General features: G+C 39.1%; 2 protein-coding genes across 2 annotated transcripts; both read left to right on the forward strand.

Moving 5' to 3' along the window:
* Nucleotides 1–48,951: 48,951 nt before the first annotated feature.
* On the forward strand, nt 48,952–74,198 carry LOC137501042 (gustatory receptor for sugar taste 64f-like). The gene is made up of 3 exons (XM_068227909.1): nt 48,952–49,059; nt 67,348–67,516; nt 73,920–74,198. The coding sequence occupies exons 1-3, from the start codon at nt 48,963–48,965 to the stop codon at nt 74,056–74,058; spliced, it is 405 nt and encodes a 134-aa protein (XP_068084010.1). The 5' UTR covers nt 48,952–48,962; the 3' UTR covers nt 74,059–74,198.
* Nucleotides 74,199–75,306: 1,108 nt separating this feature from the next.
* LOC136874788 (gustatory receptor for sugar taste 64f) lies at nt 75,307–121,013 on the forward strand. Its single transcript, XM_068227810.1, has 7 exons — nt 75,307–75,325; nt 75,852–76,034; nt 77,010–77,287; nt 98,243–98,397; nt 110,176–110,338; nt 118,908–118,997; nt 120,533–121,013. Exons 1-7 carry the CDS (start codon nt 75,307–75,309, stop codon nt 120,665–120,667), a joined length of 1,023 nt encoding a protein of 340 aa, XP_068083911.1. The 3' UTR covers nt 120,668–121,013.
* Nucleotides 121,014–137,241: the final 16,228 nt, after the last annotated feature.

Consider the following 137,241-nt stretch of genomic DNA (forward strand, 5'->3'; position numbering starts at 1 on the left):
GGTCTATAAATATTTCCACCATCCCTAAACTCGGCTCTGAGTGGGATGGAGTGATTAACTTTAACCCCAGTTGTCTTTGCCTCCAGGAAAAAGAATCAAGTGGGATATGGCTTTTGGTGCCAGGAGTGTCCGAGGTTTAGTTCGGCTCGCCAGGTGCAGGTCTTTTGATTTGACGCCCGGAGGCGACCCGCACGTAGTGATGAGGATGAACTGATGTAAAAGACGACACATACACCCAGCCCCCGTGCTAGCGGAATTAACCAATGATGGTTGAAATTTGCGACCCTGTCGGAAATCGAACCCGGGACACCTGTGACCAAAGGCTAGCACGCTCACCATTTAGCCATGGAGCTGGACTATCCCCAGGAATTAACCTGGTACTCATATTTGGTGTTGCCTGAGTGAACCTCAAGGCCATGTACTTCTCCAGAAGTAAAATTTCGTTTCTAAACTTTTCGACTTCGTGACGTGGAAACGAACCCACATCCTTCTGGCTGAACTGATAACGCCTTTACCACCACAGCTAGGCAGCTCAAATAAAGATCATATGCCTAAAAACAAACATCTGGCATCGAAATGGTCTATTCAGCTCCAGAAAGAGGGACGGAATAAAAATGACCAAAAGTGTGGAAGCAGTATAATCTGTCTCGGGCAGAATTATGAACAATAACCAATATCGGCGTTGCCAAGGTGAGATTGAAGCCTTGCCCGGTGTCCTTGGCTTTTGCCCCCCGTTGTGACATCCTCCGTAACGCAAGACACAGCACAATTCATCATTATATAGGATGAAGCTGTCATATTCGAATCATTGACATTGCCGGTAGATTTACTGGCACGTAAAACCAATAACAATTATTATTATTATTATTATTATTATTATTATTATTATTATTATTATTATTATTATTATTATTATTATTATTGCGAATGGTTTTTGTAAGGCAATTTACCTGCATCCTATAAATCTCTCTCAACGCCCTAGGTACACAGGGGTAATAATTATTTCTGTTTTCCTTCAAGGAGGGTTCAAAATCCGTTCTGCTACTTACGTTAATTCGCCATAATGGGATCAAGGAGATGAAATAGTATTTCACTTGACTCCGTTTACACTCAAGGCGGGTGCGTCTTTCTTCTGAGCTAAAGCAATTATATTAGGCTGATGATACACATATATGAATGTCACATCGCTACACGTATAAAATGGAAATGCACATCTCTAGCGTATCACAAATCGTCTGAAAGAGCTAGAGAAACTCTTGATCTCGTCTCTCAAAAGTCACCGGTGAATAATCTTTAGCGTAGTTCGTAATACATTGTATTTGCATTCAATCACCTGATGTCTTCTATACCCCTTAATTTTGTACAGTATTGTGGAATATAGCATTAGTATTGTAGTAGATATTCCATGATTTTTGTAATTTCTTCTTCGTATTCTTCCTGGACTTTTCCCATTTACCTGGGGTCGGCGCTTTGTATGGATGTAGCCAAGTTTTACGACCGGTTGCCTTTCCTGACACCAACCATTTGAGAAATTTTCACTATTACGTGTTTCTCTGGTGGTGCAATGTGGTATGTGTAAATAAAGATGTGCATAAAGAGGAACACAAAACCCAGCCCTCAAGATGGAGGAATGAAACAAACGCGGTTAAAATCCGTTAAAATCCGTTGAAATATGGTTGAAATATAACTTGTTTAAATTGATTCCCTTTTCTTTAATATTGTTAATATTGTTTATTGTAAGCTTCCTCCCCTCTGTTCTCTCTCTCTCTTTTTTTTAATTTTTTTTTTTTTTTTTTTTTTTTTTTTTTTTTTTTTTACTCTGCACTTACCACAGACGTGGCCCTATTGGTCGGCCCGGCGAAGTTCCACTGACTCTGCTGATTGATAAATGTCATTTTAACACATCAGTTTTTGTGTTGCCGTAACCTAACGAGATTTATGGTTTTGGGTATCTGACATATGCCCTTCCGTGGTCTGACAAGTTTCCACCAGTGAAATGATACCTGCCTGCCTTAGATGCTGAGTAGCTCGAAATGTATACTGTTTGATGATCCTTTGTGCCGTGGGTCGATCACTTTTCATTGCTGTGCTGTGATTTACATCGTTTTCGTCATTCCATTGAATACATCATTTATTGATACCACATACTATCACTTTTCGTCACACTGGTGAGTACGAAGCAGCGGAAGTGAGCATGAGGAAGATAAAAGGCTAACTTCACAAAGTCGATGCTGTTGGTATCTAAAGAAAGCAAAACTCGACCAAGAATGATAAGATGTTCCTGAATGGCAAAACTAGAATGAATATCATGGTCACTGGAGGCCTATTGGTTGCAAGCACGTCTATTACGTTGTAATCATCTACATAGCGTTCTTGCATTCTTTCATTCACAGGAAAATTCTCCACATTTTTTGAGTCTAAGAAATGAACAACATCGATGTTTCAAAGACAGTAAAGGTAGACTGTGAGCTCCTACCTTTAATAAGACTATGCAAAGTGGAATATTTTGGCAGTCTTATACGCAGAAGCAAATATATAACTTACGCATGGAAACATCGACAGACGACGCGATGATGGGATCACATTACAGCATGTAGAAAACAAATACTAATGCTGGCCAGTAAATTACTTCGTGAACATGTAAATGCATGGTGAAAATTGTAGTTATATTATTTATATTTTTTAATTGGATTCATAAGGTTTGTTTCTATGTTTTACGATCATTTAAGAGTGGAACTTATGAGTTCCAAGAGACGAAAGTGAAGATCCGCAACTATCGAGGAATATGAACGTCAAGGAAGATAAGATTGAGTGCTGAAGTCAGAGGGAGAACGAAATATTTTCAGTGACTTGGAAGTAGCATCGAGTCGAAAGAAAGTAAGAGCTGACAAGGAGGGACGGAGAGAAAACATGACTGGACGATAATGATAATCAGATGAGGATGACGATCCCAACGTTAAACTACATTACATTATTCGGGGCCCTTCAAGACACTTCTTGTTATGAATAAGATCTAAGACAATCTTAGAGAGAGTATCGGTTTCGCGATGCGGGCCTCTTAGTTGTAAGTTTGCATTCGGAAGTGGTGGGTTTGAACCTCACTATCCGCAGCATTGAACGTGGTCCTTCGTGCTTTTGCATTTTCATGCCGGGCAAATTCTAAAGCTGGATCTTAATTAAGGCAATGGTTGCAACAAAAACCTAGAATTTTGAGAAATTGAAAAAATGAAACGACTTTTATGTTTGCAAGGTTGATAGACGAATTAGAATATTTAGAGTTTATTGGTATACTAGCTTATGCACCCGTGCTTCGCTACGGAATTATAAATTGTATACAGAATTCTAAATAAAATAGTGTACACACTGTGCATAAGATGTTATTAACTGTTCTACTCGGCTAGTTACTTTAACTCTCTTAGCTCACGCTGCACGCAGCAGAAGAGATAAGGCATATCACAACAAACAATAGCCAATGTAATGTTATTGTTGATCAATTATACGGGCTTTCGATATTGCACGCCTTCACATTTAGTTTTCTTCCGACTCTCTGATATCAGGGCATCCAATATAAAATGAGTCCTTTTTCCTGCTTTCCTGAAGACTTCTTATTCTTCAAGTGATCATTTCTTCACGACCTTTTTCTAATTTTGACAGCCATCTTCACATTTGCTCTTGTCGATATGGGCTGATGGCCATGCGGCTTTTAACCTTAAGATAATCGCGACAGAAACCACCACCGTTGCCATTTAACACAATTGAACAACATTTCCATCTTAACTGTGTTCGGTTTTGAGATGGACTAAGCACCAAAAATCTAAGTTCATCTGAGAATTAAATATTAGGCCTTCCCCTAAACTACCATTTCACCTATTTATATCCCGGTCTATAGTTCCTTATTACCGACTTTACATACCGATTTTCATTAAACTCTGTCCACCCATTTTCTCGTAGCTTGGCCTTGATATGGACAACGCAACGAAAGTGTAAATCATTAATATCTAGGTTATCATAGCCGGTACGGTAAAACTTTATAAGACATACATGATCGAAAATTGTATATTCTATAACTTTGGTAATGTAATATTCATCGATATAACCTCTAATAACATAGATATTTGAGAATTACTCGTTAGGTTTCCTCTAAACTACCATTTCACCCAGGGTGATTAAAATTATTTGTATCCTAGATTGCAATGCCTTATTCTCCGACTTTACATAGTGCTTTTCACTAAATTCTGTTTAGCCATTTTCTCGTGGTGCGCGTACATACATACATACATACATACATACATACATACATACATACATATACATGCAGACAGACATGACGGAAAATCAAAAATTGCATTTCCTTTTTACCATGGAGACGGCCGATACAAAAATACCATTCTATCTTCACTCTGAGCAATCCACAGTCAAAACTCTTATTTTATATATACTGTCTATAGATATACAGTAGATTATTAACATTAAGCAGTATTATAGGTGAATTACGAAGGGTAACACATTATTCCCTCGTCTTTCTTTGTCTCACAATCTATATAGTCGATATAAAATAACATAACATTGTACATTGCTCAGAATTTTAAAAGAATGGTATTTCTGTATCGGGCGTGTCCACAGTAACAAGGAAATGCACTTTTTGCTTTTCCATAATGTCTGTCTGTCTGTCTGTCTGTCTGTCTGTCTGTCTGTCTGTCTGTCTGTCTGTCTGTCTGTCTGTCTGTCTGTCTGTCTGTCTGTCTGTCTGTCTGTCTGTCTGTCTGTCTGTCTGTCTGTCCACGCATTACGAGATAACGGCTAAAGAGAATTTAATGAAAATCGGTATGTAAAGTCGGGGAATGAGCCACTATAATCTTGGCTATAAATAATTCCATTCACGCCGAGTGAAATAGAAGTTTAGGGGAAGGCTTAAAATTAAATTCCGAAATATTTATGTTATTAGTGATCCTGTCGATAAATACTGCATAACTAAAGTTGTATGGAATTAAATTTCCGATAATTTATGTCAGATACATTTTTTATTTGTTTGCTATTTGCTTTACGTCGCACCGACACAGATAGGTCTTATGGCCACGATGGGATTAGAAAGGCCTAGGAATGGGAAGGAAGCGGCCTCAATTAAGGTATAACCCCAACATTTGCCTGGTGTGAAAATGGGAAACCACGGAAAACCATCTTCAGGGCTGCCGACAGTGGGGTTCGAACCCACTATCTCCCAATTACTGGATACAGGCCGCACTTAAGCGACTGCAGCTATCGAGCTCGGTGATACATTTTTACCCTACCGGCTATGTTAACAGAGATGTTCATGAATTTGTATTTTTGTTGCTACATCGATATCAACGCCTAGCCACGAGAAAGTGGGACAACAGAATTTGTTGAAAATCGGTATATAGAGTCGGGGAATAAGAAACTACAGTCTAAGCTATAAACAATTTTATTCACCCTGGATGAAATGGTAGTTTAGGGGAAGGTGCTTTAAATGTTTAACTACGGTACCTTTGTTATTGGTCCTATTAAAAAGTAATACATAACAGAATTTATAGAGAACACAATTTCCGATCATTTATGTTTTATTCAGTTTTACCGTACCGACTAAGATAAGAGTGGTATTTCAGAGTCGGAAGAAAACTAAATGTGAAGTCCTACAATTTCGAAAGCTCATGAAATTGATCAACAATAACATTATGTTGACATTGTTTGTTCTGATGTTCTTTGTCTCTTATGCTGCCACTCTTCTTCGATAGATGTAATTACTGCTGAGTACCGAGTATAACAGCCTGCCTGTATATTGGTGAGGAATAGCAGGGGAGTTTGATAAATTTCTTTTTTAGCATGCCATTCTTCTGGTTCATACGTCTTCTTATATTGCTGGTACGTAACACACTGGTTCATCATAGCATTTCAGCTATTCGATCCCTACTCTGACACGCTAAATGGATTGATCAGTGTGCACAATTAACGGAATAATGGTAAAGGCTCACTTATGACCTGGTCTAGAATTACAATTTCGGTCTAATCCAAATTATAGCACAACAATTCAGTAATAACGCAAAATTCAATCCTGAAATGAGCTGTTTCTTAAGAAAAGCTTCTTCCTCTTCACTTTTATTAAATTCTACATTCATTTATTACAAATTAGCGACTAAGAGGGGATTTCTCCTCTTGCTTGGAGGAAAAAATTACCTCCAAGTCAGATAGATTTTCTCCCGCCAGTGCAGTGGGTTGAGATTTTCCAACTTATCGAACCGGGCGAGTTGGCCGTGCTCGTAGAGGCGCGCGGCTGTGAGCTTGAATCCGGGAGATAGTAGGTTCGAATCCCACTATCGGCAGCCCTGAAAATGGTTTTCCGTGGTTTCCCATTTTCACACCAGGGAAATGCTGGGGCTGTACCTTAATTAAGGCCACGGCCACTTCCTTCCAACTCCTAGGCCTTTCCTATCCCATCGTCGCCATAAGACCTATCTGTGTCGGTGCGACGTAAAGCCCCTAGCAAAAAAAAAAAAATTATCGGGTACTCCTAGGATACAGATGTGCAAAAGGACATCATTTTTGCCCTGGCACTTTCCACTCTCCCACTCAACCCCCCCGCTCCCCCGAAAATAAAAGAGTGTTCACGGCTCACGACTGTCTGCGGACTGGTCATTCCAGCTACTTTGGGCTATTAGATCGGTAGCGTATTACTGTTGATTAAAAGTGACAAAATGTGTGGTTTTTCATTTGATCGAATATTTCATATGATAGCATGTGTTTTAACCGCGACATTCCTACTGGCGTCATTGTAATGACCTACGTTGATTTCAGTTGGGGAAACGAGTAAGGTAGTCTTTCCGAGGATGTAAAAAGGCAGGTGGAGAGTGAGTGTATGCCATTTTGATTGTGACTGATGTTAGGTAAGAGGGCCTACCATTACAATGAAAATTCCCTAAACCAGTCTTCACATAAAAAAAGAGATTTGGTGACTTCCCCGTCGCGTTTCTAGGGTAACGTTAAGAGCTATGCAATTTAATACAATACGTGTACACTACCTAACCTAGCAGTCTATACACCGTGTAGAATTCCATAGCGAAGTACGGGTACATCAACTAGCTGTGTGAATAAACTTCGGCTCAATCTGTCAACGTTTCCACGCTCTTATAACTTTTAATCGTGAGATGTAGGATCTTTGCTCTACAGGAGCTTTTGCATTTGCTGTTAAATTTCCTGACTCAAGGTTACCACATTTAGATACTCTTATATATCTTCAAAATGAGCCAGGGGAGAACGGTGCCCTTTGACATTCGAAGTTTACCGAAGTAAACACTTGCCTCTCTCAAGCTGATCAATAACGTGAGAGAAATTGAAACTAAAAACAGTTGATCAGAGAAGTTCTCATACAGAATTCTTTAATAACAACACGTATGAAACACAGTAACAAAAAGAAATAAGGCGTGATTAGTTTTGTTGTTGTTGTTGTTGTTGTTGTTGTTGTTGGTGGTGGTGGTGGTGATGGTGGTGCTAGTGTTATTTTGTTTCCTTTTTCAGCATTACAACATATTCTTCGCCTTTCTTTTTCTCAGCCAGGTCTTCCGGAATTTGCTCTTGAATTTTTACATCAACTCGTCATTTCAATCACTTTCAATCTCTCTAACTTACTGTCCGCCTTCATAGCGGAATGTTCAGCGTTGAGACCTTCGGTTCATAGTACCCTGCGTTAGATTCCTCTAACTCGGAGACTGAGTGTATTTGTTGTAGTACATTCCCCTTCATACACTCACAACGCACGACACTACCAACCATCACAGAAGCATGAAATCATTAATATATCCCTCTACATAGAGTTAGCGTCAGTAAGAGCATCCGGCCGTAAAAGAGGGCCAAGTCTACATGTGTGACAAAATCCGTACCCAGAACTCTTCACATTGCGGGCAAATTGGCAGAAGAAGAAGAAGAAATTCTTCTAACTCTCAATCCAAGGAAAGATCGAATTTTATAATTTATATAATTTATTATGCCTTCCTGTTATGATCTTAAATAGTTAATTTCTGCTCGTCTAGATTCCTGGGTTTGATTCCTGGTTTTGCCATGAATTTAAAGGCGTGGAACGGAGTGCATCGAAGGTTTCCGGTGAGGAAAGGATTGGATTAGGAAGGTAGCTGCCGTGGCGTTAAGTTACAGCCCCAGGATTTTCCTGGTGTGAAAATCGGAAACCACGGGAAACCTTCTTCAGGGCTGCCGACTAAGGGATTCGAACCCACCATCTACCGAATGCTAGCTCACAGCTACGTTACCCTAACCGCACTGCCAACTTGCTCGGTCTAGTGTATTCCTCAGTGATTGTGTTACGCTGTCGGCATGTTCAAACCCATGTAGCGGCAGGAAGCGCTCAAAATTACACCTTCTGGACGATAACAGCAACAGCCGAGTGCGGTGTGTTGCAGGACAATCTGCATTCCAGTGCCAGTTGGCGTGCCACAGGGTTCGTCACTACCGTCATTGCTCTTGGTTATGATCCTGGACACCATTATGTGAGACCTGCAAAACGGTATGCCATAAGCCAGGGCCTCTCAGGGTGCATGCGCGTGGTGCATGCACTGTGCACGGTGCAAAAGACGACTTCGCTTGGTTGACCAGAGTGCAGACCCCCCACTCCTCTCTCCCTACACCTGTCTCCCCGTTCGGCCTGTCTCCGCGTTCCTCACCTTCACTGCTGTTTCTCCCCCACTGCGAAATGTTTACGTGTGGTGAGCGGAGACGCACAGTTGTATGGAACAAGGTTACCAGTGTTATTAAAAAAATTTAAAAAATGAATTAGAAATACACATACATGTTTGAGAGGAATGTAAACATAATTTAAAAAAAATGCAGAACCCGTAACCAAAATGAAAATGCTACAGTACTGGAACAAAACTCATTTGTGGATATAGAATGCTCTTCTTCAAGCTGTTTCAACTTCCTTAATTCTCTCTGACGTCTCCTATGATTTCACAATAATTTTCCGAATGTAGTCTGTTGTAGTGTCTTTCAATAGATGATTTTCTTACGCACGTAATTATCGTCCCACAGATTAAGCATTTGGCGTTATCGTCACGACAAACAAACAAACAAACAAACAAACAAACAAATACGAAAGTTCCCAGTTCGATTGAAATGGACTTTCGGAAGTCTTTGCTTTCTTCGAAACAGGTTGCTCCATTATTATGTTGTTGTCGTGCGCTTGTCTATTTCACTGACAAACACGTCGTCTACCACCAAACGCTTCGTCGCTCTCAGCACACTACACCATCCGAGTCAAGCCGAGTTGAGGCGAAGCGTACCGATGCACAGTGCACAGAGCCTATGCACCTCGCTCTGCACGCGTGAGAGTTTGGGCTTTTGAGAGGCCCTGCCATAAGCTGTACTCTATGCTGATAATAAGATGCCGTTTCTGCAACCAGAAGATGATCTGTAGGGCGTAACCGAGTGGCTTCACACCGCGGTTTGAATCCTGGCCAGTGCATGTGATTTCCGATTCTGATCAAGCTTACTTTATTAAGAAGATCCGCAAAGTATTTCTAAAGCATGGAATGATTGGTCTACATCTTAGCATCAGTAAGACTCATTATTAGAAAAATGTCCCTCCCCTTGACTCTATACAAATTAATAGTACTTCCCTAACTAGTACGAGTAACAAACAATGCAGTATGGGTGCGATGGGGGTTCACGGGTGTATCGCACAGTATTTGGAGCAGTTATACTACACAGCCCCAAGTTTTGGGGTAGTTTCTAAATATGCTATAAGGCGGAAATGAGGCTGCTGCGACGAATGAGCATTACACCTAGAATTTAATGACCTTCGTTGCTTAATTTATCGTAGATTACAAATTATTTCTTCATCAAAATAAATAGTCATCCTCCTGTCGAATCTATCTTGTCTCTACGATAAACATTCCAGCTTTTGGAGAAAATGTCTGTACGCATAATATCACTTCTTCCCCATATGACTCTGTTCCATCTCCCTTCTCCTGTACTGTACTCTACGTTTCCCTTTCCTCTTACCTCTCCCTCCTTTGTAACACTTCACCGTTCGTCATCTTCCCTCAGCTCTTCTACCTGCAGTGACTCATTCCGATTCCTCACCGATATATTTTCTGAACTCTCCTCCTAAGTAGATTCCTTGGCCCTCAGTTCCTTCCCCGTAAAACATTAGCCCACCTCTCGGGCACGAATTTTCCCCTTCCTTCCTCTCCTTCTTGTATATCTACTGTACCTTGTACATTGTTTGAGGGAGACCTACCTTCATTCTTCTCTTCCGTTAGCAGTTGAATTATCTCCCTAAAGCTTTAAAATTCTTCCCTCATATTCCCCAATACCCACTCACATCCACAGTCTTTACACCTGCATTCCTTAGCCATTTTTTTTTAACTTTTATTCACGGAAATATGAAATGAATTGATGGAGCGTCATCGTTTCAAGTATAGCTGAATATCACATGAGAGAGGAATCCCTGGCAAAATAAAATGTATCCCAGAATAAAATATAAAGGTAATTGTGGAAAAGAATATGTGCAATTTAAGAAAAGGAGTCGAAAAAGCTAGCTAGGAAAATCTGCATAGCTAGAACCAAACCAAACCACATGGCGCAACAGCCCCGAAGGGCTATGGCCTACCATGCGACCGCTGCTCATCCCGAAGGCCTGCAGATTATGAGGTGTCATGTGGTCAGCACAGTAGCTCCTCAGTTGATATAGCTAGAGACTTGGTCGTACTTGTCTGTTCAGTTATTGCCGTTTGCGAGTGAGTGCACTGATGTTTGTGTCGTATCCATAGCGCAGCTGCGGGAGTTGCTTGCGGTACAAGCAATTCAGTACTTACACGCACTTCAAAGCACTATTACAGATTTTTAACAGGCAATTAATGCAGAATACAGATCGTATGTTATTATACTGTTCATACTAATGTTATAATCTATTTAAAACACAACTTCATGCAAACACACCCTGTAGTACTCCATTAACCTGGAGTACCTGAAACTGAATATTTCGCGTCAAAACTCCTTCATCTGCCGTATCGACTGACTCGTCAACCATCTCTATCGAACTACCATCAAAGTCACTGGATGCCTCACCCACAGTGTTTTAAAATGCTGTAAAGCCTGCAAAACTGTGAAAAGTACTGCTAAGTCTGTAGGTATAAGTAATAAGACAGTACGTAAATCTGTCAAAACAGGCCACTGCTGTCTAAACCAATATAATTAATATTTTTAGATTTCTTGCTCCATTAATGCGTCATAGAATTTTCCATACACATACTCTTTTCATTACTTTATATTACTTTATAATACTCCAAGTAAGCTTGGCGTGTAATCTTCATCAAAGTCGTTGAATTCTACCGTCTTCACACGTAAGTGACGTTTACCAGGAGTTAGAATTAGAATCGGTTTTATCCGCTTTTTCATATTGCATTACGATATTACACACTAACTCCTACCCTTAGCCTTAGCAGTCCTTTCCATAACTTTCAAGGCCTTCCATCTTTATGGAATGTTTATTTTAAGTGACTTTCTAGTCTGAGAAAGGATCAATTCGTGTGACATGTTTGAAGGCATTCCATTCTATAAAATACTAAATTTCCGCTAACCAATACAGAAGTAACACAGTTCACTAATGCTGCACGAAGACGTGAATAGTTCCCATCGCTGCCACCTGTATTACTCGTGAGGCGCCTCAGGCGCCTGAATATACGTCTGTAAAGGTTGAAGACTAAGATTACTATAACAAAATTAATTATCAGACAGGAAGTAATAAATATTGACACTTCAAGGTACAATCTTTCAAATATTGATAACGTTATCTATCTTCCCTTAAAATATAAAAGAGTTTCTCCCCGGTAGAAAAGTCAAAACATGAAAATATACGGTATATAAATTCTTCACCTACATTTCACCACATTGTAAAAGTAAGTGGATTATCCAAATACCTACGATCAATCACGTAATGGTAATGGGAGGTTTAAAAGCTCTTACCAGTTGTCTGGAATCTATAGCAGATAGAACTGATTCTCATCAATTATTTATTTCCACTAAATCTTTTTGGCGTATTATTGATGCATACGGGGTAGCTAACAGCCAAGCAAGTCACCGCCTTAGAAGGAGTATCTCCATCCTCTGGCATACGGCGTACGAAGACTGCCAGAAATATTCAGCCAAGGTACAAAATATTAACAGAATTTAGGCTGTTTGGAAAGCATCGTAGGTGTTTAAAGAATCCAGCTTTATATTGTAAGTCCGTGACTGTTCGTGGATTTAGACGTGCCTGCTATCATACCAGTGAGGATGAAACTGCAGAAAGTTACACAAATCGCATTTTTTACATTACCTGACGGGCCTACAGAAACTTGTACAGAGCACAGCTATGCTTGAATGTTGGCTGGTATAGTGAGATGATTAAAACTGTATATAGATATAAAAGCGAAAACCCGTTGGCTGATCACTGCACTTCCGAAATATCCCAAGGTAGGAAGTTCAAATTTCACGTGATGGTTGTCCGTACGTGCTCACTAGGAAAGGGTTTCAAAAACTTCCACCCGTGAGGGTATGAAACGGAACCACTCATTCCTCCGAAACCGGCGTAAAAATTTTGACATTTCATATAATGGTTGCCTTTTAGGTCCTACATGTTAAATAAATAACTTGAAAAAATGTCACCCTGCAAGGGGTTAGATGGATACAAGGACGTGCAAGCTAAAATAGTCATTGCTCAAAAACCATCTGGTACACAAATTTGAATTTTCTAAGTCAGTTGCGCTTTTATGTTCTAGATCTTATTTAAAAAAATATGTTGAAATGTTCCATTCCTAAGGGACTTAAATGGGTATTGGCTCAAAAAAAAAAATTTTTATACCACCGAAACTGTTTGACGTAGAGTTTGACATTTCACGTGAGGCTGCTCTTCTACGTCTTATATTTTAAGTAAGAAATAGTCTTAAAACATTCCATCCCTCAGAGTTATAAATTGGGATTAGTTCTGACACCATTTTATTTCCTATTTGTTTTCCGTCGTACCGACATGGAGATATATTATGGCGACGTGCCCCTGTAGGTGTGGGTGGTAGATTAACACCCGCGGTATTCCCTGCCTGTCATAAGAGGCGACTAAAATTGTCCCCATGGTCTCTGAACTTTGGAGCATGGGTTGGCAACCACGAGGTCATTAGCTGAGTCGTGGCATTGCTTCCACTTACTTGTGCCAGACACCTCACTTTCATCTACCCTATCCGACCTTCCTTGGTCAACTCTTGTTCTTTTCCGACGCCAACGCTATTAGGTTTCCGAAGGCTAGAAAGTCTTTCATTTTCACGCCTTTCGTGTCCATTGTCTTTCCGTTCGCCGATAGCTTCATTTTTCGAAGTGTCAGATCCCTTCCACTTTTTCTTTCTGATTAGTATTATATAGAGGATGGTTGCCTAGTTGTACTTCCTCGTAAAACAATAATCACCACCACCACCACCACTATTATGGAGAAGATGGGTTAGGAAAGGACTAAGAGTAGGAAGGAAGCATCCATGGCCTTAATTAAGGTACAGGCCCAGCATTTGCCTGATGTGGAAATGGGGAATCCATGGAAAACCATCTTCAGGTTGCTGACAGTGGGGTTCGAACCCACTATCTCCCGAATGCAAGCTCACAGCTGCTCGACCCTAACCGCACGGCCAACTCGCTCGGTACTAACAACTCCTTCGAGGATGGTTGCACAGTTGTACCTCCTCTTAAAACAATAATCACCACTACCACAAAGAGATTGTTACGATATTTTCAAGCAATGTATTCAGTGGAGTACTGTATCTGTTGTCTTTCAATCCGCGCCAGACAGGCGCATTCTCCCAGATTACGATGGACGAAGCCTAGAATCCTTAGTTTCCTCTACGTGTAAATTCCACTTTCAAGTTGTTGGAAATGTGTATTCTCAGCTTCCGCAGTGAATTGCACACAGGAAGAATATTGCAGCACAGTTTTAGCTATCGTTCCGTCATACAGGATTATTCTTATATCAACGAAATTAGACAACAGGGCGCCTAAGAACATCCACCACAAACGAGAAACATGGATGACTTTTCCACATGGATGACTTCTCCACATGGATGTTAGTCTCCAAAGCGTAATCTAAGACGAACATAGCTTAAACTCGGTTCGAGCGTAATCTAAAATGAACATAGCTTAAACTCGGTTCGAGCGTAATCTAAAACAAACATAGCTTAAACTCGGTTCGAGCGTAGTCTAAAACGAACATAGCTTAAACTCGGTTCGAGCGTAATCTAAAACGAACATAGCTTAAACTCGGTTCGAGCGTAATCTAAGATGAACAAAGCTTAAACTCGGTTCGAGCGATAGGTCTGCTCGGCGGATGTTTAAAGAGCATTAAAGTCACTCAACGCCTAAAAGAAAGGGATAAGTGAGCCCGATTACAGTATTGCAGCCAAGTATAGTACGGGAATCTAGATTTCGTTCCATTTGAGATTAAGGCCATATTCACCTTGATGACCACTCAACCAACAAACTATTCGTATTTTAGGGCTTGAACAGCCTAATTTCGTTATACAGAAACCACTACACAGCGCACGGGTTACGATTTGGTGCACCATATTCGGTCATAGATTATTGAGCCTTTAATTCGTCGAGGATGCTGCCCAGAATCCTTAAAAGCTGTGAACCAGCTACTCTACAGAGACCCCATTTTACCCCATTCCTGAGGGATATGCGCCTATTTTGTCACGTAAGAAACACTCCTCCAAGAGCAAGATGGAACAATAGCCTGCACCGCGGGGGAGTCACTTGCCCTTCCACAACTGCACATTGGAGATCGCCTAGTTTCTCGTGGAACTCCATTTTCGTATCCTTCCTGTTCCCCGGATCTCACGGTCCCAAATACCTATAAATGGAACATGTTGAAACAGTCGGTTTTCAAGACAGATGACCCACCTACAAATATTCTCAAATTACGGGAGAAGATAACGTTGTTGTTTTTGTTTTGTTTTTTTTGCTAGTTGCTTTACGTCGCACCGACACAGATAGGTCTTATGGCGATGATGGGATAAGAAAGGTCAAGGAATGGGAAGGAAGCGGCCATGGCCTTAATTAAGATACAGCCCCAGCATTTGCCTGGTGTGAAAATGGGAAACAACGGAAAACCATCTTCAGGGTTGCCGACAGTGGGGTTCGAACCCACTATCTCCCGGGTGTGAACTAGAAGATAACGTCATTGTTTGTATCCTTACAGCAACCTTTGTTAATCAACATGTTCAATAATCCTCAGAAACGTCATAAACAATGTGTGACACGTGACGATATACATTTTGAAAACATACTGTATCAGCACAATGAAATAACATTTTAGTCTCGTTTGTTTTGCCGCATACGGTATATTGGTATAGTTGTTCATCTGCAAACGCAGTACATAGGTTGTCGTACACGTCCTTGTATACCATAGAATAAACTGTTCAACAGGTACACTGGATTCATCTCCGTACAAGATTTCAAAGGTGTTAAGAGAGGATGTTGTCCAGCTCTACTTGCTCTTAAATCAATAGCCTAATAGCCAGCACCCTCGCACATTACCAACGGAATGCGCCAACACCTGGACAATGTTTGCCCCAGCGAAGGAGTGGACATTCAAGACCCATTGGCTGGTCAGTGAGAAGTCTATGTTGAAACTCCTTATATTTCTTATTTGCGGGCACGAGAAATCCAAGGTGTATCATTGAGGAGAGGAAACCTTACAAAAGCTACGGAAACGCGTGCTTGCAGCTGCATGACATGGGTCGAAACCAGGAGGTTCCGAGCCCTGTCCAACAGAATTTGTCTCTAAAAGTGCCGAGCATGTAACTGTATTTCCCCCCATGTTGGACAATTCGAACACCTGCTAATAATGGCGTGTGGCTTCCGAAGAGGTCTGGTGCAGGTCTTTCGAGTTGACGCTGAATATGCTACCGGTGTACCTGTGAGGATGGAGTCCTCCCTACCTATGATGGATTCTAATTATACATCCCCATCCACCGAGCCACCGGAATTAACCAATGAAGGTTAAAATTCCCAGCCCCAACTGTGAATCGAACCCGGGATCCCTGGACCAAAGGCCAGCACGTTAACCATTTAGCCATGGAGTTGGACCGAACACCTGTTGTAAAGAAGTTCAACATTTCACAGAGAGATCCATTAGAGTTGGTCACTCCCCCAGACGTACGTTAAAATGTATTCTTGCACGTATGTTACATCGTATTATCATTCGAACAGGACAAGTTACATTTAGTTCTCTGCTAAGACCTCAACTAGAGTATGGCTCCAGTGTATGGAACCCTCACCAGGATTACTTGATTCTGGAACTGGAAAGAGTCCAAAGTAAAGCAGCTCGATTTGTAGAGCCCTGCACGGATGCGGATATCTGCAGTTAGTGTCTTGGCGGATACGAACTGTATGTAGCGCGGATAATTTTGCTGATACTTTATAAATAATAACGTTTATAGATTTTCACTCAGGTCTACTCCTATTTTTGCTTGTGCCGGGCTGAGTGGCTCAGACGGTTAAGGCGCTGGCCTTCTGACCCCAACTTGGCAGGTTCGATCCTGGCTCAGTCCGGTGGTATTTGAAGGTGCTCAAATACGTCAGCCTCGTGTCGGTAGATTTACTGGCACGTAAAAGAACTCCTGCGGGACTAAATTCCGGCACCTCGGCGTCTCCGAAAACCGTAAAAGAGTAGTTAGTGGGACGTAAAACAAATAACATTATTATTATTTTTGCTTGTGGTTAGGTGACCCTTGACACTGGTATGGGAGAATAGTGATATATAAAAAGCCTTGAGACCATAAAGCCGAAAATCTGACCTAAGCCTAGCTGACTCCCGACCTCAATTAATGGAAGTAATGAAAAAAGGTCAATACGTCGGTAGTTGTTGCAAGAGAAAATCCCTCATGAACCTGTGACTATAGAGTTATGGTGTCAGGCCTATTGTATTATCTTAACAGATCTACCCGTTTCAATACCTTGGGTGTAATATAGTGTAGTTAAATATTTACAATATCCGCGGATAAACTTTTTCGTATGCGGATAATCTTTTGCGGATGCGGATATTATTTTGTATATCTGCGCAGAGATCTATCGATTTGTTCTGGGTGATTTCCGTCAAAAGAGCAGCGTTTCAAAAATACTGCAAAGTTTTAGCTGGGGAGACTTGGAAGAAAGGAGATGACCTACTCGACTAAGTGGTATGTTCCGAGCTGTCAGTGGAGAGACGGCGTGGAATGACGTTAGTAAACGAATAAGTCTGAGTAGTAGGCCTATTTTTAATAGCAGGAAAGATCACAATATGAAAATAAAGTTGCAATTCAAGAGGACAAATTGCGACAAATATTCGTTTATAGGAAGAGAAGTTAGGGATTGGAATAATTTACCTAGGAAGAACGTTCAATAAATTTCCAAATTCTTTGCGATTATTTAAGAAAAGACTAGGTAAACAACAGAAAGGAAATCTTCCACCTGAGCGACTGCCCTAAATGCAGATCAGTGGTGATTGATTGATTGATTGATTGATTGATTGATTGATTGATTGATTGATTGATTGATTGATTGATTGATTGATTGATTGATTGATTGATTGATTGATTGATTGATTGATTGATTGATTGATTGATTGATTGATTGATTGATTGATTGATTGATTGATTGATTGATTGATTGATTGATTGATTGATTGATTGATTGATTGATTGATTGATTGATATGGAATGTTTAGATGTGCATTTATTTAATTAATACTGTGGGACTGAATGTATTGCAAGGAGTGAGGTGCTAATTTAAGCCCTGAAAGGGACACATACATTTCATTCAATGTATGAACTTTCCTTTCGGACGTCTCATTCCGTTCATTCATTTACGTAAATTCGGTTACACGAAGTCATTGGACTTTGTCATTCCACTGCTAATAGAAGAGCAAAAAGTACGATATGCGAATTGTTGTTGTTTACAACAGACACTTGACCCTGAGCGTATAACAGCAGGACACAGCATGCTTGTAACACGTGCACAGCACTAGAAGAAGGCACGCACAATCACTGTGTTACAATTCGCAATAAAAATCATTGTCTCTTTGAGAACGGAACAGGCTACTGCAGTTTTAACGTAATATAATTATGGGACTAAAAGTAAGTCGAAAAGCAGGACATGAAGCAAACAGTGTAGGATAGCAGCTTCCTCCCCACCGCCATATGGCTCAATGATGTGCTGGTCGTCAAAGAGAAAGGACAAAGAAGAAGCGAAAAGTCGTTTTTAAGATCGTAATGTGTGCGCGTTTCCTTTTGTTCCTGAGCGCCTGACGAGTATGCAATTTGCTGCTCTCCTATCTGTTCTCTTTGATGGTCACAAGCTTCACAGCTTGTAGCCCTACAGCGGCTTCTAATCTTGTCAGAGTTGGCAAGGGTTGTTTACCTGATGATTCTTTGGGGGTATGTTAGTAGGGAACATGTTTCAGCGCTTGATTTGATGTCATTTTCAAGACCTTTCAGACAATACTATTTAGAATTAGAAGAGCGAAAGTCAACCAACACTTCATCCAGTTGTGTTTCAGAAATTCAATTTTTTTCTAGTGATTTAATGTCGCACCAAAAAACAAAAAGGGTTTTCGGCGACGGAATGATGGAAGAGGTTAGGAATGGGCAGGTATCGGGCCTGGCCCCAAATAAGGTACAGATCACGCACTTGCCTGGTGTGAAAAGTAGGAAAGCACGAAATACCGTCTTCAGGGCTGCCGGTGGGAAATCCCTCAAATAACTAAAACACGATTCGTGTGCAAAATTTAATATAATTATTCAAAATATGCTCATTTATGTGTTTCTCAATATCTATAATTATAGTAATTTTCGTTGTCTGTCTTAAATTTTACCACTTAAAAACCAACAAATATTTAATAGACGATTTTCGTGTTCTTACATTACAGATGAACAGAACACTGAAAGAAATAGCCACTATTTATTTCCAAACAAATTTTTAAAATTATAGTTCTAATTTTTACTGACGTAGAATACATTTGGAATCGTGCTTAGACCAGTGAGTGTTGCAAAAACATGAACGCCTTAAGATATAATTAATTTCTAGACAAAATGTGGGACAACAGTGTTCGGTATGACATTATAAAGAGGAAAGATCAATGTACCCAGTCTGACCCAGTATCACGTCATTAGATGTTTCAATAGCACCTCCATATTAAGGTACTCTGGCATATTAGTACGTCGTGTGAGCTGTCACTTTATTCGTCTCAGTGAGCTACCATAGTGTACGGCCAACACAATCAAAAAGAAAACATCTGAAAAATTTTGTTGCGAAAAACTGCGAAAAAGTCTTTGGCAATTATCACGACATTTGAGCAATAAAAGGCCTCAAAATTACCGAAATTCTATTTGACATGATAGAGTCGAAGATCATAATTTAAAACTTCCAAAATTACTAATAATGATAATGAGCATCAGAAAGCTTATAGGAAGGATCTCAAATTCAAGGAAGCGAGTGTTTTGTGGTAAATTCTGAGCGACTGGAACCTTACCCGAGCACATCTATTGTCCCACTGATGAAAAAATCTAACAATCAATCAATAAATCACCACTGATCTGAATTTAGGGCAGTCGCCAAGGTGGCAGATTCATTATCAGTTGTTTTGCTAGACTTTTCTTAAATGATTTCAAAGAAATTGGAAATTTATGAACATCTTCCTGGGTACTAATATTTGCCCCAGTTTGTCCCCTTGAATTCCAACTTTATCTTTATATTGAGATCCTTCCTACTTTTAAAAACACTACTCAAACTTATTCGTTTACTAATGTCCTTCCACGCCAACTCTCCACTGACAGCTTGGAACATACCACTTAGTTGAGCAGTGCGTCTCTTTTCTCCCAAGTCTAACCAAATCAAACTTTGCAACATTTTTGTAAAGCTACTCTTTTGTCGGAAATCACCCAGAACAAATCGAGCTGCATTTCTTTGGATTTTTTCCACTTCAAGTAATCCTAATGAGGGTCCCATACACTGGATTCATACTCTTACCAGATACTTATATGCCCTCTCCTTTACATCCTTACTGCAAACCCTAAACACGCTCATAACCATGTGCATAAATCTGTATCATTTATTTACAGTATGTGATTACCCCAATGAGGTACTTCCCCAAGAAGAACTTTCACCCCATCAAGGCAGTAATTAAAACTGAGTGAATTTTTCCTCTTTGTGAAACTCACAACCTGACTTTTAAACCCGTTTATCACCATTACCATTACCTGCTGTCCATCCCACAACATTATCGAGGTCATTTTGCAGTTGCTCACAATCTTGTAACTTGTTTATTACCCCATACAGAATAACATCACCTGCAAAAAGTCTTATCTCCGATTCCACTTCTTGACTCATATCATTTATATATATATATATAAGAAAACATAAAGGTCCAATAATACTGCCTTGAGGAATTTCCCTCTCAATTATTATAGGGTCAGATAAATCTTCACCTACCCTAATTCTCTGAGATCTATTTTCTAGAAATATAGCAACCCATTCACTTATTCTTTTTTCTAGTCCAATTGCACTCATTTTTGCCAGTAGTCTCCCATGATCCACCCTATCAAATTCCTTCGACAGGCCAATTGCGATACAGTCCATTTGACCTCCTGAATCCAGGATATCTGCTATATCTTGCTGGAATCCTACAAATTGAGATTCAGTGGAATAACCTTTCCTAAACACTAACTGGCTTCTATCGAACCAGTTATAAATTTCGTAAACTTGTCTAATATAATCAGAAAGAATTCTTTCCCAAAGCATACATGCAATGCATGTCAAACTGACTGGCCTGTAATTTTCAGCTTTTTTTATACCACCCGACCCTTTATACACAGGGGCTACTATAGCAACTCTCCATGCATTTGGTATAGCTCCTTCAACCAAACAATAATCAAATAAGTACTTCAGAGATGAGACTATTGTCTTTAGTATATCCCCCAGAAATCTTGTCAATTCGAGCTGCTCTCCTAGTTGTGAACTATTATATCTTATTGTAAATATCGTTATTATCACAGGAAAATTTTTATACTTGCTTAGTAATAGTCGCCTCTTCTATCTGGGCATTATCCTAGGAGCCAACAATCTTTACATACCGTACTGCTGACTGAATACTTCTGCCTTTTGAAGATCGTCACATTCACACTCGCCTTATTCATTAATGATTCCTGGAATGTCCTTCTTGGAACCTGTTTCTGCCTTAAATTACCTGTATATACTCTTCCATTTTTCATTAAAATTTGTATGACTGCCAGTTATGCTTGCCATCATGTTATCCTTTTTTTTTTTTTTTGCTAGGGGCTTTACGTCGCACCGACACAGATAGGTCTTATGGCGACGATGGGATAGGAAAGGCCTAGGAGTTGGAAGGAAGCGGCCGTGGCCTTAATTAAGGTACAGCCCCAGCATTTGCCTGGTGTGAAAATGGGAAACCACGGAAAACCATTTTCAGGGCTGCCGATAGTGGGATTCGAACCATCTCCCGGATGCAAGCTCACAGCCGCGCGCCTCTACGCGCACGGCCAACTCGCCCGGTCATGTTATCCTTAGCTGACTTATTTTCTAGATTCAATATCCTAGTAAGTTCCTTCAATTTCCCCTTGCTTCCACAGCCATTTCTAACTATTTCTTTCCAGCCAGTACGTCCTTCATAGTCACTTTATTTCTCTGTTATAATAAAGTGGGACTTTACCATTCCTTACCACCTTTCAAGATACAAACGTGTTTTCACATTCCTTAACAATTGCTTTGAACCCACCCCAGAGTCTGTTTACATTTTTATTTACTGTTTTCCACAGATCGTAGTTACTTTTTAAAAACACCCTCGTCCCTACTTTATCAGCCACATGGTACTGCATAATAGTCGTACTTTTGAGACCTTCCTTTCAATCATATTTATTTTTAACTACGACTAAAACAGCTTCGTGATCACTAATACCATCTATTACTTCGATTCCTCTATAGAGCTCATCTGGTTTTACCAGCACCACTTCCAGAATATTCTTCCCTCTAGTTGGTTCCATCACTTTCTGAATCAGCCGTTCTTCCCATATTAAGTTATTTACCATTTGTTGGTAATGCTTCCTGTCGTTCGCATTACCTTCCCAATTGACATTTGGTAAATTGAGATCTCCAGCTACCATCACATCCCTTTCCATACCTGATTATCTTATCAAATAATTCTGAATCAGCGTCAACGCTACCCTTTTCCGGTCTGTACACTCCAAAGACATCAAGTTGCCTATTATCTTTAGAAATGCGCCTTACATCTAGAATTTCATGTTTGTCCTCTTTAACATTTTCGTAGCTTACAAATTCTTCTTTCACCAGAATGAAAACTCCCCCTCCTACCATTCCTATCCTACGATAAACACTCCAGTTCCGTGAGAAAATGTCTGCATCCATTATATTATTTCTCAGCCATGATTCAACTCCTATTACAATATCTGGTAAGTATACTGTATATCTATTAAAATACTTAATTCTATAGACATTACATAGGCTTCTGGGCTTATGCCGTGTCAAGAAAATAAGGTGAAATTCTTTACGTTTCGCAGAGGACTTTGCTCTGCGTTATCAGAACAAAATGTCGACTGTCCACGGGGAAGGCTTCTCAGACAATGAGGTTTGAATCTAGAAGTTATAATAAAAGTGGATATGGTACGTTAATTCGTCACCAGATGGCTCCCCGGTCGCGGTACAGCGCTAGATTTCGAAGCGGAAGCAGATGGAACCATCAAAAACACTCTGAGAGGGTCACATAACATAACTTAATAGGTGTACGCACTGGTGAACGTACCATTGCCACTTTTATTATAACGTCTATATTCAAACTTCATTGTTTGAGAAGCCCTTCTAGTGGACACTCGAGATTTTCTTCTGATAACGCAGAGCAAAGTCCTCTGCGAAACGTAAGGAATTTCAACTTATTTTCTTGACACGGCATAAGCCCAAAAGCCTATATCATGTCTATAAGTACAGGCCGTGAAAGCATCAATGGCAATACTTAATTCTATTCCATTCTTTAGAATACTTCTACAGTTCAATACTAACATTTTTATGTCATCCCTACTTGACTTCCAGATACTTGTATCGTTATCACCGCTCCTTAGTCCACCCCGTTTCCCTGAATGTATCTCCCTATAACCCATATAAACACATTTCTTAACTTATACGTACCAATGCAGTTTAAGTGAAGGCCATTTGAGCGCACATCCCTAATTCCGACCCACCTATTAGGATCTAGAAATATCACTCCCAGTTTCCCACATACCCACTCCATACTCTCATTTAAATCCCCAGTCACCTTCCTACACAGTATTCCACTGATAACAATCTCCGCTTCCTTATATTCACCCGTGCTGCATTTACCAGATCCCACATATCCCCAACTACTTTGGTACTTATACCTTGCTTGCCTTAAGTTGTTGGTACCAACGTGAAACACTACCACCACCACCTTCTCCTTTCACTCCTCCTTGTTGTATTCGTGGATATAGATACCGTCCGCCCCTGTGGTGTAGTGGTTAGTGTGATTAGCTGCCTCCCCCGGGAGACACGGGTTCGATTCCCAGCTTTACCACGAAATTTGAAGAGTGGTACGAAGGCTGTAACTGGATCCACTCAGTCTCGAAAGGTCAACTGAGTAGAGGGATGTTCGATTTCCACCTCAGCCATCGTAGAAAGTGGTTTTCCGTGATTTCCCACTTCTCCTTCAGGCAAATGTCGGGTTGGTACCTAACGTAAGGCCACGGCCATTTCCTCCCCTCTTACTTGTCTATCTCATCCCCCCCACAAGGCCCCTGTTCAGCACAGCAGGTGGGACCGCCTGGGCGAGGTACTGGTCATCCTCCCCAGTTTTTTCCCTGACCCTATGTCTCACATTCAAAGACACTGCCCTTGAGACGGTGGAGGTGGGATCCCTCACTGAGTCCGAGGGAAAAACGAACCCTGGACGGTAAACGGATGAAGAAAGAAAGGAAAAGGCTCCAGTGAGCCCGTAAGAGCTCCCTCGACTCTGTGTGGAACAAATATATATTCAACTTTCGCCCGTAATACTAACGCCGATCTTTTTCCATACGTACTGTACGTTACCTCTCACATCACAGATCTGCTATACACCTTTAAAATGCGCAAAGGTATTCAGAATTAAGAAATCAATTGTTAACAATAAAATTTCAAATCCATAATGACCAGATACATTATTTCATACTTATCATACGGTACTCATTCTACGTCAAAACTTGCGACCATGACACTAATAGAGTGCTGTACATTTTTATGCCATTGCAGATATGAAAATGATATCCCGAGTCATTAAGTCAAAGTGAGAGAATTTAGTAATTCTGAGTCGCACGGTAAATGAAGTCGTGGCTGCGGGCAGAAAGGAGACTGACAGATGAGATAGCTTGTCGCTAGCAGGAGGCTACAGAATGCGTCCCTCATTACCGTTCCTTAAGGAAACTAATGGGTTAAAGATGAGCCTCTCCATGTTTTTTTTTTTTCAGTTAAAGCAATGCCTGAACTTGAGAGACAGAAATCAAGGGAGGCCCCTTGTAGGATGGTGGAGAGTACGATTTTAAACCACGTCTCTTATCAAATGTCTTGACGAGATTGAGAGCAAACTAGTTTTCGATTTTTGGCAGAGTCGGAATTTGAACCCGGACCAATCAGGTGGAGGCTACTGTGCTAGATCATAGATCATGATTATTATGCCTATGTACAATTATATTGGGTTAGCTGTATTGTATTTTCCTATCCAGAAAATGCTATATTCATTTGTCTTAGACTTTGGCAATTAATTGCCATTGGTACTGATTTGAAGGTTCTTTTCATGTCTTCGAGTTACTAGTCTACATTTCCCTAAAATATTATGACTGAACTCGTACTGTGGTCCGCGACCATGATCCCACTCGTAAAATAGCTGCCAGATGTCCCATGTCATAAAAGTGACCCAAAAATTTCATAAATTACTAAAATGAAAGCTTGGCAGGACTGGAAAAAGTCGCGTTCTGAAGTCAGGTATAAAACCTTTTCTGGCCTTCGCAGACACCATAAACAGTTTCTAAGCTGGGATTATCAGGACTACATAAACTCCGCCTGCCTAGAAGTGGGAAGTAGCAGCAAGAGATTCTAGTCTCCTATAAACAACAGGAACTTGGGGTGTTTAGTCAGTAATAGACCTGAAATTTTCAATTAATAATATTTTGCGTCTAATTTTGTAGCCCGCCTGGTGGTCATGATCGTTAAGGCGTCAAGTTTGAACGGTCTGACACCGTGGTTAGCCGGTTCGAGTCCCGTAGGTCGAAAAACATTTTACCATCAGAATGTTGCCTGGCAAGGTAGGAAGGGTGCAAGTATACAATTTATAGTCACTAGATTATATGCCAAAAGCTTGGATTCAGTTCCAAACCTCTCCGGTGTTCACTTGGAGTGAGGACGTATAACGCTGTTGATGGTGATTCGTCCGTCGGATGGGGACATTAAGACTTGAGCACGCTCCTTGGTGCTTCGACAGAAGTAGGCTATGTACCGGTACCGAGTTTCACCCTTCCCCTTCCCCTTCCCACTATCATGTCATTCATTTCATTTCGTTAACTCCTATGATGAGGTATGAGTAGAGACATGATTTTTTCGCATTAACGATAAACGCAACAAAAAATATTTTGAGGCCATTTTGCGATATCTTCGCGAATCATATGTTACTGGTTAAGAAAATATGGGTATTATGTTCGCGAATTAAAGCGATAAAGCCATTTTAAAGTGAAATTCAATTATTTCGCGATAAGGGCGATATTACGGCGAAATCTGAGTGAATAACGAACTTGACATTTTGTTCCAAGATTATGTACAGTATAAAAAGAAAAAGAAGAGCGAACAAAGATTCATCAACAGGAAAGAAATATGTTATCATTATTATTCTGGAAAATCTCCTTAAGACATGGCATCAAAGAAAAGGGGTTGGCTCCAGGCTTCTTGCCAAACGAAATGTTTGGAATGTTGTTCTTGTGGTCGCTGGTAATCCCACCACAGCCTGTCTCCTCACGGCATTGTGCAATCCTGGAATCCCTAACGACGCCTACAAGCAGCGCAATTGACTGGTGTATTTCGGCTTCGTGGTCAGGTAAAATTAAGAAAGTGATCACAGACAGTAGTGAAAATGGGTCGCTCGACAAGTGTTACGGTGCACAGCAGAGCGAAACAGTTTGCGAGTGGAGATTTATACGTTTCGGGAAGCAATATTTTAATGTGTAGATTTTGTAATGTTCGTATCGAGTAGGAGAAAAAGGATGCTGTCTCAAAACATTGTTTTAAAAATAAGGAACATTCAGAACGTAAATTTAGCACTCCAACAGTGAAACGGCAGGCAACAATAGAACTCTCATTAAATATGCTAAAGAAAGCTAAGAGTGAAAAAATAGAATTTATTCACGAAACAACAGCGATGCTACTCAAAGCCAACATCCCGCTCGAGAAGGTAGACGACCCTGCAGTCCGGAAAAATGTCTTCAAAAGTATGTACCAGGTATGTACAGTCTATCAATTAAACCTCCACAATCAACGATCAGTGATAGTAATGAAACCTTTAAGGATTAATTTTAGAATTTCATTAACGCGAAATTAAAGTGATACGGCAATACCTATTTCGCGAAATAATGCGAAAATTGGTATGCTTCTCGCGAAATCGTTCAAAAATTAATGCGAAAAAATCATGCGTCTAGGTATGAGCTTGACGTCAGGAAGTGCACCCGGTCGTAAAAATTCGCTGCGAAGTGTCATCTCACTTCATACCCAACCCCTTGGAGAAACGGGATAAGGGTTGGACATACAAACATACATACATACATTGCGTCTAATTTTGTCGCAGCTGTTCAGTTCCCAGATTTTTGGAATATTGATTTTGTTTCCTCTCATAATCTTAGCAATATTTCCACCGCTGAGTTAGGAGTCTGATTTTTACTTTCCTCCCAGCCAGGAAATAAAGCTACTGGTCCAGATGGCCTCAGTCCTGTCTTCCTCAAGAATACAGTTACGACTCTTGCTCATCCTATTACTGTTTAACCATTGCTTCTTAACTGGCTACTTTCATGAACATTGGAAAATCGCTAACATCACTCCAGTTTTTAATAGTGGAAAGAGTTCTGATGTTAGAAACTATCGCCCGATGTCTGTATCACCCACCCTGTCACTCCACTTTGAAAAGATTATCCAACGTCTCCTTTCTTTAACCATTTCTCATAAATATCATCCATACAGCATAGTATTCTTCTTAGTAACTCCTGCCTAACTGATCTGGCTGTTCTTCTCCATCGTTCAACTTCTGATCTCAATGCCGGTTCTAAGCTGGACGTGTATTACATTGATATTGCCAAGACTTTCGATATCGTAGACCACGCACTTCTTTCCCATAAACTTTCAGAACGTTTCAATGTCCATGGTCGCTTCCTAACTCCCCTGCACAGCTTCCTCAACACCAGAACTCAGCCTCTGGCTCATGATTGGTTCAGTACGGCTCCTGTTACATTCTGGCATCCCACAGGGCGGTGTCCTTGGTCCACTTCCTTTTTCCCCTATTTATTGACGATCTCATTGACACTATATCCCTCTATTCTCGAGAAATTCTGTTATTTGCATGTGACAGTAAAATACACTGGTGGAAAAAAGTATCCAAACACCAAGGAGGGGTTGTGCTAGATTAACAAACGTTGCTAGGCGTGTTTATACATCTGAAATATGGCGTTGATTAAAATTTCCTGAAAATCTCATTAGCGTGGCGCTAGTAGCGGCTGTGACGCAGCGGACTGCGTCTGCAGCAGCAATTCGAGTGGCAGTTGAACCACAGTGACGCACTGAATTGTTCGAAACCGGTTACTTGAAGGACAGCTCCGAGACAGACGGCCTGCGGCGTGCATTCCACTTACCTCAAACCACCGCCATCTGCGACTTCAGTGTTGTCAAGTGAGAGCTCATTGGAGGATGGAGTGGAAGTCCGTTGTTTTTTCTGACGTAAGCCGGTTCTGCCTTGGTGTCAGTGATGGCCGTGTGTTGGTTAGAAGGAGGCCAGGTGAGCGCCTGCGTTCCAACTGTCTGTGGCGTCGACACACTGGACCTACACCGGGAGTTCTGGTTCTGGGGAGCAATTTTTTATGACAGCAGGAGCACTCTCGTGGTTATCCAACGCACTCTGACTCCAGATGTGTACGTCTGTCTGGTGATTCGACCTGCTGTGTTGCCATTCAAGAACAGCATTCCCGGAGGTGTTTTCCAACAGGATAATGCACGCTCCTATGCCGCTGCTATAAACCAACGTGCTCTACAGAGTGTCGATATGTTGCCTTGGCCTGCTCGATCCCTCGATCTGTCCTCAATCGCCATATATGGGATATCATTGGACGACAACTTCAGCGTCATCCACAACCGGCATTAACCGTCCGTGTATAGACCAACCAAGTGCACCAGGTATGGAACTCCATCGCACAAGCTGACATCCGCTACCTGTACGACACAATGCATCCACGTTTTCATGCCTGCATTCTATAGTCAGGCGATTACATCGGTTATTACTGGATCATCATGGCACATTTATGGTGGCTTTTCTCGCGCGTATATTAACCTGTAGTCTTGTACCTTTATCAATTAAATATGTTACTTCGACAAATATATTGCCAAAATTTCCGTGTTCCACGCCCCTTATTTCATGATGTTTGGAATTTTTTCCGCCAGTGTATTTCAAACAAAAAGATTATTTAACAAATGTAAACTCCTCACAAAATGGGCTTAATTATCTCACTGAATGGTGCTTTACACGGCGTCTTTCAGCCAAATCCTGAAAAACGTACCTCTATCTCGATAACCCGTCGTAAATCCCTTACTCCTAGTAAAAATTCCCTTCTCAATAACCTGTCCCAAAGTCTAACAGAACAAAAGGATTTAGGAATGTTGTTTGACAGTAAATTGTTATTTGTCCCTGTTTCGGAGTATTCTCTGGAACGCAGAAGTTAAAGAAGGTGCGGGCTGGAATGGGTCTATCTACGATAGTCAAAGATTAATTTAAAACTTTAAAATAAAGGTTATATTTCTTTTCAGATACTAAATTTTAACAAAACTCTTCACTTGGTGAAAGAACAAGATTTCAGGTACATAGCAATTGTGGTACAAACTCGACAAACAGGAAAACCAAGAATTGGTAAGTTACAATTTTGAGCTTCAAGCCTATAATTTATAAAGGTTCCAACAAATAACAATTTTTTTGCATTTAGTTAGATAGACAAGGAGATAAATCTCTCAAAACACAATTTTCAAGAGCACTTCGCTCCAATGGTTACAAGTTACGGCCTTCCACAGGCACCACTCAATATTTCGCAAATATCTGTTACATTACCAGAAAAGAGCTACAAATTCTACCAAGGAGGCTGCACTCCCAAACACTTACGGCCTGCTCAAGGCAACTTTTAACTTTCACCTTTGCATAATACTTTACAATGTCTGACCTCTCTAGGCACAACCTACATTTGATAAGACTGTAGTAGTTGGAATTAAGAAACAATACAGGGGTTTCGAGTACCCATACTACCGGTCCTTTTTCTTATACTAGTGAAACACATATTATTTACATGGATATGCCATACAAACACCTTACATACAGTAATTTGGGTGATCTTGACGTTTAAATGTTCGGTAGTCCTTTTTCTACACTTCATTATACGTTCAAATATTCAAACTTAAGAAGGCGTTCCCTCTTGGATTATTTACACTATCTCAGGTTTAGAGGGGCGCTTCCTCTCAAATTATTTCACTCGACACTTACATTAAATCACACACATATTTAATCAGTATGGACACACCCCGCTGTAAATCTGTTTACCTGCCGAGAATTTATATATTCAAATTGTATCAAATTATGATATAAGTCTGCTAGAATCGGATGAACTGAAATAGGCAATTTACACTCCCAATCCTTTGAAAGTCGCGTTACAACACTTCCTTAAGTTAAACGTTGCCAAATATGCAGTATAATAAACACGCTCATTTCATTAGGATTTTTGTCAATACATATATCAGGACATTATTTACACAACGTTGCTACCTATGGACAAGCACTTAGCCACTTCAATACCAGACATCATAAACAAAGTATCATAGCACTACCTCCAATAACTGGCCAAGAATATATACATTTCACACACACACACACACGATGAATCACAGATGGTACAAGCCATCCGCTGTTGGTAACAGTGAACATAAACTTTCACTGTCTCCTGGAACGAACCCAAGATCTTCTGAGACGGGGTATATCTAACCTGGAATTCCCTGCACGCTATACGTAATTAAGAAAAGAAATTGGGGGATCCTTCCTTTAATGCTCATTTGGGATCTCTGCGACGTTGGCTCTATTTAAATTAACACAAGTAATCTCTGTGCCGAAAGGAAAGAAACTCGCCACTTGTTTCTGTTCTATTTCACTGAAGAAAACGCCTTCACTCCCCCGTTTAAAGGGGCTCATTAAACTCCAGCTGTTAGCTGCTCGTGACACACTTCCAAAGAGCGGTCCACTAAGCCTTCTCGGACAATGGTTTCACGGCAAATAATCTATCTCACTTCTTTTCTCGGGCCACAATGGCCTCCCCACAAATCTCGGCCCTATATTCGGCCGTAATTAACATATTCACATCGCGATATGCACCTCGCGTATCTTAATGACAGATTCCAAGGGAACTTCACATTTTCATTTCACAATATATATTATGGCTACAGCCTGTCCAGCCATCTCGTTTCTCCTTTCGGTACATCGACCACGATGCATATATAATGATGAACTCCTACCACACGGGTCCAAATTACCTTACGCATTCGCGAACTAATTAATTAACGATGTAAGATACCCACTGTCTCGATGTCTTGTTCCAGGTGCCTTAGTTACTAATTAGGAGGGATCTCTACCAGGTGAAGCGCACCAAAAAAAAGTGAATTACTGAAAATCTTGATGACTCGTACATGCTATGGAAAGATGATAACTGGAGTCATTTTTACAGAATATTTAAGCCCTCTCTACTTGACAGCGCTTCACACTTAATTAAGCCAAGGTCCTTATAATTACGTCATGCATTATCGAACCCTTATACAAGGATGGAAGTAAAATATGGTCGTCCCAAAACAATGATGAAAGTATTCTATAAAAGACCCAAATAAAAATTAAATTATCATTATTATCCCTCTGAAATGGCGTGCTTGCAGTCTACGTTACATCTATGTGAAAAATCTACATATTTACAATGGAACATGACCTTCAAAGATATAAATACTTGGAAATGAACTCAGCCTTCTGGATACCACGTTCACAGCTTTACAGGGAGGCAACCATGGTTTACTCGGCTTCCATCACGTCATCAGCGATGCGAAGACCTATGATGACTTCCTGGCAGGTCACACACATGACAGCGACGTTCCAGACGTTCTCTGCTACCAGGCGAAATTTCGGCAAACAGCTAGATGACTCGTTCACTCCGGTACACAGGCAAAACTTTGGCATTCAGCTGGATGTCGACGTTCTCATAGACATGTAAATGAGGGGAAGTTATCTCATGTGAATGCGTTAGTTTATTACACATCACAATTTGAATATATGGTTGGATATACTCATTGGCACGAGCATTCCAACACGATGTCGGTAATGTCCCAGAAACCCGACATTAATCCCTTCTCATTTATCTATTCTTCTTGTAGGCAACTATTATAGGCCCAGAAATTTCACTAGTTTCCCTAGAAACGACAGTGGTTAGGCCACTAATGTATTAGCATTCTCGTATTTTATGATATTAGTTCAGGCCTGTTCTATTGCACTTAGCCGTAAGTCGAGCTCTCAACTGCACTACGGATTACTCTAACGTGGCACTGTCCTCAATTGGGTCGACAATGAGCCGTTCACTGACTTTCTTGGTAATTCACATTTATATCGAGCACGCTCGCTCCACACACTTCGCTAAGTACGTCCCTATATATGTTAACTGAGCCGTATTAGCTTAGATACATAGGAGGCTCGATGTACGACCTCTTCTACACACGGACATCGGTTATTGCGGTTTCGCACCGTTCCTATTTTATTAATTAGCGGCACACTGTACACGCTAACATCTCACTCAGAGGGTGATTATTTCCACATATATTCACAGACTTTAATAAATCACTGCATTACACTGCTCAAATTACAAGATTATTTCTTCACAAACGACTCACACACAAACCACGACGAAATACTACCGTGCTGGCGTTGCACTGAAAATGCACTGGGTAGTGTCTGCCTCTCAGCTCTTGAATATATAGGCGAGCTACGCGAGAGACCCGAATGCTGAGGGTGGGGGGAAAATGCAACCCTTTCTCACACGTTGGTCCTTTAATACGCAACGTATAGTAACGAACAGGATATCAAATTGTAGCTCTTGCATTCTCATTTCCACTGAGTGAATGTTTTTGAAATATTCGTAGATTCTCAAGCAATCTTAAAAGCGTCCTTTTGTCTCTGGCGGTGAATGATGACGAGCACAGGGGATTCCTTGTGTTCGCTTGCACGGTTAGGGTCCAACATCTGTTAGTCATTAAGACGCGCCCTTGTTTACAGCGTAGTTACCGCTCTGTCAGTTAAGTAGAGCACTTCTCGGTCTCATAATTATGCGTAAAATTCCCTGATTCAAATGAATATTTGCGCTTAATTATCCATTGGGTATTTTGCGATTTATAAAAATTAACAGAAATAAAACAGCTGAATGCGATAAGTTGGCAGTGCTGAATGAGCGAGGAAAACAGGGTATAATGTTAGTTTTCACGTTGGATATACTCTCTGGGCTCAGCTAGTGACCTGATTCTCTATCACGTGATAACGCGTCTCTTTTCATCTCGCTCGCGGTTGGAGTGAGAAAACTTCGAGTACAAGCGCTCTTGCACCGCCTTGCTGCTAATTACCAGCAACTAGAGCTGGGTCGCGCGACTCTGGATACTGCAAATCGAGTCCTGGAACGGGCCTAAAAATTCTAACTTGGGCAGTTTTTATCCCAGAATGACGCGGAAAACGGCATATTTCATCTCTTGGATATCATGACATACCACAGGTGACGTTGTGAACGGTCACATCATGAAGGGGTACACTTGCACTCCTTGAAAACCAAGGTTAAAATCCTACGTGGGCTTGCGACCCGATGATGCAGAGGTTAATTCCAAACTACTGAGGTGACTAGATGGACAAGTTAATTAACAATTTACAGGTGAAAAGAGTTACAAAATCGTAGTCACCTCAAGATTAATTGAAGGAGAACGCGAGAGGGTACGCACCCTCTATCCCCGGTTTTCAGTTTAAGTACTTGATTTACTTGAATTATTACATGAGCAGAAAGAAAGATTTACATTTTGGAAAATTTTCAGTTACATTACGAATATAGGGAACCTTCCCCTCGGGTCGACTTGCGGAGATAACTACAGAGATAGAAATATGGTGGCCATTACCTGGGCTGATGTTCTGCCTTCCGAAGAATGAGGACCTCCGTCTCCTAACACGCACACTCAGTAATACGACGACCAATAAGACAAGTTAACTCGAAAAAGCGACAGCTTTTATACCCGAGAGGAAGGTTCGAGAAGGCTCTGGATTAAGTCCGGAGACACGCTCTCATTTTATTGGAAGACAAAAAGTTACAAGAAGCCTATGATTGGCTGAAAATTAAATACACAAAAATTATGATTGGCCAGACTCCCAAGCTGGCGAGATGAGTAAGAAGTGTTTCAAACCTTGAAGTATCAAAAATAAGGAAAGTCAATTCAGTTCAGAAAACCTATAAACACAAAATTTCTTTAAATTTATAGTTTTCCACTTTGCACCAAAGTGCATGACATCAGTTCTTTAATAGAGGCATCTATGGAGATAAGTCCAAATTTCTTGAAGTAGTTGTTGCAACCAGTGATACTCCAAAACTAAACAAAAGAAGTCAGTTTAGGAAACTTTAAAATAACATATTACTCTATCATTTTAGTAGTGACATCTTTTGATCAACGTCCCAGCTTCTTGTGCTAGATGTTTCAATTTTTATATGATAGAGAGCGTTCTTCAAGGCGCTTTCTTTTAAATGCACGGGGTTAAGGTGTACCTCCCGGTACAGTCCCCTATGTACAAAAGATGCCGGCCCCGCGGTGAAGACGTAGCGTGCTTGCCTCTTACCCGGAGGCCCCGGGTTCAATTCCCGTCCAGGTCTAGAAATTTAACCTGGATCTGAGGGCGGCTTTGAGGTCCACTCAGCCTACGTGATTACAATTGAGGAGTTATCTGACGGTGAGATGGCGGCCCCGATCTAGGAAGCCAAGAATAACGGCCAAGAGAATTCGTCGTGCTGACCCCATGACACCTCATAATCTGCAGGCCTTCGGGCTGAGTAGCGGCCGCTTGGCAGGCCATAGTCCTTCTGGGCTGTTCCGCCATGTGGTTTGGTTTGGTTGTTCTATGGCCAAAATGGCAGACTTTATAAATTCCAGCAAGGTGTGTATAACGAACCAAGGTCTGTACCGGAAGTACACCCGCCCCGTACATTTAAATTAAGTGCCTTGGAGAATACCATCTGATATATGAAGTTTGCAACAACAAACACAAGAAATTTGGACATTTTTTTACAGATGTCGCTATATAAACTTATGTTATGCCCTCTCGTGTGAAAATTGACTATTAAAATTGTAGAGTAATTTTGCATGTGCAGGTTTACTAAACTGAAATGTTTATTCTTTGTTTTGGTGGGTTAAAGTTTACTACACTTCTATGTCTTCCCACCAAATTAAGATGTTGGCCAGTAGAAAATTGTGTATATTTATTTTTCATTCAATAACAATTTTTTGTTACCGTATTTATTTAAGTATCCAATCAGAATGGGGGGTGTCGGGCCTTAGCCCAGAGTTTTCTGGAACCTTCCTCTCGGCTATAAAAGCTGGCACATTTTCGGGCCAGGTTGTCTTAGTGATCGCTCCAGTCCACAGTGTGTTTATAAAGGAGGCGAGGCGCCTCGTCCTTCTTCGAGAGGTCTAATTTTGAAACCTTTTCTATGTTGTAATTTCCGTAACTTCTCTCCATCTAGTCACCTCAGTAGTATAGGCTTAGCCTCTGTAACGTCGGACCACAAGGCCAAGTAGGGTTTTTTTTTATGCATATAGTGTAAATTTCTAGGAGTGCAAGAGATCGCCTCCTTTCCGTTTTGGCTTTTGGGCCAGTAAGTTAACCTTTTGCTTTTACCAAAGGCCTTGTAGAATGGGTACTTGCTAACCCTGTTACAATCAATGTCATTCCTTATCATGTTAATGATACCAGGCTGTTGAGGAATTATGACAGTGAAATTTTCTTAAATGTAGGTTGTGCCTTTGATAGGCCTGGAAAGTGTGAATTTTAGGAAATAAATTCCTGAGTGTAAAATTTTAGAGCACGGACTCTCTTGCTATTAATGTAAAGGTTGAATGGTGCCTTTGGAAGGTTGAAATGTTATAATGTTCGGAGAGTAGTGTCCCAGATAATTTTGTGGAGCAAAGGTGCTCTTGTAAGAGATATTATTGAATGGAGCAGTGGTCGCTCTTGTCACACTGGTAAGGTTGAAGCTTCAAGCTCGTATTGTTAATTAATTTCGTTTAATTGTTCTATGAATTCATAATATTACGTCTCGAGATCATTGTTGTACCTGAGATTTTGTTATTCGTTTAGCGAATTGTTTAAAAGTTAACATGCCGTGCTGTTAGGAGGCACAGCTGTGAACTTGCATCCGGGAGATGGTGGGTTCGAATCCCACTGTCGGCAGCCCTAAAGATGGTTTTCCGTGGCTTCATTTTTACACCAGGCAATTTCTGGGGCTGTACCTTAATCAAGGCCACGGGCGCTTCCTTCCCATTCCTAGGCCTTTCCTATCCCATCGTCGCCATAAGACCTATCCGTGTCGGTGCCACGTACAGCAAAAAAAAAAGTCAACATCTGAAAAGTAGAAAGAAAAAAGGGGAAAGAAATAAAAATGCCAATTTTAAAGTTTTAAATCAATCTTTCAATTTTTGTATATCCACTCTTTCATACCCGCACCTTCTTTCACCTCTGTAAACCACGGTATCCCCGTAACAAGTGGTCGCAGAGCGTGGTCCCGTTTCTCTAAGTGGTCGGCTATGAAGTACGATGAATCTTCGTAATGAGTTTTTATGACCGGATGCCCTTCCTGACGTTAGCCTAACCTTATCAGAGGAGTTGATGAGATGTAATGAATGACGTGATGTAAGATGATAGGAAGGGAGAGGGTGAGACCCGGTACCGACACATAGCCTACACCAATGGGTCTGCTCAAGCTTTAACGTCCCCATCCGACGGACAAATCACCATCAACAGCGGTATATATCCTCACTCCATATGAACACTGCGAAGAGGTTTGAAATTGAATCCAGGCAATCTAGTGATTAGAAATTATATACCACCTCTCCTACCCAGCCGGCCAACATTCTGATGGTGGATTATTTTTCGACCAACGGGACTCAATCCGGCTAACAACGATGTCAGACCACATAAACTTCACACCTTAACGATCATAGCCCCCTGGTGGTCTTCATATTCCAACAATGTGTCTTCTTAAAAATGGGCTTTCGTACCAGAGGCAGAAATACTAACACCATCTGTTATATAGACCATCCCGCAAGGACATGTTGACTAACGTTTCTATATCTCTTTTTCTAACTCACTAGTGTGTATGATAAGAATACTTGCCTCTTATCTGGAGACCTGAGTTCAGTTCCCGGCTCGTACAAGAATTTTAATCGTGCGGCCAGTATCCAGTAATCGGGAGATAGTGGGTTCGAGCCCCACTGTCGGTAGTCCTGAAGATGGTTTCCCGTGGTTTCCCATTTTCACACCAGGCAGATGCCGGAGCTGTACCTTAATTAAGGCCACGGCCGCTTCCTTCCAATTCCTAGGCCTTTTCTATCCCATCGGCGCCATAAGACCTATCTGTGTCGGTGCGACGTAAAGCAAATAGCAAAAAAAAAAAATTAATCCTAGACTGAGTGCTGGAACGGGATTCACTCAGCCTCGTCAGACCAGCTCAGAGGCAGTAGATCCAGTCTGAAAGCCACCAATACAACTGAGAATTTCGCGACGCAGACCACGTAGCACTTCATCAGAAGGCAATCTAGATGGACAGCAGTCATCTTGGCAGGCCAAGACCAGTAATGGGCGTAGGTACCACAGTTTTGTTTGATTATGTTTGCACCATTTTTATTGTAATATACTGTACTTAAAAATTGTAGCCTTCATGGCTCAGGCGGCAGCGCATAGGCCTCTGACAGCTGAGTTCCGTGATTCATATCCCGGTCACTCCATGTGCTATTCGTGGTGGACAAAACGGAGGCGGGACAGGTTTTTCTCCGGCTACTCCAGTTTTCCCTATCACCTTTCATTCCAACAACACTCTCCAATAACATTTCATTCGATCTGTCAATCAATCATTGTCCCAGTAGAGAGCGACTGGCTTCGGCAAGCGGCGCAGTTCCTATCCACGCCGCTAGATGAAGGACAATTCCTGACCCGGTTGAAACTGGAAACAGGCTGTAGTTAAAATACTGTAGTTAAAATTAAATTTAATACATACATTTCACCATTCTTTTAAATCATTGGAAATCTTACAAAAGTGCTATATGTATATGAGCCACACACCAGACCGCTGGGCTGAGTAGATCAGACATAAGAGCATCCTCTTTCCGACCCCAAGCTGGCGGGTTCGATCTCGGCTCAGTCTGGATGTATTTGAAGGTGATCAAATACGTCAGCCTCGTGTCGGTAGATTTAACAGCGAGTAACAGAACTCCTGCGTGAAAAAATTCCGGCTTTGGCCCCTCCGTAAAACGTAAAAGTAGTCGCTGGGATGTAAAATAAACATTATTGTTGTTACATCCGACTGCATTGCTATATGGTTAGCCTTCTGGGCTTTGGTCCAAGAGGTCCCAGATTCAATTCCAGACTGGCTCGGGTATTTTAACTTTCATTAGTTAATTCCTCTGACACGGACGATGGATGTTTGTTTTGTCTTCAAGACTAGAATTCGTCTTAGGTAAGGCCCAATCTCAAGGGCACACCGATCTCCTATAGGGCATTAACCCGAAAGACCTGCACCAGGTTTATCCGGAAGTCATACCCCATAAAAATTATATATTATTATTATTATTATTATTATTATTATTATCTTTCTTTCTTTCTTTCTTTCTTTCTTTCTTTCTTTCTTTCTTTCTTTCTTTCTTACTTACTTACTTTCCTTCCTTCTTTCTTAATCCGTTTACCTTCCAGGGTTGGTTTTTCCCTCGGAATCACCTCTACCGCCTCAAGGGGAGTGTCCTGGAGTGTCAGACATTGGGTCTGGGGATTCAACTGGGTAGGAGGACCAGCACCTCACGAAGGAGACCTCATCTTCTATGTTGAACAGGGGCCTTGTGGGGAGATAGGAAGATCGGAAGGGATAGACAAGGAGGAAGGAAGGAAACAGCCGTGGCATTACGTTAGGTACCATCACGATATTTGCCTGTAGGAGAAGTGAGAAACCACGATAAACCGCTTTCTAAGATGGCTGAGGTAGAAATCGAAAATCCCTATGGTCAGTTGACCTCCGGAGGCTGAGTGTATCCAGTTACAGCCCTCGTACCACTTTTCAAATTTGGTGGCAGAGCTGGGAATCGAACCCGGGCCTCCGGGGGTGGCAGCTAATCACACTAACCACTACACCACAGAGGCGGATTATTATTATTATTATTATTATTATTATTATTATTATTATTATTATTATTATTATTATTATTATTATTATTATTATTATTCACCTGACTAGAGCGATAGGCGTTTTATATAAAACTACGAACAAAATTTTGCTAAATCCCCGATTCTACAGGTTTTTGTAGCCTACTACCAGGAAAAAGATCCCCCTAGTGAAGATCTCGCATTAGATATATTAACACCTAGGTACTTACAATAATAATAATAATAATAATAATAATAATAATAATAATAATAATAATCGTATGGCCTTAACTTATGCAGGCATTGTAATTTGACGCCATCAGGTTGCCTGCTCGTCAATGTTTATGTTCCGTTTTACTCTGTCGTTATTAGATGGCAGTGTAAGCCGAATCGCTCTTGGCTGAGATTTAATTAATTTTGTCGGTTGAAAACCAAATGTGTCACCACAGACCTTTTACATGCCGATATCGTACGACATGGGGTATCGAACGGACGTTTTACACCCTTCAAAAATGCGACTACCGTTGATGGGTTTAAAACTAAGGATCCGGAGGCCGACATTTTTCCACTGATCCACAAAAGGAGCTAGTACTTACAGTGGCACCCATGAGGTACTTTCACTCCAGCAACACCGTAATTAAAACACAGAGGACTTTTCCTCTTGGTGAAGCTTACAACCTGACTTTTCACTTCCTTTACCATCATATTGCTGTCCATTTCGAGGTATTTTTTCACTAGCTCACAATCCTGTAACTTATTATTGCTCCGTATAATAATGACATCATCCACAAGGAGTCTTATGATTCCAGTTCTTTACTAGCATCATTTGTATATATAATAAAACATAAAGATCCAGATCAGATAATGCTTCATCCACTCTAATTCTCTGACATCTGATTTCTAGAAATTATCCATCAATTAAAACACTATTTTATTTAGTCCAAAGACCCTTACTTTCGTCAGTAGTCTTCCATGATCTACCCTTTCAAAAGTCTTGGGAAGGTGAACAGCAATGCAGTTCATTTGAGCTCCTAAATCTATGATATCTGCTATATCTTGCTAGAATCCTGCAAGTTGAGCCTTACTAGAATAACCTTTCCTAAACACGAACTGCCTGGATACGAACTCGCACTCTCCTAATTAACCAGGACAGAACAAAAGTCCTCTCCTCATTATAATGCGGGACGTAGTAATTAAGAGAAACACACCTTTACAGCCAATGTTTACAAAAGAGGGTGACAAATGTTTGTTACCGGTAGGTGTGACACATCAATAGCCGCTAATGAACTCTTCACTTTGTCAACATCGTTCTGAAACTCTCCACTCAGTAGCCGTTTATCAACGCTCACTGCAGGTATGTAACACAGCTTTAGTCCACATGCCGACTAAGCACAGTTTAGATATATATACTCCTCTTTTTGTCTGTACACTTCGAGTTTTCGGTTAATACCTACTTCTTTTGTGTCTCGGACGAGATGTATGATGATCAATTCCACCTTCGTTTCGCTGTTTTGTGTGTGTGTTTTTGGAAGTATTATACCTAATCTATCAATCTATCTATCTATCTATCTATCTATCTATCTATCTATCTATCTATCAATGTTACCCAGTCTTACGTCGACCTCGGATGGCTACGCCTTGAAGACAGACGCAAGCTGCATACCCTGACTTCATTGCACCGAATCCTTACCTTACAATCCCCATCTTACCTGTATGAACGATTTCATAGCCTTTCTGAACATGATAAAAACACCAGAGCACTGAGCTCGACATTGCTCACTATTCCTAAGCATAAATCCTCAACCTACAACAAGTCCTTCACTGTTGTGGCCAGCCGTGAATGGAACTTCCTTCCGCAGGAAGTCAGAGGGATATCAAACCACGGAAGATTTAAAAGTATGTGTTCAAAATATCTCTATGAAACGAGCTCGTAGTGTGACAATCTTCTTCTTCTTCTTCTTCTTCTTCTTCTTCTTCTTCTTCTTCTTCTTCTTCTTCGTCTTCTTCTTATTCTTCTTCTTATGCCTCCTCTTCTTCTTATTATTATCATTATTAGACATTATTATTATTATTATTATTATTATTATTATTATTATTATTATTATTATTATTATTATTATTATTATTCATCAATAGTGTTAGAAAGTACTCAGCTGTGGTTTCCTGCATAGTTATCCTTATTCCTATCCCCATTTTGCAATGTTTTTCACCCACAGTAAACACGTGAAAACTGTAACATTCGTCAATGTGATATATTTCTGGAATTGGACAAATTAATTGTAAATATTAGTAGGTTTATCTATATTATTATTATTATTATTATTATTATTATTATTATTATTATTATTATTATTATTGAAATTGTAATTCGTTCTTTATTGTATGTTAATTTCTTCGCAGGAAGCAAAATGTTAATTTATATTGTGTATTATAATAGTTATTTTTATGTACAGCAGGATCATAGTACCGTAGTAATTTGTTTCAGTCTCTTTTTTCATTTATTCAGTATGTTATATATTTTTATGTTAATTATGTATTTCACTGGTTAAGTGTAAGACAGGGACACGTGTCCCTAACTTTGCCAGTTAAAATAAATCATATCTATCTATCTATCTATCTAATCTACAGCAGTGATTGACATAAATGTTGGTATTTAAGCAGAAGGCAACTTTCTTATAATTTGATATACGTCGCACTGACAGGTCCTATGACGACGATGGGGTAGTCAAGGGCTAGGAGTCGGAAGGAAACGGCCGTGGCCTTAATAAAGGAACAACCCCAGCATTTGCGTGGTGTGAAAATGAGAAACCATGAAAAACCATCTTCAGGGCTGCCGATAGTGATATTCGAACCCACTATCACCCGAATGCAAGTTCACAGCTGACGGACCTTAACCGCACGGCCATCTCGCTCGATCGAAGACATAAGCCTATTCGAATTAAATTTAGGCTATATAGAGCCCGAGGACTCTTCTATAAATATTACCTGTTTCGGATATTATTATATTGATTGCAGTTAGCTGATACAGTGGCTCACTGGTAAGTGTTTAACTCATGATCCCAAGTTCACGGGTACGATCGCAGCTGAGATACTCAATTTTTGATGGTCATTCAAAAACATTGGCACTCTGTGCCATGGCTATTTGTCATTGTTGTTGGCATCTATAATAATAATAAAAGGAAGAGAGAGAGAGAGAGAGCGTGTGTGTGTGTGTGTGTGTGTGTGTGTGTGTGTGTGTGTGTGTGTGTGTGTGTGTGCGCGCGCGCGATGCCCAGCCGAATCTACGGCACGCAGAGATATGACATTTTGAACATAGGAAGATGGAAGGGGGTCCGAATGCACCTCGAAGCCGGATTTTTAATTTTCGCTTTCGTTGGTGAGTTATGAACGAAAAACCGTCGGAAACGTGTGTTGGGATATGACAATCCAGCGTGCTGTCACCGGGATTAAATGCATGGATTCACTGTCGCTAGGCAACGTACATAAGTTAGGTAGAGAACACATGTCAAGGAGCCATTTTAAGTCCATGGCGTGGGAAGCCATTTTCGGTCCCCGAAACGAGGAGCCATATTCAATCCGCAATATCCGGAAGTGTTTGTCTATGTGTATGTGTACGATCCCCAGCCAAATCTACGGCACTCAGAGATCTGAAATGGTTAACACAGGCGTATTCTTAAATGAATTTTTATGCAGGTAAAGATCTGTTTTCACAACGACATGACAAATATAGGATATCTAAAGACAAATCAAACACTTATTTTATAAGAATATGCCGCAGACAGGATCTGGAGAGGTTGCTATGGTCTCTGAGAAGGTGAGAAAATGTAAAAATAACGGTAAATAAATAAATAAAGCGATTCGTATCGCATCACATTAAAATGACGTGTACCGAGCTCGATAGCTGCAGTCGCTTAAGTGCGGCCAGTATCCAGTATTCGGGAGATAGTAGGTTCGAACCCCACTGTCGGCAGCCCTGAAAATGGTTTTCCGTGGTTTCCAATTTTCACACAAGGCAAATGCTGGGGCTGTACCTTAATTAAGGCCACGGCCGCTTCCTTCCCACTCCTAGCCCTTCCCTGTCCAATCGTCGCCATAAGACCTGTCTGTGTCGGTGCGACGTAAAGCAACTAGCAAAAAAAAATTTAAAATGGCGTGTTAAGGGATAACAATAGAAGAGGAAGAAGACATGGACGATACAAAACAGACAAAATAATAATAATAATAATAATAATAATAATAATAATAATAATAATAAATAGATATAGAATTCAAAAGTACCATAGAGATGGGCACGTGATGACTGAGTAACCAGCTTGACGGCCTCTAGCTCTGTGCCGATCTGATTACCTCAAACAGTAGAAGCGTTATTTCATTGTGGTCAGGCACGAAGCCTCAAGGTGGTAGATTAACTGGCACGTAAAAACAACTGTACGGGACAAAATTAAGCCACCTCAGTGTCTCCTAAAACTTTAAAAGTAGTCATTGGTACATAAAATAAATAATAGTATTATTTAGTTCATAGCGTTCTGTTTCATAGCACACAGCACAGAAGACTGCCAACCACTGTAGAAACACACAATTATTGAATATATTCTTCGACACAACGTTGGAGTCATAAAGGACATTCGGTCGTAAAATCAGACCAAATTCACTCCCTAGGTCTCACAAACCTAACAACGTTGGGGTACGATCACAGCAAGAGTTTGGGATATCATGCATGTATTTTACAAATATTTTGTGTTCAGGAAGCTATGAAGATTACAATTTTGGCTAGGTCTCGCAAGCCAAATACTATTGGGACTACAAGGGTTGTCTAAGCGAGGCCAGATAGAACGCTGAAAGTGGTAAAGTTGGTAGAAGTGCGTGACAGCAGTGTCAGACATGGGTAGGGGTACCGCGGTCTCAAGTTTAGAACCTAGGGTTACCACTTTTAGTGTCCTCTTACGAAAAGTAAGGGATTTCGTAGACATATCCTATGCCTCAACCAACGGGCGTACCTTCTATTTGTTTCACAGCTACTCTCAGAAGGCAACAAAAATTTCAAACATAAGTAACGAAAAACATTACACCTAAGAAACTACAACAAGAACAACATTCAAAAATTACAACGCAATTTAAAAGGCAGTTGTATCTTTCTCTACATGAGTTAATTTCTCATTGAACCAGTTAGAGACAGCATTTCACCGATCAAGCATGGCTGCGTCAAAGAGCAATTCTTGCTCCAGGAAATGAAGCTATCAACGACATCAACAAGGAATATTTACAAGAGTTATTCGGTGTTCTACAAATTTACCCCTCTATCATCACGACATGTAATAAAGATGGGACTGTCGACTAAACGACAGAGCTTTTGAATAACTTTGAGTCAACTGGAGTACCCTCGAATATCTTGGAGCGGACGATTGTGGCACCGATTATCCTTCTCAGGAATATGAATCCTCCTTCCCTCTGCAAAGGAATACGATTCTCAAGAAACCGATGCCGAATATTATTGGAGTCACCGTAAAGATTGGACACGCCGCAGGCGAAGTAGTATTCATTCCTCGGATTCAAATCCTCCCTTCGGATATACCATTTTAATTTTGACGTATTTCAGTTTTGCCATGTGCGTCAGTCAGGGACATGGACAATCGTTATATGTTGTAGCAGTCCTTCGAAAACGGTGCTTCTCCCATTGACAACTGTACAAAAATAAAATAATGTATTTTATGCAATTTATACTAAAACGATGTAAGTTATTAAATAATTTTACTTTCTATTTTCCTTTAAAATAAATGGTTTACAACATCTAACGGTTGAATTAATAAACGCGGGCGAAGCCGCGGGTACATGCTACGTTAGGTACCATCCCGGTATTTGCCTGGAGGAGATGTGGGAACCCACGGAAAACCACTTCGAGGATGGCTAATGTGGGTGTCGAACCCATATCTACTCAAATGACCACCCGAGGTTGAGTGGACCCCGTTCTAGCCCTCGTACCACGTTTCAAATTTGTGGCAGAGCCGGGAATCGAACCCGGGCCTCCGGGGGTGGCAACTACTCACGCTAACCACTCCACCACAGAGGCGGGTATTATTATTATGATTATGATTATTATTATTATTATTATTATTATTATTATTATTATTATTATTATTATTGATGATGATGATGATGTTATTTACTTTACGTCCCACTAACTACTTTTACGTATTTCGGAGACGCCGAGGTGCCAAAATTTAGTCCCGCAGGAGTTCTTTTACGTGCCAGTAAATCTAAAGACACGAGGCTAACGTATTCGATTACCTTCAGATACCACCGGAATGAGCCAGGATCGAACCTGCGAAGTTGGAGTCGGAGTCAGAAAGCCAGCGCCTCAACCTTCTGAGCTACTCAGCCCGGCGTTATTATTATTATTATTATTATTATTATTATTATTATTATTATTATTATTATTATTATTATTATTATTATTATTATTTCTTTGTCCGACTCATTGGCTGAATGGTCAGCGTTGAGGCCCCCGGTTCAGTGGGTCCCACGTTCGATTCCCGGCCTGGTCGGGGATTTTAATCGCGTCTGATGAATTTTTCTGACCCGGGGACTGGGTGTTTGTGTTTGTTCCAACACTTTCCTCTTCATATTCAGACAACATACCACACTACCGACCACCACAGAAATACGTAATAGTGATTACATCCCTGCATACAGGGTTGGCATCGGGAAGGGCATCTGGTCGGAAAACATGGCCAAATCCACTTGTGTGGCACAGTTCGCACCCGCAACCCCACAGATGTGGGAAAAGCGGTAGACGGAGAATATTTAACTTTCTTTCTTTCTTTCTTTCTTTCTTTCTTTCTTTCTTTCTTTCTTTCTTTCTTTCTTTCTTTCTTAATCCGGTTACCGTCCAGGGTTGGTTTTTGCTTCGACTCAGTGAGTGATCCCACCTCTACCGCCTCAAGGGCAGTGTCCTGGACCGTAAGACATTGGGTCGGGGGATACAACTGGGGAGGATGACCAGTAGCTCGCCCAGGCGGCCTCACCTGCTATGCTGAACAGGAGCCTTAATGGGGGATGAGAAGACTGGGAGGGATAGACAAGAAAGAGGGAAGGAAGCGGCCGTGGCCTTAAATTAGGTACCATCCCGGCATTTGCCTGGAGGAGAAGTGGGAAACCACGGAAAGTCACTTCCAGGATGGCTGAGGTGGGCATTGAACCCACCTCTACTCAGTTGACCCCCCGAGGCTGAGTGGACCCCGTCGCAGCCCTCGTACCACTTTTCAAATTTCGTGGCAGAGCTGAGGTACTCCATCATTTCAAATGAATAATTCATTTTGTAAATATTCGTCTTTTCTCTCAGACTCTCTTAAATTCTGTGACATGAATTGTGATTGCTCTGTGAATCTGCTGCAAGGTACTAAAAGATCTTCATAGTACAATGTCGTACATGCAATTTTGTCGTTACAGAAATGTGACGACACTTTTTATGTCGCGATGGAACACAGGCGATCTGCTTTGAGTCGTATATTTCGCGTCTGTGAGAGAGAGAGCGCGCGCGCATTTACAGCAACTTATATCAATGGAAAGTTTTTCATGAAAAAGTGTATTTCTCTTCGTTTTTCTTTGTTTAATACCTTACTACACGAAGACAGTCTGTTGTTACCTTCTGAATGTGCGGTTAGATGAATTATTATAGCTTTCCGTTCAGCAACGCCTCGTCTTGATAGGAAATAATATAATATAAAGACCATTGAATGTTACATTATATACAGCGTAAAGCCGAACTCCGCCGACAAGCTTTCGGAGGTTGTTCAAGGATACTTTCTGATGGTGGTGGTGATTATTGTTAGTGAAAGTACAACTAGGCAACCATCCTCTATATAACACTAATCAGAGAGAAAAATTGAAGGGATCCGATACTTGAAAAATGAATGTATCGGCCAAAGAAAGAAAGAGTGAAAATGAAAGACTCCCTAAGCTTCGAGTGCCCTAATACCTTCGTGATCAGAAAAGATCAAGACATGACCAAGGGAGGTCGGAAAGGATAGATGAAAGTGAGGAGCCTGCCACAAGGAAGTGGAAGCAATGCCAGAACTCACCTAAGGGCTCCATAGCCGCCAACCCACGCTCCGAAGTTCAGAGCCCCTCTGGCCTTTTTAGTCGCCTCTTACGACAGGCAAGGGATACCATGGGTGTTATTCTACCGCCCTCACCGACAGGGGGAGGATACCTTCTGAAGGGATCCATGGTAACCGGTGGCTCATTAGAGAGTAATAATGCAATTACGATTTATTTGAGTTGTTACTCCAATCATTCAATTTTGTGTGAACATACCTTCATATCAGGGAAAGACGTACTACACGAAGCACAGAGCAATGCAAAGCCTGTTATACGCAATAACCAAAACGCACAACAATAAACACGGAGTAATGCAACAACCCTCAGACGAAACATGTACACTTTTGTCACAGTGTGCTCAATCTGTTCTGTCAGTGCACTGTACAGTACAGTACATAACAAATGCAGTACTGTTCCCTTACGGGTTTTGTTCAAAATATCGATCATCATGATCATGGTATCGTTAGCTTCCGGCACGTTAAAGAAATTCTGCGAGACAAAATTCTGACACCCCATCGTTTGTCAAAAACTAGCATTTATTATTTCAGTGCAATACAGGTACAAAGTTAACTGGGGCAACAAACCAAACGAAATGCAATTACTCTCTAACGAACCACCGGAGGCCACGGGTCCCTTATACCAATATACTCTGAAGGTATCTCCCCCTGTGTGGGAAGGGGGGTGGAATAACACCCACGGTATCCTCTGCCTGTCGTAAGATGCGACTAAAAGGGGCCCCAGGAGCGTGGGGTTGGCGACCACGGGGCCCTCAGCTGAGTCCTGGCATTGCTTCCACTTCCTTGTGTCAAGCTCTTCACTTTCATCTATCCTATACAACCTCCCTTGGTCAATTCTTGTTTTCTTCGACGCCAACAGGATAGGTTTGCGAATCTTAGACAGTCTTTCATTTTCACATCCTTCGTCGCTCTTGTCTTCCTTTGGCCGTTACCTTCATTTTTCGAAGTGTCGGATCCCTTCCATGTTTTCTCTCCGATTAGTGTTATATAGAGGAAGGTTGTCTAGTTGTACTTCCTCCTAAAACAATAATCACCACCACGGCCACCTCAGAAAGTATCACTGACCAACCTCCGAAAGTTTGTCGGTGGAGTTCGACTTCACCCTGTGTATGATATTACTCTATAGTTACTAAAAGCTTACATACTGCCGTTATCGCGTGCTATTTTTACAATAAACATATGTCGGAATTTTTCCGACGTACTAGCACAGCTGCAAGGAAAATGGAGTCATAAATAGCGCGATAATTTAGCTACTGAGTTTTTACATAGACGGTCGAAGATAATTCCTGGTGGAACCCAGGGTGGAACTTTCACCTGAAAAATCACTGATGTCAGGAAGGATATTCGACCATAAACCCCCAATCAAAATCCAAAATGTGACCTCAAACCAACAGAAATGAGCTGAAAAGGTGGTGGTGGTGGTGATTATTGTTTTAAGAGGAAGTACAACTAGGCAACCATCCTCTATATAACACTAATCAGAGGGGGAAAATGGAAGGGATCCGACACTTCGAAAAATGAAGATATCGGCCAAAGGAAGACAAGGGCCACGAAGGGCGTGAAAACGAAAGACTCCCTAGCCCTCGCAAACCTAATAGCGTCGGGGTCGGAAAAGAACAAGAGCTGACCAAGGGAGGTCGGACAGGATAGATTAAAGTGAGGAGCCTGGCACAAGTAAGTGGAAGCAATGTCAGGACTCAGCTGAGCGTCCCGTGGTCGCCAACCCACGCTCCAAAGTTCAGAGCCCCTGAGGCCCCTTTTAGTCGCCTCTTACGACAGGTAGGGGATCCCGTGGGTGTTATTCTACCGCCCCCCCCCCACACGGGGAGAGCTGAAAAGGGAAGAAAGGAAACTAGAAACTAAATACATAGAAATATTTTATTGTGGATTATTTGAATTTAACTGTGAACGGAAGATTCAATAGTTTCAACAAGTAAAGTACAAATGTGTTGTACAATATTATGAATATTTCACTTCTCTTTGTATCTGATATTTTTCTTCTTCATGTCTAGAACGGTCTTGGAATCATGGAGCCATCTTCCCAGTTGCAATGGAATATTCAACCACAAACACGAAGAAAGAGAGGAACCACTTTGCTCGTTAGAGTGGCACCCAAACCCAAAGGTGTGTAAGAATGCTTCATATTTTATGCTCCCGTATTTTCCTTATTCATGTTGATAATATCCTGTACACCGGTCGTATGCTCTGATCACCTCAATTGCACCTAAGGACGTAAGGGGGTTGTAAATAATTTTTATTTTAAAATATGACAATAGTATAGGTACTGCACTTAATAAGAGACATTTTCAGGCACATGGTACAGTGATTTTTGTCTATTGGAATGACCAAACAGTATTATTAGGATTTTGGTGCTAATGAAGAGGAAAGGAAAAATGTTGCTGTTTAAAATATGATGGATATAAAAAGATTTCAATTAGTTTTATATTTGTTCAGGTACTGCTAGTCAATGTGCTACTGACAATAGATGACACAGATATAAACATTTTCCGTTACCAGACAGCAGCTCAAGATTTTCCGCCCACCTGTCTGTCAATTCAAAGTTTAATACGGAATAATAACACTTTTACTCAAAACATGAGTGTGTTATCTGGGCACACCGTTAATAATATCCGCATTTAATTATTTAATCATTGCAGTAAAAACTGTCCTATTTATAAACGATCCATGTTTAAAAGAATCGATTGAAAACCCTATGAAAGCAATGCATTTTTAAATCTCTATTTAAGGACCCCTCTCTTTCTGACCAACGACCAGGCATTTTCTTTGCCTGGCCTCCTTTAAAAGATCATGTCCAGGGTTAAACTTACTGCATACGCTATTGACGTCAGAAAAGTTGGATAGCGCAGCCACGCGGTAGAATGTTGAAGCTGCAACATAGTGACTGGTGAGGTTTATTTACATGGCGAAGCATTGACGTCGTGATGGAAACAGAAAGAAAATTGTCAAATTTGAGGAGGTACTGCTCTGTATAAGGTTGCAAATCGTATAAAACGGATGCGAAATCTGTTCACTACTTTCCTGTACAAAAAGTGCAGAGAGAAAGATGGGTTTCCGCGCTGTCAATTGGAAAACGCGATTCATGACAGTGTGCAGTCTGCATTCTCGTGAAGACGACTTCTTTCCATGGCGTAGGTACCGGTACTGTTTATTGTACTCATTGATGGTTATTGGGTAAAACTTCAGACCTTGTCACGCAAGTTTGTATCATAGTAATCATGGCTGACGGTGGGCGAATGGACACTGCCATTGGTTGAAGGCTAGTCCAGTGAAATGTCGTTCCCATAATTTAATACAGACAGAAGTTATGACCAACTTACGCGATGAAAAGACCTAAGAGTGAGGCAATGTCAAAGAATAACCATATGAAACAAATAAGAGTAAGAATATCTGCCTATGTTGAACTATGGTAGTGACATTTCATAGGGCAAATCTGCAGGCGATGCAGAGTCCATTCGTGCCAACGCCAGCCACGATTATATAACAACGTGATGAAATAGTTGAGACGTTTCGATGCAGTAATTACGATTCTAAACACTTGAAACCATAGATAGCGCTAGTTATGCTTAAATATGAGTACGAAATAGAGGCTTAAATCCGCGCGACTTGTGATTGAATATAAAAAAGAAATAGAGGCCTAATTATTAGTAGTACGTAGCGTTCCCGACACCGGAAGAAAAAATCACAAGGAAATGTAACCTGAATGATAAACAATGTATAATAGAGAAGAAGAATGTATGTAAATGGAACCAACCTTAATGTAGTGGAGGTTAGGCGACGACACGAAAAACAACACGATTGAACTTCTCATTCACTAATAATTTGACGTGACGGCCACACCATTCACATACTCTGCTATTTGAAATCAAATTGTGACGTACATAGAATTGAAGTAAATCATTGAAGTTGTTCTTGTAATTCGCTGAAAAACTTGTTACATTAATAACACATCCATCGCACGATGCCATATCAATATAATTAGATATGTTTTCTGTATCAACAGTGGCCAGATGGACTGGATCCGCTATGTACGAAGAAAGAAGTAGTAGGCTTTGCTTCTATCAATCCTATCATTTCGTGACCAGTAAGCGACATAGAATGTCGTGGTGTATTAATGTGAAGAGAAACGTCATTGTGGTCCAGGGCTAAGTCGTGCGAGTCGTCTGCGAGAAAAATAAACATAGTCCAGGGCTAACCTAACCTAACCCAACCTAACCGCGAGTCGTCTGCGAGAAAAATAAATAACCTAACCTAACCTAACCTAACCTAACCTGCGATAAAATTAAACATAGTCCTAACCTAACCTAACCTAACCTAACCTATGTGAAAACAAATGTAATTGTGGTTCAGGGCTCAGTACCATTTAGTTCCTAAGTACAGTGGTTGGAACCATCGGCGAGTCGTGCAAGTCGTCTGCGAGAAAAATAAACATAGGACAGTCATACCGCGCGTAGATATTGCCGATGCAAGCGGTAACCATGGTACTAATGTTGCGTGACATAGACTGAAGTTCTAATGTTATTGTCTCTAATTTGTATTCACAAAGATTTAGCTACATCAAAAATACTGATAAACTTGTAGCCTAATACTTCTGTGCCGCACATAGAATGTAATCTGCTCTTTGTAAACTTCTTCATATGTGTAACAGCAGACAGTAAATTAACTATCTACATGTGAGTAATATCTTTAACTGGTAGTAATTAAGCACTGCATTTAAATTGCCTATACAATACTTCTATCAATGAAAGAAAATATGTAGTATTTTGCCATCATAAATTAGCTTTTTTGCTGTTTGTTTTACGTCACACCGACACAGATAGGTCTTATGGCGACGATGAGACGGGAAAGGTCTAGGAATGGGAAGGAAGCGGCCGTGGCCTTAATTAAGGTACAGCCCCAGCATTTGCCTGATGAGAAAATGGGATACCACGGAAAACCATCTTCAGGGCTGCCGACAGTGGAGTTCGAACCCACTATCTCCCGGATGCGAGCTCACAGCTGCACGCTCCTAACCGCACGGCCAACTCGCCCGGCCATCATAAATTAGAAGCCATAACCTAATTATTTGGTAGAATTGGACAAACCAAGTATTCTCAACCCCAAACAATTGTGACTGTAGAGGTTATAGTACTCTTAAATTATAATTTTCCAACTTTGCTCTGCATATTCTGTAGGTAGTTATAATTTTTTATACTTATTATTGTCGGTTCTAAGTTCTAACTTTTGTGCTGATGGTAAAAATGGAAGAACATTAAGTTTATGTGGGCTGTTCCAACACAAGCCTGTATAAAGCCTAGGATTTATTTGCTTTGCAACATTTACTTAGTAGAATTATTATTTTCTTTCTTCCCCAAGATTACAGTTTGCAAAACAGGTAACTCCCCCGTCACCTGGCTAAGGTTTTGGCATGGACCAAATCAACAAGAAATTACTCCATAACCTCTAATAGTGGCAAATTACAGTAGCTTAACTGTTAAGGTGAATTAGCGTGTCAACGGTAACATTTCTCTGACAAACCCGCTTTACATATACAGCTGCACTTCACATTTTCACCCCCTTATTCAAGACAACAATAACTTTGTGCGGTTTTGAATCGATGTGGGATGATTGTAAACACAACGCTACAACACCAGTTTCATCTTCTGTTTCAAACTTTTTACCTACACATATCAAGTAATTACGCTTGAATATTTCTTCCACCGGGCGAGTTGGCCGTGCGCGTAGAGGTGCTCGGCTGTGAGCTTGCATCCGGGAGATAGTAGGTTCGAATCCCACTGTCGGCAGCCCTGAAGATGGTTTTCCGTGGTTTCCCATTTTCACACCAGGCAAATGCTGGGGCTGTACCTTAATTAAGGCCACGACCGCTTCCTTCCAACTCCTAGGCCTTTCCTATCCCATCGTCGCCATAAGACCTATCTGTGTCGGTGCGACGTAAAGCCACTAGCAAAAAAAAAAAAAAAAAATTCTTCCCCTTCCACTAATGGACGCGTGAAATCTCCGACAACTCTCAACAGTTGCGCATACGACACCAAAGACATTTTGAACACTTAATACATTCTACAGACGCACTCCCGATCACTGTCGTGTTTACATACCGTCACTATCTCGCCGCCATATTGGAAACAGCTGACCGTAAGCTCCTCCCCCGTTTCGGACGTCATCAATATATCTAAAACTGAAATGACATCTGTCCTTCTACCTTCCACGTACCATTCCAAGATACTCGACCGTTCAGCGTTGTTCGGCTGGGTGTTTAACTTGATTTAATCGGCCTGTCAAGGATGATGTAAGCGATGGTTTTGTCGGCACAGAACTGCTTGTACAAAATGTGATGTCACCCGAGGAAGTGTTAGTTGACGTTGAAAATATACAAAAATCGGTTTCGCTGAAAGATTGCGCAGACGTTGAACGTATCAACGTTTTCTTCAATTTCTCATGTGTATGCCATGTGCCCTGGATTCCTTGGTGTTCTTATATTAAACGTAGAATTCTCTGCTCCGTCATGGTATCTTTATTTATTCGTGTCACTCTTGACCCACATGTTTTCTCCTTTTAAGTTCCTTGTGTTAATTAAAATTTGAATTTGCCTTCAAAGCCGACAACTTTAATTGGTCGCTGCCCCATTCACTCTACCCGCACTGTGCACGTCGCATATGTCCGCTTCACCGCAGTTTAATACAGCACACAGTTTTTTAGTACGTCCAACGCTTTATTCACTGTCTCGTTTACATTTTCATTCTCTGGTACACCTTATACAAAATATTTCCCCTCCTGACTTCCTGGTTGACATTAATTTCTTGGCGCTTTACTTGTCTTAACTCCTCCTCTAATTCCTATGCTTTGGTCTTTAGGATTTCTCTTCCTTTCTGCACAATATTTTCTGTTATTATTCTCAGTTCCTCTTTAACACGCTAGTTTATCTCCTTCGTTTCGTTATACTGTTCGTGGATAAGGTGTCTAGTTTTTCAGCCTGACAGGTCTTTCCGACTATGTTTCTGATCTTCTCCATGTCTTCCCAGCCGATTGATCCAACTGGTCCAGGACCGGGATTCATCGCAACACCTCCTATAACGAGTAGTACTGCCATTACTCTGCCGCCATCAGCTCGGATTGTTGCCCGTTACTTTTCACACTTGCCATACGCTCACATTTCACACGTCCGTGCCATCGACCTATGGCCGCCCGATGATGTTGAACAGCAACTCATAATACTGCTACGTGTTCAAGAGACTGTCAGTCTTGTCACAGCCCCTTCGGTATTACCTGAAAGGGATGACTAAAACCGCTCGGGGAACCCCCCAGTTCGCCCGAGGACATCACGTGGCACTTCCTCTGTTGTTCCCTTCGTCTAGTTTCTCCACGCGATTTCTGGAAGGTAAACGGAAATGTTCCATCTCCGGCCGAATCCTGAATATTCTAGTAGCCCAACATCGTTCGTACACTACTTCATTACATTTCTTGTTTGAGTTCCTGTATATTTTATATTTTTCATCCAGTAATTTTTCGTGGCGACGACACTACTTAGTGATGTCTAAACGACGTCCGTTATAAGACTCTGGTGTACATTTTATGATTTAAATTCATTACTTCTATAATCATCTACCCATATAGGAATTATTCATATCGTGTTAACTTCAGATGCCATAATTAAATTATTCGTTTGTGAACGCAGAAAGAAATTACGTTAAGAGGAAAAGAATCGCCATTACCTGCACATGTATGTGTGTGTGTTAAAATATCCAACAAGCGCTTGCAATGATTTCGGAGGTTTGACATCGAACCCCAAACGATGGAATACCCCTATGATAACTGTAAGCATTACGGAAGCCTATATCAAATATGGAGTTTTCCGGATGTGATGAGGTAGGAACACTTCAATGAGTTATGGCTAAAATCTATTGATATACAGTAGAGTCATGGACTTGAATATTCGTACGGCAACTAAGAAACAACCAAAGCTTTTATTTGTACACTCATGTTTGTAAAAACCAGAACACCTTGAAAGACTAGGGATAGGAAGTCCATATGCATAGAACATCAGCATTTGTGTATTCTGAACTAATGATTAGCATTTCAGCCATGTTGGGCCTCAGGTTCAAGGTTCACATCGATATCTCATCGCACCACCCCCGATGAGTAAAATGTGCCTGCGGCTCTCGTTGTCGCTGTAAACCGAAGGTAATGGATCAGGGTGACTTGAGCTGACGTGCAGGATGCCTCTCAAATGTATGCGAGAACCGTGCCGTCAAATGAGTGAGTTTGAAAGAGGGCGCATTTTTGGCATGAGAGAACGTGATGCATCCATCCGGGAAATTGCTGCTCGTGTGGGACGAAGTGTGTTGGCAGTGCAACGGGTGTGTACAGAATTCTTCACAGAAGGCCGTAGAACACGACGAGATGGGTCTGGTCGCACCATCCATACCACCCGCCGAGATGATCGACACCACATCCAAATGGCATTGCAGGACAGATCTGCGTCCTCCTCGACTCTGACGCAACAGGGGAACAGTGTACCACATGGTACACTATCAGGAGTGACAGTCCGTCGCCGTTTATTACGGTCTGGGTTACCTGTGCATCGTCCACTTCTCCGCCTACCTTTGACTAATGTGTATAAAAATGCTAGACTGCAATGGTGCATAGAACGGCGTCACTGGGGACAGCAATGGCAGGAGATAGGGTTTTCGGATGAATCCGGGTTCTGTTTGTTTGAAAATGATGGTCGCATTTTGGTTCGCCGCAGACAGGGTAAGAGGCATCACATTGACTGCATTCACACAATACATACAGCGCCAACTCAAGGCCTTATGGCGTGGGGTGCTATTGGGTATAATCACAGATCACAGTTAGTGCGTGTCCAGGACACTGAGACCAGTTTGACCTACGTGAATGACATCCTGCGACCCGTAGTCATACCCTTTCTGCACTATGCTCCAGACACCATATTCAGCAAGACAATGTGCGACCACATGTTGCTACACGAACACGTGCCTTCCTGTTGTCACAGGATATCAGACTGTTGCCCTGGCAGCTCTTGTCACCAATCGAAAATATGTAGTATGTGGTGGAACAACGGGTGTGGCGTTGTGACCACTTAAGACGAACTGTGGAACCAGGTGAATGCAGCATGGTTGGTCCTATACCCCAGGACGCCATTCGCACCTTATACCCGTCGATGCTACCACGCATGGAACAAGTTATCAGTGCCCATGGAGGACCCAGTGCCCACTGAGCAACAGGACACATGCTAAACCTAGGTGACTGGAATGCTAATCGTTTCTGCAGAACATGCTAATGAACATGTACTCTGAATATGAATGGGCTATCTCTAGTCTTTCAAGCTGTTCTGTTTTTATGGACATGAGTGTAGAACTCTCAGTACAAACAAATACTTGGATGAAGGTAACTTGAAAGTATAGAAACCGTTCAATACCACGTCACTAGACATGTCGGGAAGTCCAGTAAGATATATGTGCCGTTTTCTGCATCAGTTCATGAAATAGTTGGTTGCAAATAGTATGTTTTGCCCTGTCCGGCATACGAACGACTCTATGTCAGTTCGGAGGTCAGAGCACTAATTACGCGTAAGGAGAAAGAGATAATCTCTGCATACAGCGTGACCTTGATATTACCCTCTCTATCCTGCGAGAGAGCTGACGATATGACGCTAGGTTTAAGATGCTGCCTGTGTCAAAAGGCGTGGCTAATTTACAGGCTTTCAACCTAAGAACTGTATATTACCATCCCTTCCCTGCCTATTTCTTGGATACCAACACACAAATTTCGAGGGCTCACCAATAATAATAATAATAATAATAATAATAATAATAATAATAATAATAATAATAATAATAATAACGTAATTCGTCACAAGCTCCGAAAAACTACATAAGAATGATCAATAAACTCTGCATAATTTGCAGTATTTAATGATGTGAAAATATGATTTACTTCACTTCTCGACGCATTAATGACACTACTTAAGACAGCATCGTAGTGATAAATACCATATGGCCCATGGGGGTTTTCTTAACTCAGAGCTGGGAGTCCCCATAATCCCCAAACCGCGCGCTTGAAATCCAAAAGAGTCATTAGTAATTAGTATGAACCGCACGATCCGATTTGAATGAAAACAGTCCAGTAGATAGAGGGTGTAAAGAGCTAAAACTTGAGCATCTATTCGAATCTGGAAGATGACTACTAACGGAGCGAATATGTAAAAATGGGAGGGGCGTTCTCTTTCCATAGCTAACTCCACTAGTCGACTATATAAGGCGTTCCACCCTGCACATTTCAGCTTATTCTATGTTATGGTTAGTGTGGTTCACGTCATTGTGCAGATGTGTTTCTTTGTGAACATATCTACAGGCATTGTGTGATACGTGTGTGTGGTATCGACAACAACTATGTGAGTTGTCAAGTACTTCTCTTGTGATCAAGTGAATACAAGATATTATAAGTGAGATTCTATACTGGTTAAATAATTGAGTTTAATTTAGAGACCGGGTCATACTAGCTGTACTCGTCAGTGTGTAGTAAGTCTGTGATTACGGAAAACTAAGATCATAGTGCTATAGTTAGCTCGTGTGCAGCTACCAGAGGCTATAAACACTATCAAATAAGTGTAGTCAAATTAGCCAAGGATGAGTAAACTGAATAGTGACGCTCAGTCTGGGGATAGACAAATTATCAAGTATCGCTCTCTGTAATGAAAGGTGGCGCGAGTGGCAATCTTCAGGGATATTAATTGCTACTTGTGGTAGTACACCTCGAGCCTATGAGTGGTCACTACCATTATCCCATTTATCTTGAAGTGAGATAAACATTACTTCGATTAACTCGACTTATATTTGTGTTCACATGTATGTGAGTGCCCCCTTGAACCCAGTACCTGCAACTACGAGATCGCGCCTATGTGCCATCAATATTCCTGAGCGGAAGGACAACGTGGGATTTTCAACGCCTTGGAGGTAGCAGTTTCCAGTGCATCATGGAGTAAGTGCGGAGCCAGATGGCGGTCATGGATAACTAAATCCATGTGGGTATCGCCAGATGATAGCAGGCTACACATCGAAACGATAAGTACATTCCAATTATATCTTAGCATTAAAATCCGTCAAAGGTCGCGTTAATATGTTGTAGATAAATTAAACAGCATGCATTTTGATGTCATGTATAGTGTGTAGATAGCGAGATACGTGAGTCTTAAAGAGCTATAGCTTTTTATTAGCTTTATTTTTCTTGTCTTCTGGGTGATTATTGGTTAATCACAAAATTTATCTCCGGGAATCTGCATGAATTAGTGTTCAATGCCCTCTATGTTGTTATGTGCGTTTAGTGAAGCACTCGTAGATGTGGTAGATTTAAATAATTCGGCTGACTTTCAGAATTTTCCCATTTGAATCAGCTGGTAGGGTCTTACTAAGTTCCTATTATTAATTGTCCTAGTGCTTCACAATTGAATGTTGCGTGGTTATAGACGTCCTCCTTTACTTTAAGGATGCTGATAAGTGAAGAAAGGAAATGATGACTCGAGGTGTGAACTAATGACTTAGAAGCTACGCGAGTGTGTGAGGTATTATACTTTAATTCCCTGTCGGTAAGGATCTTCATAATATATTCTAGAAGGTATGTGAATAGTGCGGATATTAAGTACCGGTACATGTGTTTGAAATTGAGGACGATATAGAGAATATGTGAAAGATATGTAGGATATGAGAAATAATAATAATAATAATAATAATAATAATAATAATAATAATAATAATAATAATAATAATAATAATAATATAAGCCAGTTGTGTAATTCGCAGAGGCATTGGAAGAATGTGAATAAATATGCGATTAATGTGCATGGAGGATAATATGCCCGGAAAACATGCGATAGATTAATTATTAATTAATCGTTTATTCCGTTTCCCAGACCAAGTACCTCTACACTCTTGTTCAAATTTTCTTCGATAATATGTAAATGAGCAAATCTGTGAAAACTAATTCTCCGATAACAGACGCGGTCATACACCACAAACCGTATCACCACCTCCACCATGCTTCACAGCAGCTTGAAAATTCTGGATATCAAGAGCAGTATTGGGCCTCTCCCAAACCTAAATGCCTCCATTGTTATGAAACAGGTCTTACTTTCGTCCGAGAAAATAATGCTGTTCTAGGAAGCGAGGTTCTTTGCATAAGATTTTGCGAACTCTAATCTGCTCTTCTGATACTTCTTGCTTAAGTAGGACTTCTTTCTGGATTCCGTACCTCTGTATCCTGCACGAGTAGATGCCTTATTCTCCGTGGAGTCACTTGCTTTCCGAACTGTTCTCCAATAAAAGTAGCTATCCCAGTGGATGTAGATTTTAGGATTCTTCTTGATCATTTGCATCACACGCCTCGTTTCCCTGGTCGTCAGCTTTTGTGGGTGACCTAATATTTCTTTCTTTATTAGCACGTTCGTTTCTTTGAATCGCTTAATTATACTGTGCACAGTCGAACGACTTCTCCCAACGATGTTTGCAATTTCGGAGTACGATTTCCCTTCACTATTTCATGAGACACTCAGCCACCTCATTTCGACTGCAGTTTCCTTTTCCTTTTCGACCCACTCCAAGCACTTGCATACCATCAGTCACTCAGTACAGCTCGTTTAATATGCAGTCAGAACCTGAGAGAGACTGAGTGTGGGAGACTGCTAGTTTGCTCGTTGTTCCTTGTTGACAGCTAACTGTACGAAAATTCTGTCCTGGCAGATCTGGGCATTACCGCGTAACTTTTTCTCGTTTTCACACAAAAAGACGGTCTTGCACTTGTTGCTGATCTGTGGTATTACGAGAAATCTCATACATATTACCCAAAGGGAAAAGAGTATTCACATAAACTATTAATCGAGGTAAAAGTCATTTACAATCATTTCACTGTACGAATACTTACGTCCATGTCTGTACATGTGAGATAGGGGGTCAGAAGTTAACTTCCAAAGAATCAAGGGTTAGCTGAAGGTAGTGAAAGAGATGATCTACAGGATTTGGCGTATTCTAAACCTCAACACGCTCTACTACACATTTTTTTCCGCATACCAGAACGTTAGGATCTGATTATGGCTTCTGATTGGTACATGTTAAATTATCACGCTTCCGCATTGTTAGGAAGGTATTTCGGTATTGTTCACAGTGAATTAACAAAATGATTATATATCCTCCCCACCCACTCAATTTGTCCAATCCCCGCTCGATTCAGTGAACGGTCGTCATAGACAGAAGAGTGACGGATTGCTTCATATATATCTTACGTTCACCTCTATATTTGTATTCACCCCTGAGGTGTCCGGTTCCATGGCTAAATGGTTGGCGTGCTGGTCTTTGGTTCAGGGGTCCCCGGGTTCGATTCCTGGTCGGGCCGCGGATTTTAAACTTCATTGGTTAATTCCAATGGCTCAGGGGCTGAGTGTGTGTGTGTGTGTGTGCTGTCTTCATCATTAGAATTCATCATAGGTAGGGCCCCATCTTCACAGACATGCAGGTCGCCTATAGACGTCAACTTGAAAGACCGACACCAGGCCTCTTCGGAGGCCACACACCATTATTATTATTACCCCTGAAGTGCAACTTCATTCCTGTATTCATCGGCTAATACACTCAGGGATCCTCTTTCCATCATTCATCGTCTAGAATGCACAGTTAAGAATACTATAATCTATTCATTACCCCATAATACAGTCATTTCTTATCACATTCAAGCCTACTTTGTACTCTGTGTCTTAACAGGAAAATTGTTCTTTTCCCTTGCAATTTCTTTCCACATACCCGTGTTCAAGACTCGCATATTTATTTTCACGTACCCATGTGCTACCTTGCCATTTCATTTTGCAGTCCCGTGTTTTCCATTATTGTTCAAAAATCTGTCCAGTTATTTTCGGGTTTTTTATATTTCTTCTTTATTAGAATCAAAATTTAATATAATAATAATATTTTTGTTATGGGCATTTTTTTGGCTGTCTCGTCAGTACCAGTCTGAGTAAAACACTCTTTGTGGCCTGTCGTACCCTTCAGCTGTGATATAACATCCATCCTCTCTCTTTATGTCCTTATGTACTCCGTGATGAACTAAAACGAACAAACGCTTTAAAGGAACCAATTTTTCTAATATAAGTAATTATTTCAAGTTTAATGTACCACAGTCTGAATTTTCTTAAGCAAATATATATTGTACATACCGGTAAGACTAAACCCACATGACAGTGGCACCTTGCTATCAGAATCCTGGCATTGTGATCTACTGTTAAACGTAGTAAGTCTGTAAAGAAAGCAGCACAGATCATAATAATTAAATAAGAGGATTTGAATCTGAACGTAGCGGGTGCACTGCTAACGTTTACCTAGGACTAGGCTTGAGAACTATCAGGAGAGAGGAACTAAAGCATTTTCACAATACTTGCTAAGTAAATAAATATCTCCTGGTTATAACATAAGAGGAACTTGTATAGTATCATGCTCGTATATATATATAGTCATGTAACTAGGATAAATATTAAATAATTAAATAACAACTTTTTCAATACAACGATAATAATACAGATCACATGAGCGACAGATTTAAATTACTTCACAATGAATAACGCGAAGTCCAAGTGCACAGTAGTGCGCATGCATGAGCATGTGATTGCTTACAACCGATCAGTAACCAGAACCAAATCTTGGATTTCTGGTCTGTTCATAAATGTAGGGCCAAGGGCAGGCTAGTGGTTGGAAACACGTCGAAGGCAGAGGTCAGCCAACCCCAGAGGGGAAACTGGACTCATTACCCCTGCTGTCTAAAATACAGGGAGAACTCTTATATTGGTTTTTTAGTAGGTCATTGACCCTTGTTGTGCAGGTTGCATACTCACGGGCACTACCCCCATTTTCAGTCCAACCCTTGAACAACTTCCCTTACTGATATAGTATTTCTTCTGAAGCATTTCCTTGACATTGTCTTTTTTTTTTTCTTTTCTTTTTTTCGAATGGCTTTCTTCATGTTCTCACATCCGCCATATTTCAGATACTTGGTTGAAAGTTTCTGAAGCCATCCATGTCACCACCATGACACCTTCTACTCAGCTCTTGATTCTAATTTGTTCCTATTGGTTGCTCTCTTCCTCTTAAATTCTTGGTACTCTATCATTCAAAGTTATATTCATTTAATATCCAGTAAAAATTATCTGACCTACTGGGATTCAAACTCCAGTGCTCAGCATCCATACTCCAGTGTGTTACCTCAAGACTCTTGGACGTTGACATGCATTGTATGTAAGCTTTGGGAAAGCATTCTTTCTGATTATATAAGATATGTTTGCAAAAATTAATAAATGGTTTGACAGAAAGCAATTTGAGTTTAGGAAAGGTTATTCCACTGAAGCCCAACTTGTAGGATTCCAGCAAGATATAGCAGATATCTTGGATTCAGGAGGTCAATTGGACTATATTGCAATCGACTTATCTAAGGCATTTGATAGGGTAGATCATGGGAGACTACTGGCAAAAATGAATGCAATTGGACTTGACAGAAGAGTGACTGAATGGGTGGCTCTGTTTCTAGAAAATAGAACTCAGAGAATTAGAGTAGGTGAAGCTTTATCTGTCCCTGTAAAAGTTAAGTGAGGAATTCCTCAAGGCAGTATTATTGGACCTTTATGTTTGCTTATATATATCAATGATATGAGTAAAGAAGTGGAATCAGAGTTAAGGCTTTTCGCAGATGATGTTATTCTGTACAGAGTAATAAATAAGTTACAAGATTGTGAGCAACTGCAAAATGACCTCGATAATGTTGTGAGATGGACAGTTGGCAATGGTATCATGATAAATGGGGATAAAAGTCAGGTTGTGAGTTTCACAAATAGGAAAAGTCCTCTCAGTTTTAATTACTGCATTGAGGGGGTGAAAGTTCCCTTTGGGAATCATTGTAAATACCTACGTATAAATATAAGGAAAGATCTTCATTGGGGAAATCACATAAATATGATTGTAAATAAAGGGTACAGATCTCTGCACATGGTTATGAGAGTATTGAGGGGTTGTAGTAAGGATGTAAAGGAGAGAGCATATTTGTCTCTCGTGAGACCTCAACTTGAGTATGGTTCCAGTGTATGGGACCCTTACCAGGATTACTTGATTCAGGAACTGGAAAAAATCCAAAGAAAAGCAGCTCGATTTGTTCTGGGCGATTTCCAACAAAAGAGTAGCGTTACAAAAATGTTGCAAAATTTGGGCTGGGAAGACTTGGGAGAAAGGAGATGAGCTGCTCGACTAAGTTGTATGTTACACGTTATAATTTTCATGTTAGGTCTGTATTGAAATGTACGTAAATACAAAGTATGTTACAAGTGTTATTATTTTTTATATCCACCTATTCAATACAAAGAGATCTTTTTAGAAATTAAATATTATTATAAAATGTTAAGGGACATGTTTCAGCCTCAAACTCAAACCTGTATGGTGAAAAATCAGGATCCTGATTGCTCTTACAAGTCATAAAAAGATGATGTTATTGTAGGTGTCTGTCCAAACATACAAATTGTTAGAATGTCCTAGGCTAAAATTGCAGTATCAAGCTGCATGTCAAAAGTTCACATTTTATAATAACATTTTATAATAATATTTAATTTCTAAAAAGATCTCTTTGTATTGAATAGGTGGAAATAAAAGATAATAACACTTGTAACATACTTTGTATTTAAGTTGTATGTTCCGAGCTGTCAGTGGAGAGATGGCATGGGAGGACATCAGTAGACGAATATGTTTGGATGGTGTCTTTAAAAATAGGAAAGATCACAATATGAAGATAAAGTTGGAATTCAAGAGGACAAATTGGGGCAAATATTCATTTATAGGAAGGGGAGTTAGGGATTGGAATAACGTACCAAGGGAGATGTTCAATAAATTTCCAATTTCTTTGTAATCATTTAAGAAAAGGCTAGGAAAACAACACATAGGAAATCTGCCACCTGGGCAACTGCCCTAAATGCAGATCAGTAGTGATTGATTGATAGTAGTTGCTATTGAGATACTGGGTAATGAATTTCTAAAGAAAAGGGAGCTAAAAAGATCCATTCACTCAAGTGTAAATGCCATGAATTTGATTTAGTAGGCGCAATGTAGTATACATATATACGCACTGAATGTATTGGCCCACCTCTGTGGGGTAGTGGTTAGTGTAATTAGCTGCCACGCCCCCGGCGGGCAGGGTTCGATTCCCGGCTCTGCCACGAAATTTAAAAAGTGGTACGAGGGCTGGAATGGGGTACACTCAGCCTCGGGAGTTCAACTAAGTAAAGGGGTTTCGATTCCCTCCTCAGCCATCCTCGAAGTGGTTTATCGTGGTTTCCCACTTCTCCTCTAGGCATATGCCGAATTGGTACCTAACTCAAGGCCACGGCAACTTCCTTCCCTCTCTCTTATCTATCCCTTCCTATCTTCCCATCCCCCCTCCCACCCCACAAGGCCCCTGTTCAGCAAGCAGATAAGGCTAGCTAGGCAAGGTACTGGTCATCATACCCCATTGTATTCCTCCTACCCAAAGTCTGACACTCCAGGACACTGCCTTTGAGGTGGTAGAGATGAGATCCCTTGCTGAGTCCGAGGGAAAAACCAACCCTGGAGGGCAAACGGATTAAGAAAAGAAGAAGAAGATGACTGTATTGACTTAATGAGTTATTTAGTATTCAGAATGATTCCGCCATACTGGGTCTCGAAATCTAGCGTTCATTATTCATAATGCAGTGCGCTACCCCTGACCACACATCACTGTGGAATGTTGATATTGAGATACTGGGCAATGGTGTTCAAAAGAGAAGGGAGCTAAAAAATCCATTCCCCCTGATAAGTAGAGAAATAAGGGTGGGCTGGTTGTTGGGAACATGTCAAAGACACAACACTTCAATTTCATACTAGAGTGATGCATGTAACAAGCACAAGTCAAAAGTCAACTACTAGAATACAGCATATGGGAAATATAATATAGACAACACCCTGAATTAACAATGAAGCCACCGAGCTCGATAGCTGCAGTTGCTTAAGTGCGGTCAGTATCCAGTATTCGGGAGATAGTAGGTTCGAACCCCACTGTCGGCAGCCCTGAAAACGGTTTTCCGTGGTTTCCCATTTTTACACCAGGCAAATGCTGGGGCTGTACCTTAATTAAGGCCACAGCCGCTTCCTTCCCACTCCTAGCCCTTCCCTGTCCCATCGTCGCCATAAGACCTATCTGTGTCTGTGCGACGTAAAGCAACTAGCAAAAAACAATGAAGCCATTTTGCCACTACAGTATATCCATCACTATTATATCTTTTAATGACAAGACATTTTAAACTTGCATTATTGACAGAAATAAATTTCTCTATTTTTAACAATCTGGGGTTTTTGCAATTAATTTTGCTTTGTTTCATTAATGTATGTTGGCAACACAGCTACCTTTATATACCAGAATGCAAGCACAAAATATCAAAATTGTTAACCGTTCTGGTGTTTATTTGATGTATTTGTAAATAACATTATTAAATTACTTTTTTGTGTAATCATATAGCCTGCAGAAGATATCCCTTCTAAACATATGTATAAAGTTCCCTTGAAATTTGAAGGTAAGGCATTTTGTTCATTTCAGTTTTACAACAACTTGAACTGGGACAACTGTTATTGCACCAGGGTAGTAATACCAATACAAAATTTAATTATATAAAAACTAACAGTTTGAATGTAATGTTGATCTATAGAATCATGCTAAAGAAGCCCTTTAAGAGAACACCAGTTGTACTCGTATGCAACATATCGAAATACAAATTTCAACATATAACACTTCAATACGGAACACAATGAAATTTATAACTATTAATAACTAATGGATTTAACTATTTTACATTATTAATGTTTGAATCATTTTTATTGTATGTTTCTCTATATTACTAATGGAAGATTTTTATTTAGGTCTGATTTCCACTCTCCTCATGGTTTCCTCTTTATTCTTCAGCAATTACATTAACAAAAGTGCTTCAAATAGACATGATATGTCATGTCACATAGGTCACGAGGAAATCATCTCACTTCTAGCTGGTGAAAGCCCACTGTTGTTGATACTATTGCAAGCAACACACAATGTCTAGTTCACGTGCACAATATTATGGAAAGCTTACTTTTGGGTGGTAAGAAAAGCATTTGCCTCAGACTTTCGGATTCCAGTAAATTGTTTACGGTAATATGCTCAGATGCATAGAACATTCGTGAATGCATATTGCATCTCTAGGCTATATGATATACAGGCAGTTATAAGAATAAGGGAAACATAATGGAAACACTTGAACAAACATGATTAAAATGGCATCTGTCATATAGTTACAATTTGTCGTAGAATGGATGTATACAACTCACAAACTGTTTCCAGAGGAATTTTGTACCATTCATCATGAAGTGCAAAACTCATTTCTGTGAACAATGCTCTGCTCTACAATGGACCACGGATGCTCGATATTCAAGTTGCATGACTGGGCAGGTCATGGGTGTTGTTGTATATTCACCAAACCATGCCTGAACAGTGCTAGTAATGTGAATTTGGGCATTGATATCTCAGAAGATGGCATCCTTGTTAAACAACAGCTGTATGTAAAGGATGCATTTGAATCCATGGCTGCAATTCACCTTTAGAGAGTAAAAAGTAGACCATTTGAACACCATTAATTTACAGCTTGTGTCATCACAGAGCCACCTCCATGTTTATTCATAGGAAGTAGACAGTCCAATCCATAAGCTTCTTTGGGCATCTACCACACATAATCCAAACTTATTGAAGGAAACAAGGCAAAGGATGACTCACCAAACCATTTACTTCTCTTACAATCATCTTTGGTCCATACTTTATGGTTTTAGCAGCATTTTCATCGTGCTAACATGTTCTCGGAAATGATCAGAGATTGGGAAATTGCCGCATGTTGGACTGTGATTGCAGAAACAGGTTGTTCAAGATGCTGACTGATTTCCAACATCGCTTGTGTTACATTAGATCTATGGTTCTTTGTATCATTTTCAATATTCTTCAGTTTTGAGGTCTGAGGATTGGTTTACATCCACTAATACTGTTTGCTGATGATGTCTTGCCATCAGCTGTGTATGTCTTCATGACCTTGGACACTGTTGCACACTGGCAGTCTTCAATACACTTGCTCCAACTAACTGTGCTCCAACATTCTGCTTTCATTGAAAATCACAGAGGTCTCCCATTTTGTCTCACCTACGTCTGGCCAATGGCATGCATGAAACATACTATACTGCCCAATGTACTGAAAGATAACTTCATGAATTTATAAATTACCTTAAACAGATGTAAAAATTAATTTTATTCAAATATGCATTAATTCTACTATGATTCCAGAGCAAAAGGATATTTACTGTGAATTTAAGATCACAGTTACACCTGAACATCTAAGCTACAGTTCTGATGGCTCATTTCATTCTGCAATTCGTTCAGTGCTTGTGGCTGCTCAGTGTTTCTCCCTCATGCCAGTTCATGGTATAACTTCAGACAACACTGCTGATCTCCGGTAAGTAAATGCAGGTAGTATTTTCAATCATTTTCTTAGTCAAACATTTCAATACTACTGTGGTGGGTAATCATGCTCCTCAAAACTAAAATTACTGCACAGAGAGGTAGTATGTTCCACTCACCACAAAATTTATTAGACTACTATATACCGTTATTACAAGTTCACTCATGTTCGAGTTTTCCACTCACCACATATTTTATTCACAATCGTAACATACACCAGCACACACCCAGGTAATCACACAGCACTCCAGAGTGGTCAACTCCTGCTCTCCAATACGCCTCTCTCAGTGCAGCCTTATTCCAGAACAGTTCACTTCCCCAGTCACCGCATGCCACTAACTGTGGTCCAACATTCAAGACCATTTTGAATCACTACAACATATGCAACTAAACTAACACACTCAAGACTCAAGACTCAAGACAAACTGACCTGGCTTTGCTGGGATCACTGTATATATAGGCCCTCGGAAGGTTCTTGCAGTTTCCACCTCCAGATCATTCTGGAAGTATTTTTAATTGTTAATCAACTTCCATCTTCTTCTAGGGGCTTCTTATCACTAGCCTCAACAATTCACCAGTGCTATTGCTTTACGTGATAGGAACCAGAAGGAAAGGATAAATATTTAAATGTGTCAATATTTATCAAGAAAAATGATTACCCTGATCAAAATAATTTAAATGCTTGGTAACTAAGCAAAACTCATCATGTAAAAATAAACAATATCTTCAGAATCAACAAAAGACTATAATTTTGTTTTGCTGAGAGTTGCACAATAACTGTTACAACTTAAAAATTATTACAAAAATACTCCATCATGATCCTAAATGAAAATGAAGTATTCACAATACAGTTTATGTAAATACAAAGAAATACATCAGCCAATATAAATCAACATTGATCTGCATTTAGGGCAGTCGCCCAGGTGGCAGATTCCCTATATGTTGTTTTCCTAGCCATTTCTTAAAAGACTGCAAAGAATTTGGAAATTTATTAAACATCTCCCATGGTCAATTATTCCAGTCCCTAACTACCCTACCTATAACTGAATATTTGCCCCAATTTGTTCTCTTGAATTCCAACTTTATCTACATATCTACGTACTTATTTGTCAACTAATGTCATTCTACGCCATCTCTCCACTGACAGCTTGGACATACCACTTAGTCGAGCAGATCGTCTCCTTTCTCCCAAGTCTTCTCAGCCCAAACTTTGTGACATTTCTGTAATGCTACTCTTTTGTCAGAAATCACCCAGAACAAATTGAGCTGCTTTTCTTTGGATTTTTTCCAGTTCTCAAAATCAAGTAAACCTGATGAGGGTCCCATATACTGGAACCATACTCTAATTGGGGTTTTACCAGAGACATATGCCCTCTCTTTACATCCACACTACAACCCCTATATACCCCCATAACCCTTTATTTACAATCCCATTTATGTGATTACCCTAATGATGATCATTCCTTATATTTAACACCTAGGTACCTACAATAATCCCCATAAGAAACTTTCATCCCAACAATGCAGTAATAAAAGCTGAGAGGACTTTTCCTATTAGTGAAACTGACAACCTGACTTTTAACACCATTTATCATCATACCATTGCCTGCTGTCCATCTCACAATGGTTGTGATAGCGACTTTTGCTGCAGTTTGGAAGTTTTAACAAGTTTTGCACCAGTGTCAACATTGGTGATCAATGTTTCATGGGATATGAATGGCATTATTATATTACAATAGCATCTAAACTCAAACTTGGTTCATAAGTTTCCAGAAAGAGATTATAGGCCCTGTTTAATACTCATAAGAAACAGCCAAATTGCATTTTAAGTAAAGAAAGAGAAATAACACTAAAGGGAACTAATGAAATGAATAACATTTGTACATAAACATGTCAATATTTTCTTCAAGCAACACAACTCTCTCGTAGGTAATGTTGAGTTTCTTCAGTTGAAATTACACAATTAAACTGACTTTCTTTTTCCAGTATGTACTTGCTGTAAGTATCATGATCTTTAACTATTGAATAAGCAAGGAATAAATGCATTTTTCTCTAGTTTGTTTCCACTAGCTGATGTAGCTTGTTTGTACAAACGAAATGGTGATCTTAACACAAAACTGTACGATGGTGGACACAAAGAGTTTTGCAACTGGACAACTCAATTGCTCCTGCACCACAAAGGTTAGCACTCTCTCAGCTTGAGCTATGGTGGCACAGTGAAAATACAGTATTAAGAGTAAAGTAATATTATATGCGCCAAGTACTATTATATCCAGAGTTGTAGTTCATGTTTCCTTATGCATGCAAAACTCTGCTGTTTTAATAACAATGAATTAGGAAATAGAAAACAAATTAGATTGATGAAAGAGGAGAAATACGTCATTAAAATTAAAAGCATTGAAAGACTGGTTAAGAAAAACAAAAGAGAATAGACTCAGTTGGGATGAAGGGCAAACCAAGGATGACTTCAGATATTACCCTAACAGAAAATGAGAAATGCAATTATAAAAATGTCACTTTCTGGGAAATCGCAAAACTTACTGCTATTTTATTCCTTTTTTAATTTATGGCTGGCCAGCCCCGCAGTCTAAAGGTAGCGTGCCTCCCTCTCATATGGAGGCCCTGGGTTTGATTCCCAGCTAGGTCAGGAATTTTTATCTGGGCCTGAGGGTTGGTTCAAGGTCCACTCAGTCTACATGATTAACATGAAGAGCTATCTGATGGTGAGATGGTGACCTCGGTCTCGAAAACCAAGAATAACGACAGAGAGGATTGTTTGCACTGATCATGCGTTGTCTCCTAATCTGCAGGCCTTCAGGCTGAGCAGCAGTCACTTCATAGGCCAAGGCCCTTGGGGCTGTAGTTCCATGGAGTTTGGAGTTTGGGGATCATTTTGGTTGATTCTAGTATACAAGATGCTACCCCTGAATTTCTAAGATTTTGAATATCGCACCAGAACAAGTATGGTACCAAGGCCAATGACACCTACATCTTCTCTAAAATAAAACTCTTGTTTAAAGGGCAATATTTCAACTGAACTGAAGAGATCCAAGCAGAATCACAGGAGGTGCTAAACACATGGAATTCAAAGACTTCCGTGAAAAATTTCTGAAATCACTATATTCAAGCCCAGGTTGACCACTTTGAAGATGATGGTAGAAATCAGGCATTAACATAAGCAATCATGTCTTTATGAGCAAATTCTTGGAAATTCTTACATATCTTATTCATCCTTATAACACTGAAATTTCCATATTTATATTCAGTTTTCATTCACTAGTAATTATTATTCCACATCACAGTTGTGACTAGCCCCCCTTTCCCCCCCCCCTCCCCAATGGAGAGCTATTATTTAATTTGTTCCCTCAATCTGCCCAACAGTTGAGCAAAAAAATGCAACTATCAAAGCTAAAATTGGGCACCAGTCTTTAAGTTTATGACCTAAAAACAAATAATTTATAAGAAAGCTTGGGTAGAATCTCATCCCAGGGATGGGATGACAGTGCACTAATCATTAAGCAGGAGAATTAGAAATCAAAATGCTAATTAATGTAGATTGATTTAAGTGAACCAAGAAAATAACATTTATTATACTGACTAAAAATGATGACGGTTTTACAAGAAATGAATTTAAAGTTTGTAATGAATTTAATAAAAATCAAATTACTGTACCTCGTGGAAACTTGCAATATCTTTAACCCACTTGCTCACCATGTGGCCTTACTCTGCTGGTCCTTGGAACGCCTTCGTCCTTGTAGCTGGAACATTACCAGTTGTCTTTGTGATACCTCCATCTGCCGCCAAGTACCAATCCTGCCTTGCCAATTGCACCAACCACTAATTGGATGATGGCTTCGGAACTACCACTCCCTGTTATGCTTTATCTCATATGTTGGAGATGAGCCCTGAATCAATGTTAGAGAAAACCCCTTGGGTTATGCAGAGAGGATACTGAATGAATAATCCTTCCAACTTTACTGAAAGCGCATCCCGTAGTTTTATTTCTAGCTAGTTTAATGCTGTCTATTGTTTTAGACTGGTACAAACTGGTCTAGTAGTAGAGCTATTCGTACTTCCTGATGAGAGTGGCTGCACACCTATCATTCAGAAATTCCTAAATACCACATCATGGTAACGAAGTGAAGAAGTGATAAACTATCAGACTAGTCCACTATGGGACATCAGCCATAAGACAAGTCATAAGACCTAAGGTGAAATATTAGATAACCCCTCCAGGAGCTCCAACATGCCCTTAAATAAACTTTACTGGCTCTAATTACAGGTCTAATTACAGGGATAATATAAACAATGGTAAACTTGACTAACTATATTATCATTGTCATGTGAACAATCAATATATGCTGTATAGGTAGTTAATACATTGGTGCAGGATTAAGCTGCCACTAACACTCAAGTAAACATAACATCTTCGTCCATTATGTCCAGCGGTACCCAATTAAAAACGAAGCAGTTAAATTCATATATTTACTAAGTTAATCAATTACTCTCAGGATTAGCTAAAATTTAATAATATTAAATTTAACCCCAGTCTACATTTACATCAAGACAAATACTATCTCAAATGACTGGGGAAATGAATAGATGTTCTTATTTATATTTACTACAATATAATTGGAACTTTATACAGGTAGCTTTCTCTCTGCCAATAATTCATTACTAGTTTCAATAAGATAGTCGGTGCACACTAGGAGTGCTAGAAAGATAATTATTTATATTTGCAAACACAGAAGAACAGACCATCTATTATTTATGCTTTAGCAGTTGTTGCAACACACTTCTTGAAGTAGTTTATAAAGGCCATATTCTCTTATTACTGTACATAGAGAACGTTAGCAGCAAAAAGGACATTTTGTGTACAGAAACGTAAAAGATTGACTGATCACTACAGTTAAGTTTCTTGATGTCTCCTTAAGTTGTTTTCTTCCCCCGCTTCATTCTTCATGGAATTGTACAAGTCTCCAGTGTGGCTGGGATTTGGCCACGGTATGGAATTTTGTATTTACAGACAGCCGTGGCAGCCAAACACCTCAAAGTGACATAATTGACGAGATGTACATTGTTCGGCGGGTTGACAGCCACAAAGAGAGCAGGACAGTCTCCAGCACGATTGGGCTGGTCCAAATGGGCACCATGTTCTAGTAGCAGCTGCACCAGAGGGCTGTAGAAATTATACGGATTAGCTGCAACGTGCAGAGGTGTGGATCGAGATTCATTGCGTGCATTCACAGGAGCACCACATTCCAGGAGAAGACGGATAACATCCATGTTCGGGAATATAATCTGATTATCATCCTGGAAGTAGGAGCTCTTAATAGTATTTAGATGGGAGACGCACAGATGCAACAAAGTGTCACCAGTAACAGCAGACCGTGGATTACTACGGATTAAGGCTGTTACCAATTCCCTGACTCGCTGCTTCTGAGCATCTGTTTTTGCTCTCTCCACCATTAAGTAGAAACGTCTCTCTCTACTCCTGACATCGAAGATAATGGGACGAAATGATGATATCAACTGTTCTCCTATTAGCCATCTCACTTAGTATCCATGGCAATAGGACGCTCCTTTGAAAATGTAGGCAGTGACTAGTTTGAATTACCCAGTTCGGAACACAGTAGCTGCTGTTAGAATGGTTGGACACGTGCCAGCTCTTCCCAGGAATTGAGGTCTAAATTTGTAGCTTCTTCTTCCTCGATGATGTGGCAAGATAGGAAAATCTAATGCAGTTAAATTTTATCGAATATCGCAAGAATCTAATATAAGGATATTCAACCCTCGTTTAAAAGTCGTAGTTACAAAGTAATGCAATGATAGTGAGCAAATGATCAAATATGGATTATAATAAAATTACATATAAAGATAAATATCATGACATACAAATATTCCTTTGCTGAATTAATTAGACATAATAAAATTAACCTAATTACACTGTGACATCTGGAATATTACACAGTGACCAATATCTCTTTCAGGAATGAACCTACTAAATATTATATGATCTATCAGTAAAAGTTCACAGTTTAAAATTTCACATTTCCTTTCACCACAGTACCGTAGCCAAAAGATGAACAGCCGAGCTGAGTGGCTCAGACGGTTAAGGCGCTGGCCTTCTGGCCCCAACTTGGCAGGTTCGATCCTGGCTCAGTCCGGTGGTATTTGAAGGTGCTCAAATACGTCAGCCTCGTGTCGGTAGATTTACTGGCACGTAAAAGAACTCCTGCGGGACTAAATTCCAGCACCTCGGCGTCTCCGAAAACTGTAAAAGAGTAGTTAGTGGGACGTAAACAAATAACATTATTATTATTAAAAGATGAACAGAGAGGATTCAAATACAATTTAATTATTGCATTAACAAATACTTCTACTTATTGTTTTTTCAGGTTTTGTTGGCACAGTCTACGCTCACTATACACTTACTGCACAGTGAGCCTTGCTCTGCTTACCACTGTTATCTACTGCCTGCAACTCACTCAGACAGGCCTCACTTTCAACAATTCATGTAAGTTCCTTGCCTTCTGATACTCTTGAAATTCTTTTCAGCATGGGAACAATATGACAATCTAACATAGAAATATGTCTGAGGATATATTATCTGAACCCCCTCCTATTTACCTGTCTCTTTCCATATCCCATTTCATTCAGTAGTAAATAGCAACTAACAGAATGACTATTCTTCTCAGATGAGGCCTGATTCCACCTCTATGATTATGTATGTACACAGAGTGGCATTGATTGGGAACTGAATTAGAAATTGAGAGGCACAAAAATTTCTAAACAACAAAAAATACCTGGGTCTAGGCATTATAGCACAGGGAGTGTGGAGGGGGGAGGTCAGTTAACATCAAAGTTAAAAGGAGATTAGCTAAAAAAAATGGTAAGCTTTTACTGCTCTCTACATGAATTTTGACAAAAATGTAAGGGTTCACAGTCTACCAACCAGTTTTTGAGATTTTAGTTCAATACTATACAATAAAACTTTCACCAAAGGAACAATTACACATGTATTAAAATTACATAGAATTACAGCATGATTATATAATTAAAAAGTCATTTAATGTTGGTCTGCACAATAACAAAGTAACAAAGACTAGATAGAATTGTACAGACACAATAATTGGGTGAGACTGCCAAACCAATTAATGTGCCCCACTACTCTTCCTCACTGCACATGTTACACGTTGCTACACGAGTCTTCACTACTTCCTGTGGTGTTGTACAAATTGGTTAGCCATGACGAATGACATTATTGTACAGAAATTAAAGGAAAGAACTAGGCAGAAACACAACAAGGTTTGAATAAATTGCATTTTTTATCATTCCCATAGTTCCTTGTTTTAGGCTTGTTTCAGACAGATAAAATGGAATTAAAATTTACTTTTTCTGCATAATGTGTGTGTGTGAGATTGGGGCTAATCGCTGCTACTGTATACACAGAACAGTCATGCATATATCTTCTCACCAAACACTCACTGCCAAGTACAGTGGAGCAATACATGTCACCTGTGGATTCTAGGTCAATGGAAAAACATTATGTGGAATAACAAATCATGCTACATGTTGAGCACTACTTGCCAAAATGCATTGATTCGAATGTGAAATTTGGTGGAGGAGACATTATGATAAGGGCATGTTTCTCATGGTTTGGTCTTGGCTCACTAGTTTTAGCTCCTCAAACTGTGAATGCTGAAGCCTATGAAGCAATATTGAGCAATTCTTTTAAATACACCATGTGGCAACAATTTGGAACTGGCCCTTTTTATTTTCAACATGACTAAGAAATGGCTAAGTAAACAATTGATGCAGAACCCTCCACCTAGGCGAGAGCCTTCACATCATTGATGATTGATTTATAAATGTAAAGCCGTAACCAAGTAGTCTGTCAGAAGGGGAAAGAATGAAATTGAATAGCTGGTCCAAATCCCTGATACAAAGCATCTCTGGGATGAGTTATAGTTCCAGTTGACAACCAGATCAGACTGCCCAAAAACGACTACTGAACTCTTGTCCAAGCTGCAGGAGGTATATAAGAAAATACTTGCAGACATCTACTGAAACTTAGTGGAAATTCTTCTTGTGATAGCTGCAAAGGATGAACCTACATCATATCGACACTGTAGCACCTCCAATTAAGCCAGCACATAGCGGTGTCCAGTCATTCATGGCAATTTAATGTACTGCACCTATATTAACTTCACAACACTGTAGTCTTTTATACAAGGTGGACACAGTCATTTTGATCACTCTCCAAATATAAAAGTTCTTATATTAGACACTTTCCATTAATGCTTCTCAATATAATTAATATCTTTCAGTGTATACAGCATTCTCTACAAGTACACTGCTGACACTTCTACTCTTCCTTCGGCTAGCAACCCACTGGCCCTTGTTGATAAAAGAATGGGAAAAAGTTGAAAAGACTCAAATCTACTACAGAAAGACAAATCTCAAGCCCCATTTTAGGCTGTACACAGGAATTGTCCTTCTTTTGGCTCTAGGTGAGTAAAAGAGCAACTTTAAATTAATTATTACAATATTTGAAGTACCGCATTTCATGCCAGTTAGAATTTTAGAAATTCTTATGTTTTATTCCAAATATGATGGATATTTAAAACCAGAAGCTTTCACGGAAGAGTATAAATAACCTGTTGATCTTTATGGTGTAGATTTATTAAACAGCACTGAAAAAATAGGTCTTAATGAATGTGGACAATGATTTGTGCTTACTTGGTACAAACTTGCAACATGGCTCAACTTGCATTCTCTATTATTGTATTAAAAGCAAAATAAATTTACTTTGTTGTTGCAGGACTTATGAAATATATTTAGATACAACTACATATTGACAATTCATTAAAATATTTTAAATCTTAATTATGTTAAATGAACTGAATCAGTACATATATCTTTTCATATCAGATCACTGTTCTCAAATTTGTATTTGTCTCTTATTATAAGCCAGAGAAAAACATAGCTTCCATGGAAGGCTCAGCCTCTTTTATGGCTGTAATAGTATGGATGCTGCTGAGTAAAGACATTCAGAGCTTGACTAATTCATCTCGACACTATGCAAACTTTACTCATAGGATCAGTCATCCTGCAGTAGCCCTTTCTGACTCAGTGAAGAAAACAATTACAGACTACCTCATTCATCATGTTCTCTGGTATATCTTGTATAGCCTCTGAAAGTGCTATGGGAAGGCACAACCAGCCAATTGCCTGATGACAGACAGACTGACAGATATAGTACTAAATAATAGATCAGTGGTCCTCTTCATCTCCCCTGGAAAATGCATGTGGGATTTCTTAAATAAAAATTCATGTCCATGTGGTTCAGATTCCAAGTAAAACTAGAAGTCTCATGGCCATGATCATGATATCAATAGTCATGTAAAATTATAATAAAGTACAATGGTGATAAATTTCTCAGTGTATAGTGCCTAATTTCCATGAATCTTTTATTCTACTTTCAGTGGAACATGTGCTAGCCAATACTCGAGCAATTGCTAAGGCCCTGCATTGCACAGACAATGATTTTCTTGGAGTGATGCGAGCCTACTTCATCTACAACTTCCATTTTGTATTCGTACTTACTGGATACTCACACTGGAAAGGATTCCTGCTAGCAATTATGAATATTATCAAAACTTTCTCATGGAGCTACATGGATCTCTTCATCATCTTGATCAGTGTTGCTCTGGCTGATCACTTCCAGGCTCTCAACCAGTACTTGGCTACAGTTACCAACAAGGTCAGTCCATACTGTACTTCTTTAAATTTCCATCCTGTAGATGTTGCTTAGTACCATTTACAAGGAAAGTAGTTGAGATGATGCCAAAATAAACATTCGGGCTCCACCTAAACTAAAACTGAAAAATGTATGAATGACTAGTATAATTTTAATTACAGCAGGTAGAAATAATGCAATATATTGCCAACAAAGAAGCTATTTGTTATTGTAAGATTAATAAAATTAATGTTTAATAGGTTTTATTTGATTGCATCTATGGTTTAACGGTTAAGTTGCTGAGCTGCAACCGTGAACCAGTTAGATGTTCGTACTTAATTGGTTTCATTTCTCAGTACCTACAGAACTATACTCTGTAATCAATAACAAAGTCACGGTTATAATAATTTATTTAATTACAAAAGAAGAACAAAAATAAAAACAAATTTAATCAAAAACTGTTCAAATAAAGTTTGAAAAATATCAAACCACACAACTGATAAGCCGAGTCTATTATTCACTTTGTGTAGAGAGAGCTCGTCTGAAACTGAGTTGACTGACTGCTACTACACCAACTTCTTATTGGCATTTTATATTGTTGCCTAATAAATATGTGATAAAAGTTAAATGTTCAGCAAAATTAGTGCATAATATGATCTCAGGTGCACTACACATAAAAAAGTAAAATATGTCATTTTGGTATCAATTTCATTGTTGTAATTATGTTTTCAATAATTTGGTGCAGGTCTTCTGTGAGCAGCATGTCGCGATGTTGTGAGAGATGGCTTACTTGTTTACTGCTGTGCTGTGTTACACTCGGTACAATAAACTCCTACAAACAACTATTTTGAATGACTCTACAAAACCGTCCTGATCATTTCCGTGCAGTGTAACATTAGGCTAGATATATATTGTTTTTATTTTTTTGCGAGGACTTTGCGCAGTCCCCTAATGGCCCAGGCCCACCTACAGTATGTTGCAGGCCCTGCAGGACCTAATGTTATGCCCTTATTGCTAGGAAATATGATAGTAGGTATTAGCATATATAGGTATCGATCACCAACACCAAGATCACTCATTATTTACTAGACAAGTTGGTCATATCATGCCATTTTGCCATGCCATGCTATATTAACTATTGGTACTTAACACAACAATTTACAAATGAACATGATTATGTTTCTTCCTTCATACTTCATGGTGTGGGTTTCGTAAGGCACATCCCAGTTTATTAGCCTAGAGTAATGGCCAAGGAACATGAACGTGGTTTCAAGAGGTTCCAAATGGTAAATAAGGGAAAGGACAGCTGAATTAGAGTGGAAAGTATATGTAAGGATTTACAGAAGTATGTAAAAGAATTGTTGGATATAATGAGGAGCTGACTAGTACTTACAAAGTTCTGAAATTCATTCATGATAAAGAAGATACAATATGATACTAAAGTTGAAAACTAGAAATGCAGCTAGAAATGATAGGATTTCTGGGGATATTCTAAAGGTAATGGGTTTGCATAACAGAGTCCATTATTCTCCTCACAACCTATCCTCCTCCATTTGCCTCACATTACCTCCACCACCGAAGCCGGTTTATGCGTACTGCCTCATACATCAAGTTCATTCCTAACTTAGCCTTTATCTTCTCATTCCGAGTACACTCATGCCATTGTTCCCACCTGTATGTACCAATAATCATTCTCACTACTTTCATTTTTGTTACTTCTAACCTATGAATAAGATATCCCGAGTCCACCCAGTTTCCACTCCCATAAAGCAAAGTTGGTCAGAAAATAGACTGGCGTAAGGATAGTTTAATCCAGGAGCTGACTTCCATCTTACAGGATACTGTTGATCGCAACTGTGAGCTCACTGCATTAACTTTTCTGCAACTTGATTCAATCTCACTTATTATTCTACCATCCTGAGAGCGCACACATCCTAAATACTTGAAATCATCTACCTGTTCCAGCTTTCTATACTCAACCTAACATTCAGTTCTTGTAGATTTCTTACCTACTGATATCAATTTAGACTTGGAAAGGCTAATTTTCATATCATACTCATTGCACCTATTTTCAAGTTCAAAGATATTAGACTGCAGGCTTTCGGCACAATCTGCCATTAATACCAAGTTGTTGGAATAGGTCAAACTGCTTACTACATTTTCACTTAATTGAATCCCTCACTGCCACTTAATACCTCAGTAAATGACCCATGTTAACTATGAACAACAAAGGTGAAAGATTACAGCATTGTCTAACCCCTTTAAGTATGTTGAACCAAGAACCCATTCCACCATCAATTTTCACTGCGGCCCAATTTTCAACATAAATGCCTTTAACCCTCCGCTGGGCGCGCCTTCCCTTGTAACTTGAGAGGGTTAAAATTGGTTTCTTGTTTACTTATACCTGAATATTTTTATTTAGGGACGTTCTTAAATAGTTAATTCATATATTTTAATTTAAAAACTCTTTTTATTTATTTGCTGATACATTGTTACGATAACTTGGCCATCGTATTATTTACACAATTAATAATATAGGTTACCGAGACAACGTTCTAGTCTTTAGATATCATTACTCACAACAACACAACTTTCACAGAGATAGTTAATCGTAGCATGCTTCTTGCATACAAACTTCCTGCACTGATCACACACTATGGTCGTGTTGACATTCTTCGCTCGTCCACAAGCTTGACATCTGCCTTGTTTTTTCTTGGTATATTTCACAGGTTCCTCCACAACTTCGGCACGGTACCTGATGAGAAATGTCTTTACATCTAGGGGTATGCTTGGCATCATCGCGCGGACACTCAGTTGCTGTTTCATCAGTTGAAGAGCTAGATTCCTGAGGTAAATCCTCCTCCTGTCTTTTGGGTTGCTCTCGTTGAACTGAAAAACAATTTGAGAATTTATACCAGCCATATTCATCAAAGCATAAAAGAACACCAACGGCCATCTTTTCGTGATCCTTGCCACTGTGTATGACGCACACATCTGATCCACAGTATCCACTCCTCCTTTAGTGGCATTATAGTCTAGAATGATATGCGACTTACTTGAGGCTTCGTCGATTGTGCCTGTGTCATGCATGGTAGAGAGTAATATTACAACTTTGTTCTTTTTAGTAACTTGAGAAACTAGAGTCAAATCTTTTTGGTAGCCGAAGACTGATGATCCTACCTCTCTACATTTTTGGGGCAGGAATTCAGCTGGTAATTCTTTCTTGTTTTTTCTAAGAGTTCCAATACAAGTTATGCCCTTTTCAAGTAACTCCTTTGCTAAAGGCACACTTGTATACCAGTTGTCCATAGTCAGGTTTTGGTTAGTACCTTTGATTGGGTCTACTAATCTGTGGACAATTGCAGATGGCGTATTTTTTACAGAGAAAGGGCCATCTGGCTGCTTGCCACAGTATACTTGCTGGTGTAAAAGGTTTTAGCATCACAGAGTGCAAAGTTCTTCAAACTGTATTTAGCCGGTTTATTCGGAATGTACTGTATGTATCCACATCGTCCTCTAAACGGTTCCAGTTTCTCATCTACAGTGACGTACTCACTCAACCAGTAGCTTTTTTTACAGTTATTAGTAAACCTGAAGCAAAGAGTATTGCCACAAAATTTATCAGTGATAGAAGTAAACATAAAGACAAAAAAGTAACAGAGATACTTGGATAGTTTTACTTACATGATCAGGCGCGCGGCACACTCAGTGCACCAGTGGTGTATTGGAAAGGAAATGTGTTTCTAGTGTGCAGAACTGATTTATAATAAGTCCATACAAACGGCAAGAATTTCAAATGTGTTTGATTAACAAGCTTTAGAGCTTAATGTCGGTCTTCAGTCTCTCAGCTCTGGTCTCCTTGTCATCAAACCGAATACAGCGAAGAATAAAGAGAAATCTCTTTGCACTCAAGCAAGCTTGGAGAATTTCAATTCCAGTCCCATCTGCGGTCCAAAGTTCATCGACATTAGTGTGGCTTAGTTTCTTCATGCCTAGTAAATACAAGACACCAAAGATCGCCATCATTTCACATCTCGTTGTGTCCTTTGCGTCTCTTTCTCGTGAGAACTGAATTTCATCTCTATGACCAGTTATAAATAAGTTAGTGCACCTAACAATTTCATCTATCATATCAGAATCTATGAAGAGTAAAAACGCCTCAATTTCCTTTTTTATATGTCTGTACCTTTGAACTGGAGTGGGCAATTTCTTCTTCAAAATGTTTTTGCGTTTAGTCTTGCTTGCAGTAGAAAAATCAGTTTTCCTCCATTTTGTTTCCTTGTCTTTTCCTACAAAATATAAACTTGGTACAGCCTCACCAACATCATCATCGTTATCGTCACAACTCTGTTCTGAGTCAGTTTGGTGGTCACTAAACTGAACTTCTCCATTCTCTGCATCAGAAAATTCACTGTCACTATCTTCTTTGCTTGAATCAACTAGCTGATCATCTTGCAAGTTGTTTAGAATTTCGCGGATAGCCTCGTCATCAATCAGCACCGACCTGAAAAAATTACTACTATAAGTATGATATTCCTAATTCACCACCGAGTTGAAGGTTACAGAGAGCTAAAAGATGTTTTCATCTACATAATGAAATGCAGAACTGATTTATAATAAGTCCATAGAAACGGCAAGAATTTCAAATGTGTTTGATTAACAAGCTTTAGAGCTTAATGTATGACAAATAGGCCGTGCTAATTGGATATAAATCCTAAATATGAAGCAAAGAGTATTGCCACAAAATTTATCAGTGATAGAAGTAAACATAAAGACAAAAAAGTAACAGAGATACTTGGATAGTTTTACTTACATGATCAGGCGCGCGGCACACTCAGTGCACCAGTGGTGTATTGGAAAGGAAATGTGTTTCTAGTGTGGCGCCAAATGGAGCTGCAACAATCACGTCTTCAACACACGACAGCAGACACTCCACTGAAGGAATAGGCGGGCTAACAAGAAAATGGCGCTCATCCCCTCCACACACCACGTGAAGAAGGCGCGCGCGCCCGGCGGAGGGTTAATTGCTGTAAATAATCTATCCTTAATCCCATAGTCCCCGGTACAATGAACAGCTTTTCCCTCGGAACTCTGTCATATGCCTTCTCTAGATCTATGAAACACAAACATAACCGTCTATTCTTCTCAAGCACTTACCAATTACCTGGCTCGTACTAAAAATCTGATTCTCATAGTCCTTCTGTGGTCCAAAACTACACTGGTTTTCATCCAACTTCCTCTCAACCACTCATTGCACCCTCCCTTCTAAGATGCCAGTGAACAACTTGCCTGGTATACTGATCAATGAAATAACCTCGATAGTTCTTGCAATCCTTCCTGTTCCCTTGCTTATAGATAGATGCATTTACTGCTTTCATCCAATCAGAAGGTACCTTACTGGCATTCTTGCAAATGTTATTACTCTACAAAGTCATTTCATCCTTGCCTTTCCACTAAATTTCAAAATTTCAGGTCTAATTTAATCTATTCCTGCTGCTGCTTTATGACAATGGAATTTATTTACCATCCTTTTCACTTCATCAAGCATAATTTCACTCATATCATCATACTCCTCCCCATGAGCCCATGCCTTTTGGCACATTATCATAGGCTAATATAGGCGAAATATTCAATTTGCCATACAAAGTCGAGACAAAGCTCATTTTGAGCCTCACGACATGTAGAACAAAACTCAGTTAGGCCCAATGGGCCCTGAAAACCATGTTTTAAGGGCCTAAAACCAACTGTTTTGGAGATATTGGTATCACACTTTCCTGCTCTAGGAAATGGATGAAGAAATGATCAGCAGTAACCATGGCAACGTCAATATCCAAAATAACCAAGATTATGGGTGAATGGATTGTATGTTCCAGCATAGCTTTCAAACAAACAAACGCACACACAAACAAAGGAACAAACAAACAAAAATGACTGCGGGGGCAGGACTCTTCCAACACCGTGACACTTTGGTTTCTGTTTAAGTCATAGTTCAGGCCCAATCGGAATGGAGGCTGAGAAGGTTTGAAGAAAAGGAATTTCCAAAATGACCAAGACTATGGATGTATGTGTTATATTCCAGCATAGCTCTCAACTAAAATTGGTTCATAAACAATCAATCAACATCTCAAATAAGAAAACTAAAAAAATACTGGAAACAGGTAATACAAATCCTAAAAGTAAAAGGTTTGAAAGAGGAAATTACCAGAATTGTAGATGTACACATGTATAGTATCTTCCAGAATAGTTCTCAACCAAACTTTGTACAAATACGAATTACTATCTCGAAAAGATACTGGAGGAGTAATGAAATGGCGTATGGCTTTTAGTGCCGGGAGTGTCCGAGGACAAGTTTGGCTCGCCAGTTGCAGATCTTTTGATTTGACACCCGTAGGTGACCTGCGTGTCGTGATGAGGATGAAATGATGATGAAGACGGCACATACACCCAGCCCCCGTGTCAGTGAAATTAACCAATTAACGTTAAAATTCCCGACCCTGCCGGGAATCGAACCCAGGACCCCTGTGACCAAAGGCCAGCACGCTAACCATTTAGCCATGGAGCTGGACACTGGAGGAGTAAAACACCTTCTATCAAATCTAGGGGAGGGAATGACCTACAAAAGTAATCAAAAACGACCAATATTAGCATTGAATCCATAGTTTCCATGGTTGCTGAGTTGTATTGTGGCACTTTGGACGCCATTTAAGAACCAGTTCAGCTGCTTAGGCATGGCGAAAAAGTGGTGTTGAAGAAAACATCCAAAATTACGGAGATTAGTTTAATTAATGAGAAACAAAATAATCTGAAATTAAACACATAACAATAACTTTTAAACTACAAAATAGTTCTTAATCAGTCAATGTTACAATAACAAAATGTACAAAAATTATCTTCACACATAATTAACAGGTAATAAAATACCTAAAAGTAAACAATCAATAAAATGCCCGGGCAGCGCGGGGTAATATAGCTGGTAATATGATAAACACAACCACAATGTTCAAACACAGCCCCTTGGTTTTGCGTAGGGGTATCAAGATGATTTTGGGCTGCAACTTATTCAAGCGGCCCATAATACCAGGAGTTCTGCAGAAGTACGTGGAAGTGAAAGCCATGTATTCATTTTGGGAGAGTTTTATTAAGTGTTTTTCACATTACGTACACAACATGGCTGTCAAGGGTTATGAATTCCATGTTGTTGGTCCGTATTCAACTGAGATTACATATAATTAGGACAATTTGTGAAATTCTATGTGGATTTATCCAGATAATTAGTAATTTCTGACAAAAGTGCTATTCAAAAGAAAGCTTTTAAATACAGTAGAGACATTATGAAACGTGAATATCAGATTTATTCCTGCAGCCAACGATTGTTCTTGTTCTTCTTCTTCTTTCTTCGTTATGCCCAACTAAGGAGCACAATTGTTTTATATGCAACATGGCAGATCGAAAATGATTGTGGTGAGTGGCGCAAATTGTCGGAGATTAGCAAAAGAGAAGAAGAGAAGGGAAAGTAAATTGTGTATCAAGACATCAAAATTAAACTTGTTTTTCTATAGCATCCAAACTAGAAAAACAATTTCCTCTCATGCAATGACAAAAATAAAAATGATGGTACTGGCACAGAAAACTTTGATGAGTGTATGCCTAGTTTTAGTTGCATTTCCATTGGTCTGCTGTTGGAACAGTACGTGAAAATTGTGAAGATGATCTAGTACCAATAGTTTTAAATCAAACAATTAGCCTTATTTTTGTCTTATGAATAATGTTACTAGAGACTACTATGCTAAAAGTGGAGTGAAACAGAATTAGGAAAATTTGTGAGATTCTATGCAGATTTATCCAGATAATTAGTAATTTCTGACAAAAGTGCTATTCGAAAGAAAGCCTTTAATTAGAGACATTATGAAACGTGAATATCAGGTTTATTCCGGCAGCCAACGATCTGGTTTTGTGCTCCAGGTAAATTTCTTGGAGGGACATCACAATTTGCAACAACTGGCTTCAGTGATTGAAAGCACGGAAATCAGCGGTTAACAGAACATGAGAATTTCTATTCCCACCATGATTATGTGTTGATGATTAAAAGACAGGGTAATAAATTGTGCAGAGTTGACAGGCATCTGCTCTCTCAGTTGTTGTATTTTTCTTCTTCTTCTTCTTTCCTCATTATGCCCAACTAAGGAGCACGATTGAACTTATATAGCTGATGACGTTGTGTTTTCTTCTCCCAAAATCTCTTCATCTTCTTGCTGTGGCTTTTCTTGCAATCTTCTGACCAGGTTTTGTTGGTGGTAGTGCTTGGATGATGTTTAAAGCGAATGTTGTCGACTAATTTTCTAAACTTATAGTAGATCTGTCTACTTTGACATTTGGTTTTTGTCCTTGGTTAAAAGACTACCCATAGTACTAAACGTTCTCTCTGCATATGCGTTGCTTATTGGAATTGACAAAACAAAACAAACTTCAATAGTTCATCAGCGCTTTCAAGTTTGTGGAAAAATTCTACCTATATTTTACTATCATATGAATCTTCATTAAGAGCTGGATCACAGTAGTCATTGTACATCTTGTCAGAATCTAGTGTAAGTTCATTACATCATAAATGAAATTTACAGTATCACTTTTTTATGATAAACAACTCACATGGTAATTGCAAAGGCTCTTTTCACTAAAATCATAATTCTTCTTCAGATAAGCAATGCATTGCTTTATGAAGTAGCATACAACTGCTTCAAAGCTCTTTCATAATTTTCCAAGGTTTCTTTTTTACAACTGGTTTTACGTTGCACCAGCACAGATAGGTCTTATGGTGACGATGGGACAGGAAAGGGAATAAAGTGGCCATGGCCTTAATTAAGGTACAGCCCCAGCATTTGCCTGGTGTGAAAAGTGGGAAACCATGGAAAATCACCTTCCGCACTGCCGACAGTGGGGTTCAAACCCAATATCACCTGAATGCAAGCTCACAGCTGAGCGACCCTGACCGCACAGTCAACTCGCTTGCTAACTCCAGGTTATTCAACATAGCACTAACTCTAGTAACATAGAACTTGTCGCCTAACATATTTCTAGTTGTGGCACAGAACAACACAAAGAACTCTCCAACTTGACTACAAAAGCATCACCGGGTGAGTTAGTCATGAGGTTTGGGGGATGCTGCTGTGAGCTTGCATCCGGGAGATAGTGGGTTCGAATCCCACTGTTGGCAGCCCTGAAGATGGTTTTTCCAAGGTTTCCCATTTTTACACCAGTCAAATGCTGGGGCTGTACCTTAATTAAGACCATGGCCGCTTCCTTCCAACTCATAGGCCTTTCCTATCCCATCGTGGCCATAAGACCTATCTGTGTCGGTGCGACATAAAGCCAGTAGCAAAAAAAAAAAAAGCATCAAATTGGGAAAGTATGCTTTGCAGAAAGAACAAATAATTCTTTGGAAGTCTATGAAGCCTGAGAAGAATCTGCATCAAAGTCATGCAGAGCACCTAACTCCCATATTATCTTGGAACAGTTTTCTTTTCCTCTCAACAAGTAGTACGACAATAACAGGCCAGCAGTTCACAAGACAGCTAATAGAAGGATACAGTGACAACCAACAGGTACATGCTGCAGAAGTTCTTTATATTCTACCTCAGCATAATTAGCAAATTCTTTAAGACATTTGGTCCTGATAGCAGATGAACTGAATTCAATGAACATTTTATGACAACTGCTTTGATGTCATATGAGAGAGTTCTGCAACAATATTTCACACAGTTATTGATAACATGACAGTTGCAATATGGTTTTACAACATGTGTAATTTTATGCTGTAGTTTTACGTGTACTGAATTGCGTACCCTATAATTCACCAATGCATTATCAGCACAATAAGCACTAAGTTACTTAAGCTTTAATTAATCTGCCACTGTGATTTTTATAGCATTAAAGATGTTGGTTGAGCTTTTCTTTATCTCCAACTATGGTTTTCTGGCAAATTCCATTCTTTGAGTTAAAATAATGAAGTGCATTAGGAAATGTTTTAATGTTTCCTACATTAGATGCATGTAATGATCCAAGTCTTTTACAACAAATTTCTGTTAGAAATTTTGAACAACTACTGTTGTTTTGGTCCTTCCATGTGCTATGTTAGCAGCAGTCTTGCATTCAGAAAACATTTTTTATTATAGTTCAGTTTGACAGTCTGGACTGTTGTAGCATTGACTATACTTAAAATTGTGAAATATGGAAACTATATTAGCTTTTATAACTACATTTTCATCTGTGCCTTTGCTCATGAGAAATGCATTGATGGTTTGATCTTGATTTTTTTCTTGGTATTTTTTGTGACTTTTTGATTCCATATGAATCTTCAATGGGCATTGTCCTTCATACTTTATGGAAAAAATATAACAGAACAGACCCCAAATTTAAAATTCTTTCTTTTTGCTCTCTTTATTATAAAAGCAAAATCTTTTAGTTTCTTCACCATCAATGTTGAACTTGCCATATTTCCTTAAGAAATTATTAAGAAAATTATTTACATACAAACATTACTCTATTGTTTTCCACACCACAATCTCAGCTCTATGTAAAGTAATAAAATAGTGTATTTATATTAAGCTAACAATGGTTTACAAGGCAATATTATATATTTGGCATTTTGGTCCATAATAATTTTACTTAACATTCTAAATTCAAACTTACACACATAATTATCATCATCTAAATGTAAGGTCTTATCACTGCAACCATGTGGAACAGTTGGAACAGTTTTCTTTTCCTCTCAACAAGTAGTACGACAATAACAGGCCAGCAGTTCACAAGACAGCTAATAGAAGGATACAGTGACAACCAACAGGTACATGCTGCAGAAGTTCTTTATATTCTACCTCAGCATAATTAGCAAATTCTTTAAGACATTTGGTCCTGATAGCAGATGAACTGAATTCAATGAACATTTTATGACAACTGCTTTGATGTCATATGAGAGAGTTCTGCAACAATATTTCACACAGTTATTGATAACATGACAGTTGCAATGTGCTTTTACAACATGTGTAATTTTATGCTGTAGTTTTACGTGTACTGAATTGCGTACCCTATAATTCACCAATGCATTATCAGCACAATAAGCACTAAGTTACTTAAGCTTTAATTAATCTGCCACTGTGATTTTTATAGCATTAAAGATGTTGGTTGAGCTTTTCTTTATCTCCAACTATGGTTTTCTGGCAAATTCCATTCTTTGAGTTAAAATAATGAAGTGCATTAGGAAATGTTTTAATGTTTCCTACATTAGATGCATGTAATGATCCAAGTCTTTTACAACAAATTTCTGTTAGAAATTTTGAACAACTACTGTTGTTTTGGTCCTTCCATGTGCTATGTTAGCAGCAGTCTTGCATTCAGAAAACATTTTTTGTTATAGTTCAATTTGACAGTCTGGACTGTTGTAGCATTGACTATACTTAAAATTGTGAAATATGGAAACTATATCAGCTTTTATAACTACATCTTCATCTGTGCTTTTGCTCATGAAAAATGCATTGATGGCTGCAGGAATAAACCTGATATTCACGTTTCATAATGTCTCTACTGTATTGGTATTTTTTGTGACTTTTTGATTCCATATGAATCTTCAATGTGCATTGTCCTTCATACTTTATGGAAAAAATATAACAGAACAGACCCCAAATTTAAAATTCTTTCTTTTTGCTCTCTTTATTATAAAAGCAAAATCTTTTAGTTTCTTCACCATCAATGCTGAACTTGCCATTTTTCCTTAAGAAATTATTAAGAAAATTATTTACATACAAACATTACTCTATTGTTTCCCACACCACAATCTCAGCTCTATGTAAAGTAATAAAATAGTGTATTTATATTAAGCTAACAATGGTTTACAAGGCAATATTATATATTTGGCATTTTGGTCCATAATAATTTTACTTAACATTCTAAATTCAAACTTACACACATAATTATCATCATCTAAATGTAAGGTCTTATCACTGCAACCATATGTGACAGTCCACTACCATCCTCTTGATGTCTATGTATAGATCACAACCTATTTCATCAACAGTGTTCTTTTAAGGCATATTCACACATATCCGTGACATGTCAGTACCATGACGTGTCATTTCCATGAAATTGCATCAGTGCCAGTGATGATTTATATTGTTCCTCTGGATTTGACTGTCGTGTCTACACTTGTCTGGCTCAGTGCCATATTTTCTGTGTTGGTATCAGTGCAGTATCCATTCCGCGATATTGAGTATTATGCCAACTATATTTTTCCTGTTTTACGGACGTGTTCTGCTGCAAAGTTTGTATGCACTTGTGAATACAAAATGAATGACGAACAACTTATTGAACCGGTTTGCAATCATCCTGTTCTTTATGATTTATCATAACCGAAGTACATGGACAGTGGTTTCAAAAATTATATTTGGAATAAAATAAGAAAGAAAGTGAATGCAGATGGTAAGCACCCATTGTATTTACATATTGTACATTCATAAGCTATTTGTATTTTCAATTTGACATATTGAGTGAAGCGATTAATAATTTACTGAATAGATCATGTATAGAGAGTACAATCTACATCAAAATACAATTTTATCAATATTAATTACTCTGGGTTTCTTACAGTTCTGTGCATTTCCTCAACCAATTAGCTCTTACTAATGAAGTACACACAATATTTTTACATGTCTGGCTCCTAGTTTATCACCGTCTTTGATAACCTTCCATTATGTATTGATTCTCTCTTCTTGCCATGGAACAGATCCAGCATCTGAAGAGAATCCTTGAACACTTCTCGTACATGAAAGGCGTCTTTTCTTGCATTTCCACCCTACAAAGGCAAATTTTCAAGTGTTGTGTCTCCTGTATATTCATTTGTAGTTGTTCTTTTGCTTGTAAACATATTTGGATTATATTTTTTGATTAAATTACATAGAATAAAGGTTGAAAGTATTATGTAATCTACGTTTTATGGTTTGGCCTCAATTTGCCTCTTATAAATTATAAATTTTTAGGCCAAAATGCCAAATATATTCTCAACAATCATTCTGACATGGCATAGGCAGTAGTTGAATATACGTTTAGAATGATCTAAGTTTTGCCGCAAGTATGATCGCATTAAATATCTTTTTCGAAAAAATGCTTCGTCACTCACAATGACATGCAGAGTCTCACTAGATGTGCCTGTCAATGCACCATTTCCTGGTATAGATAATGTGCCTCATTGAAGTGCTTTGCCTAGATTACTACTTCCAAAAATTCCACCATCACTGTTTTTTTCATATGCACCAACATCGACAGCAGCAAAATCGTACTGCGCATCAACATGTACCAACAAGACAATTGAATAAGTTTTCTAGTAGTTAAAGTACTGGGATCCACTATTTGAGGGAGCTTGGGTGGTAGTATGCTTGCCACCCAAGGCTTTCAAACAATTTGGGAAATTCCAATGTGTAAGAAGGTCATTAGCCACACATTTCCACGTTGCTACGAAGGTGGTTTGAAAAGTCCGTGCAAAGTTCAAGAGATGGCACCACAGGCGCATATCGAGGTCATGTTTAGTTAGTAGCATCTCTTGAAATAATGCACACCAAGTTTCAGCAATATTGGTGTATTTCTTTGTGTATGGCGTTCGTGTGAATCAAGGAAGTCAAGTGATTTTCAAGAAATGGACGAAAAAGAATTTTGTGTGGTGATTAAACATTACTTTATGAAAGGCAAAATGCCTCAGGAGACTAAATAGAAACTTTATAAACATTAGGTGACTCTGCACCTTTGATTAGAACAGTTTATAAGTGGTTTAAAAATTTTCGGACTGGCCATATGGGCACAAGTGACGCTGAACGTTCTGGACGGCCTGTGGAGGTTACGAATCCAGAAATCATTGATCAAATCCATGATATGGTGATGGATGACAGAAGAGTTAAGGTGTGTGAGATTGCTAGTGCTATGAGTATCTTGACTGAATGGGTACATCATTTTGTGCATAAACATTTGGACATGAGAAAGCTATCCGCAAGATGGGTGCTGCGATTGCTCATGCTTGACCAAAAACGGAATCGTGTCAAGTGTTGCAAGGATGGTTTGCAGCTGTTCCAGAAGAATCCAGAGAACTTTAAGCATTGTTTCATCACTGTGGATGAAACATGGATACATTACTATACTCCTGAGACCAAACAACAATCTAAACCAAAAAAGGCGACGACCGTTCCTTCAGCCGGAAAGGTTATGGCGACTGTCTTTTGGGATTCGCAAGGGATAATCCTCATCGACTATCTGGAAAAGGGTAAAACTATTACAGGTGCATATTATTCATCATTATTGGACCGTTTGAAAACCGAGCTGCAAGAAAAACGCCCATGATTGGCCCACAAGAAAGTCCTTTTCCATCACGACAATGCACCAGCATACACCTCAGCAGTTGTGGTCACAAAATTAATGGAAATAGGATTCCAACTCATTTCACATCCCCCCTATTCTCCAGACTTGGCTCCCTTGGACTACTATTTGTTCCCCAATTTGAAGAAATGGCTGGCAGGACAAAGATTTTATTCAAACGAGGAGGTGATTGCAAACACTAACGGATATTTTGCGGACTTGGACAAATCCTATTATTCGGAAGGGATCAATAAACTAGAACATCATTGGGTGAAGTGTATAAGCCTAAAAGGAGACTATGTCGAAAAATAAAAAAGGTTTACCCCAAAAACGCAAGTAGTTTTTATTTTTGCACGGACTTTTCAAACGCCCCTCGTATTGTGGGATTTCGCAGCATTGTCACTCATGAGATTTTTCTCTTATTATCTTGCAAGTATCCGTGACAATCTTGGACACTGTGTTATCCCAGAAGCAGTAAATAAACAAAATAGTTTTTAGGGAATCTCCCATGGCTAGGTACCGGTACATAAAAAGAAAGAAAAAACTTCATTACAGTTTATTCATATACATACATACATATACGGTATATAATATACAATAATAATGATAATAATAATAATAATAATAATAATAATAATAATAATAATAATAATAATAATAATAAACTAATGCTTCTCAAATCTCTTTTTAGGTACTTCTTGCAAAATCAGTTAGAATAACAAAAGAGACAATTATAGGAAATCTATGAAGAGAACTGCAATGAAAAGTGGACAGAGGGCAAAGCAGATAAAATTTTACAAGTATTCTGAACAGTTGAGCTTCTTGAAGAGATATTTCAAGGAGAGGGTAACTAAAGGAAACACAAACAGTCAACAGGACAAAGAAGAAGAAGAAGAAGAAGAAGAAGAAGAAAGCAATGCTGATACACAACAACATGAAGACATACAAAAGACCAAACAGGATGACAAAGTGGAACCCACCGAATCGGTTCTGAATCAGGAGTTTCAAATCTTGCCACCATCTACAAAGCGTAAAAGTAATTCTGAAATTCCACGGAAATCATCAGGAAAGAAAGTGGCTCTCCATCAAAGTGGTTCTGCAAAATTAATGGTGTACTTGATTAGCAAAAAGCAAAACGAAGCCAATACCTCATCAACACCTCATCCCATTGACACATTTTTAGCTGGTGTGCTCCAACTTGGAAGACTCTAAGCCCGTATTATTTCAATTTAGCAAAATCTGAAGTATTTGATTCTTCTTATTGAAATCACAGTAAGATGGACTGTATGCTGAGTGCATGTTTTTAAATACAAAGACAAAGATTCCACCAGTTAAAACACAAAAGCCACAGATATTAGTTGGTATCAAGATCCCCTACAGACGATGAGGTGTTGTCTAACATATTAGACTACAAAAAGTAAGGAAACATCTACTTACAATATTATAGAAGAGGATAGCTTAGAGATTATACATCAATGAACCATTCCATTAGGAACTTCGATTGTGTATTAATGCTCTAAGATTAGGAGGCTGTCATTTTCCCTTCCTAGATCCAAAGCTCTCCACAGGGACAGTAAATACACTTATCAGGTCAATTACAGCATAGAGGTTATACATCAGTGAACTTTTACATTAGTAATGAGCTTAGTCTGCACAGAATTCATCTGAGGTGCTGACAAAGGAAATGCATTCAGCCTTATACATTTTGCCTGCAATTTGAGCCCATTATGCAACGTCCCAATCACTTCAGTGTCAGTTTTGTGGAAGAAAGTTTTGTGGAAAAAAAGGTGTTAGCATTCACATAAGCGAATCTCATCCTGATGTTCAACAACTGAGGCTTATATCTCGTCAGACAAACATTTCTGTCAACGCTTCTGAATCGTCAACATCCTCTCCCTCTTCCTCAACAGTTAAAGATAATCCTCCCTGTTCAAACTCAAATGTTAATCTATTAAAATCAGGAATTGCAGAATGGAAAAGGAAATTCAAGGAAAATATGGGTGATAATCAGTTTTCAGAAAGAGTACATGACTTCACACAATTCCTTGCCCAAGCTATTGATATTCTTCCTGGACCTAAGCACCCTGCTCACAGGTATTATGACCTGAGGAAAAATAGGAAGGACCTAAATATTCAGACAAATCATTAATCCCTGAAAGGCAAACAAAGCACAATAGAACAAAGAGAAAAGCAAAATACGAATACCACTTAACGCAATATCAATATTATAATCAAAGGAGGAAAGTTGTTCACTGTATTCTTGGTAATAGTGGACCGCAATGCAAAATTCCTATTCAGGATATAGAAAATCATTTTCCCCATATTTTTCTGTGAGTAATGACTGTATCAGAAGTTTCTCTCCAAAGCAATTACCTGATTCTGAGAGAATTATTCTAGATGATACATAACAGTACATCGTTTCAAAAGAGGGAATTCTATCAGCAATTCAGAAAATAGCAGTTGATACATCACTCGGACCTCATCATGTGTTAATGAGAGTTGTCAGAGAAGACGTGGTTGCTGATGTAATTGCTCTTATAGATACCTGTATGTTAGAGACATCACACGTACCACTTTGCTTCAACAAAGCAAGAACAGTATTAATATTTAAATCTGGAGATGAGATGTCAAGCTCAAACTGACGGCCAATCACAATTGTTTCAGTCCTCAGAAGAGTGATCGAGCGAGTCAACCGGAGGTTAAGGAAATTCATAGTATTTAATGAGCTCCGAAGAGGTTTCACAAATTCACCTGGCACAATACTGAACACATCCATATTGCAGTCGATATCACAATGTGCGAAGAAGAATAGCAGCAATGCTACTATCATTTTTCTTGATATTCATAAAGCCTTCAGCAACATAGGCCATGAACATCTTAGAAGAATGGAAAATTCTGCTGGTCCCTCAAAGCTTTCTTCTCTGGTAGTCTCATTACAAGAAAGAAATCAAACACAAATTGAATGTAACCACTTGGAAACCAAGCCAATACCACTTTGAAGAGGCAATTTTCAGGGATCTCCTTTATCTCCAGCATTATACAATCTTGCAATGGATCATATCTTGGAAGAACTCAATGGGGAACCTGTGGCAACAGGATATGGATTTTCCATAACACCTTACCTTAAGTCGTTAACTGGCTTAGGCTTCACGGATGATACCATCATCATCAGCATAAACAATCTGCCCTCGAACTTGCACAAATGGCAATTCAAGGATTCAATGAGATTGGTTTAGATATTAATCTGGCCAAGTCAGTATGTATAAATATTGTTCAAGGTAAGCTCATTGGTAAAGATATCTCAACTTATGGAAGAGACATCAAGAGTATATCTCTCTCCGGGAGAATCAATCAAATACTTGGGAGTGAACTATGAGAGTATTATCACATTCAACTCTCAAGCTTCAATGATTAATCTAAAAAACAAGCTAGAATCTTTGTTGTCCTCACCTCTCTTACAAGGGACTGCCTGGCTGAGGCAGTAAAGGCGTGCTCGGTTCACCCAGAAGGACGTGAGTTCGAATCCCCGTCAGGAAGTCATAAAATTTGAGAAACGAGATTTCCACTTCCGGAGTTGCACATGGCCCTGAGGTTCACTCAGCCTACACCAAAAATGAGTACCAGGTTAATTCCTGGGGGAAAAGGCAGCCGGGCATAGAGCTAACCACTCTACCCCATCAAGTGCCGAGGTTGCGGATAGTGGCAGCCTTTACCTTCCCCTCCTCCAAGGGCCTTAATGACCTGTACGGAGATGACTTTCCTTTGCTTTGCACCTCTTTTACAAACTAATCAAAAATTCTGTATTCTAAATACCCCAATTTGTCCATCTCTTATTTACCAGTTGAAACAATTCTCTCTGAGCAAATCCCTGTAAAATTCCTTGAACATTCAGATAAAATGATCAGATGCAGATTGAAAGAAATCTTACAAGTTTCTGCTCGTATGCTGGACACCATGCTATACAGCCCTAGGAAATTCAATGGACTAGGGCTATTCCATTCACATTGGGAGGTTGTTCTTCAATGCATTAATGCCCTTAGAATACTCTTTAATTCCAGAGATCCTTACATACTAAATACAAGGAACCCAAAGAAGAAAGCCTCAACTGTTTGAAAAGGCTTCGTCTAACACCAGATAACAGCGTATTAAATAAAAAGGATGGCTTTTTAGACCCCCGGAAAATAAGAACAAAGTTGAGAAAAGTTGAATTTGGTAAGGGTGCGATCTCCCACAGAAAGGGAAAGGAGTTATCCTTTTTTTGTCACGTTCAAGGATTATCTTGTAGTGAATGTTGTGATGCCTTGAAAATGATAGGTAACTTAGCGGTAGTACGAGCTATTCCAGGCATGACCATGAACACTAACCGCTGCCACAATGAGGTAGAAACTCTTGCTCACGTCCTCGGTTATTGCTCACATGGAGAAGCTCTACAAAATATTAGGCACCATGAAATACAATCTGTCTTTGCTCAAGTGTTAAGGGAGGCAGGCTTTACAGACTTCGAGGAGGTTCACATTCTCTCTATTACCAGCAGCACCCATCGAATTGACATGATAGCCTCCAAAGACCACTGAAAGGGCTTTGTAATAGATCCAACAATCAGATTTGAGACATCCGAAACACAACCCAATGAGTTACATGAGGAAAAGAAAATATGAACCAACCATTTCTATCTATCAACAGCAATACCAGTTGGATGATATGGGAGTCATAGGATTAATGGTTGGTGCTAAAGAAACCATTCCTCTCTTTTTCATCCAGTTCTGCAATTCATTTAACCTCAATCAATTACTAATAAAAGAAATTGCAGTGATTGCCTTGAAATATTCCATCCAAATCCTGAAGAACCATATCTCCCAAATGTTTTAATCATGTTCTTTATTCTGCCATGCCTCATGTACCCACTTCCGTTATTTAAAATTGCGCTGTTTCTCTTCATCTTCATCTAGAATTGTAGCAATAGCCGCCAACTTCCATATCCGAAAACTTTATCAAGTGTGCTAACCAACTCACAATTACTTTTAATACTGTATTCATATTGTCTTTCTGTATACTTTATCCTCAGGGGCAATCTTCAGTTGGGGAAAGTCAAAATAAAACAAAACTCATGGAGCAACATTCCCATGAAAAATCATTTCATTTGAAAGATGTTTCCTCCTCATCAACTTCTACATCTCTCCTATTTCCTACTCCAGCTTTTCACAAAAATACATCACCATTTCAAGATCATCAACAAAACTCATCTCCATATATGGCATTACCAAACAGCACAGACAGACAATTCCTTACTGACTAATTTTTTGAAGATTTTCAATAAACTTATGTACTACAAATCTTTGTACATAAGTTCAATGTGTGTGGTTAAGTAAATATTTCCTTAATTGTATTTGTACTGTATTATTCACTTACCTCAGGCAAACTGCTAACCATTCTCTCGGTGTTATCACCTTCCTCCAGCGGGTGTCTTGTCATTATAAATTAACTTCCAGTTTACTCAGAAATATGTTAAAACAATTTTCAGATATTCTGAAATATTCAAAAAAAATATTTTCATCATCAATTAGTTGCTTGTGCAGGGTAGCAAATTCGCCATCATGTTTTTTATTCTGCCATGCCTCATGTACCCACTTCTGTTATTTAAAATGATGCTGTTTCTCTTCCTCTTCATCTAGAATTATAGCAATAGCCACCAACTTCCACATCCGTAAACTTTGATATCTCAACAATCACTGAACTGAAACAATACTGATAGGTGTGGATAGCAATCACTGAGACATCAGGTATGTCACAGTACTACCACGTCATGACACTGACACGTCATAGATATTTGTGAATATACCTTTAATATATAATTTCTTGGTCACCCCCCATTCTCCTCCCCAGAACTTTATCTTCAATAATTAAATGGAGATGACTGTTGTGCCTGTGTATGTGACAAATGGACTTAATTTTCCTCTTCTTGATCACATTCAGTAGAATTGTTTTTCCTTGATAGTTTTTAAAATGAAGTCATTTAACTTTTAGTCATTTCAACTTGTTTTGGGCATTCTTCTCCAGATCCACATATCTGCAGCCTTCGGTCTTGTTTCTTCAAATTTTTCTGAAGTCCAAGAATTCACTTACAGAACAATCCTGGCCAATCCTGGACGGGCAGCAACTTTACTATAAATCCTGCTTTTCCTGCCTTTTCACTTCAATAATGCAAGTTAGATTTATGGCTATACAGTTTCCTTTTAGGTTTTCTAACCTACAACAACAATTCAGACCTTTAACTTTCTATGCTATGAATAATAGAATGTAAATACTTACCTTTCTGATGATTGCTTGCTCTCGTGTACCAGTAGTACTAACCAACAGATCCATTTGGGAGGCTGCTGTACTTTAAGTATATTTTCCTGGGAAAGAAGGCATCAAAACAGTTGGAGCAAAAAATAAAATACAATGGAGCATCTCTCTGTGTTTTTCTTCTTACCAACATAACTTCATTTGTTAAAAATGATATACTAAGATTGTAGGCCTTTTCATGTCACCTATGATTATTTCCAAGATTGCTTTGACTATCATGCCAGTCATTGTTTTTAAAATTTACAGATGCAGACTCAAACATTCTGGCGTCAAGTGAGAGAAGACTATAATACATTGGCCATGCTCACTAGAACAGTTGATCGTTGTCTCTCTAAGATACTTTTGCTGTCATTTGGTAGCAACTTGTACTTTGTTTGTTTCCAGCTTCTCAATAGTATGAGGTAAGTGACCATAACAGATTACTTCAATACAAATAAAACTAGTAGAGAAAGCAGTAGAGAGGAAAGTGGTGGTGGTGGTGATTATTGTTTTAAGAGGAAGTACAACTAGGCAACCATCCTCTATGTAACATTAATCAGAGAGAAAATGTGGAAGGGATCTGACACTTTGAAAAATGAAGGTATTGGCCAAAGAAAGACAAGGGCCACGAAGGGCGTGAAAATCAAAGACTCCCTAACCCTCGGAAACCTAATAGTGTCGGGGTCGGAAAAGAACAAGAGTTGACCAAGGGAGGTCAGATAGGATAGATAAAAGTGAGGAGCCTGGCACAAGTAAGTGGAAGCAATGCCTGGACTCAGCTGAGGGCCCCGTGGTCGCCGAACCGTGCTCCAAAGTTCATAGCCCTTGGGTCCCCTTTTAGTCACCACTTATGATAGGCAGGGGATACCGTGGGTGTTATTTTGCTGCCTCCACCCACAGGGGGGGCAGTCGAGAGGAAAGTAGCAACAGAACTGGCAAGCCAAACCTGTCCTTGGAGACTCCCAACACCAAAAAAAGCCATATGCTATAAAAGGAGAAACCATACTTTTTAGACAAGTACGATATAATTTACATGTAAAGCATGAACTACATTCGCAACTGAAATGCTTAATTTATTCTGAGTTACAAATCAATCATACAAAATAACAGACTGGTACAGTAATTGTTACTATTCATCATCATCATCATCATCATCATCATAATCATTTCCCAACTCCAGTTTCCCAGGTGTGGTGTACAAGCGCACGCCATCTCCTTCTGTCTTCATACATCTTCTGTTCCAGTACATCCTCCCATTTGTATCCTCTCTCCTCCACATCTGATCTTGCTACAAGATTAAGGTAGAAATATTTTCTGGCAGGTCTTTCCCTGTTCATTCTCATTATGTGCCCATACCACTGAAGTCTGCATTTCTTTATGACTTTGGTAATAGGAACCTCAATAACAGCTACTTTCCTATTCACTTCATTCCTGATCTTGTCCTTTCTGGTAGTTTGGTTCATGGTTCTAATGAATCTCATTTCAGTTGCTTGGATTCTACTGAAGTCTTTGTTTAGTAGGGTACATGTATCTAAACTGTACATGAGAAATGGTACGAAGTAAGTGTGGTACATGATTGTTTTTGCTTTTTGTGGTATTTTGCAGTCCCTGAGAAGATTTCTGACTTGACTGTAGAAGTTCGATGCTTTCTGTGTCCTGCTGAGTATTTCCTGCCTAACAATGTTGTCTTTAAAGATTGTGCTTCCGAGGTACTTGAAGTGGGAAGCCGATTCACTTCCAGAAATATATTTGAGCTTGTTCCTTCCCTGTTGATGGTCATTTCCACTGTCTTTGTTTTGCTCATCTTCAGTCCAAAATATTTAAATGTGTTGTTCCATTCATTAAGTTTCTTCTGAACTTCAGCTTCTGTCTCTCGCCATAAAAGCACATCATCATGCCTACCGGTACTCCGGAAGCCCCAGCGACCTGTTTCATCTTTCAGAAAGTGCTGTAAAGTGGCTGAAACACTTGGACCTGGACCTATGAATTTGTAGTTATAATCACCATACGATTAAATAAATAAATCAGCAAATACCAGGGCGTTTGGTTCACTGTCCATTTTCTTGATAGATTTGATGACCTTGTTCATTACTATTATTAACAGGAGTGGTGACAGAGCACTTCCTTGTTGAACACCTCTCTTTGTTTCAAACCATTTTGATCGTCCGTTGCCTATCTGGACACAGCTGTAGCACTTCTGGTATAGCATCTTGACTTTGTCAGTTAAGTAGCCTACTTTGGCACCTTTAGGTCTTCCAGACATTCCTTGTTTCAAGGAACACTATCATATGCTTTTTCAATGTCCACAAATGCAATCACAAGATTTCTTCCGTATTCCCAGTATTTTTCTGTCGGCATCTTTACTGCAAAGATAAGATCGACAGTACTTCGACCTTTCCTGAACCCGTGTTGTTCTTCCTCAAGCAAAGGTTCCACTATCTTCATAAGTCTCATTTCTATGATCTTTTCCAGCAGCTTCAGTGAGTGTGACAACAGCATGATGCCTCTGGAATTTCCACATTTCTATTGGTTGCCCTTTTTGAACAGTAGGATGATGACTCCTTTACTCCAATCTTCTGGAATTTTGTTACTTTCCCAAATCACTGATAACACTCTATATAGCCAATTCAAGCCTGGTATTTCAGCTGCCTTTATCATGTCTGAGCTGAGATCATCAAAGCCTGGGGACTTCCTATTTTGCATGCTCTTTAGTGCTGTTTCTACCTCAAGCCATGTTAATGGCTATTTGTTGTTTTTGGCTTCATATACACTACAATCATTGGTGGTGGTGTTGAGCCCATCTCCATTTAACGGCATGTTGAAGTACTTCTTCATTTCATCCCTGATCCCTTCCTCTGTTTGTATTAAGCTACCATCATCTGTTTCCAGTGCAAGGATGTTTATATATTCATTTCTTTTACTGTTTACTATTTTGTATAGTAGTTTCCTACTTCCTTGACAGTCTTCCTCTATCCTTGTAGTAAAGTCATCCCAGTACTTTTCCTTTTCTTCCTGGATCAGTCTTTTTACAGCCAGTTTCTTTTTCCGATATTCCTGTGCTAGATGTTCAATTTCTAATTCATTTCGTCTATTATCCTTTTTCTGTTTTTCAAGGTCAAATTTTCTTTTCAGTATATTTCTCTTTTTTTACTGCTGTCTTCATCGGTTATTCCACCAAGGTGTTTCATTCTCTTTTGGTGTGGCACTTGTTTTTCCACAAATTTTCGTGGCTTCTTTTACAAGGGGTTTCTTTGAATAAGGACCATTCTTCTTCTACCCCACCTTTCTCAGTTTTGGGTAATTTAACTGTTATCCTCGCTTCATAGTTTCCTTTCTTCTCCATGTCCTTCAACAGGCATGTCTTAATCTTTGGCATTTTCTTTTGTTTAATTTTGGGTACATGAACATCTTTTAGGTTGGTAATTAATAGCTGATGATCACTATCTAGGCACTCGCTGGGTATGACTTTAATATCTGTAACATACTGAACTGCTTTTCTATCAGTAACGATGAAGTCGATCATAGTATTGAGCTTTCCATCCCAGCTGTATCTTGTTATTTTATGGCTGTCCCTCTTCTGATACCATGTGTTCTGGATGGTTAAGTTGTTTCGCACACAGAAATCAATCAGGTTCTCTCCTTCAGAGTTTCTGTTACCATAGCCATGGGGGTCAATGATGTTTTCACAGTCTAGTCTTTCTTTACCAACTTGGGCATTCAGATCACCCATAATGATTGTATTCTCCTCTGTTATTTGTTCCTAAGGTTCAATAAGGAATTGCTCTTTCTCTTCTGTAGTACATCCTGTCTGTGCTGCATATACTTGCAGGAGAGTATGATGTGCATTACCAACACCTAGTCTCATCTGGATGATCCTATCACTCACATATTTGACATCTCTCTCTGTGTCTATATCTTTATGAAGGAGGAAGCCAACTCCATTTTTGGATTCATTATTGTTCCCACTCCAGTACAGCACATATACATTTCTCAAGGGCTTCTTCCCATATCCTTTCCATTTTGTTTCACTCAACCCCGATATCTTGAGCTTACACCTCTCCATAAGATCCACAAGTTCTTCATATTTGTTGGTAAGAGTAAGGATATTGAGTGTACCAATTTTCAGTCACTCCTTCTTGGGAGGGTTTTGTGTCATCTGGTATCTCCGATGCGTGTCAGGCTTTTGGCCATCATAAATTTGGACGGTACAAGAAGAACTGTCATGTCCGGTATTTAATTTATTCTTCCATCTGAGGCTTGTTTTAGGTTTGAAAGCAGTATATTCATACTCAACTGTTGACTTGCTAGGCCTAACACAGGTGAGGATTTTCTTTTGGGGTTTACTCTCTTAGCCTTTGAAGATCCCTCTTCTCCACAAGGTTCCCAAGTTCATGTTATTATTTTTCTATCCATGTAGGCCTATATTTAATAACTTAAGTAGCTAGGCCTAATATGAAATTACTTTAGTAACAAAAATTCTTGAAAATTCATCATCCTTTCACATGCTGACATTTACATAACTTGACTTCATTGTTCCAGCCTTATGGCATCACAAAAGTCAAACTGATGCATGTACTGCAAATGTTATTTATAATTTATTGCACATCATAATATTCACATCCCTGGAACACAGCGTGTTAGGGCCGACACCACCGAAGAATACAGAATGAGGATCAATCCATCAATCAATCAATGATCTGCATTTAGGGCAGTTGCCCTGGTGGCAGATTCCCTATCAATTGTTTACCTTGGTTTTTCTTAAATATTTTCAACAAACTTGGAAATTTATCGAACATTTCCCTTGATAATTTATTCCAATCCCTTACTCCTCATCTTATAAATGAATATTTTCCCCAATCTGTCCTCTTCAATTCTAACTTTATCATCATATAATGATCTTTCTTGTTTTAGTAACACTACTCCTTTGTCGCATATCACCCAGAACAAATCGTGCTGCTTTCCTTTGAATTTTTCTAGTTCTCGTATCAAGTAGTCCTGGTGAGGGTCCCATACACTGGAGCCATACTTTAACTGCAGTCTTACCAGAGACTTATACACCCTCTCCTTTAAATCCCTAAAAACTCTCATAACCATGTGAAGAGATATGTAACCTTTCTTAACTACTTGGTTAATATGATTACCCCAATACCTAGGTACTTACATTGTTCCCCATGAGGTACTATCACCCCATCAACACAATAATTAAAACTGAGAGGACTTTTCCTAATTTCATGTTCTTTTTTCTATGTATATATACATAATAACTTCAACAGCTAGGCCTAATATGAAATTATTTTAGTAATGAAAATGGATCGAATGTGAAAAAAAATTCTGCTGCTGGTTCCCATGTTTTCATTGTGACTTACACTTATGTTGTGAAATAGGTCTACATCCATTTGCGTACAGCATGACTTCATTATGAAGCGTAACTTTAAAATTATACAGTGTTCTTATTTTCGACTGATCACATCCTCACTCCCAGAAATTTGATTCAGTAACCCTCCTCTAAAGGATTTTGTCCACTACACAGAAAATTTGAAGGTCATGGATATGTGTTTCTGCTTAAAAGATGAGAGAGTGAGTTCATATCATCAAATCTATGCTTTTCTGTGCAGTGTGAGTGTCTGTACTAGATTACAGGATTGCAAAGGTTCAATTAAGTATTTTTTGCAAAGAAATGAGCTTGAATTCTTATAGCATTGTATATAATATTATGTTTCTGACCTAATATACATAGATCATGAAAACTGATTGCTTTCAGTGACGTTACCGTGTGTAAAGTGCTTTGCTGTGATCTATATGAATGCCAGTTAAAGACAGAGGAAACTTAAAACACAGCACTATTTGTACCTGTTGTATACAGAAGGCAGTGTTCTGGCTCATGGTAATACAAAGGTAATCCCAAAAATAAGGTCTCCTATCCTTTTATAAATACATAGACATGTTTATTTCTACAATGGTTTGCATCACTTTACAGCTTGAACATTTAGCTATTTTTCTACATAATCACCATTTCGGTCAATGCATTTTTGTAGATGCTGTGACAGTTTTTGTATGCCCATGTCATACCAGCTCACCGCCATGCTGTTCAGGAAGTTTTGAACCACATCTTTCACCTCACAACCCATCTTGAGCACACCTTCCGGTATTTCAACTTTTCCATTAAAATTCTGTGAGCGACGCTTCGGGAAACTTCAGGAACCAAAGCGCAGAGATCATCCAGGGTGATCCACCGATTTTCACACATGATTTGCTCAACGTTCACGACTGTCTTGACAGAAATTGATGGTCTCCCGCTCCTTTGTTCATCAATTGGCGATGGATTTCAATTGGTTCAGTACCTTTTGCGTTCAAAAACCGAATAACTGCGCGCACTTCGCACTTGGCGGTAACATCCAACGGGAGCTCCATTCTCAACAGCTGCCAAGTCAAGACTGAGTGCCTCAGTGCGGCATGCGCATGTTCATATGTGAGTGTAGGAAACGCTCTTCACAATATTGTGATCAACAGCCACACGAACAGAGCTCAGTATTTATTTTAAAAAATAGGAGACCTCATTTTTGGGATTACCCTTGTAACATGAGGAGGAAGATGATGAAGACTTAGTAGGATAGATAAATGACAAACACTGGTTGCCATGTTTACCATGGTGTCAGTTTTCCATCTACATTTTTCTCTTCATGCTAATTCCAGATAGACCCCCAGCCCATGATAAAAAAAATTACCTAGTTAAGTACTCATGTCATGACACTGAGTTATGAACTTTTGATTGATCTTTGTTGATTTTGAAAGAAACAATAGATTTGCTCAGAATTTCCTCTTTGATTATCCAATCTCAACAGTTTGAGATTATGCTTTACAGAAGACTAGCATGCTGTCTGAAGGGAATAGGGTGGATAAGGTGATCTAGTCAGAGGGTGGAAGAATTAGTAACAAATAGAAGTTGGGCTTATCTAATATTCATTAATGAGTCAACCAAGAAGTGAAGGAAGGTTTGGAATGCCATCTTGCGCCTCCTAAATCTGGGAAGAAGTCACACAAAATAATTTAATCATGACTTCAACAGGGAAACATTCATCAAATGCAGTGTTGTAAGAATGAGTATATGTAGGAATGAGGAGACAGTAGTGCAGTATGTATGGTTCTCTTTTTCATGTATTCAAGAATATGAAAGAGAGATCATCATGGAGGGCAAGGCAGCACTAAAATGAGTTGGTAGATATTTACATTGTATAGCCTTTGAAAAATCATATTTTATTGCTGTGGAGTATTAAAAAAATTGGTGATTTCTGCTGTACTTTTTGGCAAAAAGTGTGTTAATTATGCAAAGAAAATATGGTATTGTAGTATCCTAAGAATTTTTCTCAGGCCTTTTGCTCTTCTACTCTTTCAGCCAGGCTTAGGACCAGCTATCATGAAGTTGGTTGTTCCATAACAACTCCAGCAAATACAGTATCCTAGAATGGCCATTATTACAAGTGCAGTTTAACCAGTTCTATCATAAGCTCAAATAGGAGGCGTGTTTTTTAAGTAAGGTCCGTTTGAAAATAAGTACACAACGAAAGGTTATTTCAAAAAATTAAATTTATTTTCAGAAAGTACATACTTCACTCTATTTTTTGACATAGTTGCCAAGTTTGTTCAAACACTTATCATACCTCGTAACCAATTTTAAAATACCCTCTTCATAGAAACTTGCCGCCTGTTCCAATAACCAAGAGTTCACTGCCGTTTTCAGGTTGTTGTCGTCATCATTGTAATGGTTGCCACTGAGGTGATGTTTGAGGTGGTGGAACAGATGGTAATCACTTGACATAAGATTGGGACTGTAGGGTGGGTGGTCTGAAACTTCCCAGCCAAAACTGTCCAATAAATCGCGGGTCTGACCTGCAGTGTGAGGTCTTGCATTGTCATGGAGAAGGACAATTCCGTTTGTCAGTATGCCACGTCTTTTGTTTTGAATCACTCTGCATAGCTTTCTCAGGGTTTGGCAGGATGCTTCTGCGTAGATAGTGGTTCCTCGTTGCATGAAGTCAACCAACAAACCACCATGCCTATCCCAAAACACCGACGCCATGATTTTGCGCTGGGACAGAGTCTGTGTGGCCTTCACCTTTACAGGCGAGTGTGTGTGTGTGTCTTTATTGCATGCTCTGTTGCTTTGATTCGGGCATGATATGCGAAACCCATGTTTCATCTCCAGTTACAATCTGACTCAAGAAGCCGTCACCTTCTTTGTCATAACGAGTTAAGAACTTCATCGCACACTCAAATCTTTGGTTTTTGTGGTCCTCTGTTAGGAGTTTCGGGACCCAACAGGAGCACAATTTCCTAAACTTTAGGTGTTCAGAAACAATGTCGTAAAGCACTGATCTTGACACGTCAGGAAATTTGTTTGAAAGACACCAAATCGTCTGTAATCAAAGAAGGGCGACCGGAGCGGTACTCATCATGGACGTTGTTATGGCCATCTTTGAATTGTCGTACCCACTTACGCACTTTGCTTTCACTCATAACAGTATCACCGTACACTTTGCAAATCTGTCGATGAATTTCTGCAGCAGACAGGTTCCTTGCTGACAAAAACCATATCAATGACCAAATCTCACACATGGTGGGTGAGTTGATATTCTTAAACATTTTGAAAGCACAGAACAGAACGGTACAGGTTAGCTACAGAGCTGAAACTGAGCACAGTTGTTTCCAAGGCATGCCGGTACACAATGCACATGCTCGTTGCGATATGTGGGTGAACTACTAGTGTCTACAACAAAACAGACTTTACTTAAAAAACACGCTTCGTAATTACACTCACACTGCCACACATTTCACAATGGTTACCACTGCAGGCTTAGGATTTTTAGGTGCAAATTTCAGATGAAAAAGGGAAGGAAGAAGGTGCTCAAATAAGGTGAGAAGGGGACAAAAGGTGCTGGTTTATTCAACTAATTCAATGATTTCTCTTTCCTCTATTCTAGTTTATTGAAACAAGTACATCAAATTATCACTCGTCAAAAGAAGGAAAATATGTGAAGCTGTTGTACTTCAAGACATTAAGCATCTCTACATTTTTAAAAGTATGTCTGCTTCTATTAAGAGATAGAATGTCTTTGTAGATGCTAAAGCTTCTTTTGACATCCGCAGAAACTAGGGGGGCAAACCTAGTATTCACTCAGAATGGAAAATCTACAGATGTGGCAAATTCCTCAATGTCTGGATTCTTCTGAACACTAGACTCAAGTTTGTCTTTGACAAAGCCATCTAACTGCTCCCTCACGGAAGTAAAAATACCCCATTGTTTTTCCTTTTCCAGGCCTTGTTCTTCTAATCATTCAATAACTGCAGTCAGGTATTTGTAACTATGGACACAATATTGTTCTGTCTGCAAATTATGTATTTTCTCTATTAACAAAATTTGCTGTCCTAGGAAATTGCACCTGCATGGGCTGGATCCAAAGAAAGCACAAACTCTCTAATTTTGTCAAAATTCTCACACAACATAGCAGCACACTCAATCCACGATCCCCAGGGTGTAATGACCGGGAAATTTGGAAGGGGCAGGCCAGTGGTTTCCCTGTAGGCAACAACATGACTCGGAACTTTCAGTAGAATCTTCTTCAGGGCAGAGATGAATTGATTTGCGATGTCGTATTCGTTCCTTATTGATTCACAAACCCTGTGAAGGGCATGAACCAAGCATGTAACATGCTTCAACTTAGGAAATAAAGGTTTCAATTGGTTAACAGCTGAAACCATGTATGAAGCTTGGTCCGTAACCACAAAAAGTTTTTCAAACTCGATACCAGTAGGCCAGAGTTTTTGAAAGAAGTCCATAACTGATTGTATTACCGTACTGGCATTGGCTTTCTGCAGCTCATACATTTTTAACAACATGGGCTTAATGTTTCCCCCTGCTAAGGGAAAAACTAAAATGTTCAAAACATATTGTTCCATTGAGTCTAAGGTTTCATTCAGAATTATTCCCACATCACATTCAGACACTTTTTCCTTAATTCTTTGTATGGTTTTTTTGGTAAACAGGCCCCATGTAGATTTTTCTTAAAGTACTCTCATCGGGCTTTCATATCTTCCTGTATTTTTCAAGAAATCTCTTGAAGGCTGGATGGTTCACCTTATTGAGTGTAATTCCTGCTTGTTTAATTACTACAAATTTTGGCTTTTTAAAGAACTTTGAACTCCGTCAGTGCTGGTCCCAAGCCCGGGGCTTCATCTCACAAGTGATGAGGAAGGAGGAGGGGGAGGAGTAACACCTCGTAAATAAAAACAGGGTTCATCTGGCTCCAGATGATAGCACCCTGTAAGGGCCCCTGTCTGGGTTACAGACGAAGAAGGCGACCAACAGCTTTCACAGAAATAGAATACATAACCTCAACAGTGTTGAAGGTGAAGAATAATCTATCCCCAACAGTTGAGCTACAATCCAGACACATCTGCTGGAAAGGAGCAACCCTAAGGCTTACAACTTTAGTGGTATCTTGAGCTGACCCCGGTCGGCTCCCCCAACAACTCCCATTAACTCGCATGATGGAAACATTTCTTACGGAAACTACTCCAGGTGGCAGCCTCAAGAAGAAATCCACCACTGCTACAAGCAGTGCACTTGGGCCATCGGATTCTGGAGAGCCCAAACCACCATGCATAGATGAGTCAGAGCATCTAGGAAACCCATTGCCATCACACGCATCCATAATGAATACACTAAAATTAAGACCTAAACGGAAACACTTTTTTGGCACGCTGAACATAAATTCACTCCCAAAAACAGGAAAACTTAAACAACTTACAGACGTAATGGACCAGCAAAATATTCTGATCATGGCACTTCAAGAAACAAGATTCACGGATGACATCGCAATGGAATCAAGCAACTATAGAATCCTGAAAGGCAAGGTTGGGATAAGGATCATGAAGAATATGCCACACTTAGGAACAGCATTTGTAATCGATAAAAGGATTCTAAATTTGGTTATAGAATTCCAGTCTCCAAATGGAAAGCTCTCACTAATAACCATTAAGTGTGCAAAGAAAATATACACCCTCATTAATGCTCATGCGCCAATTAATGATGACAATCGAACTCCCACAAAAGGTAGATGACTTTTGGGAAGAATTAGAATTGGTGACATTAAAAATTCCTGATAATCATGTGAAAATACTACTTGGGGATTTCAACGCACAGGTAGGACGAGAAAAATTCTACAAGAGAATAGTGGGGGATTTCCCAGCTCATAGAAGAACCAACAGAAATGGGCAAAGACTTATAGAGTTCTGTAGGAACTTTAATTTGAAACTGATGTCCACTCATTTCAAGAAGCTTCCTAGGAAACAAACGACGTGGGCATCACCAAACAAACTCTTAGGAGAATATCAAATTGATCACGCTGCAATCTCCCATAGAAGTCAAAAAGAAATCATGAATGTTAAAGTTAAGAAAGGAGCCAACATAGAAACAGACCACTATTTAACGATCATAAAGATAAAGTTTATTCCCAGCAGCAAGAAGAAACGCACAAACAACAGAGTACTAAGATTCGACACTCAAAAGCTAAAACAGAACAGCAACAAGTACCAAGAACTGATGAACATTGAAACAACTGAATGGAAGCAAATGCAGCAGACCATGATAGGAGCAGCCAAAGAAACAGCATTACTCAAGAAATCACAAAAACATCCATGGTGGAATGAAAGATGTGAACAGGCAATATCACTCAGACTACAAAGATGGAAGAAGTGGTACTCATCAAAGAAAGAGGAAGATTACAACAGCTTCAAAGAACAAAGAAAATCAACTGCAAAAATCATAAGAGGAGAAAAAAGAAAATTCGAGAAAGAACAACTGGCTGCAATAGAACAAAACTTCCAAAAGAATAACACGAGGGACTTTCACAAGACATTTAAGAGGAGTCTTTCTAAATAGGGAAAAAGGTGTGTGAAAAATGCCTCTTTACACAACTAGAAATAAAATTTCACACTGGGATATCTTTTCAAAACAGCTTTAATTTACCCTAACAAGAAAAGATGCGCACCTAAAAATCCTAACTCTGGTTATCAGACACTTCCTGTCTATATTGCATGAAACTAAGGGCCAAAGAATTTCAAAGCTTCCAATTTAAAAAAAAATGTATTTTAATCATAAAATGACTTGCTATGGGGTTAATGTTTTATAATTTTGTTCACAGGCCTCTGAGAGACTTCAATGAAGCGGTCTATTTCTATTGGTCCATAATATATCTGGTGCTCAAAGTGTGTGCAGTTTCATTATGTGCAGCCAGTGTACATGACTATAGCAAAGAGCCCAAGACTGTCCTGTATTCAGTACCAACAGAAAGTTATTGCACTGAGGTAAGACGATAACAAACGAACATTAAAGATGATTTTTGAATGGAGAGAGAAGAAATATTATCCTGTTTGATAGAAATAAATACAGGAAAGGAATAAGCAAGTAAAAAAAAAAGTCAAATCATGTATAAACAGATAGGAACATGAATAGGTCATACACAGTGACAGGTCAGCATCAGAAGATTGAGCAATGGAAATGGAGAAAAGATAAACATGAAAACACAAAAGGACAATGACAATCTCCATATCTTCTCAACTTCCTTGCAGTTACCTTTCTTCTTCTTATAGAAAAGATTGGAATTTCTTTATACACTGCACAAATTTCAATAAAGCAGAAAATCTTTCTGGCATGTGTAAAGAGTCACAATGCATTTCTGCCCTGAATAGACACCATACCTAATAATACTTACATACCTTTCACACTCAAACATTGATAGTTTTCCATCATTCTAACTTCTTCATTACTATCAACAAAATGCAAGGGTAATCCTTCAACAATGTGGATGTTTAACTTGGAGAGATGGTATTTATCTATTGATAGCTGTATGTTCTGCTCACTGAAACAAAGGTTTTTAAAAAAAATTCAAGACAGTGAATAAACATGACTATATACTAGGAAATGAAGAAGTATTTACAAAAAAAAAAAAAAAAAAAAAATGGACAGGCTGCATAATAGATATGGATGCAAGGTTTATAGTATAGAATATATCTGTCTGATAGAAATGAAGTAGATCAAATTTGATGCACCAAGAATATTTATTGAATAAAATTATAACGTTACAATGACTATAGATTAATATATGTAGTAGAGGATAATATGGCAATCTATGAAAAGGAATGTTGGAGAACAGTGTTGTTTATGACAGGCAAATGATATGAGAAGTAACTCACGTAAGGCTTAAGTTCAATCAATATGTTGCCAGTGAAAGTGAGGTTTATGAATGTCTTAGTCAGCGTAGTCAGTGTCTGAGTAGAAATGACGTCTAAAGTGAATTGTTTCCTCATAAGATCCCTTTTTTTTTTTTTTTTTTTTTTTTTTTTTTTTTTTTTTTTTTTTTTTTTTTTTTTTTTTTTGTGATGAGAATAAATGTTGAAATCTCCTGTTATATATGACAGGCATTTTTGTGTTGAATTCTATGTAAGTGTCAATATCTTTGGCAGTGGTCCAGTATTTAACCAGCAAATTCAACACCAAAATGCTAAGTGCCAGATTGCTGAATCATATCAAACTCCAGCTTGATCCACTCCTCCACTCGAGCCTGGTCTTCTCCACGAGCTGCTGGTGGTCAGGGATGGTCTGCAAGAGGTTCTTACCATATGCAGTCAATTTGTAATCCACAGGCAGAGTAGGAGTGTAAGGCTGTGCAGATATCTCCAAAGAATAGAATTGTCAACATTTGCAATTTTTGGATATCTTTTGATTTTGGGCACTGAGGAAAAATCTGGATGTACTAAAGTTATTATGAACCTAAAAATTTTAGAATCAACTGATGTAGAGAAATCAATAGAAAGAAAAGAAATAAAAAAGAACAGCTAGTCCCTGCTATGAAATGTTGCAAATGTATGGCTTGTATGATCAGTTAGTTTATATGTTTTAGTGGGCTTGGCTGATTGATATACACTAGCATCAAAAACTTTAAACACACCTCTGAAATTCTCTGTATATTCTGAAACTGCTACTTAATTGATATTTATTGGATTTCTCATCTACTTCCTGCTGCAGGCATTTGTCCATCTGATCTATTACACACTAAAATATATTTAATTATTATTTAGGTACAATGTAGGTAGCTGGAGATTAATACTTACAGTATAAGTTTCAGTCTGCATGCACCAAACGTCAACCTGGATTCTGTTATATTGCTATACCAAAGAATTTACAAAACTTAAAAGACTCTCTTGGCTTCATTGTTGAAATCATCTATTACTAGCTAACTCCTGTTCTTATTGTTGCTTATGTTTCTTCCTGTACTTTTCTGGCTTTCTTCTTATCCTACACTTCCTGCATCAAAACTGAAGATCTATCAAAATGGCCCCTCAATGAGTGTTGATGAAGCTGGGGAGTAGAAATGAGCTTGCCAGGGGCTGAGAAGAGATTAATGTAAAGAACTGGGATTGATGAGGAGAGAGCCTATAAATTTGAAAGCGACATTGTATGAAGATGTGGAGATTGTCCTTGTCCATTTGTGTTTTCATACGTAGGTTGTCATAAGTCATAGCAACTAATTTTTTTTCTCGCGAACAGGAGACAACACGGAAAATCTAAGATATGCATTTGGAAATGTATGATGGTATGTACTTGCGTATGATGCCACTAGATGGTGTATGTAAACAACAGTGTGGGTCCAAGCATGCCCCCAGGTTCAGTGTGTGAGTGAGAACATCACAAAATGGAAGTCAACAAGCAGGAGCAATGATTGTATATTAAAATAGCAGTTCTCTGTGACAGAAATTCACGCCAATGCCATGCAGAGCTGCGGGAAGCATTAGGTATGCATGCCATGCCCTATAGAACAGTGGCGAGGTGGGTGATGTTCAAATAGGGTAGAGTATCAACTGCCGATTTGCCTCGCCCAGGCCGTTCAGTGTCCATGGACAAAAATGTACAGATAATGGTGATCGATCAGTGTTTACATGAGGACCGGCACTGGACTCTAGCGGAATTGCAAGAACATACAGCATTACCAGAGACAACAATACAGCGCATATTACACAAGGACCTACAGATGCATAAACTTTGTGTAAAGTGGGTGCCACGTCACATAACTGAGATACAGAAGTGGACTTGTAACAAAATATGTCGCATCAATCTGGAGAGGTTTCAGCAAGGACAAGCCATGTTGAATTGCATTATTGCAGTCAATGAAACATGAGCACGTGGTTATTAGCCTGAACTGAAGAGACAGTCAAGTCAATGGCATCGTCAAGGGTCACCACGCAGACACAAAGTTTGACAAAATTAGTCGCCCAATAAGGTTATGGTCATCCTGGCATACGATGTTCAAGGTGTTCTTGTGTGTCATCCAGTGCATGTCTGACTCGTTGGCTGAACGGTCAGCGTACTTGCCTTCGATTCAGAGGGTCCCGGGTTCGATTCCCGGCCGGGTCGTGGATTTTAACCTTAATTGGTTAATTCCAATGGCACGGGGGCTGGGTGTATGTGTTGTCTTCATCATCATTTCATCCTCATCACGACGCGCAGGTCGCCTACGGGAGTCAAATAGAAAGACCTGCACCTAGCGAGCCGAACCCTTCCTGGGATATCCCGGCACTAAAAGCCATACGACATTTCATTTCATCCAGTGCATGAGGGGCACACTGTCAATGCAGTTTATTACAATTCTTTTTTGTTGTACCAATTGCATCATGCAGTGTGAACTAAACATCCAGATCTTTTGGACAACGCCATAATAATACACAATAACATGACAGCTCACACGGCAGCCATCGTTCAGCGTCGCTTACAACAGTCGGGATGGGAGGTTTTTCCACACCTGTCTTATTTGCCTGATCTGAGCCCATGTGACTATGATCTAATCCCCAAAGTCAAGAAGCCATTACGTGGACAGCAGTTTGCTAACAAAGAGGACATCGTAACAACATTTCGGAGAGAGATGTCACACGTTAGCGATACACATGCAGCGAATGGTATTCAGCGCCTGCCCCACTGCTGGCAACGCACAGTGGAAACCTTGGGTGATTATTTCGAAGGTCTGTAACCAGTGAAGACCTGTCCTTGTGTATTTGCTGTCTATAGCATAATAAAAAAAATGTTTACCAATGGCCTGTGTTCTGTCACCTCCCTACGAGAATCTCCTGAAGTCAGAATTTGTCTTCAGGCACTATGCATAAGTACATGCCCTATATTTCCAAATGCATATCTAAGATTTTCCATGTTGTCTTCTGTTCATGAGAAAAAAAGTAGTGGCCATGACTTATGACTCGACCCTCGTATATGTCCTTATGTCCTCTTTCTGTTGCTCCCTCTTTACACAGTGACCCACCTTTATGTCCATCCTATTTTGTGTTCCTTTTCTTGTTCCTCCCATCTATATATATAAAATAACATGTACTGACTGACTGACTGACTGACTGACTGACTGACTGACTGATTCATCATTGCCAAGCCAAAACTACTTGATAAAAATAAATTAAATTTTGGGTATACATTTACATTACAGTGTGGGATTTTTTGTTTTCAGAAAAGCCACTTAACAAGGGTGAAAAAGGAGATGAATTATTTTTATGAGTATACTTATATCACAAAAACTGAAGATATTACAGATATGGAAATAGGTATTTGGAATCTCCTATAAAAATAAAGAAACACCTATTTTGTTTTTGACTTGAGAGAGGGCTGTTTCTCACATATACAATTCTATGTCCCATGTCCCAGAGTTAGCTCTGTCATTAGTCTGGTCATCTTAGCCCCAAAAGCCTATAATACATACGTGGTTTACAAAGAGGTTCTGGGGTAAATGAAACTCAATTTTTTGGTGAGTTTTTATACTTTAGGGATTTTTAGATAATGTCTTAGTGCAGTAGCAAGGAATAATTACTTTTTTTTTTTTTGCTAGTGGCTTTCCGTCACACCGACACAGATAAGTCTTATGGCGACAATGGGAGAAGAAAGGGCTAGGAGTTGGAAGGAAGTGGCCGTGGCCTTAGTTAAGGTACAGCCCCAGCATTTGCCTGGTGTGAAATTGGAAAACCACCGAAAACCATCTTCAGGACTGCCAACAGTGGGATTTGAACCCACTCTCTCCCGGATGCAAGCTCATAGCTGCGTGCTCCTGTAACCGCACGACCAACTCGCCCGGTGAATGATTACTTTTATCAAATTACAAAATCCATGTGAGTGAAGCCGTGGGTAACAACTAGTCTAACTATATATGACTTGTTCTGCTAGCTATTGTTTGCTATAATATAAAATATTTCCCTCCTTTTTGAATGTCTCTGTTTGTTTAAACTGTTTCCAACACTGAATTCTCATCAGCACTACTCCAATCTTTGCAGGAATAGGGGGAAAATCTAGCATAAGTGAAGAAAAGTGTGCTATGGCATAAGCCTAAAAGACAGTTGGTTGGTCACACCATCAGATAAGCCCACTTGGTGACCACGATCGTTAACGCATCAGGTCTATATGGTCTGAGACCATAGTTAGCCAGATCAAGTCCTGTTGGTCAAAAAATTTCACAATCAGGATATTGGCCGGAAGGGTAGGAGAGGTGATGGTATACAATTTCTAATCACTAGATTGCATGCCAAAAGCCTGAATTCAATTCCATAACTCTGCAGTGTTCAGATGGAGTGATGGTGATTTGTCTGTCGGATGGAGACGCGAAGCCTTGAGCAGAACCTTGGTTTTATTCGACTGGAGTAGACTATATGGTGACACCAAGTTTCATTCTCTCTCTCTACCTCATTATCAACATCATTCTCCTCATCCTGATGCACATATCACCTGTGGGTGAGCCTAACATGTCCTCGGACACACAGGCACTAAAAGCCATATGATAAAAAATAGAAAGAAGAAGAGTGTTGCAAAAATTTGTGAATATGGCATTCTCTCTGCTTTGAAATAAAGAGAAGAAACAGGCACCCATAAAGATCAAGTACACAGTGGACATTTTAGAAGGACATCTGGGGCTGAAGATAAATACATTGTGATCTTGAGCAAGCATAGTAGAAGGCTTATAGCTGTGGACATATGCGCTGAAATCAATGGAACTACTGAAAAACCAGTGTCATTGTCAACTGTGGAATATCGCTTACACATTGCTGGATTGTGCAGAGGTGTATCTGCCAAAAAGTCTTCTTTTAACATGCAGACATAAACCTCAGAGACTTCAATGGACCACACAATACAAGGATTTGACCAAAGACCAGTGAAAATAAGTGCTATGGACTGATGAGTCAAAATTTGATAAGTTTGGGTCAAATTATCTTCAGTATGTCTGCCATTGCCCAGGAGAAAGAATACTAGAATGCTGCCTAACACCAAACGTGAAGTATAGGGGTGGCAGCATTACGGTTTGGGGTTGTTTTGGTAACAATGCTGTGGGAGATTTGATGAGAATGGAAGGTATCTTGAGGAAGGAGCAGTATCATCACCACATTCTACTGAGTAGTACAGTAGTACAGGGTTTGTTCTGCAGCAGGACAACAACCCAGAACCACATGTCAAAGCTGTACAAGTATGTAAGAAACAAAAAATCATCAGGATGTCTACAAGTAGTGACCTGATTTATTTCCCTTCAAGTTGTTGTAGGATGGACTCAACCATAAGTCAAAACAATCTTTTGTGAACGGTTGTGAAGATCTCTGGCAGTACCTTTTGCAAGGTGAACTATAACCACAGAGATGTTGCAAAACCTAATCAGAAGAATGCCACTTATTTGCCAAGCAGTAATCAGGACTAAAGGAGGGCACATAGATAAGCACAGAATTTGAACAGCATAGCTCTAAAAGAATTTGTTTTCCATTATTTTAAGCATAAAATGCTTTATATTATGTCATTTTGTGTATAATGGATTCCTATGTTTATATTTTCATTTTAAATATGTGTCATTTGGAATATCACTAATCTACTGTCAAATAAATATCATCTGATGGCCAGGCAGACATCAATTTTTGAAAATGAGACAAAGTCTCTCATGGTGCATTGGCACTGCCGGTGGCTCCAAGTAGCCTACACAGTGGCCTCCACAGTATGCACTAGCCATGCGTCTTGGTAGGTGTTCTATTTACCAACTAATGAACCCAACTTAGCACACTGGGGTGAAACGCTGGCAACCAGGAATGAGTTAGCTGGAAAATTTATAATGTCCAATAACGGACCAACTATATTGGTATTAATAAGAACTGAAGTTATCTTAAGGTGAGTTTACATTTTTTGATGCTAGTATACACTGGCACCTAATGGTTCGGTAAGGAAAGCAATAGGAAATTACCTCATTTACTCATTTTCTTAGAATGCCCATTCAGTCACACTTGATAGTGGAGCTGTTGAGAATCCAACTAGCCTCTGGGCTGGGAACTCAACATATACATATGTAACTGAACTTCGAGAATAAGTTGGTTGGCTTATGTTGATAACCTTGTTCTAATTATAAACTGTTAAAAATCTACAGAGAACAAAATTATAGGGAATATTCTTAGAAGTGAAGCTTCCACGGTGTGAAGAATTATTTAATTTAATTTTCAGGTTGCGTACAAGTACAACACGGTTCAACCTGGAAATTAAATTAAATAATATAGGGAATATTGTCTGCAAATCAACTGTAACAAATGCAATTTTTGTAGGGAAGAGAATGGATGTAATATACATATCCTCAGTGTAAAGAGAATTTTCTTCAGCTTTTATTTCTGGAATTGCTGGAGCCATTCTGGCTCATTTTGGGTTTGGGCCAAGGGTTTAAGGCCTTATACCCTTTCCGATGCCATATAATTATTCAGGAAAAAATTTCACACAGGGATCCATCATGATTCAACACTTGGCCATCTGGATGGAAAGCCAGCAGCTAAATTACTGTGCTAATCACAGGGGGATGGAAAACATAGGTGTAATTTGGGGGTGGTTAGGGGTGGCAGTTACCCCCCTTTCCCTCAATATTTTGAAGGAAACCAAATTTTTGTAACATTACAGACATAGAAATACATAATTTACAAGTAGACTGTACGTTTTTTGTTACTCTGTATAATTCAGATCAATGAAAAAAATTGTCTTTAAAATTGTTTTTGTAGACAAGTATTTGAAAAGTGTGTTCAGTCTCATTTTTTAACTATCTCATTTGTTTTTTACAGTTCCAATGAATTCAGCAACTTGTGAGATGTATTTTTAATGCTTGGGGCATTTAAAAATACAGGAATATGATCACCCAGGAGAGATTATCCTCTTAGGCAATCAAAAGGAGTACTGAAGTTGTTTTTTCAAAAATAATGAATGACTTTAATTTAAATTGAAAGAGAAGACTTCATTTTGTGTAAAAATACGATGTGATCAGATTATGTAAAAATTGTAAAATTCTTTGGTTTTGTCTGTGTTGTCTACTTGATTCTTACTGTTATGGATAAAAACAGCCCAAATAGTAAATAAATTTGAAGTAGGTCTACTTTTGAATTCTGTGCAAATGTTCTTTACAGAGAATATAGAATATTAAAGGATAGAAAGAGAATACTATAGTAGGAATAATTTTGTGGTTGCACAAAAGGGTTGCTCAAAAGGGGCCCATGGTGCCTGGTGCCCTGCCACCCCAATCAAAATGGTCAAATTACACCTATGATGGGAACTAATATCTTTGTAATTCTAACAAGTTATTTCTTTAAAGTATATTAATATTTCCAAATGAGTATTATTATAATTTTAAACTATATATCCATAAATATTAAAATTTCATGCATAATTTATGCATTGGAATTATTGGTTTATATTTTCAATCTAAAACATATCTGGTTTCTTTTCTCAGTAGTTCAATCCTGTACATACATATAAAGATTCCAGAGTGCTGGCTATATGGCTAAATTTTAAATATTAATTATTAAAATAGTGATATGTTCCAATATTATTCAGGTGCAGAGATTCTTGGTACAACTAACAACTGATGAGGTGGCACTCACAGGACTTAACTTCTTCTCAGTTACAAGGACTTTCATAATGTCTGTAAGTTTCTTTGGATTGTGTTATATATAACAAAACCATTAGTACTATTTTACGATAAATTATTTAAATATATGAAGGGAAATTCCAGCAGTTATTGGTAATTTCCCTGTGATAAGGCATATAATAAATACAGGACTGTATCATTATCAGTCACAAAAATTATTTAATAAGTTATTTTGTATTAGGCATTTAATTTATTAATAATTAATTAAAAGCTCTGAATTTCACATGGTTCTCTGAGGTGACACATATCTCTATAAAGAAAGGAGCATTATTCATTTAAGTGGGGTACAATCTTGTTAATCCTTAGTGCAATTTTTTACTCCAAAGCACAGGATAGAAACCATTTGTATCAAATATATATATATTCATTTATATATATAACAGGCATAGAAATTAACGTCCACTCGAAACCTAACTTAATGTACCATGTAACGTAAGTCTCATTCTACTTCAGAACCATCCTAAGGTTGATCCTCATATTACCACTCAGCTTGTCCATAACATGGCCAAACAATTGTAGTTTAACATGTTTATGGAAACAGTTTTCCACCTCCACTTCCTGATGACAAAATAGTTTATTTCCCTGGCTGTCCATGCAATTCACAACATCTGCCAACAACACTATGTCTCAAAGGCAGTGATGCAATGTTTATCTTATGCCTTCATTGTCCACATTTCATAACCATGCAGAAAGATTGACCAGACAAGTGTTACACAGTTATCATAATTTTAAGACATCTTTGTGAAACACACTTAAATAAACCATATTTAGAACAATACTTAAATATCCAAGCACTTTAACTAGAAAAACATACATTTCTTGTGTTTTGCCATAGGAACGAAAAATATGTTACCAATTTCCCTTTCACTCTATAAACTAAAGTATCAAATATATTTTTGTTCTTGGTACCGTATAAGTTACTTTTCAATGCATTATTTGGGTTCCTTCGCCAAGGACAATACAGTGTTAAAAAACCTATGGAAATCAGTAACTTGCCACATAAAGATATGGTTGACAACATATCAGATTTGTTACAATCTTCTATTATTTTCATTTTACAAAGTTTTAACATTCCACTATCATGAAAAGATTTTTGGTGATGATGGGATACGACTGGGAATATAGCAACCATGTCCTTAATGAAGAAAAAAGTCATGACATTTTTCTGTTGGGGTAATTGGAAACCATATAAAACAATCTTCACGGACTCCAACAGTGGAATTTGAACCCACCATCTCCCAAACATAAGCTTACAGGTATATGACCCATACTCAATAACTACATAACCAACTCACATGGAATTTTTATATAGAATAAGACTTTCATAAAACGATATCATAGTATAGTTACAAGAGTAATTGAAAATAAAGTCATTGAAGTCACTGAGACATTTTTAAGTATTTGTTTGAGGCCTCAGAGGATCCATGGGGAAAATAATATGATGATGAAGATCATCAGAGATCTAATTGACTTAGTAATACATGGTTAAATCTTCATTAGAATTTATTACATGTTTATGTCTCCTGTTTAGGTTGCTGGCACCATTGTTACCTATGAGGTGGTTCTGTTACAATTCAACATGGCATCGGAGATGCCTCCTATTCCAGCTCCTAGCTCTACTAATACAACAGAAGAATGTCAGTGGCTAAATAGTGTAGCATACTAAAAGGAATTGACTGTGAAGTTATTTACTCAATGAAGGATAGAATAGGTCACAACCACACTCATTCTCTTTTACCTCCTGATATAGGAGTGTATACAGGGAGGATGTTCCTAAAATTTCTGGGAGCCTGAGTCTTTAGTTAAGAGTACTATACCTTAGAAGAAAATATGTGAGCATCTTAATGTTAAAGGAGGATGAAAAGATACTAGGTAGTCCAATTATTCAAATGTCACAAATGAACAAATGTTCAGAATGCTCAGTCAGAGGTGTTGATATGCACTAGCCATTTTTACATTCATTTACCACTGATCTGGAGTTAGGGTTTGTCACCTAGTTGGCAGATTCCCAATCAGCTAGTTTACTTCATCACAAAATAACTAATAAAACAATAAATATATAAAGGTGTTTTGAAAAACTTTGTCTCCTATGTAAGAACTTCAATGAAAAATGAAATGTCGTATGGCTTTTAGTGCCGAGATATCCCAGGACGGATTCGGCTCGCCAGGTGCAGGTCTTTCTATTTGACTCCCGTAGGTGACCTGCGCGTTGTGATAAGGATGAAATTATGATGAAGACAACACATACACCCAGCCTCCGTGCCTTTGGAATTAACCAATTAAGGTTAAAATCCCGACCCGGCCGGGAATCGAACCCGGGACCCTCTGAACCGTAGGCCAGTACGCAGACCGTTCAGCCAACGAGTCGGACAGAACTTCAATGATATCATATGTGAAATGTGGACATGAAACTGGTAAGAAAAAATCTCTCATCCAATGACTATCAAAATACCTAGTGGTGTGCATAAACCACATCACACATGAGCAAAATGAAATGAAATGGCGGATGACTTTTTATGCCAGGAGTGTCCGAGGACATGTTCAGCTTGCCAGCTGCAGGTCTTTTGATTTGACACCCGTAGGCAACCTGCTTGTCGTGATGAGGAAGAAATGATGAAGAAGATGACACATACACCCAATTCCCTTGCTAACGGATTTATCCAATGATGGTTAAAATTCCTGACCCTGTTGGGAATTGAACCCAGGACCCCTGTGACCAAAGGCCAGCAAGCTAACCATTTAGCCATGGACCTGGACCCACATGAGCATAATTGGTGAAAACATTATGACATACACAGACATTTTGTTGAAGCAACGTGTTCTTATTGAATTCTTTTCAGTGGAGAATTATGCTTCTGTTGCATACAAGAAACTTCATGATGTTTCCGTATCGACTTACAAGTTCTTGAATTCTTATTCTTAAAGAATTTTAGTTATGGACCCACCTTTCAATACATAAACGACTAATGCTTAAATCAAGTGATAAACTTAATCATATGCAAATCTGGTACATGTTTTTACCCTTCAGCCAATTACAAACATTAATATGACATCTTAAAATTTATAAAATGTGTTGACCAAATGAAGCAGTACAATGATGAAAAACATGTACACTCAAAAAGTTGTTATTTTGAAAACACATTATGCAGTATCTCTCATAGAGTGATCATCTTGCTTACGTTTGATTGAAATTAACAATGTAGTTAGGCCTATTAGAAATAGAATTCATCTTAGGTTGATTTAAAATTGGCATATTAGTTTAGGGAAACTTCTCTGGTTTTTTGTGGTGGATGGACTTTAATAGTAGTCAGAGTGCTTCTGATAATGAAGGTTATTGGGTTATCATAGATGATAATCAAGACATCCATCATTCTGGTATAGGCTGAGTGAATACCAGGGCCAAGTACCTCTCCAGAAGTGGATGACTTGTTACCAAATTTTTTATTTCCTGAAAGGAAATTGAATCAACATACTTCTAGAAGAAATGAGCAAGCCTGTATGTTACTTCTGCTAGGCAACCTCTATTACACTTAGGTAAGCACTTCATTAGTAAGCACAATTTTTTACAAAAGTAAAATTATAAATTATTCTGGGGGACCTACACCTTCATGTGACCCAGTCGGATCTAAACGAAACTTGAAACGAAATATTACGTATCTAGCCACAATCAATATAAACTCCTTGATCAAGACCGGAAAGCTTAAGCATACACTTGATGTACTGAACGACAAGAACATCAGTATAGCAGCTCTCCAAGAGACTAGGTTTCCGGACGAAGAAGCCATAGAGTCTCAAGGATATAGAATATATAAAGGGAAACCTGGTAATAGAGTAATGGAAAATGTACCATTCCTTGGGACTGGTTTCGCAGTACACCATCTACTGGTTAAAAGCATACTTGACTTTTCATCACCAAACGATAGAACATCGGTGCTTTCCTTCAGATGCAAGAATAGGGGATACTCAATGATTAACTTCCACGCTCCTACCAATGACTCTAACAGGAAAAACCCAGAAATGACAAACCAGTACTGGGATGCCCTTGAAGAAACCCTTGATAAAGTACCAAATCATCATACGACTATATTGTTAGGAGATTTCAATGCCCAGATCGGTAGAGAACAGAAATACCGGAAGATTGTCGGAAGATATCCTGCCCATAAGAGAACCAACAAAAATGGGGAACGCTTAATCAGTGTCTGCACCAAGTATGGATTACTTTTGATGTCTACAGCTTTCAAACACCTTCCCAGAAAGGCAATGACATGGCGATGCCCAAATAGCATGATGGGTGAATTCCAAATTGACCACGTAGCAATAGACAAGCTGCACCACAGGGATATTATGAATGTCAAAGTGATACGAGGAGCCAACATTGACTCTGATCACTATCTGTCTCTGGTTAAAACGAACCTGAAACCACTAATAAAGACCACGGGTATGTTAGCAAAAAACACGAAGATCCCTAGGTTTGATATCACCAAACTCAAAGAAGACAGCACTAGTTACCAAGAGAGGCTGATTCATAATACCAACAGGATTAACACATCTACAAAATGGGATCAACTTAGGGATGCCATAACAGTAGCGGCTCAGGAAACAATCCCCAATAGACCTAAAGGGAACAAGCATCCGTGGTGGTCCAGCGAATGTGATAAAGCTATAGAAGCTAGGCGGCTAGCGTGGATCAAATGGAATGTACATAAGAACGAAGCTAATTTACAAGCCTTCATTGCACAGAGGAAAACTACGTCGAGCATCATAAGAGGGGCCAAGAGGAAGCACAACCAGGAACTGATTAAGCAAGCAGAGGAGGATTTTGTAAGGAACAACTCTAGAGATCTATACAAGGGCCTCAAGCAACAAACAACCCAATTCGCTTCCCCTGCTTTACATCTCCAGAGACCAGATGGATCGCTGTGTCTTAATGACAGCGATTGTACCAAGACCCTAGCTAACTACTTCAAAGGACTCTTAAATGCAGAAGAACCTATTGAACGTCTCCATGTTACAGAACCAACTAACCCCAATACTGAGTTTATCCCTCCTCCAACGTATGAAGAAGTCAGAGATGTAATTAAATTACTCAAGAACAATAAAGCTTCTGGAGAAGACGGGATAGTAGCAGAAATGCTAAAACATGCCGGAGAACACACCTTCAGGAGCATACATAAAGTAATTCTGGACATATGGACTAGTGAGAGGCTCCCAGATGATTGGACGTCAGCCATTATCCATCCAATCCACAAGAAGGGAAGCAAAACAGATCCCAGTAACTACAGAGGAATATCACTCCTTGCTGTTACCTATAAGATATTTTCCAAGATTCTGGAACGCCATGTCACAAGACAGTTGGATAAAGAGTTAGGAGAATATCAAGCAGGGTTCAGAGCATCGAGGTCCTGTACCGAGCAGATACAAAATCTGAAGACCATCCTTCAATACAGCAAATCAAGAGCTCGACAATGGGTAGCTATATTTGTCGACTTCCAGAAAGCATACGACTCAGTAGATAGAATTACTCTTTACAATACATTAAGAGAACTAGGACTTAACGACAAGATCAACAGGCTGGTGCAAGCAACCTTGCACAATACCACAGCCAGAGTAAAGTTTAGAGGACAACTCTCGGAGAGTTTCGCCATTAAAACAGGGGTGAGACAAGGAGATGGCATCTCATGTATATTATTTAACTGCGTTCTGGAAAAGATAATTAGAGAGTGGATGAGATTCCTTCCAGAGAACACTGGATTACGGATGGGGATTAAAGCAGACAACCTGAGGATACCATGCCTAGCCTTTGCAGACGATCTGACTTTATTGGCAAATGACATACAGGAGGCTACTACTCAGCTCCAAACACTGCACTCAATAGCGGCTAAAACGGGTCTTTTGATCAACATAGGAAAGACCGAGTTTGTTACTAACATCAAAGATGCCCCTGGAAAGATGAGAGTCAGTGATAATATCTACATCAAGAGAGTCAAAAGTGTAAAGTACCTTGGGGAATGGTTCTCAGAGGACCTCAGCGAAACAATGGCTCTTGAACACAGGAGACTCAAACTAGATAAGGCTTACCATGCCTGTAGAAAGCTGTATGCTTCAAAAAATCTGTCGATGAATGTCAAACTAAGACACTACAATGCAGTAATGAGACCGTCAGTCCTCTATGCAGCAGAGTGTCTATATTTAACTAAGAAGACCCCACTAAGAGCCCTCGAGGTACAAGAAAGAAAGTTCCTGAGACGGATAGTGGGACCAAGAATTTTACCAGATGGAAGCCGATGGTATCAACCAAATCGTGAGCTATATAAACACCAAGAAAATCTCATAGATGCCATCAGAAGAAGGCGACTGGCTTTTTACGGACACCTATCCAGAATGGACTCAAATAGATTATCTCATAGGATCTTCAAGGCTGCTAACAAGGGCAAAGCTACTGGGTTCGTGTGGATGAAGCAAGTGGAGAAGGACCTTTCGGAACTCCACATAAATCAAAACGACATAGCTGATCGGAGTAACTATCATACAACTCTTAAAACTAAATCCTTTGTAACATCCCTCACAGAAGTTACCCACAGACCAAAAGACGAGACCAGGAAATGGTCTGAGGAACGTAAGATTGAATTTAGCCGGAAAATGAAGGACTACTGGGCCATCAGGAAAGCTCGAGGTACCAACAAGAAAACAGCTGCCAAACCAGCCGCTAAGAACACCAATTGTGGCAAACAACGACGATGACTTCAAGAAACAGCTAAAACACAAGCACCGTGGTCCATAGATGGCCCTAACGAATTAAAAAAAAAAAATGATATTTTGTGACACTTTGACTAAGTGGTCCAACAGTCTGGGTCAATAAGGATCTTCTAGGGAACATTTTATATGTATGTGGGGTTCACCCTTTTTCTCTAGACCTTCCATATTACTGCACAGACTTATGGTAAATAAATAATAATCATACTCCTTCAACCCTGAAAAGTGGTGGCAAAAGGGGCTCTGGTTAAGACGCAGCAGGTCGTTATGCTACTTGGGTTCCAAAATGGGTAAAATATAAATATGTAAATAAATTCAATGTTAATTTTAATCTTATACCAGTTGTATAGTATTATTAGAAGTAATTTCACATACCGTACTGTATATGAGTTGACTATGTTTGTAAGATATTATAAGTAGAATTTTGTAAACAATATAAATTTATTAAGGATGATGTGTGTGTTTAATAGAATAAATTGTATAATATTGTATTCTAGGAAAATTTTCTTCGTCTCCTGTTAATTTAAAATTTAGTGCTTGACAATAATGTATTTTAGTGTACCATTTGCCACCGAGGTAGACACCTCATTTGCAAATAAAGAGATTTTGATTTGATTTGATTTTGATATCCACAGCTGAAGGATTGACTGTCATTTTCATTCTGTCCAGGTAACAGATAATGAGTAGGATTAGCTGACAAGGGAGTTAGCACAATTTCTGAATGAAATTGCAAAAAAGTTTTGGTTTGCATGTAATCATTTTAGATCTAGGCTACATTACAAATATGCGTACAATATTTGCCATTGACAGTTACACTGCACTTTACCATCATGCGCAAGTTCAGTCACCGAGTTCAAAAAATGGGTTGTTGATAGCTCTTTGCAAAAGATTACAAGGATGAACATGTCCATAGAGTATAAAGTGCCAGAAAAAGAGTTGCTTATTACTGTAAGAGCTCTTCATGAATGCCCGCATTAAGAGGTCTTCCGAGTCACACTGCTTTTGAACATCAAAAATACATTTGGATGGTGTTTAAAACTTCTCTTGTCTGAAGTCATCATATCTAGCTACAGTCCAGGAGTACCGAGCAAAGTCTGCAAAGACTGGAGAACAGAACTGATTGTGTAGAATACCATAACAGCAACGAAATTGAATCACTTGACGATGGTGTGAACTGATAGTCATCAAAGTTACTGTGACCTTCAATCCGCTCCATCACTGCCTTGAACTGTCGGAAGAATAGGGCATCAAGTGGCTAAAAGTAAGGTGTGCACTCAGGAGGGATGGTCTTGACTGTATACACCATGTTTTGAGGTCGGATAGCATCGATATGAGTTCTGTTACAATATATTCCGAGCGAATCAACCTGAAGAAGAGACTCCTTTGCTGCATATGGAAAGTAGACATCTTGCACTCCAAACTGACTTATAGGTTCCTGGTAAATTACCAATATCTTTGGAAACACGTATCCACTTGCCAACGTAACAGTTTGGATGGTGTGAGAATGAGTTGTTGCATGAACACTCCGCACCGAACTTCTTACCGACTTCTCTCCCTTGAAATGCAGAGTTCACAGTGAGTGACGTTCTTTCCGTTTACAACTTTGATCGGTATTATAAATCTGTACATGCTCTATGATGTTCATAAAGGACATTACCTCATTTGCAAAACACATCATATCGTTCATTCATGTCACCATCTGTATTCCAGGTTTTAATGCTTATACGTTTTGTTATTGCCTGTGAGCCAAGATGATGTCTCTGTTTAAACCTTGCAACCCATCCATGGATAGGTCCTGTGAATGAAGTCAGTCCTATTTCTTGGGCCTTTTCCAAACCCCAAGTGTGAATATCCCTGTTGTGAACATTAGCGTCTAGAATAGTTCTCACCAACTTGAATTTTTCAGCTACATAATCGTCAAGCATGTGAAGTTTTGAGCGCTAGACTTTCTCTACCATGTGACGTAAATATCATAGATGATTATGTCTTACACCATATGATATTGTTTCTTTTCTGTATTGAAGCTTAATCTATTAGTTTTCCCATAATCCTGGAATGCAATGATCTCCTTTGCCTTTTCAAAAGATATCACCCCACTTCTTCCCCTTTGATGGGCTTGGCAGATAAGCAGACAACTGGCTTCCATCACTTCTTAACAACTCTTCTTCACTGTCAGGTTCAGGATCATCCATAATAATTTCACAATCAGACAAGTCTTCTGCATATTCATATTCTTCATTATAGCCTATCATATTTTTGTGATGTATATTATTACCATTGGTGGCCACTGTTTCATCTATCACATTGATGATGAGTGCAGCTGCATTTCTCTCCTTTATTATAATTTCTGTGGGTCTTCTTTTGTGTTTGTAATGGCTAACAATCACGCTCACTATATTTGCAGGATTCATCATCACACGATTACGTTGACAGTGAGAGTAACGTGACTTGGTAAGAAATTGGTAACACCACAAACAATACATTGTTTTGAAAATGTCAATTTATTTCTTATAATTGCACCTCAATATGGAACAAAAATCAAATTTATAGCTTATAATAAAACATAGCATATACTGCTACATTAGCTAGAGAAAAAATGTTTATGATAACTAAAGTTACTAAAGTCACGATATCATGTTAGGAATGGTACATTGTGAGTGGAATATCGAATCTTCATAGCTTACAGTCTAATTGGCGATGGCACTTAATTTAAACATTTTTGTAATCAGCACCTCAAACATATTCTTATAAACCACAAGTCAACTGCAATTGCAATCACAACTTATGAGCATGGGACACTGTCATCCAAGTTTGACCTGTCTCGAATCACCTGATAATCTCAGTTGAGTGAACTACAGCTGAGTGTTCAAGTGAACACCAAATGTGTTACCAGATATCTTTAACATTCTCTAAATGGAGAGTTAAATGTACTTTTTCCACCCTTAAAATATCTTAATACCTCTCCCAGGTTTGAACCCAAGATCTCGTGATCTGGAGGCTGATACTCTACCAATCCACAAAGGAAGATAGAGTAGGCCTACTTCTGAAGAAATTGCTTTTAAATTACAAGAAGCCTTACAATCAATTAAATTAGCATCAAGTGTTTTATAGATATAAAAGAAGCATTTACATCTGATTGCAGTGTTTTAATAAACAAATTGGAAGAAGTTGGAATAAGGGATGTTCCATTAGATTGGTTTATAGATCATATTACAGAAAAGGAACTATTGATTGAAGGCTAATAGTACTTACCAAACTATCTCATCCAATATTCCACAGGAATTGCTGTTATAGCCTATCTAGAACACTAAACACATGGTATGTTGAACATTAAAGCTTGAAATATTCTTCACCAAATGAAAACGAAAAATAATTTATGCAGTAGAGGGTTAAAGGAGATCCAAATACCAATTTTCACTTTTGTAACAACTTTAGTTTTTATTATATGTAAGTATCCTCATACAATTAATTCAGTTGATTTTTCAATTCATTTAACCCCCCTCCTTTTATTGGATTTTCCGAAATCAAAGGAATGTGTGTTTCTTTACTTTTAAAGCAGATTCCAAATACCAATTTTCACATCTGCAACATCTTTTGTTTTTGAGATAATAGTATCCTCATACAAATAATTCAACTAATTTTTTCATTCTCCCTCCCCCCCCCCTTAAGTGGATTTTCGAAAACAAAAAATGCGTATTTCTTCATTTTTAAAGGAGATTCCAAATACCAAATTTCACGTCTGTAACATCTTCAGTTTTTGAGATATCAGTACCCTAACAGAAATAATTCAACCCCATTTTCAGTCATTTTTACCCCCACCCACCCACGTATTGTTTTTTCGAAAACCAAAAGTACATGTTTCTTTGTTTTTAATAGAGATGAAAAATACAATTTCTCACTTCTGAAACATGTTAAGTTTTTGAGATATACTGTAGATATGCTTATTTTAAAACTTCACCCCCTTTTTAGTTCTCCTTAAGTGGAGTTTCTAAAAACCAATCACCTATGTTTCTTTACTTTTACAGGAGGTTCCAAATACCAATTTTTACGTCTGTAACATTTTACGTTTCTGAGATGTACTGTAGATATAGTCTTTCTAAAAATTCATCCCATTTGTCACTCCTGTTTAATCCCCATTAATTGGAGTTTCCTAAAATAAAAAATACGCTTTTCCTAATTATTAAAGGAGATTCCAAATACCAATTTTCAGGTCTGTAATATCTTCAGTTTCCGAGATATAAGTATCCTTAGTAAAGGCATTCAACACCTTTTTCATCATTTTTCACCCCCTCCCTGTGGGATTTTCCAAAAACAAAAAAATACATGTTTATTTTTAAAGGAGATTAGAATCTCCTTTAAAAATCCTCAAAATTTCATTTCTTTATGTCCAGTAGTTTTGCCTTGGTGATGATGAATTAGTCAGTCAGTCAGTCAGTCAGTCAGGACATGTTCTTTTATATATAGAGATTTATTTATTTATTTATTTATTTATTTATTTATTTATTTATTTATTTATTTATTTATTTATTTATTTATTTATTTATTTATTTATTTATTTATTTATTTATTTATTTATTTGGTTTGCTTATTGCTATAGGAGAATATGCTCACCTAAGTTATATTATGTTACAAGGGAGAAATTACAACATGACTTTACACTGCAACCAGTTAGATCTATTATATTTCATATGCTCACTTACAGTGTAGAATTATGAAATATTTAAAGAAAATCATTCAATTATTTAAAACAACCCTTAATTAACATATAAAAATTTGTATGTATATAATGAGAATAAATGTGTATTTTAAAAAATCAACACAACCATTCATTCTTCATATAATAAATATACCGTACTGTTAATGTATGTACCATATGATACATTTCTTCAAAGATAAAATTCACTTGGAGTCAACCAAGGTTGGTCTTTTACTGGGAACTTAAGCTGACATAGGTACCAAGGCACAAATAATAGGCTCAGTGTGTTATTCAGCAATCTCGCTTCTAACCGACAAGCGAAACTGAACATTCCTGAGGCTAACAGCTAGCTGCCTGAAGGTGCAACTTATCCTGTGAAGTTCGGGAATTTAAGGCCATTTTCCGTAATCATGAAACTGCGACAATGGCTCTTATCTGAGTTAGAAATAAAGTTTCTTTCACAAGGGATGACAAATAACATTTCCAGAGCTAGGAAAAATGAGATCTTACTAAGCAGTAATAGCGAAAATTTGTGACGTGATAAGTGAGGTATTTTTATATAGATTTAATACAATGAGAATCGGGACTTTGAATTTAAGATGTACTAAGCGGGATAACATGTTAATGAGAAACACACTAATGAGGTTTCACTGTAACTGTATTTCTGAAGGTATTAAAAATATGCTTTTATATTTATTGCTATATATTAAAAATTGATCCATTGTCCCACATAATATTCATAGAGTTTACAATATAATTAAGCCCAATAACTTAGTGGTTTGTGCAACTGTTTTTGACATTGTACTGCTCCTTAGGTTTTAAAAGACTGAGTAACACCGATGGAAGTCATGTAAGTGCAAGTTTCAAGGGTTAAAAGCTATACTTATATTTGCTTCAACTCTGGATAGAATAATGCTCATCAATTCATTTTCTCAATATTTTATTTTTTATTAACTTGCAGATGAAAAGTTAACAATCCAGCAGTCTAAGTAGGAAAAACTCAGTTTACAAATTACTACTTCACCATGGGGAAGAATGTGTGTATTTAATTATTTTCAATCAGTCTCGTGTGTCTCTTGTACTAAGCGGGAATGTTAATAGATTTGTTCCAAAACTCACCCAGGTCAGTTCTCTGTAGCATAATTCTTTTTGTATGTGTAATGTCATGAATATGAGTTCTTTCGAGCCACAGGGGTCATATGTGAGATTTTAACAGGTGATAGTACTGATTTTAACAAATATAGGTCTATCAATACTGTTCCAATTATCCGAAAATTTTGGAGTACATAATTAGGATAGATCATTAAAATGTCTATATAATAATTTCTTTTACCAGTATCAATATGGATTTTTACCAAATACAAGCACTTTCAATGTTATTGTTGCTGTTGTTGGCATCAGCTACTGTGTGCAGACATTTCAATTTGATGCCATTTATGCTGCCTGCATGTCAATTTTGAAATTCCATTTTAATCTACCAAATAGGCCTTTCAGAGTGAACCAAATCTCAGTAGTTTTTAAGATTTTAGGAAGAGATTTGGGTTACCATTCTGTCTTAGAGATGAGATTGTAGTGACGGTGCTGAAGAAATCCAACCAAATCTTATATCACCATCTCAGTCCATATATTTGTGTACAATTTGCTATAGTCATTAGGCACTATGAAATATTTCTGTTAGTGAGTATACTGAGTCATATGGGGCTACCTTCAGCGGAAGGAAGTTTTGTAAAAGAGGAAATAAATGCAATTACAATATAATTTTACGTTATAGGCCTATACATATTTTTTTGTTATTAATATACTGTATGTGTAATAAATTGTTCTTCAGATCAAGTCATGTAAGTTATATTATTGTACTTACATTGTTTTGATGTTAAAAACTTGTAATAATGCTGTGAATTAGTGAGTTTTATAAATATTCTGTAACCTTTACAATGTTGGTATGTAGGCCTACTGCGCCATAATGAGCTTCAGATCGGGTGTTTTAACAAATGAATTTAAAAGAGCGGTTAATAATAATAATAATAATAATAATAATAATAATAATAATAATAATAATAATAAGTCGCAAGTCACATACAAAATCCTTTCCGCAGCCCTCCTCCAAAGAACACAGGAACAACTAGAAGCACTCATAGGCGAATGCCAAGCGGGCTTCAGGCCCCACAGATCCGGTGCAGAACAGATACTCAGTCTAAAAACGATCTTGAAACTACGACACACCAGAAAACAACCCACAATCTGCACCTTCGTGGACTTCCAGAAAGCATACGACTCCATTGTCCGGCAATCCCTCTTCCAAACACTGAGTGAATACGGACTGGACAACAAGACTCAAAAAATCATCAGACTAACTCTCACCAACACAACCTCCCAAAGAAATTTCATGGGAAATATATCTGAACAATGTCAGATAAAAACCGGTGTCCGACAAGGAGATGGACTTTCCCCACTACTCTTTAACATATCCCTGGACAAAATCATGAGAGAATGGGAACAAGCTCTAAAAGCTCAAGGAAATTGGCCACCATTAAGTATGACAAGAAAACATGTAAAAATATCCTGTCTCGCTTTCGCAGATGATCTCGCGATCCTCGCAACAAACGAACAAAAGGTAATCAGCCAAATCGAAACCCTCAAGAAATGCTCAGAAAAATTAGGCCTACAAATCTCCTTCTCGAAAACCAATGTCATGTGCAACCACTGCAAACGAATTTGAACACGAAATTTGGCACAATCGAAAAAGTAACTGAGTTACGATATCTCGGAGAAATTGTAGTACCAACAGGAAAAGAACAGAAGGCCCTCGAAGTCCGCATCGAGAAAATGAAAAGAGCCCTCGGCCTCCCAATCTTCACCAACATTCGACATTATAACACCGTGATAAAACCTGAAATACTATACGCGAGTGAAATACTGGATCTCTACAGAAAAACAGTACTCGAAGACATCCTGAAAGAGGAACATAAAATCATCAGAAAAATTCTCGGCCCAAAACTGACTGACGAAGGATACCGACTGCAATCTCATACAAAAACCGAGGAGCTCTCAGACCTTGCGGCCGACATCAGAAAAAGACGCTTGACATTTTACGGACACATCAAACGCCTTCCAGAAAACAGACTGATAAGAACCTTACTAGAGGTACGGTAACAGAAAACATCAAAACAAATAGGTGGACATCAGAAATCCGCCAAGACCTGGAAATATTAGAAATCAAAGTGGCCGACATCGCAGACCGAACGTGCTATAGAACGATTTTTTTTTTTTTTTTTTTTTTTTTTGCTATTTGCTTTACGTCGCACCGACACAGATAGGTCTTATGGTGACGATGGGATAGGAAAGGCCTAGGAATGGGAAGGAAGCGGCCGTGGCCTTAATTAAGGTACAGCCCCGGCATTTGCCTGGGGTGAAAATGGGAAACCACGTAAAACCATCTTTAGGGCTGCCGATAGCGGGGCTGGAACACACTATCTCCCGATTACTGGATACTGGCCGCACTTAAGCGACTGCAGCTATCGAGCTCGGTAGAACGAAAATCAGCAAGTGGGAAGTAGAGTCAGAGAGAAACCACAAGAAGACAGGAGCCAAGTGGACAGAAGAACGAAGAACCATGGTGAGAGAACTACTACTACTACTAAATGTTTTCATTCCTTCCCTGAAGGGGGAAGCGGGCCTCTTAGACAGTGACGCCGTCTCTCAGCCCGAGAGATTTGTGACGGTGAAGGAGATGCACGGAGAAGGCGAGGGGGTTGGCTGCCGTGACATATACTAGGAACTGTCCCGGCATTCGTCTTAATGCAGGAGAATGGAAAACCACGGAAAACCATTCTCAAGACAGCCGACGGTTGGGGCCAGCCGTGAGGTCCAGCTCTGTCCCGTCTCCCGAATGCAGAGGCGTAGAGCCACGGTAGAGCCGTGACCACCCCTCCTCTGCTCGGTTGGCCGGTCAGAGTACAGAGCTGTTGGACCACGGACCAGCCATGGCCACTTATGGGCCGAGACCCACTCTGCATCTACCGACCCGCTGAGAGAAAAATTGAAGACTGCCTGGCAAAGACGGAAATGCACAACTTGTAAGTGAGCTTTGCGTGATCAGTTTTCTGGTCTTTTTCGCATCTAATAATAATAATAATAATAATAATAATAATAATAATAATAATAATAATAATAATAATAATAACACGAATGGTCTCTGGGGAGACCAGGTTCAGGTCTACCTTCGAGTTGACAGATGCGAAGGTAGGGACCTATATAGGAAGAATTCTGATGTTGAAGATGCGCACACACTCATTCCCTGAACCAGAGGAAATAAGCAATGCAGATTAAAATACTGATCTGGCCAGAATTCGAAACCGAGACTCTTGGATCAAAGGCTAGCATGTTAATCACTTGGCTCCGGAATCAACCTCTTTGCAGTATCGGTAACGACCGGAGAAAATGGGTAGTTCCGTCCTTTTGAAGAATGAGGGTATCGGGAAAAGGCCTGGAAGGGTCATGAAGGGCGTGACAATGAGATATTACCTAGGGAGGTTAGATAGGAAAGGTGACAGCGAAGAGCCACAAATAGTAAGTGGGAGGTACTCTACACTAAGCCACCTTTCTCACTCCGAAGTTGAAAGCCCCTGTAAGATCAAACGGTGTTCCGCTGCCCTTCTCTATACAGATGTATTTATCCTGCAGATTGAGAATAGAATACATCCACGGTATCCCCTACCTATCGTAAGAGGCGACTAAAAGGGGAACTCCATAAGGCTTTCAGGTTGGGAGCGTTGGTTGGCAACCATGACGACTCTAGCTTTGTCTTCTAATTATTGTGCCAGTGTCCTCACTTTAATCTTTCCTATCTGACTTTCTTTGGTCAAGTCTTGTTCTCTTCCGACGCTCTCGGTATTAGGTTTGCGAGACCAGGGTGAATATTTCATTCTCACACATTTTGTGGCCCTTCTCTATCTATAGCCGATACCTTCATTTTTCTAGGGATCAGACATCCTTTTTCCTCTTCTGATTACTTTTAAGAGATGGTGGCTTCCTAGTAGTTCTCCTTAAAACAATAATCACCACAACCACCTCCCAGACATGTTTCATCGGGTTGGACTTGGGTGAAATGTTATTCGCTAAATGTCAGTTAAAAAAGCTCACTATTTTCCGCGACAGAATTAGTCCTCTACAGCAGTTGTTGAACAGTAATATCGAACTTCACGACGCTGAGTTGTCGAATATTCTTTTCTTTATGGGTTATAAAAATTGATGTTCTGTACTTTGAAACAAATCTGTGCAGTGGCGCGATTTTCTCTATCTTCGTGTGTCAGCTATGATGTTGCAGGCTGTTTATCTCACTATGAAAAATGAATCTCTCGGATTATGAAATCCAAGGACAGTATTATATAGGCAGAAATGGAGTCAAAGTTCAACATAAGTCTGCATAATTACATGAAATCAGTCTTAAGAATTAAGACATACATCATGTTCGAGTGGTCACTAATTAATGGGAGGTTAGTCAACACCATACCGTAAGTTAGTTCATATGAACTTTTCAAAATTTAGCTACAGCTACAATTAAATAACTGAATTATCAATTACATGTCAACCTGTGTCGCACAGTCGCGTGGTCATTGTGCCTCTGTTCTCAAGACAGCGATAAGACCATGGAAGAAATAGTAGTATACTCAAACGATGCTCTTAATGACAGAAAATGTTGGTTCCAGATCAATGGTATCCTCCTAAATGAAGAAAAATCCCATACCAAGACATTTAGCGCATAAAAATCCAAGCAAAGATAGAAAACATGATAAACTATTAAGGCCGGTAGAGCGCTGGCCTTCTGAGTCCAACATATTCTTGTTCATACAAACACATCACACTACCAACCACCACGGATTGACGTCAGGATGGGCATTCTGCCGTAAAACAGGGTTAACATGTAGTCTACGACACCCGTGATCCCACCAGAGTGTGGGGGAAGAGTGGCAGAACAAGAAGACGTGTATGGTAAATCTACATCCAGGATCAATATAGGAATTGCATATCGAAAGACTGTCTAGGGTAGGAGTTTTTGAACACTTGCTGACGATGCTCCACTCAACTACCAAAATGTATACGCCCCTCCCCTGACGAAAGTGAAACAATTTCATTAATAGATACATGTGAACCTGAAAGAAAGGCCATCGTAAAAGCCGTTTCATATAAGCCTATACCCGTATATTTATTATTTATATTGATACTCATGCAAATAATGGACATGTGTTGTGTGACTAATGCAGGCAATAGACCTACGCCAATTATACTATTATTCGTTGGCTGTTGTGAATTAAAACAGTGATACAATATTCATGTGGATAAGTATTTTAGAACTATCTGTAGTGTACCTGATAACCAATATCTAAGTATAAAATATCTCGTCGCAACATGGTTACGTAATATGGTCGTAATACCATAACTCACCTCTTCCTGTGTTAGCGATCATTGTTAAGTGTTGCCAAACGTGCGGCTATACCCGGAACAATGTGTTGTTTTATTTTTCATTTTGTTCCACTTAAGGTGCACCCTTTAAACCGTACACTGAATGTTCCGTTTTTCAAAAACACACTTTCTTTTAAAATCTCGCGCTTAAGACGATAGCACCGTTGTTAAAAACGTGCGGATTTGATCAAAGATTTAAAACCTAGTCTGTACTCTTTGGTTCTGATCACAGAGTTCCACCGGTTCTAATAAAATGGAATCCATTCGAAAGGAATTTCACAAAAATATTTTCTTGAAAGAGAAACTGTTAAAATGGCAGTATCAAATAC

Source organism: Anabrus simplex, chromosome 5, assembly GCF_040414725.1.
Source record: "Anabrus simplex isolate iqAnaSimp1 chromosome 5, ASM4041472v1, whole genome shotgun sequence".
NCBI classification, from domain to species: Eukaryota; Metazoa; Arthropoda; class Insecta; order Orthoptera; family Tettigoniidae; genus Anabrus; species Anabrus simplex.

What these genes read in the sequence shown, in the direction of transcription:
- LOC137501042 (XM_068227909.1), top strand. Translation starts at nt 48,963, where the DNA reads ATGGAGCCATCTTCCCAGTTGCAATGGAATATTCAACCACAAACACGA. An exon ending in AGTGGCACCCAAACCCAAAG is followed by an intron (nt 49,060 to 67,347) that starts GTGTGTAAGAAT and finishes CTATGATTCCAG; the next exon opens with AGCAAAAGGATATTTACTGT. An exon ending in GACAACACTGCTGATCTCCG is followed by an intron (nt 67,517 to 73,919) that starts GTAAGTAAATGC and finishes TTGTTTTTTCAG; the next exon opens with GTTTTGTTGGCACAGTCTAC.
- LOC136874788 (XM_068227810.1), top strand. An exon ending in TGTCCTTCTTTTGGCTCTAG is followed by an intron (nt 76,035 to 77,009) that starts GTGAGTAAAAGA and finishes TTCTACTTTCAG; the next exon opens with TGGAACATGTGCTAGCCAAT. An exon ending in TGGCTACAGTTACCAACAAG is followed by an intron (nt 77,288 to 98,242) that starts GTCAGTCCATAC and finishes TAAAATTTACAG; the next exon opens with ATGCAGACTCAAACATTCTG.